The sequence below is a fragment of the Dasypus novemcinctus genome, chromosome 3 (assembly GCF_030445035.2).
Source record: "Dasypus novemcinctus isolate mDasNov1 chromosome 3, mDasNov1.1.hap2, whole genome shotgun sequence".
Taxonomy (NCBI): domain Eukaryota; kingdom Metazoa; phylum Chordata; class Mammalia; order Cingulata; family Dasypodidae; genus Dasypus; species Dasypus novemcinctus.
In genome coordinates, this window is record NC_080675.1 from 97405952 (window position 1) to 97546544 (window position 140593).

At 39.3% G+C, this 140593-nt stretch overlaps 4 protein-coding genes and 2 pseudogenes across 7 annotated transcripts; 1 reads left to right on the top strand and 5 right to left on the bottom strand.

Annotated features, from left to right (window-relative positions):
• Positions 1–15881: 15881 nt before the first annotated feature.
• Positions 15882–16829, bottom strand: LOC101441226 (olfactory receptor 11G2-like). The gene has a single exon (XM_004482723.2). The coding sequence runs from the start codon at positions 16827–16829 to the stop codon at positions 15882–15884; it is 948 nt and encodes a 315-aa protein (XP_004482780.2).
• Positions 16830–22732: 5903 nt separating this feature from the next.
• LOC101440786 (olfactory receptor 11H6-like) lies at positions 22733–98872 on the bottom strand. Its single transcript, XM_004482722.5, is given in 5 exon segments — positions 22733–22832; positions 92433–92648; positions 94559–94925; positions 94928–95153; positions 98660–98872. Coding segments are annotated over 5 exon segments (1041 nt in total). The 5' UTR covers positions 98792–98872.
• A 1386-nt stretch (positions 98873–100258) lies between these two features.
• LOC101440353 (COMM domain-containing protein 8 pseudogene) lies at positions 100259–100957 on the bottom strand (annotated as a pseudogene).
• Positions 100958–102003: 1046 nt separating this feature from the next.
• LOC101439917 (toll-like receptor 11) lies at positions 102004–110206 on the bottom strand. Of its 4 annotated transcripts, XM_012521295.3 has the most exons (4): positions 109964–110206; positions 107035–107111; positions 106647–106798; positions 102004–106148 (listed from the first exon to the last, which is right to left on the bottom strand). In XM_012521295.3, the coding sequence occupies exon 4, from the start codon at positions 106132–106134 to the stop codon at positions 103366–103368; it is 2769 nt and encodes a 922-aa protein (XP_012376749.1). In that variant the 5' UTR covers positions 106135–106148; positions 106647–106798; positions 107035–107111; positions 109964–110206; the 3' UTR covers positions 102004–103365. The 4 variants fall into 4 exon arrangements, with proteins under 4 accessions (XP_012376749.1, XP_012376750.1, XP_058149826.1 ...); XM_012521296.3 differs by lacking the exon at positions 107035–107111; XM_058293843.2 differs by having other exon boundaries at positions 106647–107111.
• LOC101439484 (probable U3 small nucleolar RNA-associated protein 11 pseudogene) lies at positions 107078–110204 on the top strand (annotated as a pseudogene).
• A 6320-nt stretch (positions 110207–116526) lies between the features above and the next one.
• On the bottom strand, positions 116527–117501 carry LOC101425781 (olfactory receptor 11H12-like). The gene has a single exon (XM_004456700.3). The coding sequence runs from the start codon at positions 117472–117474 to the stop codon at positions 116527–116529; it is 948 nt and encodes a 315-aa protein (XP_004456757.4). The 5' UTR covers positions 117475–117501.
• Positions 117502–140593: the final 23092 nt, after the last annotated feature.

A 140593-nucleotide genomic window follows, 5' to 3' on the forward strand; every position in this document is an offset into this window, starting at 1 on the left:
AATTATTTCTGTGTGAAGGAAAAAGAAACAAATGAAAAACAACTTTTCCTGTGGATCTAGAAGCAAATAATTTAAAAAATGGACTATAGTTAATAGTACCATTAAATAATCTTTCATCAGTTGTAACAACTGTATCATAATAATGCAAGGTGTTAATAATGTGGGTGAGGTGGGGATGGTATACAGGGCTATTTCCTGCATGACATCTTTGTAAAGCAGCTTCTTTAAAAAAAACATGAAAGTTAATTTAAGAAATAAGGTAAGCTAAGCTTATCTGTGGTTGTTTGAAGCTGTGTGTACTCAGAAAGGCATGTTTCCAAATTTAATTCATTCCTGTGCACATGACCTGTTGTAAGTATATCTTTTCGATGAGGCTGTTTTGGTTAAGGTATGACTCATCTTATTCAGGATAGGTCTTAATCCTTTTACTGGAGTCCTTTATACATGGAATGAATACAGAAAGAGAGGGAGAGAGAGACAAAGCCACCTAAGCAAGAAGCTGAAGGCTATGAAATCTGGAAGAGAGGGGAGAGACCAACAAACAAGACCATGTTCCTTGCAAAGTGGCAGAGGACAAAGTATCCCTGGCAGCTGGTCCTCAGGAAGAAGCATCACCTTGATGATGCCTTATTTTGGACATTCTCATGACCTCAAACTGTAAGCTAATAAGTTCACGTTGTTTATATCCAACCCAATTCATGGTATCTTCTTTCAGGAGCCTGGGAAACTAGAAGACTCCCTGAAGCAGATTAGTTGCTGATTAGGTCTCCGGATTTGGTCACTGGGCTGAAACTATCATATGAAACGAATTGGAATGGAGTGGTCCTCTTGAAGTGACCACATCTCCTCAGATCCCCTTCTTTTCAGGTCAGACCAGTTTGGAAGCACCACGTCTTGGTGGTGGGTCAGGCCTCTTTGAGCAGTGCAGTTCAGAATACCTGGGACCTGCCCTTTCACCTTGCCTTCTTGGGAATAATATGTAAGGCTCTGGAGTTTTTCATGTTCCCTTCTGTAATTTGGGAGGAGGTAGAGAAGAGGCTCTCTATACATAATGTAATTTAAAAACTCATTTATATAAATAATTTACAATCTTTTGAAGCTGTTATACATTACCATTTGATTTTTACCACTCCGCTCCTATCCCTCCCTGCTCCCAAAAAAATATGTTGTAATTAATTTTCAAGAAGAGTGAATTTAATAAAATTTGTCAGAATCCTTTTGAGTCTTACAGTCTCCTTTATTAAAATAAAATTTTACTGAAGTATTTCATACATACGTGAACATACATAAATAAATGTATAGTAAAAGTTGTGAACTTATAAAACAAACATGCAAACCTTCATATAAGTCTCTTAAACTATGAAAATATCATCAAATATTACTACTAACTATAGCACATATCTTACATTTGGTGTATTTTTCCCCCAACCCATCTGATTATTGACACCCTGTATTAGTATTGTATACTTATTATAGTTCATGAGAGAATGTTCTCATATTTGTCCTGTTAATCACAGTCAATCTTCCACCACTGGATTCCATGTGTTATATAGCCCCAGGTTGTGTACAATCATTCCAAGTCTACACTCAGTGGCTCTCATTTTTATCACAGATTTGTTTTATCATCACTTCAGTCAATTTTAGAATGTTTTCATTATACCAAAGGCATAAAAACATTCCTCCTTATAACCCCTTATAGTTGTCTCTTAGAATTAATATAATATCTTCTTTGCCATTATGGCAAAAATATTACAATATTTCTATTAAGTATAATCCATAAGTTGTATTAGTTGTAATTTCCCCATGTATCACCATATTCTTAATACTTTGTAAAATGACATTCTTTTGTTTATACTATTAACTACAAACTTCATCCACCACTGAAATCACTATGCTATATATGCCCTAGATTAACGTAACTTCTTTTTCAAAAATTAGCACTTTGAAAATATATAGGAAGGTTCTCTGGCAGAAACATAAAGTTTAGAGCAAATGAAGTTGCCTTGGAGATGACTAACCACTATCATCGTGATCATTTTAAGAGGTTAGGAGAATCCTGAAAACTTCTTCTGTCCCTCAATCGACTAGGTTTGCCCCAGTGGAGAAAATATCAATTTTGATATTTTTACATGCTAGGACACTGACTGCATTCTTCTATTAAAAATTTTCAATATTATCTTTTAAAAAATATATACTTAAATTAAAAAAAAAAACTTAGATTACATAAATGCTACACAAAAAATATAGGGGATTTGGCCCATATGCCCTGCTCCCTAGCCCTCCCACATTTTTCCAAATCAACAACCTCTTTCATTAGTGTGGTACATTTGCCACAATTGATGATCACTTAGAGCATTGCCACTAAGCAATAATTACAGTTTACATTGTAGTTTACACTCTCTCACACATTTTTACAAGTTATTACATGACGCTAATCTAGTTTCCCTTCAATTGACATTTACATCTACAGTATACTCCTTTCAGTCACAATCTCATTTATAGTCAGCAGTGTTAGTTATACTCACCATAATGTACTGCCATCAACTCTATTCATTTCTACACATTTGTAATAAACCTTATTAAAAATTCTACATACATAGAGCATCAGCTGCCATTCTCAATGCATGTTCTATTTCCTAGTAACCTATACTCTAGGGTTTACCTCTGTGAGGTTACTCATTGTATTTAGTTCTTATTAGTGAGATCATAAAATATTTGTCTGTTTGTGTCTGGCTTATTTCACTCAACATGAGTGAAATCTTCAAGTTTCATCCATGTTGTCATATGCATCACAGTTTCATTTCTCCTTTCAGCTGAATAGTATTCTGTTATATTTATATACCACATTTTGTTAGCCATCTGTCAGTTGATGGACACTTGGGCTGGTTCCATATTTTAGCAATTGTGAATAATGCTGCTACGAACATCAGTGTGCAAATGTGAGTCCATGGCCTTGCTTTCGATACTGAATACATTCCTAGAAACGGGATTGTCACATCCACCTTTTATGTAACTCTTCGTATTTTAGGTTTTTCTCAAGTCAGATTGGTAAATGCCTAAGTCAGTTATGTTTGGCAGAGATAATATTTTGATAAATTAGGTAATTGCTTATGCTAAGTGAATGTTTAACAAAGACCTCTCTGGTGGAACTTTACGCTGAAAAAGTCTTGCCCCTATAACTCACTCCATCCCTCCACCACTTTTGCCCCTTCTACACATATAGTCTTTAGAACAATGATTTGTGAATTCTTTCCCTTATTGAAATATCTCTGAAGGTTAAGTGTTCATTTATTATACATGCGTAACTACATGTTCATTATAGAAAAACTTGTTCATTATAGAAAAACAAAAAGAAAATGATATAGCCGTTTAACACTTGAGATATTACTTTCCATTTACATATACAGAGTAATATTTTTATTTAAAATGTGAGATTTACATGTATAATATTTCTTATATTTAAAAATGTGTATATTTGCATGTATATGTATGTGTATACAAACATGCACACACATATATATATATTTGGAGGCTATGTTTTTACACAGTATCTCATGAGCATTTCTCATGTCATTAAATATAAAACTTCATAATCATTAATTATTTCATAATATTTCATTTGTATGAAAAGAATATAATCTATTTTACTAATTATCTATTGTTAGCCATTTAAATGGTTTCTATTTTTTCTGTTCCAAAAAACTCTGTAATGATGTTCAGTTAGAATAAATTATTTGAAGTTGAATTACTAGGTAAAATCTATATAATTTTTAGGCCCCTTTAGAATACTTATCTTCAAATTGCCCCACTGACATGGTGTATGCTTCCCATTCTGATCAGAACCTTTCCAACATTAGTATCTCATTGAATCTATGGTTATTGACTTTTTAAATAGTTAGCCTTAGAACAAGTAGTATTTTGTAATTTTTCTTCTTTTCTTTACGGATTGCTCATTTATAATTTTAAGCTCATTTTTCTCTTTCTGAGTATTTTTGTCTTATGAATTTGGAGTAATAACTTATAATTTATAGATAGTAACTTTTACCTATCTTTTATGTGACATTTAAGTATTCACTTAATTCATGTAATTTTTACCACATAAGTATTAGTGTTACATGTTCATATTTATCAGCCTTTTCTTCCAATTTAGTTATATTTGTCTATCTTTCCCTTGATTTTATGTTTAGGAAATAATCCACATCCATGACTACATCCTTTTGTCAAGGGTGTTTTATCTCTATTTGTGTAGAGAAAATGTGGAATAAACAATAATATGTATACTTTTGCCTAGACTTTGTTAAAACCAATAATAGCTAAAACAAAAATGCTACAGAAAGGAAGCTGTCTCTTTGGGACCATGGATATTTTCCTTACTCCGATGGTGAATTGCAAAAGAGCTTACCCAGAGTTGACAAGGAAACTAAAATTACATGAAGAACACTGACTAATCAAATCAAAACAAGGATTAAATACTAAATTTCACTAGGACTTGTCCTGTCTCCCTTGGTGATATGGTCCCTTGTCATTTCTTTCAAGGATGATGATCAGCTGTGCTGGCTGTTGAAAATACTGAAGTCACTTCTTTGCAGCTGGTGACTAGCTGTTCCCCTGACTCCTGAGAGCTCATCCCTGCCTTCATGCCTCACCTTCCCTTGGGAGGTCCCGGACCTCCCCCGACCCAACAACTAAAGGATCCTGCTTGTCCCTCTAAATAGGGTCCCTTCTGTTTGGACAGTACTTGTGCCATTATTGTTAAATATTTTGAATATCACTAACATATCCATTAATTAAAAAGAGATAATGTTTGGGCTGTCAATGTAATTTTTTTTCTAATAAATATTATCTTTAAGCCCCTGAAGAGATTTTTAACTTCTTTATTTGAAAAATTTACCTGGAATGATAGGACATGTTTGTTTGCTGAGGAGTAGTACTTCCTTATGGAAATATAGGCTTGTTAATTCTTCATGAAGTTGTAATATCGACCATGTATATATCCCCTTCCTTTAGCTACTCTCTAGACATAGATATCCTCTGTGAAAAAAATTCTAAGCACAGAGAAGGCAGTGAAATTTATATTTTTCTTAATTTGGTGGGATGATCTCACTAGAAAGGTAAAATCTGGGCCAAGATTTGAAGTAATTGAGGGAGTAAGAAATATAGTTAGCTGGGGATAGAGGGTTCCTGGTAAATGACAGGAGACATGATTGTATCAGGCAAGTTTAAGAAACAGCACAGAGCCTTCATCTCTTTCTCATATAGCAACTATTTTGATATGGCTTTCTCCTCTACCACACCATTAAATGGCCATTGTTAAAGTGACCAAAAGCACTTATAGACATTAAAAAATTTGCCTCTTTTCTCAGTCAAATTCATCACTTTTCTCATTCCTTTCACTTTAATAACAAAGCACTCTCCTCAACAAAATACTAACAAACCAAATCCAAAAGCACATTAAAAGAATAATATACCATTATCAAGTGGGTGTATCCCTGGTATGCAAGGGGGGTGGTTCAACTTAAGAAAACCAATTAATGTAAAATACCACATTAGCAGAACAAAGGACAAAAACCCATATGATCATCTCAATTGATGTAGAAAAGGTGTATGGCAAAATCCAGCACCTCTTCTTGATAAAAACACTTAGCAAACTAGGAATAGAAGGAAACTTCTTAACATGATAAAGGGTATATATGAAAGTAAAATGTAGCTAACAGTCTACTTAATGTTGAAAGACTAGAAGTTTTCTGTGATCAGGAACAAGATAAGGATGCCCACTGTCACCACTGTTATTCAACATTGTACTAGATATTCTTGCCAGAGCAATTAAGCAAGAAAAAGAAATAAAAGGCATCCACATTGGAAAAGAAGAAGTAAAACTTGACCTATTAGCAGATGACACGATCTTATATATAGAAAATCCTGAAAAAATTTTCAAGAAAACTCCGAAAGCTAATAAATGAATTCTGGAAATTGGCAGGGTACAAGATCAACACCCCAAAATCAAGAATGTTTCTGTATATAAGCAATGAACAACTGGAAGAAATGAAGAAAAAAATTCCATTTGTAATAGCAACTAAGAGATTCAAATGTCTAGGAATAAATCTAATCAAAGAAGAAAACAACTTGTACTCAGAAAACTAAAAAACATTGCTAAAGTCAAAGAAGTCCTAGATAAATGGAAGGACATAGTATGTTCATGAATTGGAAGAATAAATTTGTTAAGGTGTTGATTCTATCCAAAGTTATTTACTGACTCAACATAATCCCAATTAAAATTCCAATAACCTTCTCTGCAGAAATGGAAAAGCCAATCATCAAATTTATGTGGATGGTTAAGGGCCCCTGAATAGCGAAAGCCTTCTTGAAAAAGAAGAACAAAGTTGGTGAACTCACACTTCCCAGTCTTGAAATTTATTACAAAGCAACAGTAATCAAAACAGTATGCTTTCCTGGGTGGTGTTGGGGTTTCTGGACTACATCCCAGGGCCTGGAGTGGTTGTATCTCCTCCTCTCTTTAATCCTGCTGTAATCAATAAAGGCCGGTTTGTGCATGTAAAAAACAAACAAACAGACACACAGTATGGTGGGGAGCAGATGCAGCTCAAGCAACTGAGGACCTGCCTCCCACATGGCAGGAACTGGGTTTGGTTTCCAGTGTGCCCTAAAGAAGACAAACAAAATGAGCAAAAACAATGAGCAGCCATCAAACAAAAACAATGAGCAGACAATGAGAAAAAACAAGCAGATAAGAAAAAAACAATGAGCAGACAATGAGCAAGACAATAAGCAAACAGTGAGCAGACAACAAGCAAAAACAAATGAGCAGGGAGTGGATGTGGCTCAAGCAGTTGAGTGCCTCCTCCCACATGGAAGTTCCTAGGTTTGCTTCCTAGTGCCTCCTAAAGAAAAAAATAAACAGCTAACAAGCAGACAATGAAGAAAAACAATGAACAGACAATGAGCAAACAGACAAGGGAACCGTCTTAGGGTGGGGGGATATTTAAAACAAACAAACAAACAGAAAAAAACAGTATTCTAATGTCACAAAGACAGACATATAGATCAATGGAATCAAATTGAGAGATCAGAAATCAGCCCTCACATTTAGGGTCAACAGATTTTTGACAAAGGAGAAAATACCACTCAATCAGGAAAGAATAATTTCTTCAACAAATTGTTCTGGGGGAACTGTATTTCCATTTGCAAAAGAATCAGGGAGGACCCATATCTCACACCTTATACAAAAATCAACTCAAAAAGGATCAAAGACCTAAATATGAGAGCCAGAACTATCAACTCCTAGAAGAAAATGTCAAGAAGCATCTTCAGGACCTTGTGTTAAGCAATAGTGACTTAGACTTTACACCCAAAGCACAAAGTAAAACAGAAACATTTATATATATATACATATACACGTATACCTGGGGCCTCATCAAACTGAAAAGCTTTCATGACTCAAAGTACTTTATGTGTAAGTAAACCAACTTACAGAAATAGGAAAAAATAGTTGGATAACACATATTCACTAAAGATTTAATATTTAAAATACATAAAGAAAAATTTCAACTTAACAATTAAAATGGGCAAATGACTTGAATAGATACTTCTTCAAAGAAGAACATTCAAATGGCCAAAAGTACGTAAAAGATGTTCAACATTATTATCCATCAGGGAAATGCAAAACAAAATCACAGTGAGATACCATTTCAGACCCTCTAGAATGGCTATTAATAAAAAACAAAACAAAACAGGAAATTGCAAGAGTTGGGAAGGATGTGAAGAAATAGGAACACACTGATTGCTGGTGGCAATGTAAAGATGTGCAGCCACTGTGGAAGACAGTTTGGCAGTTCCTCAGAAAGTTATGTATAGAATTAACATTTGACCAGGTAAGCTCACTTTTAGGCCCCCCAAAATTGAAAGCAGGGACTTGAACAGATATTTGCATACTGAAGTTCATGGTGCATTATTCAAATTAGCAAAAGGTAGAAGCAACCCAAATGTCCACCAACTGATGAATGGATAAACAAAATGTGGTATATACATACAATGGAATAGTTTTCAACGATAAAAAAGGAATGAAGTTCTTACACGTGTATCAACATGGATGAACTTAGAAGACATTATGTTGAGTGAAATAAGTCAGACACAAAAGGACATATATTGTGTGACCTCATATATGATTGGAATAAGCAACCTCATAGAGTCTGCATATAGAATATAGGTTACAGTGGGATGGAGTGAGATAGGGATTGGGATGTAAGATTTAATATATGCAGGTTACCTATTTGGAATGATGGAAATGTTTTTGCAATGAATGGTGGTGATGCACAACATTGTGAATATAATTAACAGCACTGAAACACATATCTGAATATGGTTAAAGAAAGGGGGAAATGTTAGGCTATATACATGGTAATAGAATAATTTTTTAAAAGTCCATGAAATTGCATGCACTATACCAATGTGAAACCTAAATTAAACCACTGACTATCTATAGTTAATAGTACAATTATAAAAATGTGCTTCTACCAATTTTAACAAATATATCACACCAATACAAGGTGTAATAGGATGGTATATGACAATCCAGTATTTTATGCATGATTATTCTGTAAACCCACAGCTTCTCTAATGAAAAAGAGTAGGCTAGATCCAATTTAGCTCACTAGTGTATTTCCAATGCATAGCACAGTGCCTGAGACATAGCAGGTGCTCAACAAATTCATGTTGAATAAATGAATAGATGAAAGTAATAATGAAGTTTACCATTGGCATTTACAATGTTTTCTGTTTTGTCTCAAATATGTGAGTATATTGAGAAAGGGGGACTAGTAATTAGGCTGGAAGGTAAATTGGTTCAAACACAATGCATATAACTTGTCAGTATCTTGTAAATTTGATGACTGGCATGCCCAATAATTCCATCTCTTGATATATATCAGAGGAACATCTTGCTTATGTGCAAATGGAAATAAAATACAAAAATATTCATTGCAATAGTTTGTAGCAACATTTTAAAACACAAAAATAAGAACATAGAAGCAACAACAAAAACAACCACCAAAGCCATAGAAAATTATCAGAATATTCAATAACTGAAAAATGGATAAATAAGTTTTTGTATATGTGTATGATGAAAATATAGTAAAGATAAATGAATTAGAACTGCATGTATAAATACAGCTTTTTAAAAAATAAATTGTTGAGAAAACTACAAGTGTGTAAGAGACAGCTTTCATATGTATGCAGTGTAACATTACTCTATTTGTGCACACAAATTAGCAATAGAAAGTATTGTTTTGTCTGTTTTTTTAAATATATAATGGTATCTGACTTAGTTTGCCAAAGCTTCTATGATCAATACCACACCCCGATTGACTTAAACAACAGGCATCTATTGTGTCATGGTTTTGGAGGCTAGAAGTCCAATATTAAGGTATTGACAGGTTTGACTTTCTCCCAGAGTCTGTAGCATTCTGGTGCTGCCTTGACAGCAATTCTTGGAGTTTCTTGGCTTTCAGACACATCTCTGCCTCCATCACATGTTGATTTCTGTTTCCTCTGGCTTCTTCTGACTGCGTTTGAATTTCCTTTGATTATAAGGACTTTAGCCATATTGGATTCAGCTCACCCTGATTTAATTTGGCCTCATGGATGTAGGATATTTGAAGACCCCATTTACAGATGAATTTATACCCACAGGACTAAGGGTTAGAACTCAAACATTTCTTTGTGGGGGACATGGTTCAATCTATAACAGTGTCATTATCATCTGTACCACTTTGGAAATTTTGTGGTGAACCACTTCCAATATCCATAATCATGACGTTTAAGAACCTACATTTTAAAAAGATTTGCAAGTCGTTAATATGCATATTAAAATTTGAGAGATACTAGACTTCTATCCATTCCATGTAAAATATGAAAAATCATAAATCACTTAAATTTTGAGGGACAGTTGTAGGGGTGAAAGATAATGGCTAATGAGAATGATGGCAGATCTGGAAATCTTCTGTTTGAGTTACTAGATTTTCCATCCTAAGAGCAAATGTCTGTATGATTATTGTTATTCCTCTACAGAAATATGAAGATCACTGGTGGCCTTAGAAAAGCAGTTGGCAGAGCAGAGGATGGAGGAAACTGTGAAGCAGGGGATTGAAATGTGAATGACATGATGATGGGAACGAGTGTTGTTGGGGGGGGGGAGAGGGGGGGTGGGGGGGTGGGGTTGAATGGGACCTCACATATATATTTTTAATGTAATATTATTACAAAGTCAATAAAAAATAAAAAAATTAAAAAAAAAAAAAAAAAAAAGCAGATGCCAAAAAATTAGTTATCAATAACATATTGATTCTTTAAAACTGACAATGATTTTTCTGTATATTTTATGTTAAACAACTTTTGTTACTAATTGATATATATACATAAAATTATTTTAATACAACTGGTTATTTCACATATGATATAAACCATAAGCATTCATTTGACTAAATTTCATGCTCGCATTGCAATTACAAGGAATTTTAATAAATTAACATTTATATAGAAGCCCATAACAAATAAGTTTCATAGTAATTAATCCTTAAATTACTAATAGGCTTTTGATAAGTGTGTTAATTGATATAAATAGCATGGTAACTTCTATGTGAAATGTCAAATATGTGCTTCTTACAATGAAAATGTTTTAATAATAAGTTAATTACATATATGGGAAAAAAAAAAAAAAAAAAAGAAATGTGAATGACAGATGAAGTGGAGGTTGACTACATTCTTTCAGGTCATCTAGGTAAGGGGGAAAAGTGTGAGAATCTAAAGGTGAGCATATTCCAGGGAGATGTTTTTTTCCCTCTCAATTTCTCTCTTTCAATCCCTCCCCTCCCTCTCTCTTCTATTTGGGGAAAGTTTTTGCAGAGGTAAAAGATTAAAGTTCAAGATTTTGAAGAAAGAGACAATAAATATTGAGTGAATATGTTTGACAGGATGGGCTCAAGGCAATAGTGGAGAGGCTGGACATAAAAAAGATAAGGAACACCAAATTGTCTAAGCTGGAAAGTCTAAAACTAAGAAAATATGTGTGTGTGATGCAATGTTTATGTGTTGTGATGGTGAAAGGCATAATTGAGGGATATCACAGTTAAAACTTGTTTTAGTTTAGGTTCTCTAAATTATAACCTAAGATAAGTACTTGGATGCATAGTTTATTTGGGTTTATCTAGGAAGGAGAGGAATAGAGATCAGGGAGAGTGAGACTTGGAATCAGGGACAGCCATGCCAATTTGTATTATTTAAGTTTCTAGAGTAGGCAATTGGGGATTGCTTCTATCAGGACTTCTGAGAACCTGAAGCATTTATCCAAAGGCTCCATCCACCATTAGTTGATGGTTGTCTCTGAGGGCATTAATCCCTTTATATTCTGATTGTATTTGCTAGCCATCTGGGCCCCAAGGCAAAAGTTAAAAGTCATATGGAGATCTGGAGGTTGAACACTACCACAATGAGTCCAAGCTTGCAACTGTCCAGGAAGCTGCAAGTTAACTGTAGAGGTAGGCTGAATGGACATAATGCAGGACACCAAAAGTTTTTGTAATAGTCCTCTATTTGCTTTACTCAGATTCACTTGTTCCCTGTTTTATGTCCTCTCTATATCTGAGTCCTCAAGGTATTAGAAGCACCCAATCTATAAAAATGAGTTAATAAAAAGCCACCACAAATATTCATCATCTCCATCCTCTATAACTCATTCCAGATGTATCTCATCTTCTATCAGTAATTTAGATGATATAAAGTGCCTGCTGACTGGGGTCACCTAGGCCATTGTACTAGTCAGCCAAAGGTGTGCTGATGCAAAATACCAGAAATCTGTTGGCTTTTATAGAGGGTGTTTATTTGGGGTAGAAGCTTACAGTTACCAGGCCATAAAGCATAAGTTACTCCCCCTACCAAACTCTGTTGCCATGTGTTGGAGCAAGATGGTTGCTGATGTTGGCAAGGGTTCAGGTTCCCTGGGTTCCTCTATTCCCAGGGTTCATTTTCTTTTGGGTTCAGCTGCCCTTCTCACTCTCCACAAGACCAGCTGTAGACTATCAGGCAAATGGTTCGTCTCTCTTCCCAGGTCTTCTGCTGTGTCTAATGGATCCTTCTCTCCTTCCTCATGTATCTGCTTCTCTGTGTGTTTACTTCCCAGGCTTCAGGAACAAAACTCCAATCTCCCTTATCTGTGGTGTGGTTTCTCTGTGAGTCCCCACCACCAAGGGGAGGGGACTCAATGTCCTACTGACATGACCCAAACAGAGCCCTAATCATTAAATCAAGAAAAGTAAGCCTCTGAATCCAATATAATCCAATATGCTCAGAGGAACAGACCAGTTCACAAACATAATCCAATATCTATTTTTGGAATTCGTAAACAATATCAAACCACCACAGCCATCATCCCTGGAAATTCTGAGCTCTAAGTTATGTGGCCCTTGTCAGGTTGTGTAAACTGCATTTTCTTGTTCACTGCTATCACTGGGCATGGAAGTAACAAAAGAAACCTTTCTGAGACCCCTGAGTTCCAGATAATCTCCTTCTTGTGTTTTTATGTAGCAGCCACCATTGATGATTAGAATAGATCACACTGACTAGCATAATGACTTCTCTATTTATTGGTTTGCCGGCAAAGAATTCCAAATAGAAGTAGCCATTGTTTTAAGTTCCATAAAACCCATTCTGAGTTCCCTGATGAAATTTCTCCCCTCCCATCTTGGTAACCATGAATTATTCAGAAGACTGTAATATCAAAAAAGCAGCAAGAACAATTCTGCAAGTGGGTCAAAACTTGGAATTATGGGGTGAAAGGTCAAACTTACTCCTACCATTTGGTTTTGAGACTGCTGTATTTTAGCGACAGGGAGTACAGCCCCCTTTATGACTGCTGATTAAATGTGTTTAACACATTCACACATTGTGAAGGACAAAGCTTAGAATCTGCATGGTATCATCCCCTATTTTCTAGTCTCTGACTTTCCCATCTGATTCTTTTTGTGCCCCAGATCAATCAAGGAAGCCTTTGCAATACTCTTTAGTCTGTGTGTAGTCTTATCTTGTATAGAGGGCCATTTCTTCCACCATGCAAATTGGATGACTAGGGGGATTGGTCTCACCCTTCCTAATATGGGGATTTCCTCCACTGCTACTCTCTACAGCTTCACTTACAGGGGTGGTAGTGTAGTGGCAGCCCATTTTTGCTTTGCAGCAATACATTCAGACAACAAATCTGTGAACCAAGCTTAAGGTTCTTTACCTGTCAGCTGGTTCTGTGAAATCTTCTCACTTCCCATAATTAAGTCCTAGGTATTAACTGAGAGATGTTGGTGCAATAGATAAGTCTGTGTCTTTTGGAACTGCTTCTTCTTCTTTTTTTTTTTTTTTTAATTGACTTTGTAATAATATTACATTAAAAATATATATGTGAGGTCCCATTCAACCCCACCCCCCCCACCCCACCTCTCCGCTCCCCAGCAACACTCGTTCCCATCATCATAACACATCCATTGGATTTGGTAAGTACATCTTTGGGCACCTCTGCACCTCATAGTCAGTGGTCCACATCATGGCCCATACTCTCCCCCATTCCATCCAGTGGGCCCTGTGAGGATTTACAATGCCCGGTGATTGCCTCTGAAGCACCATCCAGGGCAGCTCCATGTCCCAAAGACGCCTCCACCTCTCATCTCTTCCTGCCTTTCCCCATACCCATCAGCCACCATGTCCACTTTTCCCAATCCAATGCCACCTCTTCTATGTGGACATTGGATTGGTTGTGTCCATTGCACCTCTATGTCAAGAGGAGGCTCAGATTCCACATGGATGCTGGATGCAATCCTCCCACTTTCAGTTGTAATCACTCTAGGCTCCATGGTGTGGTGGTTGTCCTTCTTCAACTCCATCTTAGCTGAGTGTGGTAAATCCAATAAATCAGATTGTAGGTGCTGGAGTCTGTTGAGGCTCAGGACCTGGCTATCACATTGTCAGTCCAGAGATTCAAATCCCCTAAATATATCTTAAACTCCAACACTAACTGCACCTCCAGCACATTAGCATGAAAGTCTTATGAAGGGAGATCCCATCTGAGTCCAGATTCATCACACATAAACACCTGCTTCTTAATACACCAAATTATTTGTAATTCATTCTATCTAGTGCAAATAACCTTAGCGTGAGGTAGAATTTTGTGGGTGAGAAGAGCTTAGTTAATAAATAATTCATACTATTACACTGTACACCTTTATAACAATCAACAAAATATTTTATTAAGCATTGTTAATTCTTAACCCTTTTTCGTTTATAATTAAGACAAGCAAATGGACCTGGCATGTACATTCATTAAGCCCCATGGGAGAAAATCAGTGTTAAAGTTAGCAGTATTTTGAAATTAGTGCTAAAATTTTTGGAAGCAGACATGGCTCAATTGATAGAGCATCCACCTACCATATGGAGGGTCCAGGGTTTGATATCCAGGGCCTCCTGACCCGTGTGGTAAGCTGGCCTACATGCAGTGCTGCCACACGCAAGGAGTACCCTGCCATTCAGGGTGCCCCCGTGTAGGGGTGCCCCACATGCAAGGAGTATGCCCCGGAAGGAGAGCCATCCAGCATGAAAAAAGTGCAGCCCACTAAGGAGTGACACTGCACACACGGAGAGCTGACGCAGCAAGATGATGCAACTAAAAAGAGCTGCAGTTTCCCAGTGCTGCCTGACAATGCAAGTGGACACAGAAAAACACACAGTGAATGGACACAGAGCAGACAATGGGGGAAAGGGGAGTGAAATAAATAAATCTTGAAAAAAATTTTTTTGAACTTGTTTATATTTTATTCCTATAATTCAGTAATTTTTTCAGGCAATTGTTTAGGTACTTAATTTACATTTCTTGTGTAAAGTAGAATAAGGACAAATACTTCTTTTCCAGAACTCATAGAAATCCCAGAAAGTGCTCTCAAACCAGGTTCTTCATAAAGTGAATTCCATATGCTCTTCACATCATGGAGCTAATGATTTCTCAAAAGCTACAAGTTAAACATTTGTAAATTACATTTTATTTTTGATCCTTTTCATTATGTTTGAATAAAGTGGCCACAGAACAAAATAAAAGTGACAGTGAAATACTGATGTTAATTAAATATTTTATTAAAGAATTTTAAGAATGTTTATGGAAGTACTTAAATAAGTCATTCAGTCCTGATGTTAAACCTTATATTGTACCAGAAGCTGTTGTTTAAACTTGATTTTCAGTGAAGCATACTATGTCCTGAGTAATGCTCTTTATATTTAGTTCTTGTCTTTACTATAATCTAGGCAACTAATTCACTTTAAATTCCTAATCCTTATCCCAAGCACTCTCTGAAAAATTGTTTACTATCCAATTAAGGCTGTTGTTCTTTGAGATCTTTAAGAGTAGTTATCCTTCCTTGGAGGTGGCAGGATAAGAACACTCTGGCAAGGTAGAATTCTTTCAATATTCTTTGTTAGTAAATATTTCTGTGTGGAGACTTATTGGCTTACAGTGTTAATTCCCAAAGCAGTATATGATTGCTATTACATGAATATAAGTTGCCTTATAGCTCAGTACTACAAACTATATTTCTGCTGTCTTTTTTTCAGAAAAATGAACTACATATAGAGGGACCAGTTTTTCATAAGACACATAAAATATCACCTATTTGATATAATTTCAATGCAAAATCTATTTCACATGCTAAAATAAGATACTGCATCTTTTGGTGAGTGGTGTTTAAAATAATAGTTGGTCCTGTTATAATAATAATAACAGTAACAATAATCATTCATCTATTAAGGTAAGCTATACCTCAGGGATGGAATTTGCTGTTCATTTATATTTTGTGAGGAGTATGATAAGTCCTGAAGATTTTCCTCAAAGCAGCCTTCATCTCCTTGTTCCTGAGGCTATAAATTAGAGGATTACAGAGAGGTGTTATCACAGAATAAAACAAGGTCACAGTTTTTTGCATTTTCGCTGAGTGTTCTGATCCAGGACTGACATACATCACCATAAGAGAGCCATAAAACAGGAACACCACAGCCAAATGAGAAGCACAAGTGGAGAAAGCCTTGTGTTTACCAGTCCTTGAGGGTATTTGTAAAACAGTCAGAATCACCAGAACATAGGAGCAAAGGGTAAAGAGAAAAGTGCCAACCATGAAAATAGCATTGAAAGTAGAGTAAATAAGCTGTGTGGTGGTATCTTCAGAACAGGACAGGGCCATCAAAGGGCCAGGATCACATACAAAATGGTTGATGATATTTGGGCCACAATAAGGCAACTGTGAAATGAGAATAACTGGGGTTAGGAAGAGGATGAACCCACATGACCACCCAAAGATGACAAGGTCAGTGCACAGCTCTTTGGTCATGATGCGTGGATAATGCAGAGGACGGCAGATGGCAAGGTACCTGTCAAAGGCCATGAAGCAAAGGTAGAAGCCCTCATCACACCCAAAGGAGAAGAAGAAATAGAACTGCGTAAAACAAGCCACAAAAGAGATGGACTTGCTTGTGGAGAGGAAGTTGGCCAACATGTTAGGGACGGTCGTGGTGACATAACATATTTCCAGGAAAGAGAAATTCCCCAGAAAGATGTACATGGGGGTGTGAAGGTGCCGGTCCCACCGCACAGCGCAGGCTATGGCTGCGTTCCCCATCAGAGTCAGAGTATAGGTGACTGAGAAGAGTCCGAAGAAGAGGAGCTGTATTTCTGGGCTTGAGGGAAAGCCCATGAGGATAAACTGGTTAACGGAATTGGTGGTTCTAGACACATTCATTAGTCTGGAAGACATGGAGATGGACAATAGTTATTGAAGTTTAATAATTGTTTTCTTTTTCCTGGAAACACCATATTTCTTTGCCCATTATCTGATAAAGTAGTAAACAATGAAGTTTCTGCTAAAGCAACAAATTGTAATTCCACAACCTATTTTCAAAAAGTATTATTTCATTTTAGTAAGATATACAATAATAATAGAAAGACAAAAACGTGTTTGGGGCAAACATTAAATAAACTCAGGATACAGAATTACACATAAGGGATGTAAGCATTGCCATTTTGATATCACTTAGCCTCTATTTGTGTATATCCTCATCTGTTTACCTTATAGGGTATATTATGAGCAAGTTAGCATATGTGAAAGTTCTTTCTAAAGGATTCTTTAAAGTCAATTTATTCCAATTAATCAGAGTGGTAAAAATAACAAAGGAAGGCAAATCATATTGAGATATTTGAAAAGGTTCTGTCTCACTGTGGTACAGAGCAAGAGAATGTTACTCAGTTCCCATGGTATTATAAAGTGATGATTAAAGGGCCTTTCTGGTGCCAGGATATATGACCTTTTATAGTACCATATCCAACACGTTTGGTATATAAAAAATACTTTCTCTGGCCTGCTGGATCCAGCGCCATCACTTGGGGATGAATTGTACATTTTGCACCTAAAATCTCTGGTTAAAAGTTTTTATACACTCCTATATGAATGTATGAACTAGATTTGCCATTTGGGGGATAATTGACCTTAGGGAGAGCAGTTGACCTAAGTGCTGGACTGATGAATATGGCTAGATTTGGTCAATTTTGCTGCAAAGAAAGTTGTAAAGTAGATAAAAACCTTTTATTTGTGCGTGGGTTTCTATAGTATTTTCCTCATAGCTGCTTCTGTTCTTGGTCTGTGATTTTTTTGTCCCTATTAAACATATACTTGGCATATAAACATATAAAAATACCCATCATAGGCAATTTCTATAGGGACAAACTTGAAACATGGAATATCTTGCTTCACTCACTCCTGGTATTTCCTCTTCTGTTTCTTATTGTTGAATCATAGCTTAAATTTTATACATTTTATTTCTTTAAAGTCTAATCCTTGATTATCATGTTTTGCACCTGATGTGTAAGGACTGCTACTTATAGATTCTCATTGTCTGTGTGGCTATGTAAACTGTTTCTCTTACATCTGCCTGCAACCTGCCAGTTTAGTCTATTTGTTACCCATAAAAAATCACATCATATCAGTTGCAATATAGGCTCAGTACCATAGTTTCTCAAAAAGTAAGAGGCTTTTGTCCTCATGGACAAAGTTTCTACCTTGATCTCTTGTGATTGTGTAGTACAATTCATAAAAAGCTTGTTTAGAACTTTTTCGCTGAACAATTAAAAACTTTTTTTCCTCTCTATTTTTTAAAAAATGTTATATTAAAAAAATATAAGAGGTCCCCATATACCCCCTACCCCCCTCACCCCACTCCTCCCACATCAACAACCTCTTTCATCATCATGGGACATTCATTGCCTTTGGTGAGTACGTTTTGGAGCACTGCTGCACCACATGGATAATGGTTTATAGTGTAGTTTACAGTCTCCGCCAGTCCACCTAGTGGGCCATGGCAGGACATACAATGTCCAGCATCTGTACCTGCAGTACCACCTGGGACAACAATTTTTTTATTTTCTCAGCTGAGGTTGTGTCATCTTGTCTGGACACAGCAAGCTATGATGTTTAGAGATCCTTGGTCATTCCCAAACAATTCTAGAAAAGAAAAATAAAGTGCCTTCAAGTTGAGAATATTTAAATTGCACTTGTATATAGATACTGCCTATAAAATTTACATAAGCAAAGAGAGAAAAAAGATAGGACTATGCATATTAATATAAGTGGCAAATGATATTAATAAGTTTCAAAGATATCCTTACCTGTGAGATGTTCACAAATTCTGCAGAATTCTTTTGTGAAGAAAAAATTCACTCAGTCACACAGGTCTTGGTGGTTATCCAGTTTCTTTTTTTTTTAAAGATTTATTTTTAATTTCTCTCCTCCTCCCCTCGTTGTCTGTTCTGTGTCCATTCACTGTGTGTTCTGTTTTTGCTTGCACCCTAAGTGGTGCCAGGAAACTGCGTGTCTTTTTTGTTGTGTCATCTTGCTGCATCAGCTCTCCATGTGTGCTGCGCCACTCCTGGGTGGGCTGTACTTTTTTTGTGTGGGGTGGCTCTCTTGTAGGGCACAATCCTTGCATGTGGGGCACCCCCCCAACATGGGCACCCCTGTGTGGCACAGGACTCTGCTTGCGGCAGCTCTGTGTGTGGGCCAGCTCATCACACAGGCCAGGAGGCCCTGGGTATCGAACCCTGGACCCTACCATATGGTAGGCGGATGCTCTACCAGTTGAACCACGCCCGCTTCCCCATCCAATTTCTTTATAACTTGTTCAGTTGATTTTTAAAACTCATTTTGTCTTTTGTCCTTTGTACTCTCACCTGTGTCCTAGTTCCTCAGGACCCTGTTTTCAACTATCTCAATTAGTTATTTGCTCTGACTTTGGGATCCTAACAGTATTATATCAAATTGATACCAATACTACCTTGTTTGGGAGTCTTATTAAAGTATTTCTTGGGGATATTAATTGTATAAAGTCACAGTCCAAAGAACATCTTATAAATGCAGCAAACAAAAAAGACACATGATGAATGAATGGTTTTATCATTTATGGAAGTGTTATTTTACACAAAACCAAAGCATATTAAACTAGAGAAACTGAGAGCAAGATATAGGCTAGGGATCTAAGTTATCAGTGGATTCAGTGGTTTGCCATATTTTCTCTACTGAAGAAGCAAAAAAAATATTGATAATAAATCCACCAGCAATTTATCAATTACACAAGTTACATGAAAACTTCAGTCCTCTTTGTGAATATTAGTCAATAATATTTTAAAGGGATAAGGACATGAGATGAAAATATTTCCCAAGAATCAGGGAAACAAGAAAATATTTTCAAGCTTCTCTGCCTGCATTTTATTCTATTTAAATACTTACATTTTCTGAACAAGAAGAAAGCACTTGCCAGTGAATCCATTTACGCAGAACACCCAGCACTTGCTGCAATATGGTATGTGGGTTTAACTCATTCCTTGGATAAGTGTTGAGAAGAAAGGTCAGAGAGGGGCAATAACATATCACTCAATGGGGTGAAAAGCATGTGTGGGAACTCGGAAGAAGTGGCTAACCCAGTTTACAACCTGCCATGAGTTGCAAAGAGTGACTCCTAAAAGATTTTTTCTCCCCATCTTCAAAACTCATATTTATGGTCAAGATTAAAGCCCAGATGAAAGTATTGTACATATATATTTATTTTTTTCCAGTGTGACTTTTTGAGATTTGGGACACTTTCCCCTGATAGCTTTGAAAGTATTTGTTCAACAGATGAGATCCTTTTTTGAATTTTATTTGTCTATAATGAAATCCCGATCCTTGTCATTCCCTGTGGAAAAGTGCACTTGCAGAACTAGATTCTTACTTTCTCTTGCATTTCTAGTAACCAGGCACTGCAAAAGGTTTCTGGGGGAATAATTAAATAGTAAAAGAGCTTGCCTCAATAGTCATAAAAGGAAGATCTACTATTAAATTCCCCATTTCCATTTTGAAGTTAATATTTTGCCCACCAATATTAACTTTCATTTTTATTGTTTAAAGACATGTCAGTTGCATTTTTTGACAGCCACTAAAATGGCATTTTAAGTGCTATAATGGTGTAGGGTTATTCAACAAACATTGAGGGCTTTAGAGACACTGTGGACATAGTGATTAAGAAAGCAAAAAAAAAAAAAATTCCTGTATACGTAAAGCAATTGAATTTAATTGGTGGGGCAACAGAAAGTAAAAAAATTCGAAGTGAAAAAGTAAATTGTAGTTATTTTTTAATTTGTAAAAAATGAAGCATGGGAATGGAATGGGGCACTGGAGTTGAGAGCAGGCCTTGTAATTTTAGATAGGGTTTTAAGGAAAGTCTAAAAGAGACGTTAAGATTTGAGCACAGACTTGAAAACATGTAGGAACAAACTATGAGGGTGTTGAGAGTATTATTTCAGACAGGGAACAGCTAATGCTAGGTACTGGAGCATGCCTGTGGTGTTGGCTGACAAGCAAGGAGGCTAGTGTGCTGGAACAGGGTGAACTGAGGTGATTGACCGAGTTCTATTATCTCCCAGTCCTATTATCTCTGTATCTCCTTTGCATATCTCAGAACTTTATTGTAGTCTTCAACTCAAATTTTGAATTTTGCAAGGTTTCCAGATTTCAATCTTAACTGCTTCTCCCATGTAACCCATTAGAATTTAAGCAGCATCTTCACAAATCATCCTACAAAATAGTTTTGATTTTTTTTACATTTTTATTTTAATTTTTAAACAAATCAATTCTGTTGATACTTATTAATAAAGCATACAGTCCATCCAAAGTGTACAATGTTATTTGGCATAATCACATAGTTGTACATTCATCACTTCAGTCATTATTAGAGCATTTTTATTATTTCAATAATAATAATAATAATAAAAATAAAACAAAACCCAGGCTAACAACAACAACAAAAGTGCTTCACCTCTCAATCTCTCTATGCTTCCTCTGCTATATATAGCTGCTATTTCTGGCTATTCTGGCCACATCCAATTCACAGGCTAAGTCCACATTTCCCCTCTTTTTTTTTTTTTCAAAGCAGTCTGCTGGAAGTCCTACTTCCATGAAGGGCCTTTCCCAATTAACATATCTCAGAGAGTGATAAAAGATTTTTAGCATTCCAACAATATTACAAATTCCATTAACATGAGAAAGCATTATACTTTATCAATTACAGCAGATGCTATAGTTTTGTTTTATCCAACCAAACAACATTTAACAATTTGATAGAGTAGCAGGGACCTTGTAGCTTGTCCCGATTATTTGTCTATTCCAGGCCCTTAAAATACTGTTGTCTTTGATGTTTTTCAGTAGGGTCACTGCCACAGATTTCTCCTATGCAGCCAGATTCATTACCATCAGACCAGGGCAGAAAGCCTTGAAGAACTGCCAAAGTCCGTTGCTGACCTTTTCACACAGTTTTTGCACTTTTTGTATCCATCCAGGTTTGTTTTATTTTTACAAAACACATTAACTCACTGAATGCTACCACAATACTTTTACAACTTGCTATATGCATACTAGGTCTGTCCTGCATATCTCCATTTCTGATTTTATAAAACTAACCATTTTACAGGACAAAATATACCTTATTAAATTTCAGTTAGCATTCCCACAAACTTTTCCTCTTTTTCAATATTCACTTAAGTTTTACATCTTTCATTTTATCCTTCCTTTCTCTCTTTCTTCCTTCATTTCTCTCTTTCTTTCTTCCTTTTCTCTTTTTCTTTCTTTTTTGAACAATCACATACACTGAAACAATTATAACACACACATTGACATGAAACAAACAAACACAAAAACAGTTCTAAATCTATTAATCTAGAATTTGTTCATTGCTTCCTTTCATAATTTAACATTTCTTTTTCAGTTTTCTTCCTTTCAATTTCCTTTTTAATCTCTTTCTTTCCCCAAGCTATACTTGCTTTATGATGCCATGCTTGAACAAGTTCTGTAGTTTAGATACTTTGATATAAAGCCATTCTAGTCTTCAGAATGAGACCCAGCCATGCAGTTTCCAGCATCTGTCTCTCCATCTGCACAACTGGAGGTTCTGGGTTCCACAGGAACTTTCATTGTCTCTTGGTGTTCATGGTATGACTTTATCTGATGAGCTGGTACCCACACAGGACGTTCTCTGTCTCCTGGGGAAATACAAGCAAATCCTTGAGGACCTCAAAGGCTTTCCAAACCACTCAGGGCTCTGCGCTGTCACAACCACTTTAGTTTCACTTGAAGTGATCCTTCTTCCCTTCAGGTCCCTGTTTGGGCACCAGTTGCTGTGCTAAGTCAGCAATCCGTTGCCTTGAAGGGAAGGCAATGCAGAACCTACAGAAATAAAGGACAGAGAGAAACATGAGAGAGGAACCAAGGATGGAATTAGGGGCCTCACAGCTTTGGGAACTGTGAGCCTTGACCCTAGTTTCCACATCATATTTATTAGGAACTGCAAAGCAACGGTTCCTCATCAGTGCAGCAATGTTTACAATAATTGGGGACAAGTGCAACAAATAGGGAACAGGTTTCCCACAGCATTGATGCTTCTACCCTCCATGATGATATGGTGCTTCAGTAAGACTTCAAAAAGATACACATTAGAATAGTGGTTGCCAAACACTGGGAGAAGGGAATCGGGCATGCCTTCTAAAAGGTACCTACTGAAGCAAGTGCCTTTATGAACCAATTGACCAAATGGTTTCTCAACCTATTATGGCAGTAATGATGACCTCAAGAAGCATGGCAAGAGATGGCTTTTCTGAATGTACTGGAGCATTGAAAGAAAGAAAATGACAAGCTTAGGTCTTTAAGCTCTAAGTTCAAGTCATGGTCAAAGACATAGGGAGCTTATATGGCAGCCATAAAAGTATCTTGTTTTGTATAGACACAGGGCTGATCTTGCTGTAAATAAGATTAAAAATTTAATTGTGCCAGTTGCAGGATTACAAGATAAGTTAAATGCAATGTCACCAATCTTTCATGTGAAGTTTCCGCCATTGGTGGGAAAGAGAGTGCACTGAAAGAAACAACCCCAGTTCAGATTATAAGGAGTAGAGACAATTCAAACTTAAAAGATGCTTCAGTGTCCCCAAATTTTTATGAAGAGGAAACAGACTGAGAAAGGAATTCAGCCCCAAACTTAGCCATTTCTTACGGGAAAGGAAAGATGATGTCCTCTATTTCAGAGGTTGGAGTTAAAACCCTAGAAGACAGAGCCAATAGCTAGAAAGAATCTTTCTCATAAGGCAGAACTGAATCCAAATCAATATGCATCATTTTCCCCTGGAAAAGGGACAATTGGTGCTACTTGTCCAGCTGTATTTCAGAATTACTAAAGTGTTCTGCTTTGTGACTTCTGACTCTTCTTTTTACCCTAGAAACAATCTCAAAATTACTGGAAAGTTGGAAGTATAGTACAAGGAGATTTTTCCCTAGTCCATTTGAGAATTATTTGCCTGCCTGATACCTCACCATCTCCAAATACTCTACTGGTCATTTCTAAGAAAGAGGGCATTCTACTATATAACTGAATGCAACCACTGAAACCAAGAAATATGCATTGATACCATTTAATTCTTAGAACCTCATTAAAGTTTTCCCAATTGTATTATTAACGTCTTGGCAGGAAAATAATCCAGTTCAGAATTAAGCATTGTATTTAGTTTGCAGTGGTACTTATGTCTTCCAGGAAGTAGATGCCAAGACAGAGTTAGAACTATAAGAGATTTACTGGGGCTAATATCTCTGAAAGATAAAGAGAAGTGGGAGGCATAGCCAGGCAAAACCTTCAGATCGTGATGCATATCTGCCACCAGTGAAAGGAGGAGGAAAGGAAGAAGGATTAAGGAGAGCCTAAGACTTTGGGGGCAGTTCAAAGAAAGTCTTAGCGATATCAATGGGAGAGCTCTGGCTCAAAGATTGCCTTCCTGATCCCAGACTTAGCACCTTCATCTCAATGACCAATGAGTGGTTGTAGGAACCTGGCCTTTGCTCAAATGTGCAGGAGATCCCAAATGAACTGTAGCTAGAGGTAGTCATGTAATTTCTCTCTTCACAGCATATCAGTAAGTTCTTTTTTGAGGAGAGAGCTGATTGTCACACCTCTATGGTTAACATAGTTTTCATGTTTCTTTAGTCTCTTGCAGTCTGTACCAGTTCCTCAGTCTTGCCTTGACTTTCATGATCTTGACACTGGAAAGATTATAGACTAGTTATTTTGTATTCTGCCCTTCAATTTGGGTTTAGTTGATATACCTTAAGATTAGATTCAGGTTATGTAACTTTGACAGAAATAGCAGGATAATGATTCTTTTGCATTCTATCATGTGGGATTTGATTTCAATTCTCCCCATTTTGGATAATGTTCACTTGATTAGTGTGGTGTCTACCAGACTATTCTACCATAAAATAAAATTAGGCTTTCTCCTTTGTTTTTAGCAGATTGTGATAAGTTTCTTTAAAACTATGTAAATACCTTGTTCCTCATAAAAATTCAAATTATTCACTTATTTATTTTTATCTGTATGGACTCATGGTTCCCTATTTTATTGAACAGTATAAATCTGTTACTTTCACTAAGTTGATGTTAAAATTGTCCCTGATTTGACTGGTAAAAGCCCATTCAGCATTGCTTTTGTATTCTTTTGATATGCCCCATAAATTTTTCAGCACATTCTTGCTTTATGGTGGAAAAAAATATTCAGGCTCATCTTGTACTTTCCATACTCCAGCACTGAGATCAACAGTTTCCTTCCTTTCAGCGAAGGATGGTAAGCATGGTCATTACTTATGTGGTATCACTGCTTCTAGGGTATCACTGTTCATAGCTATTGGAGCATCACGTCCACTCTCAATGACAGATTTATTTCTATATTTTCCTTTTATGTTGAGAACCATGAGTTCACACTGATATATTCAATTTTGTTGCAACATCACAGGGTTCACTCCAGTTTTCACCCTTTCAGTATTTGTTACTCCCTTTGCTGACAATGAGAAATAACTTCCATTATCCTTAATTTATTAACTCACTTGATAAATCTCCCTGTATCTACCAGCCTTCAATTTTGATCAGCATGCTTTCCCTGTGCAGACAGGTCCCTTATCCTGTTTGTGTACTGACACCTCACTTTAGGCTGTTTTCATACTCAGACAATCCTCTAACTTTTTTTCAGTTTCTAAAATTGCATAACCTCAAGGCATTTTAGACATTCCTCTCTGGTGAACCACAGGTCAGTTCTCCACCCACATTTTTCTTCCAGACCTGATGGCTTTATTACTGAACTATTAGACAGGGAAGGAAAGAAGATAAAAATAGAGAAGAAGAAAACTTCCGATTTTTGAACAGGATGAATATTGAAGTTAGCTTGTCAAGTTACTGCATCTAAGAACAGCATTCACCATTTTAAATGAGGAAATTTCAGACTAACACCTGATGTCATAGTGGGATGAGCCTTTTGGGAAGAAGCTGAATGTATTTCACATGTGTGAAAAGTGTGGTTAGTCATGACCAGAGGATGGACAGTATTAAAATGTTTCCAAAGATTGCCCAAAGAATATCTCCAACATGCATGACCTTTTGTAATATGACCGTGCCATTTTCCCATCAAAATGTGGGATCCACTTCACCTCTGCTTTAATAGGGATTGGTTCTGACCCTTATTGGCCAATAGTTTGTGATGGAAGTGAATAACTTCTAAGGTTGGCCTTAAGAGATCTGGATCTTTCACCATTGCCTATTGGAATATGTGGAATAGTACCAAGAAGCTCTAGTTGACAGCAGGAACCGAGCATCTATCCAGTAGCCAGCACCAACTAACAGCCATTTAAGTGAGCTTTCCTGGCTGTTTCAGGTGTATTCAAGCCTCTAGATGACTACAGTTGGAGACAACATGTTGAACGAAAGAACTTCCCTGTTGATTTGAGAATATACCCAGAATCGTGATAGAGAACAAAAAAATGACTATGGTTGTTTTTTAAAAATGTATTTTTAATTTATTTTTAAAAGATACACAGATTACATAAAATGTTACATGAAAAAATATAGGGGATTCCCATATGCCCCATTCCCCACATCTCCCACTTTTCCCATATCAACAACTTCTTTCATTAGTGTGGTACATTCATTGCAATTGATGAACACATTTTGGAGCATTGCCATACAGCATGGATTATAGTCTGCCTTGTAGTTTACACCCTCACCCACTCCATTTGGTAGGCTATGGCAGGAGATATAATGTCCTGTAACTGTCTTTGCAATGTCATTCAGGACAATTCCAAGTACCAAAAATGCCCCCATATTACACCTCTTTTTTCCTCTCCCTGCTTTCAGCAACTCCAGTGGCCACTGTCTCCATATCAATGATATAATTTCTTCCATTGCTAGAATCACAATAAGTCTATAGTATAACACCATTAAGTCCACTCTAGTCCATATTTTATTCCCCAGTCCTGAGGATTCTGGGATGGTGATGCCACATCACCTCTAATTGAGAGGGGGTTTCGATCCCGTATGGCTGATGGATGGGACTCTCTTGCTTGCAGTTGTAGACTGTCTCAGTTCCTTGGTGTGATAGTTGTCCATCTTCACTTCCTTATTAGCTGTCCTGGGTGAGTCCAATGACCTGGAGAGTAGGTATTGCAACTCTGCTGAGGCTCAGGGCCCAGCTGGCACATGGAAAGCCCAGATATTCAAGTCTCTTGGACATATATCTACCAACTCCACCACCAATTATAGGTTCAATAAAGGGGATAGAAGAGGCATGTATAGAGAAGTCACATTTGAGCCCAACTCCATCACATTCAGGAGCACAAATTCCAGAGTAGGTCTCACTAGCAAGACACCAAACTCCAGATCCATCTGCCATGACCATAGGACCTGGGTGTCTCCATAGCCCTCAAGACTCCCACTATTTGGGGTAGTATCTACTTTGGCCATCTATGAGATCCTGCTGAGATGTACATAAGCGTTACCTTTCTGATGACCTCCTGACACATTTTGAAGTCTCTTAGCCATATAAACTCATTTGTCTTTATTATTTCCCCCTTTTATTCAATGTCTTTTTCAAGCTGCATCACCAGCTGGTACTTGGTAGTAATCCCTTGATGTCAGTGAGGCTCATCCCTGGGGTCATGCCCCACACTGGGGGGAAGGTAATGCATTTATATGCTGAGTTTGGCTTAGAGTGTGGCCACATTTGATCAACATGGAGGCTCTCAAGAGGTAACCCTAGGCACCCTGCAACTAGGCTGATTTGAAATTTCAAGAGCAAAAGGCCCATAAGCAGAGTCATCAGTATCAAGGGCCCGTCAATGGACCATCCCTCTTCACTGATCATTGTCCCTGTACTTGGGTGAAGGTTATTGTTCCATTAAAGAATGTGACAGAGCTCCCCAGGATAGGAATTCAGTATTTCAGTTGTTGTATGAATCTCTGCCCACAGTGGCAATACCCCATGAACATTTGAACATATTTATATACCTTATATGTATGCCTAGGTGAACTTCCTCTCATTTATCTCCCATCACTGACACCCCACACCAATGCTCCTCCCTTGCCATAGTTGAACCTTTCTGTGATCCAAAACTTCTTCAAAACTGAAGCCAAATATATTGCCAAATTCAATTAATAGGAAAATTAGATAGTAATGATAGATTTAAACATAAGAAATAGAATACATATAATTTAGAAAAACTAAAACTAAAATAAAGTAAAAAAAAGGATATTAAAATATGAAAAATATTAAAAATTTTTTGATGTTTTTGACTGTCATTGCTATAATAACTGTTGTCCTGTATGTAGAGTGGCAATGTCTTCCATTTCTTCCTCAGTGTCTTACATTTTTTTTTCATTATGTCTTCAAAGAAGTTTTAGGTCACAGTAAAGTTATGTACTGAATATAGGGGACTCACCTGTCCCCAACATCCTCCCCCCCTTTCTCCTTCCATATTAATTATCTTTTTCACGTGGATGGTACATTTGTTACAACTGATGTACAAATATTGAAACATAGCTACTAACCATAGTCAGTAGTTTACATTATGGTTTACATTTTAGACTATACAGTCATAAATTTTTGGTGAAATTTAACATGGCCTCTATCCATCATTGCAAGATGATGCTCCCATTGCCCCCTAAATACCTTCTACTATCTATTCTATTCCTCACTTCCCTTCCCCTCAGGGCCCACAGCAACCACCAGGCTTCACTGCTTGAAGGACAAGATTCATAGACACTTGCAACAACACTGAGGGCTTGACACACTAGTCTGCCCTCCCCTATTAGGAACCACCCATGCTCTCAAGAGGCACCTTCCTCTGTTTGAGAACATCAGGCCTCCCCAGGATGGGAGTAGAACACATTCCTGCTCATTATATGGGTCTCCACCCACTGATAAATCACACAATGACAAGATGAGCACTCACACACTCCCTAGAAACCTGCTCCAGGTGCACCCTGTGCTGAAAGCATCCCCATCCAACTATGGTTGTTTTAAATCACTAAGTTTTGGATGACTAATAATGCAGTTATAGATAATCAAAATAGATTGGGAACTTGAAACTTAGAATGGGGACACTTGAGTGGACTTAGGTGAAGTTGAGAATCTTGAATATTTAAGTCATTCAGCCTCACTTCTCAGGGGATGAAACTTGCCTTCCCATGTCTGAAGGTACTATTTTTCCTTCATCTACTGATTTGAAGAACAGACTTCTTTCTCTTTGAGAATCACTCTGTTCACTTCTCCTTGTTCTGAGTTTATTATAATGATGGATCACTCTATTTCTGCATTAGAACACTGTGTAATCCACCTGGAATTACAAGTTCAGCTTTCCTTTTACAAATAGATTTTAAAATCTTGATTCCAGTTATTTCATCTCTGATTCATCAAAAGCTTACTGAATTCTTTCATAACATTATCTGGAAAATAGGATAAAATAAACAGGTCCAGGCTAAGATTACTCTAACAGGATTTTAAAGTATATATTTCATGGATATTCTCTTGGAGAACCCAGAAAACAGGTATGTGGGCTTTGTAAAATAATTATACATTATTGTCTATACTACTTTTTCTTTAATCTAAAATATATTTCTAAAAAATAATAAGTCTCATGATTCTTGTTTTTTTTGTAGCAATACTTGCAACAAAGTGAACATTGAGTCAGGACAGTTAGGGTACACCAACATGTATGCATTTATAATTTTCAGAAACAATCTTGGGTATCCAAGGTTTTAGATTCTTGGTGTAACATTGACACAGTGTGGTCCTCATGAAAGATCTTTTTTTGCTGTTACACAAAAAGGATTATTATGCATCCCTTTCTGTACATTTTTATCCCAGGAAATTGCCCCACAGGAGCAGCAGGGGCAATCATAGTGCACCACTCAGTTCACCAGCATATTTTTTTTCCCTCATAATGATCTTTATTATAGTGGAGATAAATCCTTCTATTCCTAGTTATTGATTGTATTTATTTATTTATTTATTTATTTATTTATCATCTTTTTAGTAGAGAGGCCATTGTTGCAGTCAAAGTCTCACGAATGGATTAAGCAAGGGACTTTCACTTTTGAGTTCATCTTTGAAAGTAAAATCACGCATATTTTACTTTCAAAGATAAACTCAAAAGTGAAAGTCCGGGGAAGCAGACTTGGCCCAGTGGTTAGGGCGTCCGTCTACCACATGGGAGGTCCGCAGTTCAAACCCTGGGCCTCCTTGACCCGTGTGGAGCTGGCCCATGCGTAGTGCTGATGCGCGCAAGGAGTGCTGTGCCATGCAGGGGTGTCCCCCGCGTAGGGGAGCCCCACGCACAAGGAGTGCACCCCGTAAGGAGAGCCACCCAGCGCGAAAGAGGGTGCAGCCTGCCCAGGAATGGCGCCGCCCACACTTCCCGTGCCGCTGACAACAACAGAAGTGGACAAAGAAACAAGACGCAGCAAATAGACACAGAGAACAGACAACCGGGGGAGGGGGGGAATTAAATAAATAAATAAATCTTTAAAAAAAAAAAAGTGAAAGTCCCTCACTTAATTCATTGGTGAGGCTTTGCCTGCAGCAATGGCCTCTCGGGTTTGCTACTTACCCAAAACCTCAGTTTAGCTATGGATTTTAAAAACCAGCCTCCATATTGGATGTCATTAGTTGCTTCAAAGACTCCTGGATCTCTCCTTCTCTCATAGGTGCTTATTTAAGTGGCAGTTAAAATTCACTTTAACAAGTCTCAATATCCTTAATACCTCCTAAATCACCTACTAAGCTTAACAATCTGCATTAATTCCTCAGATATGGTTTTAAAAGCTGTTCCTCTCTATATCACCTACAGGCCACCCAGAATGGGTATTGTTCTCACTGGAACAGTCCAGTGGCCTTAAGATCTTCAGGGTGTATAAGAATCACTGGCATCTTATTTAGCACCCAAGATCCCAGGGCCCTCCCATCCTATACCAGGCAGTGTGCCCAAAGTTTTTATGTTCAAAATATATGTTTTTCAAGTGATGAAACAGAAAAGAAAAGAAAAAGAAAAGAGAATAAGAGATTAGATTATTAATTCAGCCTGGTGTTTTATTCTCTTTCAATAGAATAAGATGGTTATAGTGTATTTGACATTTGGTCAGAGCGTGGTTCTGGTTGTTATTAGATTGTTATGCTTTGTCCTCACTCTAATGAACGTTACATTCATCACCATTTGGGCTCATTTATTAACCTTGTCACTTCAAGCACTACACTCGATCAATTCTACTCCAGATTTGGTCTCTTATTACAGCATAACTTAATAAGGAAGCATTTGAGGTTTAAATTTTGTACATACAAGATTAATTGGCTCTGCCCTTAAAGAGCTCACAGTCGTTAGTAAGTCATTTTGACAGGACAAAATGTTATTGGATATTTTATTATGGTAAAAATACTACCCATGGGCAGAATTTTAGACCCTATGCTTTTTAACTAATTAAGTAAATAGATTGTAATGCCATGCTGATGGTGATGTACAGGTTTGGGAAAGTTAATTTCTATAGTGAGGAAGGAGAAGGATGTGTCTGAATTTTACTTCCTCATTTAGTCTCCCCGTGATTCTCTTCTGCACCGTACTCTGGTCTCCAAGCTTGTGCACGTTGGTCCTGAGCCACAAGGTGGCAGGATAAGCCTCATCATGTTATTCAACCTGCCTGAGCCTTGGGTTTGGAAGTAGCACATTCACTGCCTATGCCTGACAAACTGAGGCTAGTAGTAATATTGAGCAAATATCTAGAGTAATGCTATCAAGAGTAACTTCCTTTCTTCTACCAGTTTTGCTCTACTTTCAGTGCTAACTCACAGACAATCCAATTTTCATACTTTGGAAGAGCCCCTGGAGTATCTGGGGATTTGTATTGCATTTCAAAACCTCTTGACTCTCAACTCAATGATTTACCTACAGAATACTTCTGTTTATTCTCTGCCTTCTTGGTGACTATCTAGTTTCCTTAATATAAGCTTCTTGGTATTACGATAGTCAGCGTACTTCCAAATCTTTCCCCATCCCTTTATATTTAATCTAAGCTGAAACGTAGCTCATTTCAGCTTCAGACGTGAGTCCTTCATGAAGCCACATCTCTCCAGGAAGCTATTGGAAAGTCACTGTCTCTGAAAAAGTTATTTTCCCCACAAGTTCCACACACATTTCTCAACTATTAGTTTAGGCACTGTATGTTTTTTTCTATTATTCTTCAATACTTTTGGCTTTTTCTGTCTTTTTCTCATCTACCCTTCTCTGTGTTCTCTTCTAATAATTGCTATGTTAACTGAGGTTCTGTGACATCTCTAGTGAGCTCATTGTCTGACTTCTGCTCCATTGCTTTTGGTAGTTAACTGGCCTCAGACAGTAAAGCTCTGGGAGTGGTCCAACTACTTAACCCTGAATGTGCCAGGATAATACTAAGCTAATTCCCTGTCAGATAAAACAAGTTATTTCTGGTGAAGGGAAATCAAACAAACAAAAAACAACCTTTCCTTTGGATCAAGATGCAGTTAGTTAATGTAAACAGTGGGCTATAGTTAATAATATCATCCAATGATATTCTTTCATCAGTTGTAACAAATGTACCACACTAATCCAAAGTGTTAATAATAGAAGAGAGCTAGGTAGGGACTCTTATGCGTGTCTTTTTTTTTTGTAAAACAAAACTTCTCTAATAAAATAAAAATTAGTAAAACATATATGTAATTTAAGCTCAGAGTACCTGAAACAGATTGGTTGCTGATTAGGTCTCTGGATTTGGTCACCGGGTAGGAACTAGCACCTAAAACTAATGGGAATGAAGTGGTCCACTCAGATCCTAATTTCAGGTCAGAACAGTTTGGAGGCACCATGGTGCATCACAGGCTCGGAATTAGTTCTGGCCTCCATGAGCAGTGCAGTTCAGGACACCTGGGACCTGCCCTCTCTCTTGGCCTTCTTGGGAATGATATGTAAGACTGAAGTTTTTCATGTTCCTTCCTGTAATTTGTGAGGAGGGAAAGGAGAGGATCTCTATACATATGTCATTAAAAAAAAAAAGATTGTGGAGAAATAATTTACATTATTTTGATGTTGGTGTAGCAGTTTGATATGGTTATGAATTCCAAAATAGATATTGGATTATGTTTGTAATATGATCTATACCTGGGTATGATTGAGTTATGATTAGTTTGTTAAAAGGCATGACAGAACAGAGTTGAGGGTTTCTGATGTTAGAGTTTTGTTGTTAGAGTTTGATGCTGAAGACTTAAGCTGGAGCCCTGGGATGTCAGTACGTAGAGAAAAGAGAAGATAGCCCCAGGAAGGAAGGAATCTTGAACCCGGAGAAAGCAAGCCCCAGGAACGTAGGAACCCAGGAAATCTGAACCGTCACATATGTCGGCAGCCATCTTGCTCCAAATAGACTTTGGTGAGGGAAGTAACTTATGCTTTATGGCTTGGTATTTGTAAGCTCCTACCCCAAATAAATATGCTTTATGAAAACCAACCGATTTCTGGTATTTTGCATCAGGACCCCTTTGGCTGACTAATACAGTTGGTATACCTTACAGTTTCACTTATTTTAATTTTTTTAAAGATACTTAGATTACGTAAATGTTACATAAAAAATATAGGGGAGGGAAATGGCTATGGCTCAATCAGTTGGGCTCCCATCTACCTGGGTCACATCCTGGGGTCTCCTTGTGAAGGCAGGCTAGCCTGCATGCTGCAGAGTGCCACCTGGCCTGCAAGTGCCACGGAGTGCTTCTGGCCCACAAATGCCATGGAGCGCTGACTCAGCAAGGTGATGCAACAAAAAATGGAGACAAGTAAAAACACAGAAGAGTGCACAGAGAATGGACACAGAAAGCAAAACAACAAGCGAACTACCAGAGGGGGGGAAAAATGGAAATTTAAAAAAATACAGACACACGGAAGAACACAGAGTGAATGGACACAGAGAGCAGACAGCAAACAAGCTGCAAGGGGGGGAGGGGAGAATAAAAAAATATAGGGGATTCCCACATGCTGCATTACCCACATCTCCCACATTTTCCCACATTAACAACATCCCTCATTAGTGTGGTACATTCATTGCAATTGATGAACACATTTTGGGGCATTGCCACTAAGCATGGATTATAGTTTACATTGTAGTTTATACTCTCTCCCACACAATTTTTGTAAGTTATGACAAGATACATAATGTCCTATATCTATCATTGCAATGTCACTCAGGACAATTCCCATGTCCCCAAAATGCTCCTGTATTACAACTGTTTTTCCTGCCCCCTGACCTCAGAACCCCCAGTGACCACTGCCTCCTCATCAGTGATATAGTTTTTTCAATTGATAGAATCACAGTGAGTCTATACTAAAATACCAGTAAGTCCATTTTAGTCCATAGTTCATTCTCCAATCCTAAGGATTTTGGGATGGTTATGCCCACTCCACCTTAAATTGAGAGGGGACTTTGATCTCATAGAGTTGATGGATGGTATTCTCTTTTTTTTTGTCTTTTTTTTTTTTTAATTACATTAAAAAATATGAGGTCCCCATATATCCCCCACCCTCCTTACCCCACTCCTCCCCCCATAACAACAATATCCTCCATCATCATGAGACTTTCATTGCATTAGGTGAATACATCTCTGAGCACTGCTGCACCTCATGGTCAATGGTCCAAATCATAGCCCACACTCTCCCACAGTCCACCCAGTGGGCCATGGGAGGACATACAGTGTGCGCTAACTGTCCCTGCAGTGCCACCCAGGACAATTCCAAGTCCAAAGAAACACCCCCACATCTCACCTCTTCCTCCCACTCCCTACTCCCAGCAGTTACTATGGCCACTTTCTCCACACCAATGCCACATTTTCTTTGATTACTAATCACAATAGTTCATGAATAGAATATCAGTAAGTTCACTCTAATCCATACTCTATTCCTCCATCCTGTGGACCTTGGAATGGTTTATCTGCTTCACATCTATAACAAGAGGGGGCTTAGATTCCACATGGATGCTGGATGCAATTCTCCTGCTTTCAGTTGTAGGCACTCTTGGTTCCCTGGTGTGGTGGTTGACTTTCTTCACCTCCATGTTAGCTGAGTGGGGTAAGTCCAATAAACCAGAGTATAGGAGCTGAAGTCTATTGAGGCTCAGGGCCTGGCTATCACATGGTCAGTCAAGAGATTCAAGCCCCCTGGATATACATTAAACCCCAATCCCAACTACAGTTCTGGTAAAAGTAACAGGAGAGGCTTGTGAACAAAGATCATATCTGAGTCCACCTCCATCACACAGAAATACAAACTCCAAAGTAGGGCCAACTGACATGGCACTGAATTCCATCTGCCATGACCATAGAACCTGTGGGTCTCTGTAGCCCTCAGAAGAACAATACCCGGGGTTGCATCTACTTTATCTGTCTCTGGGATTCTGCTCAGGTGTGCATAAGGGCAACCCCTCTGATAACCTCCCGGCTCTTTTTTGGAGACTCATAGTTATATACACTCATTTGTCCTTTCCATTTCCCCCTTTTATTCAGGTCAAAGAGAAAATTCTAAAAGCAGCAAGAGAAAAGAGAACCATCACATACAAGGGAGGCGCCATAAGATTAAGTGCTGATTTCTCATCTGAAACCATGGAGGCAAGAAGGCAGTGGTATGATATAGTCAAGGTACTAAAAGAAAAAAATTTCCAACCAAGAATAGTCCACCCAGCTAAACTAGCATTCAAAAATGATGGAGACTTCAAAATATTCACAGATAAATAGAAATTAAAAGAGTATGCCAACAAGGACCCTGCCCTTCAAGAAATACTAAAGGGAGTTCTGCAGGAAGAAAGAAAAAAACAGGAGAGGCAGAGTTGGAGGAGAGTGGAAGAGCAACAAAAAAGACAAAAAGAGAAGGAAAAAAAACCAAAATATGACAAACACAAGTCCGAACAAAATATGGCTAACAAATAATTCCTTGAAAGTAATAGCACTGAATGTCAATGGATTAAACTCACATGTCAAAAGATTCAGATGGTTCATAAGGAAATATGAGCCATCTATATGCTGTCTACAAGAAACACATCTTAGACCCAAGGATTCATGGAGGTTGAAAGTGAATGGCTGGAAAACAATCTTACAAGCAAACAATAACCAAAAAAAGGCAGGAGTAGCTATATTAATATCAGACAAAATAGATTTTAAATGCGAAATAATTGTGAGAGACAAAGATGGATACTACATATTAGTGAAAGGGATAATCTTTCAAGAAGAACGAACAATCATAAATATTTATACTCCTAATAAGGGCATCTCCAAATATGTGAGGCACACACTGGAAAAACTAAGTGAAAGAATAGATGCCTCTACAATTATAGTGGGAGTCTTTAATACACCACTATCAACTTTGGACAGAACATCTCAAAAGAGAATCAATAAAGAAATAAAAACTTTGAACAATATATTAGTGGAGCTGAATCTAATAGACATATACAGATCATTATACCCAAATACAGCAGGGTATACATTTTTCTCAAGTGCACAGGATGGGATTCTCTTTCTTGAAGTTGTAGACACTCTCAGTTTCTTGGTATGGTTGTTTCTGTCATCACCTCCTTGTTAGTTGTCCTGGGTGAGACCAATGAGCTGGACAGTACAGTTTCAGTTTTACCACTCTGTCCCTATCCCTCCCTTCTCTCACCCAATATGTTGTACATTATATAATTTTCAAGAAGAGTGAATTTAATAATTTTTTTCAAAATCCTTTTGAGAGTCTCACACCCATCTCTGATGTAACTTCATATTTTAGTTTTTTTTCCCAAGTCAGAGTATGTTGGACAGAGATAATATTCTGATAAATTTTTGATAAATTAGGCAATTACCTAGACTAAGGGATTGGGGGCAGGGCTTGTTTAATACTTATCTTGGTGGAACTTTATGCTGAAAAAGTCTTGCACACATAGCTTGCTCCATTCTTTTTTTTTTTTATTTTTAATTTTTTTATTTTTTATTGACTTTGTAATAATATTACATTAAAAATATATATGTGAGGTCCCATTCAACCCCATCCCCCCACCCCCCCTCTCCCCCCCCCAACAACACTCGTTCCCATCATCATGACACATCCATTGGATTTTGTAAGTACATCTTTGGGCACCTCTGCACCTCATATACATTGGTTCACATCATAGCCCATACTCTCCTCCATTCCATCCAGTGGGCCCTGTGAGGATTTACAATGTCCGGTGATTGCCTCTGAAGTACCATCCAGGGCAGCTCCATGTCCCAAAGACGCCTCCACCTCTCATCTCTTCCTGCCTTTCCCCATACCCTTCGTCCACTATGTCCACTTTTCCCATTCCAATGCCACCTCTTCTATGTGGACATTGGATTGGTTGTGTCCATTGCACCTCTATGTCAAGAGGAGGGTCAGATTCCACCTGGATGCTGGATGCAATCCTCCCATTTTCAGTTGTAATCACTCTAGGCTCCATGGTGTGGTGGTTGTCCTTCTTCAACTCCATCTTAGCTGAGTGTGGTAAGTCCAATAAATCAGATTGTAGGTGCTGGAGTCTGTTGAGGCTCAGGATCTGGCTATCACATTGTCAGTCCAGAGATTCAAATCCCCTAAATATATCTTAAACCCCAACATTAACTGCACCTCCAGCACATTGGCATGAAAGTCTTATGAAGGAAGATCCCATCTGAGTCCAGATTCATTACACATAAACACCATTTCCAAAGAGGGGCCATCTGCCCTGGTAGTTAACCCCATCGGCCATGACCATAACTCCCGTGGGTCTCTTTAGCCCTCAAAGGAACCAATATCTGGGGGTTGTATCTGCTTTATCTGTCTCTCTGACTCTGCTCAGTTGTGCATGGGGGCAAACCTTCTGCCAGCCTCCAGACTCTTTTTTAGAAACTCGTAGCCATATAAACTCATTTCTCCTTTCCATTTCCCCCTTACTTTAGGTCAAACAGCATTTTAAAGTCATGGTATTTTATGTAGACATGGATATTCTGCTGATCCGCATTGAACCTTCCGTATAAGGTCATTTTCCAGTTGCATCATCAGTTGGTAGTTGATAGTGGTCCCTCGTTGCCAGGGAGGCTCATCCCCGGGTGTCATGTCCCACGCTGGGGGGAAGGCATTGCATTTACATGCTGAGTTTGGCTTCGAGACTGGCCACATTTGAGTAACATGAAGGCTGACAGGAGGAAATTCCCAGGCACAAAGTTGTTCTAGGCCTTGTTCTTATTTTGGGTTTATCAGCTCACAAGCATAGTCATTAGCATCAGGGGCTCACTGTTGAACCCTCACTCCCTCCCGGTCCCCGCCACTGTACCTGGGAGACTGTCGCTGCTCCCCTAGGGACCACGACAGAGCACCACTGGCCAGGAACCCAGTACCCCCCCTACTGTGGTTTTTAATTGTTGCCACTATGAGTATATCCAAACATTACCATGCACCCTGGACATATGTTCTGTACAGCTCCCTGTCAGCCATATATCACCTGTCATTGGTACCCCATACCAGTATCCCTCCATTGCCATTGTTGAAACACTCTGTGATCCAGAACTCCCTGAAATTTGAAGCCCAATATAATTTCATGGTCCCTTACTAGGGAATGGCATATAGCGATGGCTTGCTCCATTCTTTCCACCTCATTTGCCCTTCTACACACATAGTCTTTGGAACATTGATTTGTGAATTCTTTCTCTTCTTGAGTTCTCTCTAAAGGTTAATTTCTTTTAAGAAGTGTTTGTTTTATTATACACGTGTAACTGCATGTTTATTATAGAAAAACTTGGGAAAACATATCAAAAAGAAAATGGTATATAACCTTTTAACGTTTGAGGCTTTCCCTTCCTTTATATTTATAGTCAGAGTTATGGTTTTTTTTTTTAAAAGATTTATTTATTTATTTATTTCTCTCCCCTCCTCGCCACCCCCCACCCCCGGCTGTCTGTTCTGTGTGTCTATTTGCTGTGTGTTCTTTGTCCACTTCTGTTGTTGTACGCGGCACGGGAATCTGTGTTTCTTTTTTTGTTGCGTCATCTTGTTGCGTCAGCTCTCTGTGTGTGCGGCGCCATTCCTGGGCAGGCTGCACTTTCTTTCACGCTCAGTGGCTCTCCTTATGGGGTGCACTCCTTGCGCATAGGGCTCCCTTACGCGGGGAATATCCCTGCATGGCAGGGCACTCCTTGTGCGCATCAGCACTGTGCATGGGCCAGCTCCACACGGGTCAAGGAGGCCCGGGGTTTGAACCGGGGACCTCCCATGTGGTAGATGGACGCCCTAACCACTGGGCCAAGTCTGCTGCCAAGAGTCATGTTTTATTTAAAATGTGAAACTTACTATATGTTTCTGTTTATATATAAATATTATTTTTATTTCTTAATGTTTACACACACATATGTTTGCATATTTGGAGGCTATATTTTTTACACATACCTTTATGAGCATTTTTCATGTTACTAAATAAACTTCATAATTATTAATAGTTGCATAAAATTTCACTACAATAAAAAGCATAAAGTATTTTAAAAAGTCAATTTTATTGCTACATATTAATAAAGCATACATCCATCCAAAGTATACAATCAATGGTATTTGATGTAATAATATATTTTGCATTCATCATTCAATCATTCTTAGAGCTCTTCATTATTCCAGTAACAATAATAAACAAAAAAAGAAAAACAAACAAAACTCATCACTACTTAATCTCTAAAAGCATAATCTATTTTACCAATTATCTATTTTTGGGCATTTAAATGATTTGTATTTTTTTCTATTGTAAACAAATCTGGGATGAGGTTCTCTTAGAAATTATTTGAAGTAGAATTGCTTGATAAAATCTATACAATTTTTAGGCTGGTTTTGGATACTTACCTTCAAATTGCTTCACTGATATATTGTATGCCTCCCATTCTGAGCAGAAACTTTCCAACATTATTTTCTCATTTCTTTTTATGATTATTGATTACCTGAACTGGAAAACAAGTAGTTATTTGACATTTTGCCTCTTTTTAAATGGATTGCTTATTCCTAATTTTTAGCTAATTTTTCTCTTTCTGAGAATTTTTGCCTTCTGGATTTGAAATAGTGATTTATAATTTCTAGATATTAACCTTTAGTTATCCTATATGTGACATTTATATGTTCACTTCATTTATATAAGTTTTACCAATAATATTAGTGTTACTTGGATTTATCATTGATAAATATATATGCCCTATCTTATAATTTATTTAATTATATTTGTCTATCTTTCCCTTGATTTAATTTTAGGAAATCATCCACATCCATGACTACATAGTTTTGTCAAGGGTGTTTTATTCATCTCTGTTTTGTGAAGAGAAAATGTTAACTTTTGCCTAGATCTTGTTAAAATTGGTAACAACTAAAACAAAGAAAAATATCATACAGAAAGGAAACTGTCTCCTTAGGATAGTGGCTGTTCTGCTTGCTCAGTAAGTTGTAAAAAGATTTACCAGAGATGATAAGGAAAATGAAATTAAATGAAGAATACTGATTAATCAAATTGAAACAAGGATTAAAGACTAATTTTCAGTAGATCCTGTCCTATTCCCCTCAGTGCCAGGATCCTATCTTTGTCATTACTTTTTATTCAAGGACAATGGTCAGCTGTGCTGGCCGTTGAAAATACTGAAGAGTTGGTGCCTATCTGTTTCCCTGGCTCCTGAGAGCTCATCCCTGCCTTCAGTCCTCACCTTCCCTTGGGAGCCCCTGGACCTCCCCTGACCCAATAGCTAAAGGATTAATGATGCAACATGTGGCACAAGGACCTGCTTACTCCTATGAATGGGTCCACTCTGATTGGACAGTACTTGTACCATAAAAATTGCTATATATTTTGAATATTACTGCCACTTCATTAAATAAGATGGGATAACTCCTGGATTTTAATGTGATTTTTCTAGTGTATTGTTATTTTTTTACTAGAGAAGTTGTGAGTTTTCTAAACAAACATGTATATCATAGAGGATTCCCATACACCACCCCATCTGCAGAGGCTGCACCTTTTTACATTTTTACATTTCTGATAATAATGAAGGAGTGTTCCTATTTCTCCACATCTTCTCCAGCACTTGTAATTCTTTTTGTTTCTTTTTAAAGATTTATTTATTTATTTATTTCTCTCCCCTCCCCCCCACCCCAGTTGTCTGTTCTCTGTGTCTATTTGCTGTGTCGTCTTTGTCTGCTTCTGTTGTTGTCAGCGGCACGGGAATCTGTGTTTCTTTTTGGTTGTGTCATCTTCTTGTGTCAGCTCTCCTTGTGTGTGGTGCCATTCCTGGGCAGGCTGCACTTTCTTTCATGCTGGGCGGCTCTCCTTAAGGGGCGCACTCCTTGGGCGTGGGGCTCCCCTACACGGGGGGCACCCCTGCATGGTAGGGCACTATTTGCGCGCGTCAGCACTGCTCATAGGCCAGCTCCACATGGGTCAAGGAGGCCCAGGGTTTGAACCGCGGACCTCCCATGTGGTAGACAGACGCCCTAACCACTGGGCCAAGTCTGCCGCCTGTAATTCTCTGTATTTTAAATAATGGCCATTTCTGTAAGGCCTGAAATATCTCATTATACTTTTGATCTGCATTCCCCTAATAGCTAGTGATGTTGAGCATCTTTCCATGTACTTTATTGCCCATTTACATTTTCTCTTTGGAAATACATCTTTTCAAGTCTTTGCCTGTATTTAATTGGGTTACTTGTCTTTTTATCTTTGGGTTATCTGCTCTCCTTATATGACATGGAATTCAAACCCTTATCAGATTATGCTTTCAAATTAATTTCTCCCATTGAGTAGGATGTCTTTTCACCTTTTAAAAAAAATTTCTCCCTCCTTCCTCTCCCCCCCATTGTCTGCTCTCTGTGTCCATTCACTGTGTGTCCTTCTGTGTCTGTTGTATTCTCATTAGGCAGCTCTAGGAACCCATCCTGGGACCTTCCAGAGTGGGAGAGAGGTGATCATTCTCTTGCTCCACCTTAGCTCCTGTAGCAGTTTGATATAATTGAAGAATTCCAAAAAGAAATATTGGATTATGCTGTATGATCTGTACCTGGGCATGATTGAGTTATGGTTAAGGCATTGAGTGCCCACCCCTTGGTGGGTGGGGACTCATAGATAAAAGGCATGGTGAAGAACAGAGTTGAGGGCTTTTAATGTTGGAGTTTTGATTTTGGAGTTTGATGCTGAAGACTTAAACTGGAGCCCTGGGAAGTCAGCATGCAGAGGAAAGAGAAGCCAGCCCCAGGAAGGAAGGAAGCTTGAAGCCAGAGTATAGCAAGTCCGGAAACATAGGAACCCAGGAAGCCTGAACCCTTGCAGACATCAGCAGCTATCTTGTTCCAAATAGACTTTGGTGAGGGAAGTAACTTATGTTTTATGGCCTGTTATCTGTAAGCTCCTAGCCCAAATAAATACCCTTTATAAAAACCAACCAATTTCTGGTATTTTACATCAACACACCTTTGGATGACTAATACAGCTCCTTAGTTTGTTGTGTCTCTTATTGTCTCTTCTGTGTGTCTCTTTTTTTGTTACATCATCTTGCTGCATCAGCTCTCTGTGTGGGTGGCACCACTCCTGGGCAGGCTGCACTCCTGCATGGGGTGGCACTCCTATGCAGGGGCCACCTTTGTGAAGGGCAGCACTCCTTTTGTGTGGCAGCACTTTGTGTGGGCCAGCTCACCACATGGGCCAGAAGGCCCTGGGTATCAAACCCTGAACCTCCTGTATGGTAGGAGGAAACTCTATCAGTTGAGCCATAACTGCCTCACCTTTTCACCTTCTTGACAAAGTCTTTTGAAGCACAAAAGTGATTAATTTTGAGGAGGTCCCATTTACCTATTTTTTCCTTTGTTGCTTGTGATAGGGTGTAAGGTTTAAGAAACTACCATCTACTGCAAGATCTTGAGACGTTTCCCAACATCTTCTTTTAGGAATATTAAGATTCTAGCTTTTATATTTAGGTCTTTGATTCATTTGAGTTAATTTTTATATAAGGTGTGAGATAAGGGTCTTATGTCTTTCTTTTCGGTATGGATACCTAGTTATCCCAGCAACATTTATTGAACAGACTGTTCTGATACACTTGGGTGGATTTGACAACCTTGTCAAAAAATCAACTGACCATAGATTTGAGGGTCTATTTATGAACTCCCAATTCAATTCCATTGGTCAATAAGTCTCTATGCCAGTAACATGCTTTTTTAAATGTTTTTTTAACCACTATAGCTAAGGAATATGACTTAAAGTCAGAAAGTGAAAGTCCTTCAAGTTCGCTCTTCTTTTTAAAGACATTTTTGGTTATTTGGGCCCTCTTACTCTCCCAAATAAGTCTGATATTTGGTTTTTCCATTTCTGCAAAAAAGACAGTTGGAATTTATACTGGGTGTATTAGTCAGGGTTCTCTAAGGAAACAGAATCAACAAGAGATCTCTGTCAATAGTATGCGATTTTATGAGTCTCTCACATGACCGTGGGAATGCCTGAGTCCAGGTTCCGCAGGCAGGCTGCAACAACGGGCTCCAATGAAAGGTCATTGAAGGTTCTTGACAGGTTCTGGGAGACATTGCCTGTCCAAAGATGAGCTGGGAAATTTTTCTTTCGATTCTGGACTCACTAGGAATTCAACTGATTGGGTTAAGTGTCACTCATTGCTGATGGCAGTCTCCCTGATTGATGTAACTATAATCAGCTATCTACGATTTACCACAGCAGTGAAGTCAATGGTGTCTAAAGTCCATAAATGCCCTTGTATTACATTTAGCACAGTGCTTGCTTGACCAAACAACTGAGCACAGTTACCTGGCTGAGTTGACACAATAGCCTAACCTTCACAGTCCACCCCTTGTCAACTCAGCAACCATACACATTACCTTAAACCATGCTTAGTTTCTAAGCAAAAGCAATAACAGATATGCATATATATATTTGCACCTAACAATGTTCAACTCTCCTGCATACAACTGGAAAAACATTAATTCCATACAGAATAGGGTGCAAGTTCCTGGGTAATATTCACTCTTAAGCTTGACATCCTCAAATATTATGACATGAAATGGATACAACTTGTTATATGATAAGGGAAAAGTTTGGGGAAGAGGACAAAGAAATTCATTTTTTGTACATATGCAATCATCATCATAATGAAACAAGGAAGATTCATGCCCATTATAGTCCTTGTTTCTGTAACTGGTCATGTGGTCTAAGTTCATATTTATCACTACCTTCTTCTGCTATCCATTCCATGTTTCCATTACCTTCAGCAAGCACTTCAACTGTCATGGTTCTTTGCCCGGTGGGGTAAACCAAACTTTCATTCCTGAAGATTCTGAACCATTGTTAGTCCTGCTTGAATTCAGTTGTTGCAAGTTTCCATTGACTTTAATCATAGGACATGGCAGTACTAGGATGTGCCATAGAGGATCTCCTGTATTCCAGGCATAATCTTCTTTACCCCCATTATGTCGATGCAGTCCTATTTCCCCTTCATAGTCAGGATCAATCACCCCAGCCAGTACAGTAATTTCCTTCTTTTTTTTTTTTTTTAATTTTTTGATACCCCAATTTATTTTTAATTTAATTTTTCTTTTTTTCTTTTTTTAAAAAATTATTTATTTATTATTATTTTTTTTAAATTTACATTAAAAAAAAATGAGGTCCCATTCAACCCCACCGCCCCCGCCCCCCCTTCTTTGACTGTTGATTTAGAGGTAAGAGGAGCCCAAAGTGGCCAGGTGGCAGTTTTAACTTCCAGTTCAATGGAATCATTGTTGTGTTCCCTGGTGACAGCACTCATTTTTTGGGGGATTAAAACTTGTAGACCAGCAGAGTTTGAAGTTTCAGGGATAAGAACAAAATTTTTCCTAGTGGGTCACTAGGGTCAAGAGTGAGTGGTGCCACTTCCATTCCCACCCCTTGATTCCTGGATGCATGGACCCTGGTTATAGGAGAAACAGCACTGTAGTGTGGATGCTGATTTAGAACATACACAGCCTCCTGAAGAACATTGCCCCAGTCCTGCAAGGTATTGCCACCTAGTTGTCACTGTAATTGAGTCTTCAAAAGGTCATTCCACCATTCCATCAATCCAGCTGCTTCAGGGTGATGGGCAACATGGTAAGACCAGTGAATTCCATGGGCATGTGCCCATTCCCAGACATCGTTTGTTGTGAAATGGTTTCCTTGATAGGAAGCAATGCTGTGTACAATGCCATGGTGGTAGTGGTAGATAAGACATTGGTAAGTCCATGAATGGTAGTTTTGGAAGAAGCATCGTATGCAGGAAATGCAAACCCATATCCAGAGTATGTGTCTATTCCAGTTAAAACAAATATCTGCCCCTTTCATTGTGGAAGTGATCAACTGTAGTCAACCTGATACCAGGTAGCAGGCTGGTCACCTTGAGGAATGGTGCTATATCAGAGGCTGATTGTGGGTCTCTGCTGCTGGCAGATTTGGCACTCAGCAGTGGCTGTAGCCAGGTCAGCCTTGTTAAGGAGAAGTCCATGTTGCTGAGCCCATGCATAATCTCCACCCCTACCTCCATGGCCACTTTGTTCATGAGCCCATTGGGCAATGACAGGAGTGGTTGGGGAAAGAGGCTGAGCATCAGCCACAGAGTGGGTCATCTTATCCATTTGATTACTAAAATCTCCCTTGCTGAAGTCACCCTCTGGTGAGCATTCACATGGGACATAAATATTTTCATGTGTTTTCCCACTCAAAAAGTTATATCCACATATATCTTCCCCATACCTCTTTGTCACCAATTTTCCAATCATGTTCCTTCCCAATCCCTGACCATCCAGACAAACCATTGACAACAGCCCATGAATCAGTGTACAAATGCTCCTTCTTCAAGCAAAATGAACAACCAGGTTCCCTGCTTGAAGTTCTGCCCACTGGGAGGATTTGCCCTTACCACTGTCCTTCAGGGATGTCCCAGAAAGGGCTGCAGTGCTGCAGCTCCCCACTTTCAGGTGATACCTGCACATCACGCAGAACCATCAGTAAACCAGGCATGATTTTTCTCTTCCTTAGTCAACTGATTGTAAGGGACTCCCCAACAGGCCAAAGTTGTGGGTTGGGAAAGAGAAGATAACATAGCAGGGGTGGTGACTATGGGCAACTGGACTATTTCCTCATGTAACTTACTTGTGCCTTTAGGACCTGCTTAAAACCTATCTCATATATACCACTTACACCTTATTATGGAGTGCTGCTGTGTGTGCTCAACTTTATGGTTAGGTGGGTCAGACAATACCTAGCTCATGATAGGCAACTCAGATCTCATGGTAACTTGATGACCCATGGTAAAGCATTCAGTCTCTACTAAGGTCCAGTAGTAGGCCAAAAGCTGTTTCTCAAAAGGGGAGTAGTTATCTGCAGAGGATGGTAGGGCTGTGCCCCAAAATCCTAAGTGTCTGCACTGTGATTCTCCTGTAGAGGCCTTCCAAAATCCCTTAACAGCATCTCTATTTGCCATGGAAACTTCCAGCACCATTGGATCTGCTGGATCATATGGCCCAAGTGGTAGTGCAGCTTGCATAGCAGCCTGGACCTGATGCAGACCCTCTTCTTGTTCCAGTCCCCAATCAAAACTAACAGCTTTTCTGGTCACCCAGTACATGGGCCAAAGTAGCACACCCAAATATGGAATGTGCTGTCTCCAAAATCCAAAGAGACCAACTAAGCATTGTGCCTCATTTTGGGTGTAGGAGGGGTCAGATGCAACAGCTTATCCTTCACTGTAGAAGGGATATCTCAACATGCCCCACACCACTGGATACCTAGAAATTTCACTGAGGTGGAAGGACCTTGTATTTTTATTTGGATTTATCTCCTATCCTCTCACACAAATGCCTTACTAATAAGTCTAGAGCCTTTGCTACTTCTTGCTCACTAGGTCCTATCAACATGATATCATCAATATAATGGACCAGTGTGATGTCCTGTGGGAGGAAGAGTGATCACTATCCCTGCAGACAATATTATGACATAGGGCTGGAGAGCTGATATACCCCTGAAGCAGGACCATGAAGGTATACTGCTGTCTTACCAACTGAAAGCAAACTGTTTCTGGTGGTCTTTACTAATAGCAATTGAGAAAAAAAAAACATTCACCAAATAAACAGCTGTGTACAAGGTACCAGGGGCACCTCAAGCAATGATACCACATCTTGGAGTCTTCACCTGGTTAAGTTTATGATAATCTACTGCCATCCTCAAAAATCCATCAGATTTCTGTACAGGCCAAATAGGAGAGTTGAATGGGAATGTGGTGGGAATCACCAACCCTGCATACTTCAAATCCTTGATGGTGGCACTATTTTCTGTAATCCCTCCAGGAATCTGGTATTGCTTTTGGTTTACTATTATATTAGGTAGGGGCATTTCTATTGGATTCCACTTGGCCTTTCCAACCATAATAGCCCTCACTCCACAAGTCAGGGATCCAATGTGGGGATTCTGCCAGTTACTGAGTATGTCTATTCCAATTGTGCATTCTGGACCACTGTGAGAGGGACCTGAGCTAAAAATCCATTAATCACCTAACCTCCATAAGCCCCTACTCTGTCTGGTGGAACACAGTGATGTTTTGGATCTCCTAGAATTAATGTCACTTCTGAACCAGTGTCTAATAATCTCCAAAATGTCTGATCATTTCCTTTTCCTCAATGTACAGTTACTCTGGTAAAAGGCTGTAGATCTCCTTGGGAAAGGTGGGAGGAAGATTAACAGTATAATCTGGGGTAGTTTAACAGGATCCTTCCACAAGGAGACCTGGCCTTCTCCACTTCCAAGGGGCTCTGGGTCTGTAAACTGTCTTATGTCTGTGAATTGATTAGTGGGCCATGATTCTGTGTCTGTAATTTGAGTTAGGGTTTCATTCACTCAACCTAGAACTTTTCTGTTTTTACGGATCCAGAAGAAATTTAGTAGACTGCCTGTCTATTTCACTGCTAGGTACCCTATGATGTATTAGCCAATGTCATATAACTCTACACTACTCAGACTATTTTGAGTGCTTTCTTGAATCTGTCTTTCATTGCTGTAGGCAAGCCCACCTTGACTTTGGTGATTAACTGCTGATACTTGACTTTTACCAGACTGCATCCAATCATCCCCATAATGTTCAAGGATTCTAATTCCATCAGCACCTCTCCCCTCCCCCCCCCCCCCCCCCCCCAGTAATATCTGGATGACAGAGATGAGCAACCACAGAGCTCTTCAGGGAAGATGGAGTTAGTCTTACAAATTTATTCCTCACAGTCCTGGTTAAAGGTGTGTCCTCTGGACATTCCTGGAGTAGGTGGGCAGCTCTCAAATGGTAAATCCATTCTGGCATTCCAATCTCTCTAAGCCTTTGAATTTGCTCTTCTACTGTATACCAGGGCATATCAGACATCTCAACCTCAGACACAATAAGCCATCTTTTGGCCCATGCTTCAATCAGCCACCCAAACAAACTGTTAGAACCCTTTCTAACCCCTTTAGCTACAACATTGAAATCAGAATTTTTGCTTAATGGGCCCATAACAATAAATTCAGTCTGATCCAAGTTTAAATTCCTTCCACCATTATCCCATACCCTTAGTATCCATTCCCACACACATTCTCCTTATATCTGTTTATATAAGTTGGAAAACTTGCTGTTCTTTTGAGTATACCTTACTTCCTCATGGGTCACACTTTGTATTTCAACTTTGGGGACTTGTTGTAATTTTAGTCTAATAATAGGTCTCGAAGACAAGAGAGGTGGTGGGATGGGTAAGGAGGATTAGAAATGCCTAGCAAGGTGCTGACCTCAGGGCATTCACTTGCATTTTCTTCTGGTGGGACAGGATTAATCTCTTCAGGCAGGGGTTGGAAGGCAGTTTCCTAGGGGCAGACTGGAGATTTGGCAGTCATGCTGGAGTTTGGCTGGTATGTGCCTCAGGGCTGGGAGAGAGTCCAGATTCCCTGGGGCAGGCCAGAGGCTGAGCAGGGCAGGCTTCAGTTTGGCTGGTACCCACCTCAGGGCTGGAAGTTGTTTCAGACTCCCTGGGGCAGGCTGGAGGCTGGATGATACAATGTTGACAAGGGGTTGTCTGGACAGGGCAGGTCACTGCAGGTGTATCTTGTAAAGTCTCAGCAGAATTCAGGGTTCCAATGTCTCCACCAATATTATCATCATCTCATATCTCTCCATCCCAATTCTCTGGATTCCACTCTTTTCCAATCAATGCCTTCACTTTAACTGCAGAAACCCTGCAGGGTTGAGAGTTTAGTTTCCTTTGTAACTCTGCTACTAGTACAATGAGAGTCTGAGTTTTTTTCTCAGATATTTCCAGCCTGTGGCTACAGGAGACAAAATTTTCTTTCTGGGAACACATAGAAACTTTTGCATCATTCATGCAGTGTTTAAGTTTCAAATTTGAAGCCTTTAACTCATCTCTTTCTTTTGTAACAGTATCCAGAGTACCTAGGAGGAGCCAACCAACATCATTATATTGTTTGACTCCCCAAAACTCTGTTAAAGTGCTGAAAACACTCTCACCCAAATCCTTGCTTCTTATAAGTGAGGAAGGAGGATAATCCAGTGATGATATTTTGCATCTTTCAATTGCCAACTCATGCCGTGGATGGTTGGCAGCCTCTTTGTTATTGGAAAGGGAGTCGTTAATACCCTTAAGCCCAATCAGAGTAGGGAGCCAATTGCAAAACTCCCAGAACCACCTCAGACACCCCATGTTTAAGATTCTTTTCCTCAAGACCCCCCTCCTGGTACCAAACTGTCTTAGTAAGGGTTCTTTAGAGAAACAGAATCAACAAGGGACATCTATCAATAGTATGCAATTTTATAAGAGTCTCTCATGCAGGTTGTGGGGATGCACAAATAGGTTCCATAAGCAGGCTACAACCAGGGGCTCCAGTGAAAGTCCAGTGAAGGTCCTTGATGAATTCTGGGAGATGTTGGCTGTCCAAAGATGAGCTAGGAAATTCTCACTCAGTGCTGGAATCACTTCCCCTTTTAAGGCATTCAACTGATAGGATAAAGTGTCACTCATTGCTGATGGTAAGCTCCCTGACTGAAGTAATTGTAATCATCTACCTATGATTTACTACTGCAGTAACGTCAGTGGTGACTAAAGTCTTTAAATGACCTTGTATTACAGTTAGCTCAGTGTTTGCTTGACCAAACAGCTGGGCACAATTACCTGGCCAAGTTGACACAATAGCCTAACTATCATAAGAACAAAAAATCCATAGAGAGAATCCACAAAACCAAAAGTTGGTTCTCTGAGAAGATCAACAAAATCAACACACTCTTAGCTAGAATGATAAAGAAAAAAAAGAGAGAGATGCAAATAAATAAAATTAGAAATGACAGAGGGAACATTACCACTGATCCTTCAGAAATGAGAGAAATCATGAGAGGATACTATGAACAACTGTATGACAAAAAACTAGACAATGTAAATGAGATGGAGAAATTCCTAGAAACACAGTAACCACCTACACTGACTCTAGAAGAAATAAAAGACCTCATCCAAAAACCTCCCAGTGATAAAAAACCTTGGACTAGATGGCTTCACAAGTGAATTCTACACTCCTTCAAAGATGATCTAATACCAATCTTGCTCAAGTTTCCAAAAAATTATACAAGAAAGAATGCTACCAAAGTCATTCCATGAAACCAACATAACCGTAATATAACACCAGATAAAGATACTACAAAAACAGCAAATTAGAGACCAATATTTCTAATGCATAGAGACACAAAAATTCTCAACAAAATACTTGCAAACAGAATTCAAAAGCACATTAAAAGAATTATACACCATGATCAAGTGGGTTTTAACCCAGTTATGCAAAGATGGTTCAACATAAGAAATTCAGTTAAAAAATTGAAGAAGAAAAAGCACATGATCCTATCAATTAATGCAGGAAAGTCATTTGACAAAACAGCACCCTTTCTTGATAAAAACACTCCAAAAATAGGAATAGAAGGAAGCTTTCTCAATATTGTAAATTGCATATATAAAAAACCTACAGCTAGCGTTGTACTCATTTGTTAAAGACTGAAAGCTTTCCCTTAAGCTCAGGATAAGACAAGGATGCCCAGTGTCACCACTGTTATTCAATATTGTGTTAGAAGTTCTAGCTAGAGTAATTAGGCTAGATAAATAAATAAAAATCAATCAAAAAAGAAAAGAAGAAGTAAAACTTTCATTATTGGCTGATGATATGATCCTATATCTAGAAAATCCTGAAAAATCCACAATAAAGCTAGAAAAATTTATAGATGAATTCAGCAAGTGGCAGAATACAAGATTAATATACAAAAATCAATAGCATTTCTATACACTACTGATGTGCAATCTGAGGAGAAAATCAGAAAAAAAATTCCATTTATAATTGTGACTAAAAAAATAAAAATTTAAGAATAAACTTAACCAGGGTGTAAAGTAACTGTATTTAGCAAACTACAAAACATTGCTAAAAGAAACTGAAGAAGACTTAAATAAATGGAAAGACATTCCATGTTCTTGGATTGGAAGACTAAAGATCATTAAGATGCCATTTCTACCCAAACTTATTTACAGGTTCAATGCAATCCCAATAAAAATCCCAACAACGTTTTTTGAAGAAATGAAAAGGCCAAGAATCAAATTTATTTGCATGGGTAAGGATATCTGAACATCCAAAAATGTCTTAAAATAGAAGAATGAATTTGGAGGACTCTATTCCTGACTTTAAAGCATATTACTTAGCTACAGTGGTAAAAACAGCATGATACTAGCATAAAGACAGATTGCCCCATGGAATCAAATCAAGAACTCAGACATAGATCATCACGTCTTCAGTCAAGTGACTTTGGATAAGGCTGTTAAGCCCACCCAACTGGGCCAGAACAGTCTATTCAACAAATGGTGCTGTGAGAACTGGATAGCCATATCCAAAAGAAAGAAAAAGAACCTCTATCACACATCTTATTCAAAAATTAACTCAAAATGGATCAAGGACCTAAATATAAGAGTGGCAACCATAAAACTAGAAGAAAGTGTAGGAAAACATCTTAAAGATCTTGTGGTAGGTGGTAGTTTCTTAAATATTACACCCAAACTATGAACAACAGAAGTAAAAAATATAAATGGAACCTTTCCAAAATTTTGCACCACAAAGGCCTTTGTCAAAAGGCAACTGACTCAACTGGAGAAAGTATTTGGAAATCACATGTCCAATAAGTTTTTAAAATCAATGACATATAAAGAGATCATGCAAATCAACAGTAAAAGGACAAACTATCTGGTTAAAAATTGGGCAAAAGACTTGAAAAGACAATTGTCCAAAGAAATACAAATGGCAAAGAACCATGTAAAAAAAGGTTGAGCATGACTAGCGAATAGGGAAATGCAAGTGAAAACTACAATAAGATATCATTTCACATCTATTAGACTGGCCACTATTAAAATGTTGGAAAACTGTAATGTAAGATAGGATGTGGAGGGATGGGAATGCTTATTCACTGTTGGTGGGAATGTAGAAAGGTATAGCCACTGTGGAGAACTGTTTGGCAGTCCCTAAGGAAGTTGAATATAGACTTGCCATGTGACCCAGCAATAATGTCACTAGGTGTATACCCAGAAGAACTGAGAGCAGTGACTCAAATAAACATCTGCACACTTGTGTTCATAGTGGCATTATTCACTATTGTGAAAATTTGGAAACAACCCAAGTGACCATCAACTGATGAATGAATGAAAAAATTGTGGTGTGTATATATGATGGAATATTATGCAGTGGTAAGAAGAAAGGACATAGTGAAGCATATGACAACATGGATGAACCTGGAGGATATTATGTTGCGTGAAGCAAGCCAGACACAAAAGGACAAATACTATATGATTGCATTATTATGAACTAAATATATTATGTAACCTCATGGAATTAATAATTAGAATATAGGTCACTAGAAAATAGAATGAGTGTGGAGAATGGAAAACTGAGGGTTAATCTGTGCAGAATTTGTTAAAAGGTTGCTTGTAAATCTTTGGAAATGAATGGAAATCTTGAAAGAATATCGTAGTGTTTGTGACTAGCAGAGCTATTATGTGGATATGAGAGTATTGAATGAAAAAGTCTATGGACATGTGTATTAGTCAGGGTTCTCTAGGGAAACAGAATCAGCAAAAGATTTCTGTCAATAGTATGCGATTTTGTGAGTCCTCATACAGCCGTGGGGATGCACAAGAGAAGGTTCCGCAGGAGGATGCAACCAAGTGCTCTGATGAAAGTCCAATGAAGGTTCTTGACAAGTTCTGGGAGACGTTCACTGTCCAAAGACTAGTTGGGATATTCTCACTCAATGCTGGCACCACTACCCCTTTTAAGGCATTCAATTGATTGGATAAAGCATCACTCATTGCTGATGCAATGATAATCAGCTATCTATGATTTACCACTGCTGTAAAGTCAATGGCGACTAAAGTCCATAAATGCCACCACACCAGGGAACTGAGAGTGCCTACAACTGCAAGCAGGAGAATTGCATCCATCATCCATGTGTAATCTAAGCTCCCTCTCGATATAGAGTTGGAATGGACATCACATCATCCCAGGGCTCACAGAATGGAGGAATAAAATATGGATTAGAGTGGACTTATTGATATTCTACTATAAAACTACTGTAACTACTAATAGAAGAAATTGTATCATTGATGGGGAGAAAGTGGCAACAGTAGTTACTGAGGGCAGGGAGTGGGAAGAAGAGATGTGATGAGGGAGCATTTTTGGGACTTGGAGTCATCCTAAATGATATTGCAGGGTCAGGTGCTGGACATTACATATCCTGCCATAACCCACTGAATGTACTGGGGAAGAGTGTGAACTAGAGGGTAAACTATTATCCACGTGGTGCAGCAGTGTTCCAAAATGTGTTCGCAGAGTGCGATGAGATGCCACAATGATGGGGGAGATTGTTGGTGTGGGAGGAGTCAGGTGGGAGGGATGGGGAGTATAGGGAACCTCATATTTTTTATAATGTAGCCTTTTTTTGTGACGTATGTATCTTAAAATATACAATTTACAAAAATGATGGGAGTGGGGGTGGGGTGGGGGGTGGATTATATGGGAACCCCTTATGTTTTTTTAATGTAACATTCTATGGGATCTATTAACTTAAATAAAAAAGTGTTATTTAAAAAAAATAAAAGACTTATCAGTAAAAAAATATATATATATTGTTAAGAAAAATACAAGTGTATTTCATATGCGTATGTTTTAATATTACTACATAGTGCACACAAATTAGCAATATAAAGTATTGGTTTTTCTGTTTTCTAAAATATAATGAAGTCTGTCCTATTTTGCTAGGTGCTATGGTAAATACCACAAACTGGTTGGCTTAAACAAGAGATTTTTATAATCTCACAGTTTAAAGTCTAGAAGTCCACCATCAAGGTATTGACAGGCCATGCTTTCTTCCAGAGTATGTGCATTCTGGTGCTGGCTTGCTGGTAATCCTTGGTGTTAATTGGTTTGTGGTTGCATCTGTGCTTCGGTCACATGACAATCTGTTCCTCTGACTTCTCCTAACTCACTGCATCCAAATTTCCTCTGCTTCTAAGGACTTCAGCCATCTTTGATTAAGCCTACTATGATTAAATTTGGCCTTTGATGATTATATATACAAATGAGTTCCCACCCACAAGACTAGGGGTTAGGACTTGAACATATCTTTGTGGGGGACTTGGTTCAATCCATAACAATATCATAAGAAGATAGTTTGCAATAATTTTTTAAATTATGACCCTTTCCTAGTAATATGTGGGTTAACTACAGATCTTTCTTAGGCTTTCGTATTTAGGAACTGGTCTCCCTTGATATATATATATATATATATATACACACACACATATATACACATATATATGTATATATACATATATATAATTTTAAAATTTATTTCTTATTTATTTCTTTTTTTTAGGAAGGACTGGGACAGAATCTGGAACCTCATATATAGGAAGCAGGTACTCAACCACTTGTGCTACATCTGTTCCCCTCTCTTGACATTTTAAATAAGCTATGACTGGACCCTTATTATATAAAATGTTGTCAGAAACAATGTCACCTGGGAACTTAATAAAAACACAGACTCTCAGGCAGCAACCTATACCCACTGACTTAGAATATGGGCCTTAAAATTATCCACAGGGATTCATATGCATATCAAATTTTGAGAAATACTAGATTTCCAAGTATTCCATATCAAACATAAAAAATCATAAATTACCCAAATTTTGAGGTATAATTGTAGGGGAACACATATTTTCTTTTTTGTCAGCTTCACTCCTTCATAAACGGCTGCAACTGATCTTAAGAAAACATAGGTCCAGGCTGTCACACAAATTTTAACATCCCATTAATGGGAAATCACAAGAATATAAAGTTGTCCATTTATGTCTATTCCGATGAAAGATAATGATGGCTAATTAGAATGATGGCAGATCTAGAAGTCTTCTGTTTGAGTTACTAGAATTTCTTATACCTAAGAGAAAATCTCTGTATGATTAATAATGTTTCTCCTCTAAAGAAATATAAAGAACACTGGTGGCTTCAGAAAAGCAGTTTTAGCAAAGCAGAGGATGTGGGAAACTGGGAAGCAGGCAACTGAGGGGTAAGTGAGAGATGAAGTACAGTTTACTTTATGATTTTATGTCATTTAGATAAGGAGGAAAAATGTGGTAATCTAAAGGTGGGCCCATTGCAGAGAGATGTTTTCTCCTCTCAATCTCCTGCTTTAAATCCCTTCCCTCCATCTCTCTCCTATTTGAGGAAAGCCTATGGAGGGGTTCAAGATTAAAGTTCAAGATTATGGAGAAAGAGAAAGTAAGTATTGGAGCGAAGTCTCAGAATATGTGTGAGAGGACGACCTCAAAGTAATGGAGAGATTGGCCATGAAAAGGGTGAGGAACATCAGATTTTCTAAATTGTCAAGTCTAAAATTGGAAGTAGATATGTGTGTATGGGTGGCAATGGTTATGTGTTATGATTGTGAAAGGCTATATAATTGAGGTAGAGCACAGTTAAAACATGTTTTAGTTTAGATTCTCCAAATCATAACCTGAGATGAGTACTTGAATGGATAGTTTATTTGGGGTTATCTAGGAAGGAGGAATAGAGAAAAGGGAAAGTGAGACATGGAATCAGGGATAGCAATGTCTGCTTTATTGTTCAATTCTCTAGTGTAGGCAATCAGGGCTTGACTCTGCCAGGACTTCTGAGAAGCTGGAGTATTTATCCAATGGCTCCATCCACCATTAGTAGTTTGTTATCTATGGGGATATTGAACCCTTATTCCTTTTTTTTTTAAAGATTTATTTATTTATTTTATTTTTCTCCCCTTCCCCACCTACCCCAGTTGTCTGTTCTCTGTGTCTATTTGTTGCGTCTTTTTTGTCCGCTTCTGTTGTTGTCAGCGACACGGGAATCTGTTTCTTTTTGTTGCGTCATCTTGTTGTGTCAGGTCTCTGTGTGTGGCACCATTCCTGGGCAGGCTGCACTTTCTTTCACGCTGGGCGGCTCTCCTTACGGGGTGCACTCCTTGCTCTGGCTATGCGGGGGACACCCCTGCGTGGCACGGCACTCCTTGCATGCATCAGCACTGCGCATGGGCTAGCTCCACATGGGTCAAGGAGGCCTGGTGTTTGAACCGCGGACCTCCCATGTGGGAGACGGTCACCCTAGCCACTGGGCCAAGTCCGCCGCCTGATCGCCTTATTCTTGTTGCATTGCTCCAGAGGCTTTGGGTAAGGATCCAAAGCAGAAAATGAAAAGGCATATGGATGTCTGGAGGTTGAGCTCTTTCACTGTGAGCTCAAGCTTGCAATTGTCCAGGAAGCTACAAACAAACATAGAGGTAAGCTGAATGGACATAAAGCAGGATATCAAAAACTTTTGCTATAGTCTCCTATTTGCATTATTCATACCCACTTGTTCCCTGCATTATGTCTTCTCAATTTCTGAATCCTCAAAGCACTAGTTCCCTGTAATCTAAAAAAATGATTTAATAAATAGCCATCACAGATAGTCTTCATCTCCTTCCTCCACCATTACAGATACATCTCATCTTCTATCAGCAATTCAGATGGTTTAAGGGGCCTGTCTGGTGGTGTTACCTAGACCTTCATCTTTGAAGTTTCTTAGCCCTGGATTGCCCTGCCCTTTTGGGGCTGTATTTACTTCTATCCTTGGGCATGAAAGTTACAAAAGAAATTCTTCTGAGCCCCCTGAGTTCTGACAATCTTCTCCTTATGTCTATTATGTAGCAGCAACCACTGATGACTAGAATAGATCACACCGATCAATATAGTGAATTCTTTCTCTATTTGTCTGCGTAAGAGAATTCAAAATAGAAGCAGCCATAGCTTCAGAAGAATCCAATCTGGGTTCCCTGGTAGAAGCTCCCCCCTCTCATCTTGCTAACAATGATTTTTCCAGCAGAGGTTAATGTCACAGAGGCAGTAAGAGCAAATTCTATACATGGATCACTGGGAATTATAGGGAGAAGAGTCAAATTTGTTCAATGTCTTGATTGCCACTGTTGTATTTTAGCTATTGGGGTTACAGCCCCCTGTGTTGGATGCTGATTAAATGTATGTAACACATTCACACATTGTGGAGGACAAAGCCCAGGATTTCCTGGGTCACATCCCTATGTTGATGTCATCACTTACCTGAGTGGTTCTCATAAAATCACTCATATCCCATACCCTCCAGAGAAAATTTGGCAATGTCTGGAGACATTCTGGGTTGTTACACCTGGAGGGGCTGCTACTGGTATTTCATGGATTGAGGCCAAAAATGCTACTAAACATTATGCAATGAACAGAAATCTTCCCACAGCAAAGTATTATCCATCTGAAAATGTCAATATTGTCGATGTTGAGAGACCTTGGTTAGCCTTTAATAGTATGTTCCAATATTCTATCAAATAGACTGCTTCTGGGTGAATGCTTTGATCATGCACCCATTGTGTCATTTCTTTTGGCTGATAATAATACATGGGGAACCCATATTAATAACTCAGCCATTCTGAAATTGTGAGGATAGTGGTGCAGGCAGAGACTGCAAAATGAAGCCAAAACCATATTCAGGAAAAAATATCTTGGAAAGGACATTTCTTACACCCTCAAGAAAGAAAGAATTTTAATGTATTCAATTTGCCACCAATTGGGATGACACTGCTTATTTACATGTAAATCAAATGGAGCAAGCTGATTCTTCCTGAAAATACCAAGTCATTTTATTGAAAGAATTTTAATGTATTCAATTTGCCACCAAGTGGGATGACACTGCTTATTTACATGTAAATCAAATGGAGCAAGCTGATTCTTCCTGAAAATACCAAGTCATTTTATTGTTACTTCATTAAGTAGGAAACAATGTTACTTTTGCTTAAGCATCTAAACTGTGACTTTGATTACCCTTCCCCTGAGCATATGATATCATTTTAATAAGATACAATAACAGAAAGGAGGGAAAATATGAATTGGGAACTGATTATTATCTCGCAATGAATACTAGACTAGTTACTTAGAATGGAAGCTTTGTGATTTTGATAAATTACCTATATTCAATTAGTTTTTTCTCTTGTGTGTATATTTGCACTGTTGCCATTAAGGGGTATTGAATATACATTTCATGTATGTGAAGTGGTTTTAAAAGTACAATGAATACCTAGACTGTTATAATTTATAATATATAATAATAAAATACTTAAATCAGGATACTTCAAAAGGCTCTGCCTCAATGTAATGCTATGACAGGGCACAAATTAACATTTATTTTCATTCTTAGTTCCTCCAGCTTACTACTGTACACATTTTAATGTAATATTATGTAAGACTTCTCTCATTGAGATATATGGTCTTTTGTACTCCTTCACATATCCATACTCCAACACATGATTGGTGTAAGACTACAACTTATTTTCTTTTTTAGGCTATTGGAAGCACTGTCCACCCTGAGGGAGAATCATACTTACTCTCTAAATTGCTCTGGTTAAACATTTTGATTTACTCCCATGTGAATATGTGAACTAGATATGTCCATGGGGCAATTGCTTAGGGAGAGCAGCAAATGACCTGAGGGAGAGCAGCTGGTCTGTGTAAAGGTGGCCAAGTTCAATGTGCCTGTACTTGCTTGCCATGGCCAAGTTGGCTATAAGAAAATTGAAAGGTAGATAGGTTTAATTTTTGTGTGGGTTTCCATATTCTATTTTTTTTTCACTTCCCCTTTCCATCCTTATTCCTTTTTCTCTCTTTTCAACAGAACTTTTGTATCTTTTTACATTTCACCGTTATGTTCACCTGCATGTTTCTTACTTGGGGAAATATGAAACATGGAATTTCTCTCTTTCCTGTTACTTCCGTGTCAGGTAGTTGTCACTTCTCCTGTTTCCATAGGACCTATTATATAATAGGACCTATTATATTAGAAAAAGTAATTTATTAACATTCTTCAGTGTATCAAGTGGTCTTTTAAGTGCTAGAGAAACAGCTGCAGAAGCGAGAGGTCCTTATGGAGTTTATAATCAAAGGGTCAGTAGTAAACTTTTAATACATTTTAAAACAATTTTGATTGTTTTCTAATCCTGGCAATATTTTGGCATTATATGATGAATATTTAACAAATTAATTTAAGGAAGCCTTGTGAAGATGGGAGTATAAGACCCTGAGTCAGGGATGCTATTGACATATTTCTATATATTTTCCATTTTGAAGGAGAATATCTTCTTTGCCCATCACTTAACTGTAATTATAATGCTTGTTAGAAATATTTTAGTTGTGTTTTGTGTATAGTACAGAGAATTGACCATTGAAGAAATTTGGTCATTATCCAGTTATTCCACAAATGTTTAATAAGTTCTTACCATGTGTCTGGGGATGTTGTAGAAAACCCCCATAACTACTGCCTTCACAGTCTCTACATTCTAGTGGAGAGAGAAGAAAATAAATACAAAAATAAGATAATTATATATTAATAGTATATTAGAAAATAATATAGAGAAAATTAAAGCATGGAATGGGGAGGAAATGTTAGAATGGAGGGATTATAGTTTTCAAAAAAGTAACAAGGAAAGCCTTATAATGATGATATTTAAGCAATATTTTGAAAAAGTGAGAGAGGAGTTCTGGCAAGATGGTATCGTCGTAGTTGGTCCTGGAGTTGGTAGGTGTATGTCCAAGAGACTTTAATCTTTGGGCTCTCCATGTGCCAGTTGGGCCCTGAGCCTCAACAGCGTTGCAACACCTACTCTCCAGTTCATTGGACTCACTGAGCACAACTAACAAGGAGGTGATGATGGACAACCACCATACCAAGGAATCAAGGGAGTCTACAACTGCAAGCAAGAGAGTCCCATCTATCAGTCATATGGGACTGAACCCCCCTCTCAACTAGAGGTGGAGTGGACGTCACCATCCCAGAATCCTCAGGATTTGGGAATGAAAAAGGACTAGAGTGAACTTACTGGTATTCTAGTATAGACTTATTGTGATTCTAGGAATGGAAGAACTTATATCATTGATGTGGAGGCAGTGGCCACTGGAGGCTCTGAGGTCAGGGAGAGGGAAAACAGGTATAAAAAGGAACATTTTTGGGACTTGGGAATTGTCCTGAATGACACTGAAATGAGAGATACAGGCCATTATATATCTTGCCATAACCTACAGAATTGTGTGGGAGAGCGTGTAAACTATAATGCATACTATAATTCATGCTTAGTGGCAATGCTCCAAAACGTGTTCATCAATTGCAATGAATGTACTACACTAATGGAGGATGTTGCTAATGGGGGTAAATGTAGGGAGTGGGGAATATGGGAATCCCCTGTATTTTTTATGTAACATTTATGTAATTTAAATACCTTTTAAAAAAATAAAAAATTTGAAAAAAAGAAGTAGGAGAGAATAATCAGGGGAATGCAATATTTGGGAGAATTGCATTCTAGGGAAAAAGAACAGTCAATGTCAGGAAACCACAGGTAGAAGAAAGCATAACATGTTGGAGAAAGAACAGTGTGGCAAAACCAGTGTAAGTAGTGGGCAAAATAGTAGGAAATAACGTCAGAGAGATAAAGAGCGAAAATAGATCACACAGGGCCTTGTAGACCATTGTAAGGACTTTGACTTTGACTGTAAGAAAAGACTAGTGGAGGTTTTTGAACAGAGGAAGACCCCACACACATATGAAATTGCTGGATCCTAGGGAATGCATATGTTCCACTTTATGTCAAAGAGTATTCCAAATGGTTATTTAAATGTATGCTCTCATAAGAAGAATATGAAAATTCTCATTTTCTATGTCTTTTGCTAATCCCTGATAATGTTAGTATTGTTTTTTTCCTAAATCATTTGGGAGGATATATAGTCATATCTTATTATAGATTTAATTTGCATTTCCTTGATAACTAGTTTGGTTGAGTACATTTTCATGTTTATTGGATATTTGGACGCACTCTTTTTTGAAATATCTCTTCAAGAGTCTTGCTCATTTTTATGTTGGGTTGTATTTTGGTTACTACTTTTAAGATTAAAGAAATATTCTGTATTTGTATTGCAAATATTTTCCCCCATTTATGTCATTTGTCTTTCCGTTCTCATAATGTTTTTTTATGAAGAGAAGTTAATTTTAATGTGTACAATTTATCAATACAGTTTCTCTATTGTTAACTCTTTTTTGTCATCTACCTCCAATAATTTACATTCTCTTCTATTTTCTAGCAGCTCTATGATTTTACCTTTCACATTTAAGATCTGAAATACTCCTGCAACTAATTGATATATATGGTGTGAAATAGAAGTCAAGTATCACTTTTCGGGAAGCAGATTGGCTCAATGGATAGAGCACCTGCCTACCACATGGGAGGTCCAGGGTTCAAACTCAGGGCCTCCTGACCCATATGATGAGCTGGCCCACGCGCAGTGCTGATGTGCGCAAGGAGTGCTGTGCCATGCAAGGGTGTCGCTCGCGTAGGGGAGCCCCATGTAAAGATAGCCACCCAGTGTGAAGAAAGTGCAGCCTGCCCAGGAATGGCACTGCACACACAGGAGCTGACACAGCAAGATGACTCAACAGAAAGAGACACAGATTCCTGGTGCTGCTGACAAGAATACAAGCAGACACAGAAGAACACACAGCAAATGGATACAGAGAGCAGACAACTGGGGGAGGGGGGTGGGCAGGGAAGGGGAGAGAAATAAAAAATAAAACTTAAAAAAAAAAGTATCACTTTTCCACATGGAGATTCAATTGATGAAAAAAAAAAGCCCCATCATTTTACCACTGCTATTTAGTCTTACCTTTTTCATAATTTAAATGTCATCTATATATAGATATATTTCCGCATTCTTTATTAATTCCATCTAAATTTTTGTTTCCATTGAAGCAGTAGCACCTTTTCTTAATTATTGTACCTTTATAAGTCTTGCTATCTAGTACTGGATGTCCTCTCATGTTGTTTATCCTCATAATTGTCTTTGTTAGTCTTGGCCCTTTGTATTTCCACATACATTTAGAATCAGCTTGTGCAAAAAATATTGCTGGGATTTTGATGCGGTTTCTTTGAGTGGGGAGATTTACAGACACTTGTCATCTATACCATAATGACTTTTACAGTCCACAGACTTGTCATCTACCTCCAAAAATTTACATTTTCTTGAATTTCAAAGTTTTATAGTTTTCTATGTAGAAGGCTGGTCTATTTTTGTTAAATTTATTCCTAAGTATTTTTTTGTGTGTACTTTTACACGTTATCTTTTTACAATTTTTCATTTACTATTTGTTGTTTTATCTAGAAAAATATTATTTACTTACAGTACAAGCTTGTTTTATACATACAAGGCACATGTAAATTCAAGTATATGGATTTGGCAATGAAAGAAAATTAAGGCAGAGAGAGAAAGAATTAATATTTTAAAAATTATTTCTATGTTTAATTTTATTTACTTGTTACCAGAGTGCTTATTTGTCTTATTTATAAAAATAAATATAATAGGTATGTTACCATAAGAAATATTTGTTAAATAACAGTATTGCTACTATAAGCACCCTATATAGAGCTGGGTAGGATGGCAGGGTGGTATAGATTGGGGGAGGGGGCAGAATGCTGACCCAGGCACCTTCTGGCCTCCCATTGACCACTGCCAATTTTTTTCTGATATGGGAGGAGATGAACAGACTTTGGGGCAGTACAGCTGCTGGGGCAAGTTCACAGCACCCAAGAGAAAATTAAAATAAAAAAAATTCTATGATTATTTTTGTTACTTACTGTTACTAAAGTGTTTATTTGCCTTATTAATAAAAAATGTGTGATTTGTATGTTCATATAAGAAATATTTACTAAATAATGTGGTTCACTGTTATGTGCAATTTTCAACTTACTCAAAGGGTCTTGGAAAGAATTGGTTGCATAAAAGGAGGACCTACAGCATTTATTTAAAAAAAATTTTTTTAGGTACTGGGGGCCAGGGATAGAACCTGGGACCTTGCATGCAGGAAGCTGGTGCTTAATCACCTAGCCACATCAGTCCTCCTGAGTTGGTCCCTTAATTTGTTTTGCTTGTTGTTTGTTTTTGATTTTTCTTTTAAGGGTACCTGGGGGACTGAACCCAGATGAAAGAGGGAGCTCAACTGCTTGAACCATATCCACTTTCTGTATTTATTGAGGTGAAATTCACATAACATAAAGAAGTAAACATTTTTAAAGTGTACAATCCAGTGACATTTTGTGCATTTACAATGGTTTATAGCTGTCTCCTCTATCTAGTTCCAAAACATTTTCACCACCCCCAAGGGAAACCCTGACACCTATTAAGCAGTCACTCTCCATTCCCTCTCCCTTCCTGTAGCCCCCCTTCCCCATTGTTTAAGCCATCACATTGTATGATATTTGTCATAGCATCATGACAAAATTGACACGGGTTGTGAAGTGGTAGCTCATTGTGGCTTTGATTTGCCTTTCCCTAATGATTAATGACCTTGAGTATCTTTTCATGTGCTTATTGGGCATTTGTGCATCATCTTTGGAGTAATGTCTATTCATGTCCTTTGCCCATTTTAAAAATTACTATTTTTCATTTCTCCTCCTGAAATTTTTCCTTCTTATTATTTTTCTTTGTTGTAGGAGTAGTATGCTAAGAGATGGGTATATACACCTGACAAAAGATAAGGGAAATTTTGTGAGGGAGGAAATCAGACAATAAGTCCAAAAAATCTCTTTAAAAATTAAGTCAGAACGTGGGGGTAGCATGAGAGGTGGCACAGTTCTTTCCACAGAGGTGTTAAACACAGTGTAATATCCTTTAAGGCAGGAATGGAAAAGAACAGACACAGCTGCACAAAGAAGCTGGGATCTTGGCTTGATAGCTTTTAATGCCTTTAAAAATGGGCTGGGCATAAAGTGTTTTCTTTTTCCAGAATAGGCCAAAGAAAACAGGTCCAATTTGGTCTTCAAAGCTGTAGTCAGCTCTGTGGACTGTGGAGGGGTGCACCATTTTGGGAGTACACCGTTTTTTTCCAGTCCAGTCTTAACACTCTGATCCTCAGGATAGAGAAGATAACCAGATTTGTTTGATTGGGGTCTGTTTGTTGACCATGTTGGTTTCCAGATCTCCATCCAGTTTAATTGATAAAACACCACTCATAGATAAGACATCATAATCCTCATATGTGTAAGATTTATCTGCAAGGTTTTCAAAAACTCTGCTACGGAGTCCAGAGCTTCCTCTGAACAGTCTTTCGTAGGTGGTCTCATCTAGAGACCCTGGGCACCCAAGTTCCTGTTTACCTCAAATTCATCAAATGGATACTCTATATTTTGACAATCAGTATCTTTTTTTTTTTTTTTTTGAGAAGTGTTCAGTATTCTTTATTTGGTATTATACATAAACCACACTAAAATGCCTTTTGTTAATTGAAAGGCAGCATTTCATATACATGGATTTTAATTAGGTTAACAATGTTAAGAACAAAAATATAAATTGGACATAGCTTACTTATTTTCATCACCTGCCTTTAAAGAGGCTGATGAACACTTATTGATAAAAACACTATTGAGTCTTTCTCTGTTCTATGAGACTGTGAAGGGATTTCCCTATTATTTAAATATATTCATAAAACCAGTTATATAAATAAATATGAAACCAATCTCCTATAGGTAGTGAGTTGACATTCACCTTCTTTGTGAAAAGCTGAACATTACTAATTTAACCCAGCTTCATGTCCAATTATATCTTTAGAAGGGGGAAATATTTATAGCACTAGCTGAACCAGAATTACTATGAAAAGGCAAAAAGCCTGACCATATTCATATAACTACAAGCCAATCTTATTTAACTCAGGACTGCCCAACAAAAATATCCTATGAACAACTCATGATCTGAATTTTGACATATGAGATCAATTTAAAAATGGTGCATGTAAAAAAGTCACACGACATTTCCGTTTGTAATAAATGACACGGTGGCCAATTATTACTCATGGGTAGCTTTTTTGAGATAGCTATCAAGTCTGCCCTTTCTGCCTTCTTAAGGCCAGCAAAGATTGGTTTGTTCCAGGGATGTGCTTCTTGAGATTCTCTAAACACTCCATCAGCCTCTCCTCTCCCCACGTGATGCCTTTGTTCTGGTTTGCATCTCTGTAAAAGAATCTGGGGGCCTGACCTGTCTTCCACACAAACAGACCACTCAGACTTGGCCCAGTCTTGTGCTTGCTTCCCTTTTCCACAGAGGCACCGAGGACACTTCTGAACAAAAATCTTACCCTTCTCAACATCACCCCTCTTCTTTCAAACAAATCTATTTTATTGATACACATTAATAAAACATAAATCCATCTGAAGTGTGCAATCAATGGTATTTGTTATAATCACTGTTGTGCACTCATCACTTTAATCACTTTTAGTGCATTTTCATTATTCCAGTAATAATAAACAAGCAATAAACAAACAAAAACTCATCACATCTCAATCTCTCTCTATGCTTCGTCTGCAATTCTGTTTTTGACACTCTAGTTTATTTATATTTATATTTTGTGAAAACAGTCTTATATATGCAACATGACCCATATAGGTATACATATTTTTATAAGCATTCATTTTTTATTGTATTTTTTTGAAAATACATAGATCACAAAAATTGTTACATAACATTACCCATCTTGAATTCACTCTTTCATCGTGCAAGAGGCAGAAGTCCCTGCTTAGAAGCTGGATGTCCAGTTCCCTGACATTCAGTATGTATTTGAGGTACTGGAGGCTCAAACTGGTTTGGCTGGGCACACAGGCCCTGGGCACTGCAGGGCAGAGCGTGCCTTCCAGGTTTCTGGGCCTGGAGGCGCTGCCTGGGATGGCCTTTCGGTGCTTGAGTGTCCATAGGCTGCTCCTGGTTTGCACTCCCTTTGTTCACTTTTTAATGTATTGTTTGATTTCTATTTTTGAATTCTGAATTGTTTATATAATCTGGATAGTAGACTCTTTTTAGATATATGACTTGTAATTTTCTCCCATTCTCTAGGTTCCATTCTCTCTCTCTTGATAATGTCCTTTAATGTGCATTAAAGTCCTATGGATCTATTTTTGCTTTGTTTGCTCTGCTATGTGATTAAGTCCTATTGATCTAGTTTTTCTTTGTTTGCTCTGCTTTTGGTGTAAGGAAGACTGCTTTCCTTCTCTTGACCTAGCCACTGGTCTTACTTCTCACAGTATCCCCTCCCTCCCTCTTCTGACTACGTTGAAGCCAGAGTTGTATCTGTGCAGAGAAAAACAACTCAGACTGTAGGGGGAAAAAGGAAAAAGACAATTTCAGACCCTAGCTATTCTAAACATCACATTCACCTCCTACCTCATCCTCCCTTCTCCCTCTTATCCTGACACTTACACTAGTCAGTAGCCTGGAATCTCTTAACTAGACATTTATTCTCTCCCTTTTCCTCTCTCCCATCCCTTACAGGCTCCAGGCAGCCTAATTATCACAGTGGAAAACATTCAGAACCAAAGGGTCCTAATCATAACCTCGGTAATCCTTCACCCAGCTCCTTGGAACCAAACCGTTCTAAGTGCGACCTCAGTAGATCATTCACCCACCCCCCTCAACCACTCTTATTCTATTTCGGTGCTTTTCCTCCAGCCCATTCCCAACCCTTAAAAACATGCTGTTATTTGCTTTGAGAGAGTTGAGTTCTACTCTCTACCTCCTGCTAATAGCAACCCCCTGCAAGAAGTCATCCTTTCCTGTTTAACATTGTCTCGTGCTATTTTTTTTCTTTGTCAGGTGTATATATAAGAAATAATTGCCTAGTACAACATTATAAAGATTTACACCTATATTTTCTTCCAAGAGTTTTACAGTTTTAACTTTTATGTTAGATATTGATCTATTTCACCAGTCTGGCTCCTGCAAAATCTGAGTGGATCATGGTAAATGACAGTGGACTACTGCAAGCTTTACTAAAAGGAAGCCCAAATGTAGCTAAAACATATCAACACAGCCTCTGGTAGGTGGTTAGTAGTTATTGATTTGGGTAATGAGTTATTTTAAATACCCTTTAGAAAGGAGCACCAGAAGCAGCAACTGAGATAGGCTGTCCTAGGGTTATGATAACTCTCCTACTTTCCATCAAAATATAAATCTGAAAGCAGGTTGATTGTCTGGATAACTCACATATTCACGTATATCAACTTTTTATAATACATCGATGGCATCATGTTAATCAGACCTGCTAAGCTGTTAGTGATAAGTACTCTGGAAAGCTTTGTAAGACACATACTTGGCAAAGAGTGGGAGATAAACCCTATAAAGACTGAGGAATTTACCACATTAGTGAAGTTTCAGGTGCCTTAAGGCCTGGGCCATTGCCTTTATGTAAAGCATGTTATTTCATCTTGCACCTCCTGCCACTAAGAAAGAAGCAAAAGACCCTTTGTAGACCTCTTTGAGTGTGGAAGGCAGCATAAGTTGCTCCTTTCATTGACTGGGTGATTTCGAAAGCTGCCAGTTTTGAGTGGTGTCTGGGTCAAGTGAGGGTTCTTTAGCAGGTCTAGGCAATGGTATAAAAGGCAGATGACACAGATCCTATTGTGCTTGAGGTATCTGTGTAAATAAAGACACTGGATGGAGAGTTACAGGAAGATCGTATCATTGTTGGTGGGCACCCCCCAGATCTCTCACAAACAATGACTGACAAGGGGCAAAATCCTACCTGAGTGGGCTGTTTTGGGAACCCACAGAGCAGGAGTTTTCAGGGCATCGATCTGGAGGTAACTGGATAAAGAGATAGAGAGCCCAAAGGAAAACTGTGAATTGTTTGCCCCTGTGGCTAGAAATGGCAGGTGGCAAATTCCTATCCTCAAAGTAGATAGCCTCCTTGGACCCCTTGACTCGCACCAGCCAGCTAGTGGGAGGGAGCATTCTCTGGAGGTTTAGGGCAAAGGGTGAGGAGTGGTTTCCTTTCTGTGGGTTTGGACACCTGAGCCACCTTTGAAACTTGGAGATGATACTGATGTGGGCTATGGGTGGCAGGCTCTTTGTCTCTTCAGAGATAGCCTAAACTATCTGTGACTTGTGGGTGTGGGATGATGAAAGGTTGCAGTCCTGCCCTTGGTGAGCAGGAAACAGTTTAACAATGCAAGGTCTATAAACTTTAAGTATTGAGGGGAAATGCAAAGCAAATATGCTAAAAGCTTATGGAATGCCTGAGGTCCATGCTAAAAGCTTACTAAGTTGTGGAAATATATGCTAATTCAAACCTATTGAAAACTGAAACAAAAGGACCATTTGGCCTTTCCTCTCTGTATAAAAGGGGGTAAAAAATCTTGTTTGGGGCTTGGGATTCAAACAGAAAGTTCCTGAGTCCGGCCGGCCATCAATAAACCATTTTTTCCTTCTCAAAATTATTCCTGAGGCCTGGCCCCTCTATACTCAAGTAATTGAACTTCTCTCAAATTCTACAACATTTTTGGCGACCGCGGCAGGACAACAAACGAAGGCCAGAGACGGTAGCATTTTGCTGCCCCTTCCAAATCCCCAAGGAAGCCGGGAGGACTCGGGTGAACCCCAAATCTGGGCGCCCCTGGATTAAATTTAATCCAGAAAAGATGTGGGCTCCATCAGAATCTTCCTGACAAAAATCGAGGGCAATGGAAAGTCTGAAGAGAAAGATTCTGGGAACGAAAAAGAACTCCGAACTTGGAAGAAGGTAAGACTCCCAGGGTGAGCACAGTCTGGAAGACCCTAGCTTTAATTGCTAGGAAGGGGAGGCTGATCACCTCCCGAGAGAACCCTAGTAGCCCCAGAAGGCTGGGGGGAAGCCGTTCTCTCTAGGCTTGGGAAAAGGAGAAAAACCGGGGAAAAGCCCTGGTGTTTTGGGTTTGTCTAACTGCATGTTAGAATCTGGTACTAGTCTTATATCCACTAAAGGAGTGGAGTCTTGATTTTAGTAAAAAGGGCTATTTATAGGTTCAAGTCCTAATGTCCTGGAAATTGGTCTAGATTAAAAAAAAAAAAACAAAACTTGGTTACAGGAAAATGGATCGGCTTTTCTGGTGGAGCTTGGTCTGGGTGTAAAGTTTAAACAGTGGAAAAGTCTAGCTGAAATCTTTTGTTGTGGTGCTAAATTGTGAATGAATTCGCTTTATACCAAATGTTAAGTGTTCTGAGGGTTGTGATGGCTGTGGGGGCAGCCACGGTGAAAATATATATAAACTTGTGGGTCAGATTAGTGACCTTTGTGCTTCTGTCTGTGTCAGCTCAATGCTAGTGTTGGAGTTGTGTCCTTCTGTAAAGTAGAATTACAGCTGAGCTGGAGCCCTCCCTTGCCATTGGCAAGGGGGTGAAATGATTATGGGGCAAAACTGAGGAGTCTGGATGTTTGCGGAGTCTAGATGTTTGTGCATGCTCTGCTGTTTTGTCTCTGGTCTGGCCCTTTGCCGGGGCTTGGAGGCCATCTCTGTCCGCACCATGCACCCAAGTTTGTCGGGGCTGCCCCAGTCAGGGTGGCTGGGTCCCCTGGAGAGTTGCTGAATTTGAGTAGGTTCTGTCTGCCCATTTTGGCCTGAAAGCTGGAAAGGGGGGAGCGGCTTGCCCCTTTCCAGTGAGTCCACACCTTCTATTCATAAGCTGCATTCCTGTTTGATTATTGTGCACCAGACTGTCGTGAAGGGGGTAAAAAGCAGAATCAGAATAAACGCAGTAAAGTTCCCTCCCTAGGGTGTCAAAGCCAAAATACCTTTGCATTCTGCCTAGGTTCTTAGAAGGTATTGTAGTAACTTTAAGTAAGAGAATGTGTTCTGTGAAGGTAAAATTTGTCTTAAGGGTATAAATAATTATAAAAGTTTTACAAAGCATTGTTTAAATTAAGGTATTTAAATGGCTAACTGCAGAAAGTCATTATTTAACAAAAACTGAATTGATAATAATAATAATAAAAGGCAATTTTATAACAAACTTATTCGGCAGCCAGTCTCCCCTGCCAACTTGCTTCCAAAAAAACCTGTTTCTGGTATTACATGCTACTAAGTATTTAAAGTGAAGAAAAGTTCATTATTTTAACAAGCTTGTTTAGTATTAATGGCAATTATATGTTGTAAGAAGTTTACCTGGTAACTTAGTATGTGGGATATATGGAGTGTGTTTTTATTGTTAAGGAAACAGAAGATGATTTTGTCCTAAGATAAAATGATTGATTATTGGAAAGAGTAGAGTGTGGGACAGAACCTGAATGAATACTGAAAGTGTAGAAGGTTTGTGGAAGGAAAATTTTTATGATTAAAATTGAGTAAGATCAATATACAAAGAAAATCTTTTATCAAATAGCTTCTTGTGCTTTAACCTCATCATTTCCTCAGTGTTTGAAGAAGAGTCTTACCTCTTTTAAAAGAACATTTATGTTCTAGAAATCAAATCCTGAAAAGTAGCTTTTTATTTCAAACTAACTGCAAGAGATTTATTCTTTTACTTTAAAGGAAAAATTAAAGTAATGGTTAAGTTCATTTAATATGTTATAAGTTGAATGAAAAGTATTTAAAGGTGTTATAAAATTAATAGGTTTTTAAAAAATTAATAAAAACTGTAACTAAGAGTTAAAATCATTTATAAATGCATTTATATTATAAAACAGTGGAAAGACAATAACTGAAATTATAGCTGGGTGAATTTAGCCTGAAACTATTATTTAAGTGTAAATTCTAAACTAACCTTTCCTTTGTTTATGGTTACTTCAAGCCTAACCTCACCCCTTGCCTTTGCCTATGGTTATTTCATAATTGAGAAGAGCTGGGACATTACTGTCTCCTCTCCTGGTATTAGTAACCCTTTCTCTCATGAATTCAAGTGTAAACTAAATAAACTGCTGCCTGATGGAATAAGGTTAAATGACCACTGGAGTTTTATTATCTTCAAAAAATCAAAAAGGGGGGTGAAGGGGGAGAAGTCTCCTGCCTTGACAGTCAGTGTTCCTCAGAGTGGCAATTCATGAGAGAAACCAGTCTGTCTCCCTGAGGCTTCAAAAAGCTTCAGTAAATATATATAAAATTAATCTTGTTGTTTATCCAAAAATTCTGCTAAATTCAAAGTAAAATATAAAGTTCTGAAACAAAAAATAGTGCTAAAGCATTGAGAACATTTTGGTTACAATCCATTAAGAAAGAAAATTCTTGTGTAAAACTGCATAGTCATAGTATAAAACTGCACAGTCATAGTGCAAATTAAGAAGAGTTTCAAAAGTCTTTGAAATGTTTTGCAGTCACACTTGTTTTGTAAGAATTAGAAGTTTAGAGTGTTTTGTAAGAATTAGAAGTTTAGAGTAACTAAAGTTATGTTGTTGTGTCAAACTATTCATGTCTGCCTATTTTCTCAAATTGTTGAGGTTAAATATGCAGTTATAAGTAATATATATTTTGGAACCCCAAATTAAGCTAAACAGTATATAAAATAATGCAAATTATAAATAATATCAATGAGTTTTGTGTCTGTGTCTAACTCTTTGTGTCTGCCCATTTGCTCACTGTATGTCTTCATACATCAGGATAATAATATCAAATTAACAAATGAAAATTCTTAAAAGAGCTCTATTCAAATTGTTAATTAAATATGCAGTTATATATGTAAATAAATATTCTTAAAGCCCAAATTGAACTAAGCAGGATGAAAAAGTCATAGAAATCTGATTATAGAAACAATTGGGAAAGGGCCTCCTCTTTGCAAGAGCTTTAAAGGCAAGACTAGGTATAGCATATTAAACCTATCTACTAGGCTAGGGAATTAAGAATCAGTTTGCCTGGTAATTTCCCAGTTTAAACCTTTTGTCAGCCATAAAATGTAAAAAAGCAAAGATTAGGTTAATTTTCACACAAGAAAAATGTTGATGTAACCTGGCGGCCTGCTGCCTCAGTCTCCCACTCCCGGGTTGGACAGCAGTGGAAGAGACCAGTTTAGGCCAGTCCTATGGGCAGTGGAAGGATGCCCAAGAAGGAGCTAAGTCGGTGCCATTTCAGCACTAAATTCTATTCCTTATTTGACAAAGGGGAGCAGGTAAAAACTAAAATGGTTGGAATGTGATAGAGGAAGCAGTTAAATCACAAACTTTTGCGTGGGAAAGTTAAATCTCAGATAAGATGTAACTTCTGAAGTATCCAATCTATGGAAAAACAGAGGAAAAGCTTGCATGCTAGGCTTAGGGGTATAAATTGTGTCACTTTTTCTTTGTTCGGGGCACCAGCCATATCAGGCTCTGCACCCCTTCTTGCAAGATTGAGAATAAATTATTTTCTTCTCCACACTCTGGTGAGCCTTATTTTCTTCCAGAAGATTTCTTTCCAACAAAATAAAGGTAATTAGTGGCTCTATTAACAAATTTCAGTAAGTAAAGGAAAGTCCATAAAAACTATGGCGATATATTTCCTGGGTTATGATTTAAAAAATTAAGTAATTGTGTAATGTGTTTTAAAACCTGGTAGTCAGTATGCTTTTAAATTATTAATTTTCATAACTTAAAGGAAAGAAGTTTTTAGCTTCCTGTAAGGGAAAAAGAGAACATTCCTTGCATAAACTATTATGGTTTCAATTTTATTTAACTTGAGTGTAATCTCCCATAGTTAATTTATAAACTAAATTAACATTATATATACAAAATCTTTAGAGTAATGAAAATTGTAAGTTCACATTGGTGAAATTAGGCTAAAGGAAAAAGACTGTAGATATGCTCTCTTAAATAAATAGAGTAAATTTCTTTGGTAATTGTAATTTAATAAGTTTATTTAAACATGAGGTGGCTAGTCAATGTGGTTATAGTCAATTATAAGGAGGTTGTAAAACATCTGCCAAACTGAAAATGTTTAAAGAGTTCTAGTTCTAGAAGTCATTGTTAACTAAAACTTAGATTGGTATTGGTAGCAGAAATAACTTAATGATAATGGAACCTGTCTGAAGGCCACCACAAAGTACATATTTAAGTAAATGGTAATAAAAAGTTATCTTGATTCTATTGGAAATCTTCTGTTTTCATTTTAACAATGAAAAATAATATTTTTCTTCTATTACTAAAGTACCTACTGTTATCTTCATAGTAAAATTGTGTAAGTAAACAGTCATTTGATTTTGTGTTGCATTAAGTTGTTTAAAATATATATAAAAACAAGGAATAAACGTTAACATTATCAAACTCTTGTGCATTCAAACCAGGTCTTGAATACATTACAGGTCGCCTCTCCATGTGAGTTATTGGCTAGGCTGGTCACTGACCCCTCAATTAAAAATATTTGCTATATCAGCCTCTGGTTCTGCTCCTGAAGTCGATGGAAACTACGTTGCAGTTTCAAGCTCCTGCAGCAGCCAATAATGACTCGGTACAGCCAAGTGTACAATGGACATCGCCTCCAGACTGGCACTGTTCCATAGTGCCAGAGAGCACTATGCACCAGGCTAGTAGAATACTGGAAATTCTCTCTAAGATCAAGGATGCTGCGACTTGCACACTGCGTTGAAGAACTTGCTAAGTGGAGCCATGATACCAGGATACAGTAAGTGAAACTTAAACACAATTGGCATTATGGCCTGCTCTCATGGAGAGATAACATGTAAAGTATTACAAACCTGAAACTCAAAACTAATAATTGCAACTCTGAATCCTTATGCATTAAGTAATACATTAGTTAATATTAAGTGCTGTACTTTTATCCTGTACTAAATATATGCCTAATAATTATAACTTTTTTTTCTATTTTGGATCAAGTGCAGAAGTATATTAGACATGTTAAATTCCTGGTAGAATCATTTTCTAAACAGTTAAAAACATGTCTATAGAATAAGGTGGCAGTCTCAGCCATTCTCAGTCAATTTCTATATTCTACTGTACTCTGCTGTGTAGCAAAGGTGAGGCTTGCTTGCTGATGGTGAGTCACCTGTTGAACAAGTCAAAATTGCTAGAAATTGTACAATTAAAACCAAGGTGAAAAAAAAAAACTTTATTCTGTAGTTCTGATCACTCCCACAGGTGAAAATAAAGAGAATTTCCAACTTAGTGTTCTAATCCTGAGTGAAGCCAGTTGCCCAAGGAGTGCCAGTTCCCCAGGAGCAGCTGACAGAGTGAATGAGTGCCAATCATTGAACAGCTTGGAATTGTCTTCAGACAAAGCTAAGTGTCTGTTGCAATTTCTCTCTAAAGATGAATAACTTAAAAAAGAATATATATGTTGTTCCCACCAGCTTTGAAGGAGTGCCATCTTTACAGGCACCTAACCTTGTCTACCTCTGTAATCCAATGTGTCCTCTTTTAAAAATGGGTATTCAAAATTTTTAATTAGGTTTGTTTCTTTCAGAGTGAACATCTTATTAACCATATGAAAACTTCATCCAACTTCATACAGAATGCCAGATCCATCTTCCTCCAGTTAGAATAAATTAAGAGTTTTACACCTTATTAGGCAATGACTACAGCCCATGGCCAGGAGGAAGCAGTTACAGAAAAGAGATCCGTCTCCCTTCAGCACCCCTTTTAAATTAAAGGTGTAAACTCTTCAAGGGTAAAATAAAATTAATAGATGGATCTGGAACCTGACTGGAAATTCATGTGAGCACTGGTGGCCACAGGATGACTGCAGGAGGCCCCCGCCCCAGGATTCTGCTGTCCAGAACGAAAACTTCTAAACTCTTAAAAACAGTCCTGGATGCTACACTAAAGATTGATAAATAATCAATCAAAACAACAAACAGCCATCCACCTCATAGTTCCAACAATAATTATGCCAAAGCTTAGCAAGTTAAACTTTGGCAAAGGGGGGAAATGATGTGGGCTATGGGTGGCAGGCTCTTTGTCTCTTCAGAGATAGCCTAAACTATCTGTGACTTGTGGGTGTGGGATGATGAAAGGTTGCAGTCCTGCCCTTGGTGAGCAGGAAACAGTTTAACAATGCAAGGTCTATAAACTTTAAGTATTGAGGGGAAATGCAAAGCAAATATGCTAAAAGCTTATGGAATGCCTGAGGTCCATGCTAAAAGCTTACTAAGATGTGGAAATATATGCTAATTCAAACCTATTGAAAACTGAAACAAAAGGACCATTTGGCCTTTCCTCTCTGTATAAAAGGGGGTAAAAAATCTTGTTTGGGGCTTGGGATTCAAACAGAAAGTTCCCGAGTCCGGCCGGCCATCAATAAACCATTTTTTCCTTCTCGAGATCATTCCTGAGTCCTGGCCTCTCTATACTCAAGTAATTAAACTTCTCTCAAATTCTACAACAATACCAGCCAGTACTAAGTACCAAGGTAGCCTCAGGGAGAGGGGGGAGGGGAATCTGCTCAAGCAGCCTGTCATACGTGGTAGCCCTGAAAGAGAGGAACTTGGGAAGGCAGGGAGTGGAGACAGTCGACTAACTAGTCTGGCAGCTGAAAACCATTAAAATTACAACCTCCTGGAGTTCCAAGAAGATGGCATTGCCTTAGGTGTGCACTACCCACTATCAAAATTCCAACTCCCCCAAGGGAGGCAGGTGGTAGAAAGCATCAACCAACTTTCAAGGGCCTATTTAGGGTCCCTTGGAAGGAGGAGGGGTCTGGAAGAGGGTAGAGAATGGTTTCTTTGCACTGAGTTCAGTCACCATGGTCCCCTTTGAATCTCTGAAGGGTCCTCAACCTGACCAGGAAAGGGGAGGAGGGATCTGGTCACACAGGCTGTCATGCCCAGCTACTCTGGGAGAGAAAGCAATTAGAATAGAAAGGGAACCAGGAGAGACTGGTGCCTTATCAGCAGGACTCGGTCCAACTACCCTGTCTGAGGGAAAGTGGATGGATACTTTTCTGAAAGGCTAACTGACCCAAGGAGAAAGTTTAGCTCAGTGGAGGAGTTCCTGCCTTGAACATCCACAGTCCCGGGTTTGATTCTTAGCTTGTTTTAGAGAAGTGACTCACTGGGTTATCAGACATCCAGTTGACACTTTAGGACAGGGAACACATAGACATTTTTTTGTATTAGCTTTTCTTGGATCTCTTATTTTCTTTAAAAAGGTTCTTTTGAAAAAAATTTATTCTAGTTTACTTGCTAAAACCCCATTCAAAATCTGCAGAGGGCAGGCTGCTGGGTAATTGATGGATAAACACGGGCAGCCTGAGAAGCTCCTTAGGGGTTTAAGAGAGAAGGCTGTTTTTCCATGGATTTTGTTTGTTTGCTCATTTGTTTGTTTTTGTTCTTTCATTTTCCTCTTTTTTTTTTAATCCTCTTATCCTCTCCCCCCCCCTTTTAATTGGGGTGCTGCTGTCTTGTTTCTTCTTTATTGTTTTTCCCCTTCCTTTGTTTCCCTTTACTTAAAAATACCAATTTTGTCTACCTACGCTATTTGTTTTCCTACCTTCATCTTTTTGTCTTCTGCTTTCTGTTGTTCTTACATTTCATCTCTTTTTGTTGGGTCTTCAATTTTCCTTGTCTTTATTTCTCCTTCCTTTTTTCTCTGTTTTCTTTCTCTTTTTACTTTATTCCCCTATTTGTCTTTTCTCTTTCCCTCACTTCTCATCATTCTGACCTTTTAATTCATCCTATTTCCTCTATTCTGTTTTTCAGCTCATTGTTTGTACTCCACTTTTTAATCTTATACCTCTGTATTACTTACTTGAGTTATTTATTCATTTTCCTAGGTCTTATATGGTTCCTCTTCTACTTTTTAGTATTATTATTACTATTATCCTTTTTTCCCCCATCTCTTTCCTTTTTTCTTGCCCTAATTTTTTTCCTCAAGGGAACATAGACAACAGCAAGGAAACAGGGAAAGAGGAACAAAGTGTCAAAGTGAAAACTTACCACATACACAAAAACAACAACAAAATAAAACCCTAGATTACAAAGAGAAACTATTCAACTGAACAAACTCATCAAGACAAACTGATGCCTAGACACCAACTATAGCAGTTTGGTATTATTTATGAATTCCAAAAATAGATATTGGGTTATGTTTGTAAACTGATCTGTATCTGGGTGTGATTAAATTATGACTAGGGCTTTGACTGGGCCATGTCAGTAGGATGTTGACTGCCTGCCCCTTGGTGGGTGGGGACTCACTGATAAAACTACATGGCAGAGCAGAGGAGTTAGTGGGAGTTTTGATGCCTGAGTTTTTGAGCTGGATCCCAGGAAATAAGCACACAGAGGAGCAGAAACAGCTGAGCCTGTGAGCTTGTCATCTGATAGTCTACAGCTGGCCTTGTGGAGAGAGGCAAAGACTAGAGAGCCTCATAATCCACAGCTGACCTTGTGGAGAAAACAGAGGAACTGATCCCAAGGTGAAAACAAGCCCTGGGAAGAGAGGAACCCAAGAAGCCTGAACTCTGGCAGAGATCAGCAGCAATCTTGCTCCAACACTGATTCCAACAATAGACTTTGGTGAGGGAAGTAACTTAACACTTTATGGCCTGATAACTGTAAGCTTTTACCCCCAACTAAATATCCTTTATAAAAACCAACCAATTTCTGGTATTTTTGCATCAGCACCCCTTTGGCTGACTAATACACTAACATTAAATTACAACTCATACTAAGAAACAGGAAGACATGGCACAGTACCACAAAACAACTTAAAAAAGGAGGAGATACAGAACATGGCACAACTAATCAGAGATGTACAAACAAATATTATGAATCAACTTAATGAAGTGAAGGAAGAGATTAAGGATATTAAGAAAATACTGGAAGAACACACTGAAGAAACTGTAAACATACATAAAAAGATAATGGATATGATGGTGATGAATGGCCCAATACAAGAAACAAAAATACACTGGAAGCACATAATAACAGATATGAATGTGCAGAAGAAAGAATCAGTGATGTGGAAGATGGTGCAGCTAAAATCAAACAGGTAGTATAACAGATAGATAAAGGATAGAAAAAAATCTAGCAGCTACTCAGGAATTTGAATGACAGCACAAAATGCACAAACATATGCAGGCATCTCAGAAGTAGAAGAGAAGATAAAGGGGACAGAAGGTGTGTTGGAGGAAATAATGACTGAATTTTTCCCAACCTTATTGAAGGACATGGATGTATATGTCCAGGAAGCACAGGGCACCCCAAACAGTATAAATTCTTTAATAGGCCTATTCCAAGACACATACTTGTCAAATTGTCCAGTGCTCAAGACAAAGAGAGAATACTGAAAGAAGCAAGAGAAAAGAGAACCATCACATACAAGGAAACCATGGAAGAAAGAAGGTAGTAGCATGACATAGTAAAGGTGCTAAAAGAAAAAAAACTTTCAGTCAAGAATTCTCTATTCAGCAAAATTGGCATTAAAAAATGAGGGAGAGTTCAAAATATTCACAGATAAGTAGAAATTAAGAAGGTATGTCAATAAGAAACCTCCCCTTCAAGAAATACTAAAGGGAGTTCTGTAGGTCAAAAGGAAAAAGCAGGAGAGAGAGTTGGAGGAGAATGTAAGAACAACTAAAAAGATAAGAAGAGAAATAAAACAACATATGGCATACACAAACTTAAAGAAAATATGACTAATGTAAGTAATTCTTTGACAATAATAACATTAAGTGTTAATGGATTAAACTCACTAGTCAAGAGACACAAATTGGCAGAATGAATAAGGTAATATGACACATCTATACACTGTCTACAAGAAACCCACTCAGGGATGCAGGGAGGCTGAAAGTGATTGGTTAGAAAACAATTCTATCAGCACTAATATTACACCAAAAACATATAGGGGACGACAGACTAATAATGAAAACCATAAGACAAAACATAGGATAACTAAAAAATTTAGAAAACTGTACAACCTAAAGTATGGACCACATAGTAAGCACAAATGTTACCTTGTTTGAAAACTATAGTTTGGGAGTCTGTACATCAGTTTCAGGAAATATGATATGAATAAGTTAAAAGATTATTGCTGTGGAAGGGAAAAGGTTTTATGGTGGATCTGGGGAAATACTGTATATTGTATATATGAATTTCGGTGATCTAAGACTCTTCTGAAGCTGACATTATGTTGGGATTCACTTTACGGGAAGTTTTGTATCACAGAGTGGTTCAACAATGGCAGCGGAGGAATACTGATATGGGATGTTATTGACAGGATATATATGGTTGACAGGGAGTTATACAGGGCATATGCCCAGGGTATATGGTAATGTCTATATATACTCATAGTGGAAACAATTAAAAACAACAGCTGGGGGGGTACTGGGCTCCTGGCCGGGGGGTCACTGTTGTGGGCCCTGGGAGAGCAGCGGCAATCCTCCAGGTGCAACGGCAAGAACCAGGAAGGAAGGAGGGCCCAACAGTGGGCTCTTGATACTAATGGCTACACTTTTGAGCCTATGCACCTGCAATAAGAACAAGGCCTAGAGTAGCATTGTGCCTGGGGGTTTCCTCCTGACAGCCTTCATGTTACTCAAATGTGGCCACTCTCACAGCCAAACTCAGCGTGTAGATGTGATGCATTCCCCCCAGCGTGGGACACGACACCCGGGGATGAGCCTCCCTGGCACCGAGGGATCACTACCACATACCAGCTGAAGAAGCAACTAGAAAATGACCTTGAATTAAAGATTCAATGCGGAACAGCAGAATATACCTATCTACATATAATAACATGACTTCGGGAAGCGGTTTGACCTAATGTAAGGGGGAAATGGAAAGGAGAAATGAGATTATAAGGCTGTGAGTCTCTAAAAAAGAGTCTGGAGGTTGTCAGAAGGAATACCCCTATGTACAACTGAACAGAGTCTAAGAGACAGATAAGGTAGATACAACCCCAGGTATTGGTTCTTTTGAGGGATAAAGAGACCCACGGGTTCTATGGTCATGGCAGAAGGGGTTCACTGCCATGACAGATGGCCCTTCTTTGGAGCTGGTGTTTCTGCGTGATGGAAATGGACTCAGAGGGGATCTCTTTTCACAAGACTTGCATGCTACTTTATTGGAATTGTAGTTGGTACTGGGTTTAAGATATATGTAGGGGATTGGAATCTCTGGACTGATAATATGACACCCAGGCCCAGAGCCTCAACAGACTTCAGCTCCTACACTTTGACTTATTGGACTTACTCCACTCAGCTAACATGGAGTTGAAGAAGGTCAACCACCACAACATGGAGCCTAGAGTGTCTACAACTAGAAGTGGGAAGAGTGCATCCAGTACCCATGTGCAATCTAAGCCCTCACTTGACATAGGTGTGCAATGGACACAACCAATCCAATGTCCACAGAGAAAATGTGGAATGGGTGTGGGAACGGTAGCCATGGGGGCTGCTGGGTGTGGGGAACGGGAGGAAGAGATGAGATGTGGAGGCGTTTTCAGGACGTGGAGTTGTCCTGGATAGTGCTTCACGGACAATTACGGGACACTGTAGATCCCCCCAGGGCCCACTGGATGGAACGTGAGAGAGTCTGGGCTATGATGTGGACCATTGACTATGGGGTGCAGTGATGCTCAGAGATGAACTTACCAGGTGCAATGGATGTATCACGATGATGGGAGAGAGTGTTGCTGTGGGGGGAGTGGGGGGCGGGGGCGGTGGGGTTGAATGGGACCTCATATATTTATTTTAATGTAATTAAAAATAATAATAAATAAATATTTAAAAAAAAAATTCTATCAGCAAACAATAACCAAGAAAGGGTGGGAGTAGATATCCTAATATTGGACAAAACAGACTTTAAATTCAAAACTATTGTGAGGGACAAAATTGGAAATTACATAGTAATAAAAGGGGTAGCCTGTCAAGAAGAAAGAATAATCACAAACATTTATGCACTTAACCAGGGTGCCTCAAAAACATGAGGCAAACACTGGAAAAACTAAGTGGAGAAATAGATGCCTCCACAATTATAGTGGGGGTTTTAATACACCATTATCACCACTAGACAGAACATCTCAAAAGAGAATCAATAAAGAAATAAAGACTTTGAATAATACATTAGAGGACCAGGACCTAATGGACATATATAGAACATTACACTCCAATAGTGCAGGATATATACATTCTTCTCTAGTGCACATAGATCATTCTGCAGGATAGACCACATGCTATGCCACAGAACAACTCTCAATGAGTTCAGAAAGACTGAAATTATACAAAGTTATTTCTCTGACCACAATGGAATGCAGCTGGAAATTAGTAAGGGATAGAGAACCAGATTAGGACCAAAGATATGGAAATTGGACAACACACTCTTGGACAAAAGGTGGATCAAGGAGGAAATCACAAAAGAAATCAGTAACTACCTTGAACTGAATGAAAATGACAATACATAATATCAAAACCTATGGGATGCAGCAAAAGTTGTACTGAAGGAAAATTCATAGCCATAAATGCCTATATTAAGATAGAAGAAAGACCTAACTGCACATCTGGAGGAATTAGAAAAAGAACAACAAATTAACCCCAAAGGAAGTAGACAGAAGGAAATAATAAAGATTAGGGCAGAACTAAATGAAACTGAAATTAAGAAAGCACTAGAAAAAATAAGCAAAACCAAAAGCTGGTTCTTTGAGAAGACCAATAAAATTGACAAACCTTTAGCTAGACTAACAAAGAAAAAAAAGAGAAGATGAAAATATGTAAAATAAGAAATGAGGATGGGGTCACCACTGACCTCACAGAAATAAAGAGTATCATAAGAGGATACTTTGAAAAATTATATCCCAACAAGAGGGACAATTTAGAGGAAATGGACAGATTCCTAGAAACACACAAGCAGCCTACATTGTCAAAAGAAGAATTTGATGAATTCAACATACCAATCACAAGTAACGAGATAGAAATAGGCATCAAAAATCTACCAACTAAGAAGAGCCCAGGACCAGATAACTTCACAGATGAATTCTATCAAATATTTCAGAAAGAACTAACACCAATCCTGCTTAAACTCTTCCAGAAAATAGAAGTGGAGGGAGCATTACCTAAATCATTTTATGACGCCAACATCACCCTAATACCAAAGCCAAACAAAGATGACACAAGAAAGGAAAACTATAGACCAATCTCTCTAATGAACCTGGATGCTAATATCTTCAACAAAATTCTTGCTAATCGTGTTCAACAACACATCAAAAGAATTATACACCATGACCAAGTGGGTTTCATCCCTGGAGGGCAAGGGTGGTTCAATATAAGAAAATCAATCAATGTAATACACCACATAAACAGACTGAAAGAAAAATTCAAACAATCATCTCGATGGATGCAGAAAAAGCATTCAACAAAATACAACACCCTTTCCTGATAAAAACACTACAAAAGGTATGAATAGAAGGAAACTTCCTTTATATGTTAAAGGGTATATATGAAAAACCCACAGCTAACATCATATTCAATGGAGGAACTCTAAAAACTTTCTCTTTAAGATTGGGAACAGGATGAGGATGCCCACTTTCACTGCTCCTATTTAACAACTGTTAGAAGTATTTGCTCAAAAACTTAGGGAAGAAAAATATAAAAGGCATCCAAATTAGGAAAGGAAGAAGTTAAAATTTCATTACTTGCAGATGACATGATCTTATACGTAGAAAGCCCCAAGAAATCAATAACAAGGCTTCTAGAGCTTATAAATGAGTTCAGTAAAGTCATGGGTTATAAGATCAATGTGCAAAAATAGGTAGCATTTCTGTACATGAACAATGAATAATCTGAGGAGGAAATTAAGGAAAAAAATCCCATTTACAATAGCAACTAAAAGAATCACATACCTTGGAATAAATTGAACTAAGATGTAAATGACTTGTGCACAGAAAACTACACAATACTGTTAAAGGAAATCAAAGAAGTCCTAAATAAATTGAAGAATATTCCCTGTTTGTGGATAGGAAGACTCAACATCCTTAAGATGTCTATCCTACCCAAACTGATTTATGGCTTTAATGCAATCCCAATAAAAATTACCACAGCATTTTTGACTGAATTGGAAGAGCTAACTATGAAATTTATTTGGAAGGGCAAGAGACCTCGAATACCCAAAGACATACTGAAAAAGAAAAATGAAATTTGAGGAATCATGCTACCTGACTTTAAAACATATTACAAAGCTACAGAATTCCCCCAAGTACAGGGCAATGAGTAGTGAAGGGCGATGGTCCATTGGTGGGCCCTGGATATTGATGACTGTACTTGTGAACCTTTAGTTTTGAAACTGAAACAGCCTAGTATTTTAGGGTGCCTAAGAGTTATCTCCTGTTGCTCAAATGTGGCCTCTCTCTAAGCCAAACTCAGCAAATAAATGCATTACCTGCCCGCCCCTCCCTTCCCCAGTGAGAGACATGACTCCCAGATATGAGACTCCCTGTCACTGAGGGATTACTACCAAGCACCAACTAGTAATGCAACTGGAGAAAGACCTTGACTAAAAGGGGGAAAAGGTAAAAACGAATGAGTTTATATGGCTAAGAGACTTCAAAGTGACCCGGGAGGTCATCCCAGAGGTTATGCTTATGCATGTCTCAGCAGGCTCTCTGACTGCCAGAGTAAATACTACTTCAAATGGCAGGGTTCCTGAGGCCTCCAGAGACATCCAGACACTACAATTAGGGCAGATAGCTCAGGAGTTTGGTGCTTTGCTAGTGGACCCTACTTTGGAATTTATTTTTCCCAGTGTGACAGAGTTGGATTCAGTTGTGGTTTCCCTACACATGACTGTTCTTACCCTTCTATTTGAACCTGTAATTAGTACTAGAGTTGATAGGTGTATTTCCAAGATACTTAACTCTTTGAGCTGTCTATGTAACAGTTGGGCCCTGAATCTCACAGGAGTTGCAACACATACTCCCCAGTTCATTGAACTCACTCAGGACAACTAACAAGGAGGTGAGGATGGACAACAACTATCCCAAGAAATCGAGAGATCCCACAACTGCAAGCAAGAGAGTCCCATCCATCTGCCCTATGGGATCGAAGCCCCCTCTCAATTATAGGTGGAGTGGGCATCACTATCCCAGAATCCTTGTATTGTGGAATAAACTATGGACTAAAGTAGACTTACTGGTATTCTACTATGGACTTATTGTGTTTCTAGGAATGGAAGAACTTATATCACTGATGTGCAGGCAGTGACTACTGGAGGTTCTGAGTGGAGGTAGAGGGAAAAACAGGTGTAATATGAAGGTGTTTTGGGGACTTCGGGATTGTCCTAAATGACATTGCAACAATAGATACACTATATATCTTGCCATAACCTACAAAGTGTGTTGGAGAGAGTGTAAACTACAATGTAAACTATAACCCATGCTATGTGACAATGCTCCAAAATGTGTTCATCAATTGCAATGAATGTACCATACTAATGAAGGATGTTGTTAAAATGGGAAAACGTGGGAGGTATAGGGAGTGGGGCATATGGGAATCCCCTTTATTTTTTATGTAACATGTATGTAATCTAAGTATCTTTAAAAAAACAAAGATACTGGATGGAACCTTTGGCAAGTCCTATGAGGAGAGTCACAGTATGGATTCTTAGGATTCTGGAGCAAGGCCCATCCTGTGTGCAGCAGAAAACTATATACTATTTGAAATGAAGCTGATGGTATGTTTTTGGTCCCAGTAGAGCCTGGGTATTTCATCATGGGACATCCAAAGTCTATACAACTATAGTTGTCATAGTGAGTCAGGTGGTGTCAGGTTCAGCAATTTGTTAGGCCAGGCAGATCCAGCAGACATCCATGTTAGAATAAAAGTGGTGCATCAGGGTCAAACCCAGTCAAGTCCAGAGTATGTAAGTTGCTTGAACAAGTATTCTTGACCCCCATATCACCTACCCCTGTCTCACTGATGCATCTCCCTAAATTTATACTTATGACCTCATTGGAAATTCCCTAAGACAAACTGACAGGATGAAAAAGCACAGCTCTAGTTCATGAATGGTGAAGTTTGGTATGATGCTCTAAATTATAGCCTCACCCTCAGGTAATCTCTGAAAGACAGAGATGATGTGAAAATTTTTCCCATGGATAGAGGTTTAGGAGGTACACCTGGTCACCCCCTTTGTGTTGCTATAGAAGTTGCATGAGATAGGAATATACATGGATTCGAAAGCAGTGGCAAATGGAATCTAATTGGTTAGGGGCCTAAAAGAAGATCAGGGATGAGAAGATTTGGAGAAGAGTTGTGGATGGAACTATTTAAATGAGCACAAAATTTGCAGATCTTTGTATTTCAGATTAATTCCTACCAGAAAGCATTTACTTCAGAGGAGATACTAAAGAACCAGGCGAACAGAGTGCCTCAACTAATAGATGTCAGCCAAACTCTACTCTTGGCCACTCCAGTTCTTGCTGAGTGGAGTAGCCATGGTGGCACAGATAGAGGCTATGCATGGGCCCTGGGCTTCTTCTCACCAAGGCAAATGAGTGTCTGACATATTAGCATCATAGACTGAATCTGAGGCCCTAACACAATAAAATTCCCTGAGAAGACCAATTACATTGATTGCAAAGGACCCTGTTTACCCTGGAAAGTGCATCGATGTCAGGATTGAACATATTCTGCACAGGGGTTTGTATTTGCTGCCCACTGTGCCTTGTAACACCACATTATCCACAGGCTCATCAACTGCTTTATGGATATGGAATCTTGCATAATATTTGTCATAGGGTTCCTCCACCATCCAATTAAGATTTCCCTCACCTTCATCTTTATTGAGTAAAAGTTTCTTGCCTTGTGGTGTCACCCAAACCTTTTTCCTAAAGAATCAGAGTCTTTGATTACTTTACCTTTGTTGGTGCAATTGCACATTTATGGTCATCACTGGTAATGGAAGCATCAAGTACATCCTCACTGAGCCCCCTGGGTAGTAAACATAGTTCTTTCTGTCTGCATTGTGAGTTAGCAACTGTAGCCACTGAAGGTGTTCGATAAAAACTGCCCATTTAGTAACTCCTTTCCTTGCTTTCTGCATCAGAAAAAATTCTAGAATAAAAAGCAATTCACATGGGATTGTGGCAGGAACCTGGTCACTCATGCTTATACATGCAAAAACTTAGAAAAAATAACAAGTCAACAACCTTGGGACCTCCCTTGGGGAATGGGACCATCTTTTATCGTTCACTCAGGCAAATCTGAGGCACAATCTATATGAAGACTCAGGGGTCTTTGTTACTCACAGCATTGACTAGTTCACTACCATATCCTTGAATTGTTTTCCCTTCCTCCTGCTTTTTTTTTTTTTCCCAGTTCTTATTCCCACACTCCTATTTCTTGGGATAACTTTCCAAAATGAACTACACTATGCTAGACTTTTGCTCATGTTCCACTTTCTGAGGGAATCTAGGATAAAACAGTTGATACTAGAAATTGCCCTAGAAAGCTGACCCTCAGAATGGATAATTGGATTTACATGAATGACAGTTAAGGACCCCTAGCTGCTGTTAAGTAAGGTAAGATAACCCATGGTAGACCCTAATTTATAATTCCCAAGACATTCACTGTGGTGTTTCAAGTGCAAGTGGAAAGGGAAATACTGGTTTATGTGCTGGCATTGGCTTATGTGATGAATAGTATGAGAGTAATGGTATTTTTAAAAGACTGCTGAGATGATCAGCTTTTGCTAACATTCTTAGAAGTCCTGAAGAAAATATGACAGGTTCAAGTCAGCCAATGATCACTTGGGTCATAAAGAAAGTCAAAGAGCTTCTGCGGAAATTTTTAAAGAACCAATTGCCTTCTGCTATCATAGAAAGGAATGTAATGAAAACCAGGCCCACAATTTATTTGCAAGAGAAGTAAAGTTACTGGTAAACCAAAAGCACAAACTTGAGAAGTGCCCCAAGTGAATTTCCAAATTAAGCCAGGTTTTTTTTTTTGAAAATGAAAATTTTTATTGCCTTTTTTAAAAAAAGATACATAGATCACACAGAATGTTACATTAAAAAATATAAGAGCTTCCTATATAGCCCCACTTCGCTGACCCCCCCCCCAACATCAACAACCTCTTTCATCAGTGTGTCACATTCATTGCATTTGATGAATACATTTTGGAGTACTGCTACATCTCATGGATTATAGTTTACATTGTAGCTTACATGCTCCCCCAGTCCATTCAGTGGGTTATGGCAGGATATATAATGTCCTCCATCTGTCCCTGTTAAGCCAGTTCTTAAACCCAAAATCCCATTGATTGAAAGGGAGATTGAGATCACTTGAAGGAGGAGCCTGAAATGTCACAAGTATATATAATCAATAGTTCCTAATCTTATCAGAAGTGAACTATAACCATTTGCCACAGTAATTCTACACTGGGAAAAAGGAATATCTAGCCATTATTAGGAATGTGGATACAGGATCTGATCTGGCATTGATACCAGCGAACCCAAAATGGCAACTCCTACTCCAGTTAGAGTGTATAGGCATAGTTTTCATAGAAAAGGCTGGGTAAATAAATACTTGACTAATTCCTTTTGTTTACCCAATTTTTGCGAATTAGTTTCCTGCCATCTTCAGGAGGTACTCAAATAGCTTAAAAAATATTGGGTACTCATGTATTTAAATGTATTTGGACAGGTTTTCATCCATTGCAATTTTTAGTCTTATTGAAATCAAAATTGTCCTATATTTGGCCAGTGGAAACCTTTTAGGGTTGGCTTCTAAGTCCTTTTACATGATCCTAATATAGTTGTTGATCGTTTCCTTGTTATCAAGTATGTCAAGATGTTCCAGACTTATATTGTCCATATGCTGCCTCATATCTAAGTCAGCCATTTCTTTAAGAAGCCTTGGTATCTTTTAAAGAAGTTTTATTTTAAGCTCAACATCATTGCTCCTGTGTTAGACATTGTTTCTAGGCCTTTTCTGTGGATCGAGCTAGGAACTATCTGTATCTCTCTCTCTCAGGATCTATATTGTGGGTTTATAATGATATTTCTAATTCAAATTCAGGACTACAGAGTTTTTTACTTTACCTCTTCTACATTGCATCTGATCTCTTTCATTCATATTCAGAATTATATTCCATATTATATTCCATGACTACTTATTTGCTTGATCCCACATTATATATACACAGACTCAGAATGGCAATACAAATATGATCACCACATGATTATTTAAAACAGTTATGCTCTCCTCATTCTCCTCCTCCTTTTTAGAGTGTATTACATCTACATTGTCAGATTATAGTCATAAAAGATAATCTCTCCCATTAAATTCTTATTTTGGTTAACATTATAATTCTTACATCCAGTCTTTATGTCTGTGCCTCTTGTCATTTTGGTTCTGAAATTCGTTTATTAGTATTAGGCTCATGGGAACAATTATCCTGAGTTATTGCACATTGATAATTCTTTCCTCTTGTACTTAATGGTTGGTTTTGCAGGATATAATATTCCTGTGTCACATTTTCTTTCCCTGTGTATCTTAAATATATTTCTTCTTAAAACACAAAACATTGTTCTTGAAGAATGTGATATCATATGCCTTTTCTCACATGTATTTTTTGCCTAGATACTCAAAATATTTTTCCTTCCTTTTTATTTAAAACCACACCTTGTTCTAAGCATTTTGTGACTACTAACAACAACCCTATAAACTAACCAATTATTATTATTCTCATTTTATAGATGGGGGAAACAGATGTATAGAGATCAAACAAATTGCCATGCTTACATATTCTACATAGCTAGAAAGTGAGAGAGCTGGGACTTGACGTCAGGCAGCCTGGCATTAGAGGCTATGCTCCTAAGTACTGTGCTAGTCTGTCTTTCATTAATAACTACAGCTCTTGAGTTGAAATTATGTTTTCTGGATATTTTGAAAGAGCAGAGTGAATAAGCTTCTCACTGATTACAGACTGCCAAATGTCCAGGTTCTTTGCAACTTTTATATTTCATTGGTTCCTATATTAATTTTACCCCTCCCATTATTCCAGATTCATTTCTCAAAACTCAGCCCAAGCATGATTATCTGCTCTCTGGAATAGCAATCTTAGCTTCCTTCCTTTAAGAGTGACACAGACTTTATCACAGCACTGCTAAATATTTACTTGTTTACATATCACAGAAAACTTTTTGTGAGCAACTGCTTTGTGCTGAACTCTTTTCATGTATTATTTCATTAAATTCTCATGACAATTTATAAATTAAAATTTTAATCCCCATTATAAATGAAGATTTGACCAACAAGTAATTAAGTAATCTGTTGAAGCAAATATTTCTAGGAAAGTGGGAAGCTGAGATTTAGCCTCATGTAGTTTGGCTCTCAGTCATGCTATATACCTCATATATCCATCGTTGTTGCCTTCTTTCAGTATCTAAGTTCTGTATTTTCCATTTCTTTGTTTGCCCAAAGCTAGGCCCAACACTCAGTACAAGGAGGCACTTCATAAATGTTTGGAAAAAGAATGAATAATGAAAAAAATGGATAAAGGAATGAAGGAATGTATAAAAGGAGGGAAATAAAATTGAGGGAAAGAGAAAATATATTATAATCGGTATCAAAGCAATACAACCTGACAATGTAGTTATCAGTACCTCTGAGTATATGTGGGATGGGGAAAAAATGTGCATTTTGCCAGTATTAAGCTCATAGGTCAGGGCTCCTATAAGAATAATGTGAACAGCATTTTGTTTCCAAGGTGGGAGGCACTTTTAGGGTAGATAGTGCTGCTTATGTTTAAGGTCTTAAAAGAGAATCTCGAGTACATATATATTATGGGATGAAATTCAAGAGGAAAAAGGAAAGAATATTTAGTGTAATGATTGGAAAGCCTGGAAGGAGAGGTAGAAAGTAAAGCCAGACTGGTGAGGAAATTCAGCTTTTGCAATACACAAATGGAGTATTTGTCTCACACACAGGCATGATATTTAGAAGGATGAGCTGGAGACTGTCTCAAGGAAACACCTGCAAAAGCTTGAACTCACCAGCATATTTTTCCAAAATTCTTTTCGAGTACTCAACACATCCCAGAAATGACATTCTTTTTGTACTTACATAAAGGTTTTAATATTTTTAAGTTGCAAATCACTATAAAACATTAATTATACTCATTATAAAATTATTTTAGAAAGTAATACCAAGAAAAATGGACTAATGAAAAATACAGAAAAATATTAATGGCACTACCAGTCCATCCAAATCAAATCATTATTAATACCTTGCTGCATTCTTTCCCTTCCATTCCTAACCTATTTCTAATCATAAAATAACTATACAGTTTTCAATCCTATTTTTCTCACTTCATAGACTATTTTATGCCTTTACCCATATTTCAGGGCTGTCTTTAAAACACTTTCTATAAATACTGGTAAAGCATTCTATCTTGTACACATATCACTTTATCTTTGGTGGATGGTTAATTTATTTACAGTTTCAGATCTTTTCTCAAGGGCTGATTGTGTAATGAGGAAGCTTGAAGAATTGAGATGGATAAGGAGAAATGCAGATGTTATAAAGGAGAACAGGGCTAGGGAGAGAATACAAAACTAAGAGGTTGGGACCTCTGTAATACTTTGTCTACTTACGTGATGAGTTTATACCATTGGTACTATTGGGAAGACACCAAGGTCCCAAAAAATACATCCTGCACTGACACAGACTCTGGGTGGTAAATGAGTTCTAGGCAGCAAAAAAATTTTTGAAGACCATTTATAGGGAATGTAAGATATAAGTTTCATTGTATGTGCCTGTATATATGTATGTATGTATTTATGCATTAATTTTCCTTGAAGGGCTGGGTGTGCATTCAGCACTTTGGTTCTGAAATTGTTTAGTTTTGTGGGTAGGGTGCATCACCCAGATGCTTTACAGATTTTTCTGCTGAAGGCTCTGCAGTGGCTGCTTCAGCCAGCAGCATGTGGACTCCAGACCAGAGTCCCTTTATATGCTGACCCACTACCAGCTCCTGAAGCATGATACCTCCTCATGTCACTCAGAGGGCAGAATTAGAAATAAAGAACAAGTCTTTAACACTGTCAAGTTGAGATTTTTGAGTGAAAATTTCAAAAACATTTTAATTTTGACAAGAAAAAAGAACATGGTTATCACAGTAAATTTACAAAACACATACAAAAGCAGAGCAAAATCATTTAATTTCACCACCCAGAGATTGGAACTGTGAAGTTTTGCTGTACTTTCTTCCTGTAATTTTCTAATTATAAAATAAATTTGGAAACAGGTTTGTAAGTTTTTTATATTTTGGAAAAAGACTATTAAAGTTAGTGTTATATTGTTAGCATTTCTCAAGTCATAAAACATATTTCAAAACATAATTTTTAATAGCTGTATGATTTTCTATACTCTGGATTTACTATAATTCACATAATCTTCAATTATTCGACATTTTAATTGGTATGATTTTGAAGTTAGTACCCTTATCTTAATGCTTTCATCAAATTTACAAATTTATTTGGGATGACATGGAAACTTTACTAATTTACTCATCACATCCAGAAACATGGTATATGTTCTCATTTATTTGTTATTTTAAAAATGTTCAAAGTAAATATTTACAGTTTTATTCACATAGACCTCACACCTTTTGGGGAGTTTATTTCAAAATAGATTTCAGTTTTATTACTATTATGAAAGGCATTTTCCTTCCATTATGTATTTTTAATTTTTATATATTAATATTTACTTTGCTACCATTACATGGTTACCATTCTAAAGTTTCTTATTGATGATAATCACTTTTTAATATTATTTTTATGAACATTTGTATTGAAGATCTATTGATTTTTGGTAAAGAAATATAGACAGAAAAAGTAAATATTGGGGTAAGAATAGAATTCTGAGTATCAGTTCAAGAGATAATGAATGGGTATTGATGTCCTGAGTTTTGATCCCTTTATTCTTCTTCCCTTTTCTTTTGGGGGAGTTGGAAGATTAAACAATTGGCTTCCCCTGTCATTCAATATTTCTAATAAGAAAATGTAGTGAAGACTATATACAGCTTACTTCTTCCCTCCTCTACCTTGGGCAATTGTACATGGCTCTGCAGATTGCAATGGTGGAAGGAAACCTGGTCAAAAATGGGAGTGGTGACTGTCCCCCAGTCTTTGCCTTGGGAGACAAAGTGTGCACTCTGATGTAGGCATGGTCCCTTCTGAGGTGTGGTAGTTTCCTAACGATGTCATAACAAATGACCACAGATTGTGTGGCTTCTCTAACAATTCTGGAGGCCAGAAGTCTGAAATCAAGGTGCTGTCAGGGTTGTTTTTTTCTGGAGACTCTGAAAGAGGAAACATTCCGTGACTCTCTCCTCTCTTCTGGTGGTTGTTGGCAATCCTCGATGTTTCTTGGCTTGTAGTCATATCACTCCAATCTCTCTCTCCATATTCACATCTCCCCTGTGTCTCTGTGTGGGTTCTTTCTTCTTCTTATAAGACCATCAGTCATTTGATTTAGGCCCTATGCTAATCCAGGGTGATTTCATCTTGAGGTCCTTAACTAATTACATTTCCAAAGACCTTATTTCTAAATAAGGTCACATTCCCAAGTACTAGGGACCAGGACTTGAATATATCTTTTAGGTGGTCACAATTCAACATTCTACAGTATGCTTTTTAAAATTTGGACCAAAGCACTTTTCAAGCCTGGCAGCTGAGGAGCTGCTTTCTGACTTGTAATTTTATGGCCTAGACTTGGCCCTCCACCCACGTATTCAAGTAAACCAGACTATCATCCCACATAGAGTGTGCATCTCCTTTTCATATCTAGAATGAAGATACCTCAGGGAATTTTCTGTTCTTATGGAAGAGAGAACAATTTCATTAGTAGATAAGATTGTGGCCTCTCAGAATAAGATGCATATATTAAATGCAATCTGATGATTCCAGACCACTATGAAAATTACCTGGAGAGTAACATATCTCATTTCAGACACTGGCCATACTGTCTTATATCTATCCTCTGACACACTGCCCTTGCCTTCTCTGCATAGCTAGTTCATGCTAACCTATAACGGGAGAAAAACACTTTCAAAATAATAAAACACTTAAAATATGAATCGTTATTATTTACTATATTTCTCCCCTATCTGACTCCAGGCCATTCACTTTTTTTTCCCTTGCTACCTTGTCCAGGTAATCCCATCTCCAAGTCTCACCTCTACATTGTCTCAGTGTATTTATTCTTTTACATTGAGTGTTCCCTGATGATACTAAGATAAAGAAGGAAGGTATCAAATTTTAAGAACTTAAAACAACATGAAAAGTAACCAGCTGAAGAAAATTGTTTTCAAAGATTCCACCCAGAAATTAGATTTACTGAGAGGACAATTTTTGACAGGCCCATCTTGAGGAAAGAATCCCAGATCCTGAAGGGCTTCCATGTGGACAGCCTTATTCTGAATTCGAAAGAGAAGATTTTCTGCCCACTCTTGGGAGTAGTGGGAAGAGGCTGAGGAAGGGAGAGACAGACTAGGTGCAATGAGAGAGACTGGTAGCCATTTCTTTGACTCTCTCCTACCCCAATCTCAGAATCTCAGTCAGGTTAATGTACCCACATAAAGCTGGAGGTGATTGCCTTTTGTATCAAATGCTGAAGGGGCTGGTTCTCACATCAGGACTGACATGATCAAAACAAGACAATAGGAGGATTTAAGAGTGGGAAGAGAGAAGCACACATGTATGTGTTTGTATGGTTTGTGTGTGTGCATGTGTGGGTATGTGTGTGTGTGTGTGTGCAGGGAAAGAGTGAGATGGGGTGTGTTCTAGGCTTCTAATAACAGTGGAATTGGGGGTTAGAAAACAAATTTACTCAAATCTGCAAAGGATAGAAAATGACCAGTTGGTATCTGGGTCATACATGCTTTTGTCTTGAAAGCTGCCTGAGAATGTCTGGCATATTTCTTCTTCCATGCCAAATGTTAATAATGAATGTTAATACAATAAATCCTAGGACAAATGGTTTATGCATATATTAGTGCGATCTTATTTGCTGTTTGATTCATTTAAATGCATGCCTAAAAGTTCTCTTGAATTTACTTAAGACCATTAATCTCCTATATTTTAACACCACTGTATGTCTTACACATACGTGCTTTAAGAATGTTATCTCTTGAGGCATTGTTTTTGACCAAATCTTAAAGTCCTGGACAGTTTTCTTAGGGCCTCCTTCATATCCTTATTCCGGAGACTGTAGATCATGGGGTTGAAAAGGGGAGTCAACACAGAATAAAATAAAGTCACAATTTTCTGGATGCCTGCTGGATTGCCTGATGTGGGGCTCACGTACATCACCATGATGGAGCCATAGAACAGGGATACCACTGCCAGATGGGAGCCACAAGTGGAGAAAGCCTTTCTCCGGCCTTCTGCTGAGGGAACCCTCAGCACAGCTCTGATCACTAGACTGTAGGAGCTGGTGATGAAGAGGAAGGTGGAGAAAATGAGGACTGAGTTAAAGACAGCACAGGTGACCTCAGTGGTAGGAGCTGGCACACAAGACAACTGCATAAGAGGTCCTGATCAATAGTATTGGGACCACAAAAAGGAAGCTGGGAGATGAGATAAACTGGGAGGAGGAAGCAGGAGAAACCACATACCCAGCAGTAGGCTCCCATCCTGATGCAGCGTTGAGCTGTCATGATGGTGTTGTACTGCAGGGGCCTGCAGATGGCAAGGTATCTGTCAAAGGCCATGGCAGACAAGAAGAATGTCTCAGTGGTGCCCATGGAAAAGAAGAAGTAGAACTGGAGAAAGCAGCCAGAGAAGGAGATGGTGTTGGTCTCTGAGAGAAAGTTGGCTAGCATATTGGGGACAGTGGAAGTAACATACCAGATCTCCAGGAAGGAAAAATTGGCTAGCAGGATGTACATGGGGGTGTGGAAATGGTGGTCCCACATGACAACACAGATAATGCATAGGTTCCCAATTAGTGTCAGGGCATAGGTCACTGAGAAGAGTGAGAAGAGGAAGATCTGAATCTCCCAGGGACAAGGGAATCCAAGGAGGATGAATTCACTCACAGTGTCAGAGTGATTATTCCCTCCTGAGTTTTTCATTTTTTCTCCCAAAACTGCAATGAAAAGACATTGCCATGTTACAAAAGATGCTACAGAAATTTTTTCATTAGACTATTCTCTGAATTTCTTTACAACTCAATTAATAACACTGTTTTAGACTACTCAGAGATTTTCAGCATTCTGTTTCCCAGTGTGATATTGGGAGGACATTGGGATCCTGTATCTATGCGCTGACTATGGCATCACTGTCAAGTCCACATCGCCACTAGGATCCGTTAAACACCTGCTTTTCCTGGTATCTTCAGCACCACATAAAAGAAGGTAGTCTTATTCAGGGACTTCTGATCTAGTTTAGAAACATTAATCTGGTTGAAGCCTATGTAAGGACATATGGGGGTTTAAATAATTGTACAGTTCAATCTCTGAGTAAATATAGAGAAGAAAACATTGCACCAAGCAAGAGTTTGTTTACAATTATAATCTTGAATTCTATTACGTGCATGGTTTGGGACAGAGCTCCTTTCCATGTAATATTGGGAATGTTAAAAAAGAGATAAGGAAAATGACTTTTAATCAAGGATTGTGTACAATAGGGTCAGTTCATACATTTGTATGTCTCTCTTATCTTTAATAACATATGTATGCACACTTCTTCAATTATCTCCTCAGTTTTAACTTAGTCCTCTCTGCAGTTAAAATTTTTATTGCTGAAGAGGAGTAAGCTTCATGTAGTATCACTTTGAATAAACATTTCAAAATGAAGTTGGCAAGAATGAATGAATTAAATAATACAAACTAACATTCTCTTTTAACTTAAATATACCCTAATTCACTTAAATATACCCTAACTTAAATATACCCTAATTCAGTTCTCACTTGAAGTTTATCAGGTGATGGAAAAGTAACTTGCAATGGTAATCACTATATATATTTTGGCACTTAGAGAAAAACATACACACATACAATGCTGTATCATTGAAAGCCCTCTGAAATTGGAATTACTTTAATTGAAGATATGTGCATTGACTGTTCATTCTCATTATTCTCCCTCTTCTATCTGAGGCTCCTCTGCTAGAGTTTCTCCTGGCTGATCTGACATGTTTCATCAGGACCCAGTCCTTGGTTCTTTTCTCTTCCCCAGCGATACTCTCTCTGTAAGTGACCTGTCATCTAGCCCTTGACTTTTTTTTTTTCAGATTTATTTATTTATTTATTTTTCTCCCCTTACCCCCTCCCCCCTCCAGTTGTCTGCTCTCTGTGTCCATTTGCTGTGTGTTCTTCTGTGACCGCTCCTATCCTTATCAGCGGCACTGGGAATCTGTGTTTCTGTGTCATCTTGTTGTGCCAGCTCTCCATGTGTGTGGTATCATTCCTGGGCAGGCTGCACTTTCTTTTGCGCTGGGCAGCTCTCCTTATGGGGCACACTCCTTGCACGTGGGTCTTCTCTAGGTGGGGGACACCCCTCGTGGCATGGCACTCCTTGTGTGTATCAGCACTGTGCATGGGCCAGCTCCACACGGGTCAAGGAAGCCCGGGGCTTGAACCGCAGACCTCCCATGTGGTAGGTGGATGCCCTATTCATTGGGCCAAGTCCACTTCCCCCTTTGACTTTAATATTGTCCATATGAGATAAAGCCAAATTTTCTATCCTTAGCCTTGACATTTACAACCTGGATTTGTCTACCTAACTTTTACTGGACATTTTCATTTGATATTTAATAGACAACTTAAACATAACAAGCCGAAGACTGAGCTCTTGATTGTTCTCACACTAAACTTGCTGCTCCCTACTTCTTCCCCATCCCAATAAATACTATATCTATTTAATCAGTTGCTCAAGTCACAACTTTAGCCACATTCATACCACTTCTCTCAATATCCCACATACAGACAATCACCATATATTCTAAGCCCCATTGTCAAACACATTTAGAATCTGACCAATTTTGATGATACCCATCAGCTATCATCCTTGTTCATACTACCATGAAATTCTTACGGGGATTCTTGCAAGAGCCTCCTACAATGGCTATCTGCTTTTATTTTTATATGCTTAGGGACTATTTGCCACATAATAGCTACACTAATAGTGCTGAAAAAAATCCAAACACTTGCTCTTAGTCTTTTAAACATACTTAAAATAAAACCAAATTCTTTACCCCAACGCATATGGCCAATTTTTCTTCAAAGCACATATTACTACCTGGCATTATTATACACTTTGTATATATCTTCTGTCTCATCCACCTGGATATAAGATGAGGGCTTTGATTTACACACCTATGTATTCCCAGAATCAAAGACTGTGTCTGGTACATTACAGGTGCTCATTAAATAGACATTTTCTTAATCAATGAATGAGCCCTAATAGTAATCAATCAGGAAAACAATTGATTGTATGCAGGACAAAAAGTGAAAGAAAAAAAAAAAAAAAGCAAAACATAAGCATCACCAGTTTGTTAAAAACAAGAGCAAAGAAGCAAGGACTTTAGTTGTTATGGGGGTATATCCTGACTCCAAGTAAAAAACATGATATCCATGGCAGCAGCACACTCCAGACAACCTCTACAAAGCTGCCTCTCCCTCTGAATTACTTCATCTTCTTTTATGTCCTCTGTTCACTGTATCCCTCTGTGCTTTCTCATTTTCTCTGTGTGGATGCATGTGTGAGTACTGTTTTCTACTGTCTTCTCCACAGTTCTCTTTCCTTATCTATTTGTCCATATTTTATTTTATTTTTTTTAAATGAATGACTTCTTAAAAAACAATCTTTTGCTTTTATTTTTAAATAGATAATTGAACTGTTCTAGATTTCTCCCTTGTAGTGGAAATGTGTTTGTGATCTGTGACAGATACTATTTTCCTCTGTAGTTAACGTGCTTTAATTGAGAAAGTTTCTTCCCTTTGCCTGATATTCAGGGCCAGGAAATCTGGTATATGTGACTTGAGTAATTAAATAAAAGGGAATAGAATAAAGTTGTCATTCCAAAATTTATTCCTGGCCCATGTGATTTTGTTTTTCAGCTAATATTTGAACTTAAGTAAAATATCTTTATTTTTATTAAATATTTTTACTTTTATGTAAAAATACTTGCTGGAGGCCATGTTCTACAGACGAGAATGCAACCACCTACTATCATGAGGAAGCTATTCTAATTTACTTTTTCATATGGAGAAAATAAAATGCAGGGTTATAATAAAATGGAAAAGAAGATGTCTGAGCTGTACATTACCTGAAGCTGTTGTATGGTAATTAAAGACTCTGGAGAGGGAAGATTTCCAAATTTAGTTGCTCTCTCCTGGAGGAGGTAAGTCAGCCTTGGTCTCCATTTCAGCAGCAGAGTATGTGCAGCAAAGCCAAACATGGCGATGTTCACATGCAAACTTCAGAGCAGGCTTCTAAAAGAGGGTGGTGTTTGAAGATAACATTATAATGTAAGGTAGTTAGTTGGTGCCCACACAGTGACTATGTTGCTTTAAATAGCCTGAAAAGCAGTCACAACCAGATACAAAGGGCACTGCGGTCTCTCCTGATTTATAATAGGAAGGGCCAATCGCACTCCTGCCTTTTAAAGAGTTTATGTTGCAAACACATGCTGAGCCCTGGATCTTCCGCCCTTGGCAGCCCACTTTGGAGGAGTTTTGACCCAAACCACCCATGAGTGCGGTCAGGCCTTCCACTTGAGCTATAGTCCCCAATATACTTTTTAATAAATGTGCCAAGGTTTGTTTCTGACCCTTGTGGATTACTCAGCTTCTCCCAGTGGCCTCATCTAAAGATAATGCTGAGAAACTTTTGGCCAGATCTCAGAAAGTATTTCTTTAACTGAGATCTAAATTGGTCCTGCCTCTAGGGCAAAAGGAAAAGGTGGTGCAGCCTGGCTCTAAGCTGAAGAATTTGGCCTGAAGCCGGGATCTGGTATCAGTGTAAACAGAAACATCTGTCCATATATATATATTTAAAGTGTGAGGGTCTTGATTTGTACAGAATGCTTAATTTAACAGAAGTTAAAAATGATTTGCTTTCCAATGAAATTAACATCCAAAATTATTAAATTAAGATTTTATAAAATTAAGATTTTATAAAAAATACTTGAGCAGTAGTATATACACCAACAATGACTTTTATTCTTTTTATCAGAGCATACTCTCCCAATCAGGTACAGAACCAAAGAAACAACAGCATTATTTTAATTCTTTCCTGTGCTCTAGTACAAGATTTTAGTTTCTAGAATTCTAAAACTATTCACACAAGTTTTTTTCCTTGTTCATGTCTGAAAAGGAGCTTCTTTCTCTAACAAATTTTGTATTTTTTAATCTTTCCTTTGAAATAGGAAAGATATGGGATACTCTGAGTTATATATGCAGCTTATAAATTCTTTAAAAAAGTTATTTTTTAAAATGCCATGAATTAATAATTATATAACCATATACATGGCTTTATTATTCATCTACTTATTTAATCAATATTCAGGTATATTTGTGTTTTGTACGTTTACATTACTTTAGAACATATTTTTTTGCTTTCAATTTAATTGGACATCTATAAAGATTTTTCAAATATTTAATATATGAGGCAAAACAATCATGAAAATATAGATTGCTACTATAACTTCTTTATCTTTCATTTTTTAAGAATTTCCTGTCAATCACTTAATTTCCTGTTCTTAATGGAAGTTGATAAATTTTTTTCTTGGTCATCTCATCACTGCTGCTTTCTCAGCTTGGCAACAAATATACTTTGCAGTTTTTCTTAACACCCAGTATTCGTTCTGTTTATCATTGTAGCAGTGAAATCTGATAGTGCTGGTATCCATCATTTCCATTTATTTCTACTGCAGGACCACGTTATTATCTGATTCCAAGGAATTTATTAGATTCTACAGCTCTCCTTTACTCATTTCAACTGAATATGGTTTGACCAACATTTCCTTTTACATCTAGATGAAGGCTTAGAAGTGTAGATTGTAATGTAGCAATCTTGTCATTAGGAAGTGCAAACTTTAACTTCCAATCAAAATCCTCAATCTGTGTAAAGGAAATATCAACTATCTCTCCTAGCAAAGCCTGCTTAATTTCATCTCTCCTACTTTTCAAGCATTTCAAGATAAGCTTCTTGATGAAATGAAGTCAACAGATCAACTGCTGAAATATCTCTTCATTAGATAAATTTTTACCAACTATAGCTTTGAAAAATTTGGTAACATCTGCCAGAACATACAGCCATTATGTTGAATCCCAAACACTGTGATAATCCTGGTAGACAGGATAAGCCTGGACACAAATGCCACCAATTATTTTGTGAAGAAGCCTCAGACCCAGCCCAATTGGCAGCTTCTGCAGCTGCCACAAGGGCATCCCCTCTTCCAGCCTGATCCCTAGTTGTCTATATTTTTATAGCAATGCAGCTATATTTTCCCATAGAAGATATGATACTTGGCTTAGTAATGAAAATTTAAAAGTTAAAGGATGTAAAGACAGAGTTTAATTATTGCAAAACATTTACAGAACACTTCAGAGACTTACTCCATCTATTTCCTTCTTTCCACTATTCTACACATATTCCAGTCCCAAGCATGCTGTCATAATGCTGAGATTTTTGGATGAGTGACTATTAGTTCTATTAGTATACTTGTCCTACTTGTTTTGTGAATTGGTCCTTTTAATCCTCTTCAGCCAGAGAAAAGTAAATCAAACATTTAAATCAACTGCATGAGTGCCTCAACTAATAATTCAATTTTAGAAAGTATAAATGGAAGCAGTGTCTAAAACAGGGAGGAGATAATCCTGTTTTATTCTACATAGTTCAGATATAAAGCCCTACATTAAGTCCTGGGTCTTATCATTTAAGAAGCATACAGGCAAACCACAGTGAATTTCTAGGAAAACAACTTAGAGGGAACTCAGAAATATGGAAAATGAGAAACAGTAGAAGGAACGGGGATAGATTTAAATTGGAAAACAAAAGACTCTCTTGAAACAAATGAAGGGCAATCACTTAATAGAAGGATTGAATTTGTCCTGTTTAAATTCCCAACTACAATATTAGGAGCAATGGGTAGAAGTTATGGAGAGACACATTTTAGTTCATACAGAAAATAACTTTCTAATAAAGAAAGCTATCCACTGATGGAACAAGATACCTCAGTTGGATGCTACTGTCTATCATGTACTTGGTTAGACATAGGCTGGGAAAGTGGTAGAGGGCATTCGGGCATCAGATGCAAATTTCTTTCAACCCCGAAATCATGTGATATGCATTGAAGAAGTATCAAGAGAAAAAGAAAACCTATCCAAATAACGTCTCTGACACAAAAAGGTGTTCTGGAAAATATTGAGGTTGACGAGGTCTTTTCACTAACACTGGTAAAAATGAATAGTATTTTCTAAGTGCTACTGGGCAAAGGGAAAAAGGAAAGGAAAGCTGGACAGTAACTAAGACAACCAAGTCCCAGAGTTATACCATGGGACTATAAATAGCCCAACTCTATTAACTGGAGGAATTAATACTTTATTTAGAAAAAAATGAATGTTGAAATCTTCCATGTTCAGAGCTAAAATTTGAGTGGTTCCAAGGATGGTTTTTCAAAAAAAATTTTATTGACTTTTTTTCTTTTTTTAAAGATACATAGATCACAAAAAATGTTACATTAAAAAATATAAGAGGTTCCCATATACCCCCTTCCATTCCTCCCCTATCAAGGATGGTTTTGTAAGGATGGTTTCTGAAGTGGGTAGAATTATTTTGTGGTGGCTTTTTCCTTTTACTTGCATTTTTCCCGAGTTCAGCATCCATATTTTCTCCCAAGCACTCACTGCTGCCACACTATCACAAAGTAGAGGATTAGTTGAACTAGTTTATACTAAAGGTGTTGATTTTTGAAAGAACATTAATTTTATTTTTATCATTATAAAATTAAAGTCTGTTTTAGAACAATTAAATAATACATAAAAGTGTGAGAATAAATTTAAGTCATCCATAATCTCATTTCTAAGGTCATTTCTTATTTATATTTCTAGTCTTCTCTTTATATATTTCATATATTAGATAGATACAAAAAAGTTCAAAATTGTAATCATCATGCATAGTTGATAAGTTTGATTAGTATTGTAAGGATTTCCCCATAACACTAAATATGATTCTTTAAAGACTGATATTTTATTTTTACATAAATTTTCGGAGAGTCTTGTTTCCTTAGGAAAAAATTCTTAGAAATAGACCACATGTGTGTGTTTTTGACATTTACATGTTTGCCCGTTTTAACTTTGTAGCATGGTAAGTTATCACTGGCTAGAGGTAACTGAAAGACAGTAGAGTAGAGAGCATTAAGTACTGGATTTTAGTCAGAGGAACTTGGCTCAGATTCGAACTTTATGCCCCATGATAAATCATGAAACCTGTGTGTTTAGGTTCCCATGTGTAATATAGATCAAAAGTATTTTTCCCACTTATATAATGCTATTACTGTGAGAAAGAACCTCATGAGTTAGGGAAGCTCTTTGAATTTGTTGACTATTTGATGAATTGCAAGCATGGTTTCAATTTAGTTTTGGGACACTGACAAATAGCTCATCAATTCTTGCCTCATTTCTCTGAAATAAAGTAGATTATTTACTAAACTCAAGTAGATATATTGCTTTGAACAGAGGCAAAATGAATTTTTGAAAAATGCAAATGTGGTTGTGTGTTCTTATGAGATACCTAGCTGGTATCAGGACTATTTTCTGAATGAACACCTTGTTTGTCTCCAAGTGTTTTCAAATATCTTGTCCCGTTGGGATTTGGTTTCTTCATCTGTGTTGTTTTTAGTGGGGAACCTGATTTGAACCATGTGTTGCTTACAGATCCCTTTTATGAGCCTGCCCTCCAGTGATGGGATGGCAATGCAGAGCCTGCTGGGAGGTATTCCCGCATGGCTGAATATCTTCTTTACAGCCCCTAATCCTCTTTCTGTTGTCCAGCTTTTTTCAGTCTTCTCCGAAGTTGGTCCCAGAAGGCCATCCAGTTAGCCCTATCTTGGGGCAAATCCAAGTAGTCTTCTTTCTGGAGCCACCGGGCAAGGCGGTGGTAGCTGCGCAGCTGCCGCCAATTAATAGGTTCCAGGAAGAGTAGCAGGAGACGAGCAGTCGCTGGCTTGGCCACCAAGTAGTAGGTGGCGATCCTTAACTCCAGATTGCACCAGGGACTGACCAGGGCCTGGTGACTGAGCACACAGAGAGTGGTTTTGCTGCTTTCCATGCTGGCAGCAATAGTGTCTATCCTGTCCTGCCCAACTCGGAAGTCCCTCTCAGGCAGACATAGCCTCAAGCCCTCCCCAGTTGGAAGTGGCTTCTCCAGGGCGGGAACCAGTTCTTCCAGCACCCAGGCTCGGTCCTGCCCACAATAGGATATAAAGACATCATAGTAGTACTGGCTTCTGGGGTGCCGGCCACACAATTTCCTCCACCAGGCATGAAACAGGGTCCTGAGGTAGTGGAGCCAGGGCCACCGAGGACAGTACAGCAGTGCAAGGATGGTCAGCAGGAGCACGAGAATGAAACTAGTTAGAAAGACTTGAAGCTCAGGATCATGTGAGCAGTGGCCAGACAGGAAGGAGAGCAGTGGCGTCTTGGAGAAGTCAGAGGCATTGGCCATGCAGATTGATTTCTCCAGCCCATATACAAAGGTGTTTGGGGCATGTGTTGCCCAAGGTCCCACCCAAGAGCTGTCACATTGGCAGGTGAAGGTGACATCTGAGAAATAAACATATTGAGGCATTTGGGGGATTAATTCTTGAAGGCTGTCTTCCAGCCCCAGGGCCCATGCAGAGTTCAGCAGCAGTACCCGGAGAAGGTCCAAGCCCCTGAAGCTGGAGATTGAAAGATTCCCAGGGTTCAGGTTGCTTAATGCCAGCACCTCTAACTGAGGCAGCTCCTTCAGTAGCATCTCTAGCTTCACCGAACTGAACTGGTAGAGGCAGCTTAGGTCCCCCAGCTCTAGCACTCTCAGCCTGGGCATCCCAGTTAATTGCACGGCTTCTGTACAGTCATGATCAGACCAGAAGTGCAAGTGCTCCAGGAGAGGAAGCTGTGCAAAGAGTCTCGAGGGTTGATGGTTAGAGAAAATAGTGATACTGCAGCCTTGCAGGGTGAGGTGACGCAGGGAAGGGAAATGGACTGTGGTGTTTTCTGGATATAGGAGCACATAGGTAGTTTGTAAGGTAAGATTCTCTAAGAACAAGAAGGGCTCTCCACTGGGAACTCTAAACTGGATGTACCCATCTGCCCGGACTTCCAAGCTGAGCAGTGCTGGAGGCCAGGGAGGGTAGAACTCCAGCACCCCAAAAGAACTCAGCTGTAGATGGCTCAGGTTCTGTGGGCCCTGGAGATTCTTGCCTAAGAAATGTTCTATATGTGTGCCCAGGAGGTTCAGTGAGGTGAGAGCAGGGACATAGGAGAGCCAGCCTGGCATCAGCACCTTAATTTGGTTCCAACTTAGGTCTAGGGTCTTCAGCCACCTGAGTCCCCCCAGGCTCTCACTGGATAAATTGGAGATGTTGTTACCACTCAGCCAGAGCTCCTGGAGTTGAGGAAGAGAGGAGAAGGCCCCAGAGGGCAGAGCACTGAACCCATTGTAGGACAGATCTAGCACTCTCAGGCTTGAACTGACAAGTCCCTCTGGGAGCAACAAGTTTGGGCCCAACTTATTCATTGATAGGTTGAGCTTCTGAAGTTGGGACAGGGCATTCAGAAATCTGGTGGGAAGTGACTGCAGGCCATTCGCCTGAAGGCTGAGGAGTTCCAGGGAACGGCAGCTTGGAAGGTCCCCATCCCCTAGGTTTTGGATTTGGTTTCTTCCAAGGTCAAGTGCACGAAGCTCAAAAAAGGCTGTCACATTCCAAGGCAGTATTTCTGTACCTGTAGCTACAAGGGAGAGGGAATCCAGATGGAGCAGTCCTGAGTTTAGGAGATCTAATTCACTTAGCAGGGTGTTATCCAGTCTCAAGGAATGGATTTGGAGACCACGCAAGGCTCTGACACCCACCCCCCTCAGCTGCAGATTGTCAGATAGATCCAGCACCTCTAGGAAGGGTGGCCATGGGCTAGGCCTGGCAGTGGGAGAGGAACCAGAAACAAGGCTTGGGAAGAGCCTTTGCAGGTCCTGCAATTCTGTTAGACAGCTGTGCCTCAGGGTCAGACGACTAAGGCTGATAGGCAACCTGATACTCTGGCTATAATTCAGGCAGTAGCCTTGGAAGGAAAGGCTGTTGAGGAATCTGAGGGGCTCCAGGGCATCTGTAGGGAGGAACAGACTCATGCAACAAGGAGCTGGATGATCAAATGAAAGGTGCTGCAGCTGGTCTAACCCTTGAAATGCCCCAGATGAAATCCTGATGGTGCCCAGCTGTAGCCGCAGAAGCTGCAGTTTGGGGAAGTTTCCAAAGGCATCAGCTGGCAGAGTAGAAACAGTGCCCTGGAGGCACAGCACCTCTATACTCTGAGGCACTGCTCTCAGGGTCTGAGCCAGGTCATTAACATTGGAGCATGATGCAAAAAGGTGCAGTCCTGGGGCCAAGGAACAGAATGGGATGTAGTAGGAGATGTTAAGTAACAGTGAGCCGTCTGCTATGGCACAGTCAGGAGCAGTCCATGCCCAGCTCAAGCCTAGGCTCATCGAGGTCCACAGTAAGAAAGAGAGGAGCATGGAGGAGAACGGAGGTCCTTTCATCCTTGGCACTGTTCCTAGGAAAGGAGGAGAAATGAAGAGGAGCGTCAAATCCTACAAAAGCTAATAATTCCAGCCCAGGAATTCTGATTCACAAAACACCCCTGGGAGTTTGGGAACATACTGTAGAGTCAGTTCTGTGATTAGGATACTTGGTTGACTAGTAGGTGTAAGTTGTGCACACCCAGCTATGCCTGCCTGTCAGTTAGGAGCCAGTGGAGACCTGAACAGAAAGAGGCCTGCAAGAAGAGCACATGCCTTGTGACAGAGAACCTGGTGACACTTCCTAATTCTCCTGCTTGGGTTGATTAGCTCAAGTTTTTGAGTTCTTTGTGATGGAGCCCTCAGTTTATGGAAGGACTAATCCCGAGACTAGGCAGCAAATATACTTGTATCATTACAGAGTGGATTGAAGGAAACATATTAAGGATGATGATGCACACATAAAAAGACCTTAACATACACTCTCATTCGATCCTTAAACATATGACCTATATGGAATCAATATTACTAACCTTATTTTACTGGTGAGGCAGCTGAATGTTAGAGAGGTTGAGTTACTTGCCCAAGGATATAGAAGTAGAAAGTGGCAGAGTTGGGACAACAGTTGAAATTTTTCAGTCTCAAAGTTTGGTGTTCTTTCCACTGCAGTATCCTTCAGCCAGAACTAGGGAAAGATTTCAAGTGAATCCTACATTAAGTTATGGAAAATAAAGGGAATCTCAAATGTTAGTTCAGGAAAAATATAAAGAAGGCATATCGTAGAGGAACTAAGCAGGGGAACGTTAAAGTTGAAAAAAGCAAATAAAAAGAAACATGAAATCCTGTTACTTTTGTGGTCAAAACACAGGGCTGGAGGTAGGAGGGTGCATTGACCTTTTTCTCCCTTTTATTTCTGCTTACTTGATCCTCTCCCGTCATGAGGCTTCCAGTTCCACATTAGGAAATGGCTAGTAATCCAATGTCCCCCCATTTAGGTCCTGGAAAGGTGAAAAGAGGAGGAGACCAGATTGGTGCTCTGGGAGATATAAGTGTCCTTAATCACAAATGACAGGCATTGCTCTCCTGGGAGGGTTTGGTGTATTCAGTAACTCTTGCTTTTGGAAAAAGAAGGATTAGACATTAAAACACATGTTCTTGGCATCCTCCAAGGAATTTTTCTAGGCATGAGCAGACGTGGTGGCGGCCTTTCGTAAGGCGGCTAGGTTCCAGCAGTGGGAACACTGAGAGTAAAGCCAGCCTGACTTTCGAAAACATTTGGGCATGCATTAGAAAAAGAAAGATTACAAATGTCGTGCAGATGACCCCCCTTTCCCCCCCCCCCCCCAAAAAAAAAATAGAATACCTCAAAGCTCTCCAGAAGAAAGCCCTTGAGAAAAATCCAGATGAATTCTACTATAAAATGACTTGGTTCAGATCCAGGATGGAGTTCATGTTATTAAGGAAACTAAGGAAGAAGTAACTCCTGAACCGCTGAAAACTGATGAAAACTCAGGATGTCAAATATATGGAAATGAAAAGGGTTGCTGAAGCTAAGAAAATCAAAAGACTGTAAAATCAGATCTCCATCTGCTGGATCTCCTGGGGAAACAACAGAACAAGCATGTGTTCTTTTTTGATAGCAAAAAGAAGCTGAACAGTATGATATTGCAACTCACCTAGGAAGAGTGCAGGAACTAATCAACAGAGAAACTTTAATAGGCCTACAGTAGAGACCTCGCAGAAGGAAAAAGTGAAAGTAGTTCCCCATCAGAGTAAATTGAAGCGGATAGCTAAAGAAATGCAAAAGAAATATAACTGCCTGGCACAGCAGATAGAATGAGGGAAAGAATTGTTTGTTATTGCACAGAAAATTCAAATAATCAAAGATCTTCTGGATAAGACTCAAAAAGTGGAGGTGAAAAAAGAAACAGTGATCTCCCAGCTATTTACAAATTTCACAGTCGTTGAAAACGTTCAAATATTATAGATGAGTTTTGTTGTTCATTCCATGTGGACAAGAATTCTGTTTTTGTCTTAGTTCCTTCAAATTCCTTTAGTCCCGTTAGCATGGATTTTCTGTTTGTAGCCATAATTTATTGTAGATTTGACTTTTTTTATTATAAAAATTTTTATTGAAGTATATCATTCATATGCAAACAGGCATAAATAGATGCATAGTAAAATTTGTGAACTGGAAAAACAAACATGCATAACATTATACAGGACTCCCATACACCACCTCACCACCAATACCTTGCATTGTTGTGAAACATTTGTTATAAATTATGAAAGAGGGTCATCAAAGTATTACTACTAGCTATAGTCCATATCTTACATTTGGTGCAACTCTATTATTTTTTTGTTCATAAACCATGCAGTTTGTCTAAAAAGTACAATCAATGGGGTTTGGTATAATCACAGAGTTAGACATTCATCTCTTCAATAAATAGCAGAACACTTCATTCCTCCAAATAAAAAAAAATAACAACCCCCATGTATTGGGGATTGAACCTGGGACTTTGTACTTGGGAAGCAGGAGCTCAACCACTGTGCTACACCCACTCTCCTAGATTTGACTTTTGATGTCTTTCTATAAACTACATTAAAGCCTCTTCCCATGTTTTATTGTTTTGGGGTATAAAATTTCTCTTAAATTGAACTTGTTTGTTTTCATTATGAAGGTCATATAATTTTTTTTTACAGCAACTTTGGAAAATAGACTAATTCAGCCCTAGTCCCAATACTTGTTCAAGAACAACAAATATTTATTTGCATACTTACTGTCTAGGAGCTGGAGCTATGGAGGTGAACTATTATGAGCATTCTCGTTTATTTCCTCCATTTTGTAAAGCTATGCACCACCGTTTGTTGATATTTTTGTTTTTTGTAGTTGTAATATAGTAATTTTATATCTTACATTTTTACCTAACATTGAATCACTGGCTTTTTTTCTATTTTGTTAAATCACTAAATTTTTAGGAACTAATATATGCTCATAATAAAAATTAAAATACACCCCCCACAAAAAAATAAGCAAACTACCCCAAAACACACATGGTCTTCTCTGTTTTCCCTTTGAGGTTTCCATAAGGATAATATGCCTGGAGAATCATAATAAAGTCAACCCTAGGAGCATTAAAATTGCCTTTCCTCAAGTAATGTCCTTTCAACTTCTGTAACTTCATAGTCCATATATACCTCAGATTTTATGGAAAAGTTCAATTGACCAGAGGCCTGAGGAGAAGGACCTGGGGATTCCTTGTTTAGATGACTCAGTCTTGCAAAAGGATGAACCTTATTTTGGACCACACTCAATATTCTTGATAATGTATCATTATATTTCCATGACTATTCCCTTGCATTTTCGAAGGACTATTTCTTGAGCTGATCCTGCAGTCCCTGACAATGTCAAATAATGTACCCTGTTATGCTTGAATGTGCCTCTCTATTCTAGTATCTAGACAGATTTCAGGGGCTGGAATAGTTACAAGATCTCAGAGCCAGAAAACTCAAATCTCCTTGGGGCAGAGATCTTAGGACTACATAACAGTTCTAAGTTTTGGAGTAGAATCAAGGACTAATGATGGCCCTGTGTCCTCAGAAAGTCAGTTTTGATGGTATTATATAGAGGTATTACTTAAATTATACACAAATGACAGTCTATTCTTTGGCTGGGTAAATTATGGCAAACCTTAACTCACATGCTCCCCTTAATTCCTGCTTTGTCCCTGCCTACTTTCTGAACCCTTTTGCCTCCTCTAGAAAGAATCTATGCAGGGGAGATTCTCCCTTTTTGTTTTTCCCTGCTAATTTTTGCTACTTGTTCTTTCACCTTGTCCACAAAGCTTACCTGGCACCGGGGCAGCAGTCTGTTTACCTATGAGCAGAGGATATGGAGATCAGTGGAGACAGAATTGAAATTCTTCAGAATGGAGTCTCTCTCATCTTTACCTGCAGCAAAAGTATAAAAGCCTTTTTTTTTCTTCTGTGATTCCTTTGGCCTCTCTCATCTACAGGTGCATCACCCCTATTATTACATCAAAGGTGGAAAGTGCCAGTGCAAAGAGGAGAGCACTTTGCAAACTTCTTAACTTTAAAACTGAACCTTACTCACTCTCTTTTCCCTCCCAACAAAACTTAAAAAAAAAAATTATTTCATGGTTTCCTCTTTCCAGTTTGGCTTGGGGTTTCAGTTCTCATTACATTTGTATCACATCCTTCTAACTTCATAAAGAATAAAAGTTCCCTCTCCATTTTTTTCAGGACAGTTTTTTTCTTTGCACTAAAATCTTCACCATTTCTACTCCCTCCTCCATCCAGTCCTCCCAGCAATCTTAACATTGAGCTCCTTTGTAGCAGGAAGATTGAAGAGGGACCCACAATCTTACTGTGGGAAACTTGACCTTCAAACTAAGGTTGAAAGTGTGGAGTAGAAGGGAGAAGAAAGGGAAAGTTAGACTTTACCTGAATGGTAGGATCTTCTTTTCCAGAAGCTATAGCCATCAAAAAGCTTATGGAAAGGTAGCCAGGAAATCAGAGCTAGAATTGTATAATATAGTATCCCAAAGAGAAAAGGTCCCACATTCTGACTCCTATAATGCTTGACTTGACAGAAACCCTTTTTGAATATTTTGTTTTCCTACCTCTGTTCTCAGAGTAACAATTACGTAAGTTTGATTACGGAGGCATTGAAATAGTTCTCTTATCTCTTATGCCTAGTATTCGTTTTTCAAATACCAGCTGAATTGCTTTTTTTTTCCTGCTTGAGGATTGGGGAAAAACGAATTATGCTCACTCTTTCTACACATTCTCTAGTTTTGAATAAAATCTTAGTATTGGTGGTGTCTCAGCTATTTTTTTGCTTATTAACATTCTTGCTTTTAAAGCTCTCCTCTCCACCAAATTTGTCCTTGCTGTTCATTCCAATATAAAGATTTGCTTAAGAGGAGTGTCAAGCTTCTAAAGTAGGAGCATTGAGAGAAGGGGATATTTTTAAACTTCCATCACTACAATTACTTTCTTATTTGATGCCCACTACATAAGTGGCGAGTATTTTAGCTGCATACTGAATCCATTTTCATAATCATCCTATTTAATACAACCACAAATCTAATTTGGTAGTAATATGCCCAAGTTTAACAAATTAAATGTCTCAGACTCCCTTGTAGATACGGATCATGATGTGGTACACTTCTGATGAATGAATAATGCAAATGGGATATAGGTTGGTCTCTTTCATGATGCCTGAAGCTTCACCTGCCATCTTCAGTTAATAAGGTGATCTTCAGAATAAAAATATATACTAAGAAGGATAGATATAAAAAGCCAGGATAGACTAGGTCCCGGTTGATATCTTAGAACTGTCTGCCTTGGGACTTCTGTGGGTTACTGCTAACAGTTTTTATATGAGGAAAAAAAAAAAACTCTAAAACTTTATTTTGTATAATCTGCCATTACTTGGATTTTCTATTATATGTGGCTGAACCTGTGTCTAATATACACAACAGTTCTGGGTCCCTGAGTAGATCTTGAGTTTCCTCTTTGCCTCCATTGCTCATGGAGAAAGTGTGGAGCAAATGAATTATTTAATAAAAAATAATGATTATTTCTTCCAACTTGCTCTTTGGTGAATAGCTGAATTCCCATTAAAAAAGGCTCTGTTTTTCTTAAGATGTTTTAAAATAGATGTCCTGATAGTAAATGGCTTATGTTATTTAAAGGGATGAACATTTGAAATATAGTGATAAAAAGCAGTGATAAAGAAAGGGTAATTATCCAAAGTATAAAAATTCAAACTCTTTTTAATGAAAATTGGCTCTTTCACTAGCGGTAACCAGGAGGTTCTGGTGAGAGGTAAATGGGAGGGCTCCAGGGCAAACTTTTCTGTTTGGGAATATTCATTAAGGATTCGATCAGTTACACGTATGTCTTTCCATTTCTTCTCTTTTCTTTGTGATCCAATTCATCCAGAATGAGAACTACAAAGCCAGAGTTTGCCACCAAGACGAGAGAGAGAGAGAGAGAATCTTTTTGAGAAAGAGCTGATTCTGAATGAAATAGAAGCACCAGAGAGTCTAATTTACTCTTCGCCACAAATTTATCCCACTTTGAAAAATCTTTGAGAAGCTGTGGAAAAGCACAAGTTAAAAGATAGTAGCACTATCTTTTCCTTATGCATAAAAAAGAGGAAAGATACAGTTATGTAATGTGTGCTCTAAATTGTGTATCCCCTTCTAAATATTAATTTTTAAATTCTTTAGAAAGTTAGACAAAGTACAGATGTTTATCATGGAAAAATTAGGTTAACAGATGGTAACATAAAAGAGGAAAAAAACTTAACACATAATATCATCACATTATATTTAAGAAAGATTGTATTATAATTGTGTTCTCTTGTCTGTTTTTTCACTTAACAACATAATAAACCATTTACATTTTAAATATTTATTATAATTAATCTTTACATAATTTGTGTAGTTATTGTCTTAAAATAATAGAAAAGAAATTCCTTATAAGCTTTCTCTTACATTCATTTCTCCCCTACTCTATTCATTTCTGGAATATGACTCATTAGCCTGCAGAGCCATATGGTTTTTCTGAAGGTAGGTAGCTATGTGTACATATAGCCATAGTTCCCAAGGGAGCATGCATGGTATAGCAGAAATCTTACTGACCTTGACATTTACAAAACTGGTTCCTTTATTCACTACTTGTGTGACCGTGGGCAACACAACTTGGTTTCTTTGGGTTTCAACTAGGAAATGAGTATGAGCATATACACCCTAATTAAGTAGCAGAATTTTTGTGAGGATGAACTGAGAAAGCATGTCAAAGTATTTGGAAATAACATTACAAATTAAATATATTAATAATGTTAACTTAAATAGGTTACATAATACTTTGTATAAGATATGATTCTGATTTGCTTTATTTACTCATCATAGCCACTCTGTGATGAAGCATTTTATCTTTTGCTTCATTTTATAGATAAGAAAAATCAAAACAGAAAGGTTAAATAATTTGCACATGCTCACAAATTTTTGAATGATAGGAAAATTTGAAACCAATCCGGCATAATTCCAGAGTATTAACTGTTTTCCTCTAGATGAGTAAAGAGCTTGGGCTCTGGAATTAGCCTGCCTGAGATCAAATCCCATCTCTAAGTAAGTAAGTTATTCTTTGTGTCTGTTTCATTTTCAGTAAATTGGAGATATAATACTACTGATCTGACCTCTTTTGGTTGTCATGAATAGTAAATTAAGGAATACAGATAAAGGATTTAGAACAGTGTCTGGTGCAGTACAGGTAGCTCAACTGTTCATTATTCCTTTCAGTGTTGTCAGTAAGACCACACTTTGTGGTGATGTTTTCAAATATAAACTTGTTAAACTAATAAATTCACTTTCTTTTATTTTAATATTGTTTTCCCTTGCATCTCACACCCTTCTCCTCCCCTGAAATCTTAAACATACATCATGCTTACGTCTTAACTTCCTAGTTGCTAAAGCAAACACCGTACAATGGGCTGACTTAAACAGGAATTTATTGACTCACAGTTTCAGAGTCCAGAAGGCTTGTTTTCTGGAGTTGGTATTTTCTGGCTGGCAATCTTTGGGGCTCCTTGGCTTTTCTGTTCCATGGCAATGAACATGGTAGTGTCTTCACCTTTCTCCTCTGGGTTCCATTGACTTCCAGCTTCTGGCTGCTCCCCATGGCTTCTCCTTCTTTGTCCACTTTGCTTTTAAGGACTTTAGTCATATTGGATTAAGGTCTACCCTCATTCAGTTTGGACACACCTTAACCAATAAAATTTTTAAAGGTCCTATTTGCAAATGGGTTCACACTCACAGGACCCACAGGGATTGGGACCTGAACATACCTTTTATGGAGGACATGATTCAATACCCAAAAGTTTTGTTGTAAAAATAAATTTCACTTGTGAGAGATTTGAAGATTAAAACAGCTTTAAAGGCAGTTCATAAACACCTTGGTTCATATTTGAAAGTAGAAAATACTGACTTTCTATTTTCATTTCCCTTCAGGGAAACCACTACCACTAACCCTGATCTGTTCTATTGAAAATTTAAATGCTCAGAAAAAACAAAACAAAACACTATATTCTTAGGCTATTCTTAATTGTGTCTCTCCCTCTTCCTCTCTGATTGGGATACAGTTTAGTTTAGGTAAAATGCTGTATATAAATTAGAGTGTTAGGTCAAATAATTTAATACTATGGAAAGTGTTGTGAACCAATCGCAGTGTTTGGGATGATAAGAAGAGACTATTTCAAACTGACTATAAAAGCATACTAATTTAGTAACCCAAGGGAGGGAATTCTGAGATAATGGTAGAAATATTGCCTCCCTTAACTATTTGTTATTGAAGTCTTTGCTGATGTGATCTCAGGAAATTTGAAAGTTGTGTACTCTGGGCATAGGGTTAGAACACATACTCAATGGCTATGTGAGGGATAGAGATAAATAGAGTTCTGGTAAGTAAGATTGACCAATGGACTTGACAACTTCTCACAATCAAAGGAGCAAATAATTTTTCAACCTAGGACATCATTTTGAATTAAATAACCCATCTCTTTCCCAGAAAACTGTTTTAAGACAACAACCTTAAAAGGAAAAGTATTACATGCATGAGTTAGTCTTACATCCTGGATTTTGTGAGACAGATTTACTTTTTGATTAGATGAGTTCTAATTTAAGTCTGAAAAAATATTATCAAGGCAAATCTTTATGAAGATTTTATTGAGATGCTTTTTACAGCAAAAGAATGGAAACAACTTTAGTGTCCAATAAAATGATTGGTGGTAGATGGAAGGGGGATATGGGAGAATACAGTATCCTTACCTCTGAAAGCCCAAACAATAATTCTGCAAGTGGTCATTATTGTGCAGTAGTGGCTTTCATTTTCTTCTTAAGCCCCTTTCTGAAAATTCCTTTTTATATACTTCACAATCCATATTTAAGCTACTTGAAAGGAATTCTCACCTTCTTTCTAGGGAAATGTTTATCTCAGCAATAAAAATTCTTAATCCATACCATATTAGTTCAGTTGAATATCATGGTTTCTAAAAAATGGTATTTATAAAAACAGGCCATAACATGGAAGCTCATTTGATGTTACATTAAATAAAATGGACACATAAAAATTAAAATACTTGTGTTAGGGTGATTGAATTCTGGATGCTTTTTTCCTTTAAAATTTTTACATAATATTATTATAACCCTATTTCAGCAACAATTAGCAATGAACTATCATTTTTTAAACTCAAGTAAATTATCCCCAAGCAAACCATTTTCCTCTATAATTTTTTAGGTGGATAAACTATGTTATCTAAATCCAATTATGGGAAGCGGACTTGGCCCAGTGGTTACGGCATCCGTCTACCATTGGGAAGTCCGCGGTTCAAACCCTGGGCCTCCTTGACCCATGTAGAGCTGGCCCATGCACAGTGCTGATGCACACAAGGAGTGCCATGCCACGCAGGGGTGTCCCTGCACAGGGGAGCTCCATGCTCAAGGAGTGCATCCCATAAAGAGAGCCACCCAGCGCTAAAGAAAGTTCAGCCTGCCTAAGAACGGCGCCGCACACATGTAGAGCTGACACAACAAGGTGACACAACAAAAAAAACCCACAGATTCCTGTGCCGCCGACAACAACAGAAGCGGACAAAGCAAAATAGACATAGAGAACAGAAAACTGGGGTGGAGGGGAAGGGGAGAGAAATAAATAAATAAATAAATATTTTTAAAAAATCCAATGATAATAACTGATCCATTAAGTTTTTGGTGATAAATAATTTAGGTAAAAATATTAGGTAACCAGAATATTGCATTTCTAAACATATTATGCATTGAATTAAATTTTTCCTTTAGGGACTTAGAATGAGGTAATATGAAAAGAAAACAACATAAGACTGATGCCATTAAACTAGAATACTATCATCCTATAGAAATTTTGGATAATGACTTGAAGGGTTTGTTTACCAGGAATGATCATATCAAATAAAAGAGTGAAATCTGATAAGAATCACAATCGAAAAATACATACTTTCCTTCTTTTATTTATAGCCAATAAATCAAAACAAACATATTTATTTTATTGCTTCTAGAACTACAAATTTAAATTATCAAATAGAATATAGGGATTTTTATCAGAGATGAACTATATGAAAATAATCCAAAACACACTGAGATGTGACATTCCTTAGTCTAAGTGCCAAAGAAGAACCCAGGACTTCCATTTATCTGTATAATCTGACCATTTTATGATTGTAAGTAGTCCCATAGATGCTTAATTTTATAAAGAGATACATATTCAATATCACTAGAACCATATTCAAATATTTAAATAATCGTTAGACTCTTCTCATCTGGTCATGGAAGGCTCATCTAGTATGTCTCAGATTATGTTGGAACTCCCTAGAACTTTCCTCAAGGCTGCCTTTATCTCCTTATTCCGCAGGCTGTAGATGAGGGGGTTGAAGAGCGGAGTCACCATGGCATAGAACAAGGTTGCGATTTTCTGCATTCCAGCAGAATGTCCGAGTCCTGGGCTTACATACATGACCATCAGGGAGCCATAGAACAGTGACACCACAGCCAAATGAGACCCACAGGTGGAGAAGGCCTTATGTCTTCCGGTGGCTGAAGACACACGCAACACAGCTAATAGAACAAGAGTATAGGACCCAAGGATGAGTAGGAAGTTACCAAAGATAACTAAGGAGCTTAGAGTGTAACAAAGAAGTTGGGTTGTTGGAGCAGAGGCACATGCCAATGCAAACAGTGGTCCTGGGTCACATACAACATGGTCAATAATATTTGGACCACAGAAGGGCAACTGAGAGATAAGAATGATGGGGATCAGGAACCACAAAAATCCACAAAACCAGCAGGAAATGACTAGTTTGGCACAGAGATACCCTGTCATGATATTAGGGTACTGCAAGGGACGGCAGATGGCAAGGTACCGATCAAAGGCCATGACAGCCAAGAGAAAGCATTCAGATGTGCCCAAGGAGAAAAAGCAATAAAACTGCAGGAAACAACCAACAAAGGAGATGGTCTTTATCTCTGAGAGGAAGTTGACCAACATCTTGGGTACCATAGAAGAAACATACCAGATCTCTAGAAAGGAAAAATTCCCCAGGAACATGTACATAGGGGTGTGGAGTCGCTGGTCACACCACAGTGCACAGACAATGGCCCCATTCCCCGTTACAGTCAGAACATATGTTGTAATGAAGAGTGAGAAGAGGAGGATCTGAATCTGCCGCTCACAAGGAAAACCTAGAAGTATAAATTCTCTTATGAAAGCAAAGCTGGAAACTGGCTCGGAGACATTCATTGGGTCAGTAATCTGCAAGGTCAAGAGACATATGGTTATCAATTAGGCCTAGTTTAAAGTATGTTTCTTTTTAAGAATAAAAGAAAGATAATGGACATGGAGTCATTTTCCTAAAGAAAATGTAGTTTACCTTTTCTTGGCCATCTACTCTGAGTTTAGGGCACAGTAAGTAACTGTTAGCACAGAAACTAACGTTTGCCTGTTTTAAATCTCTCCCTTACTATGATACCATGATAGAACTAGGTAAAGTTAAATTCATTTTGTAAGGTTGTTTTTTCTGGGGGGGGGGGGGCGGGTGGAGGAGGGTAGGCCAGGGTGGTCTTTGAAAGTTTCTGGCTAACATATAACACAAAATCAGCATTTAGGAAACCTGTTAGCTTCTTGTCTTAAACTCATCCAATAGTGCAATAGGCTCAAGAAAGAAAATTTTAAGGGTAATTTGACTATTTACATCTCAATTAAAGATATTACTTAACATAATTTAAATATTAAAAATAAATGGATATATTTTATAGTAAGTAGTAAGTTACACCTTTAAAACCAATATCTCTGAATTTTTTGTTGTTGCTTAAGCATCAAAAATGTTACTTACCAACATTGACTTTAAAAGTTGTAATGTTGCAATGCCCTCTGTGGATAACAGTGGCTTTAAGTTTTTCCTTAACTTTTCATGTATACAGAAATTTGCAAAAGAAAAACTAGGTATGGGACTTCATTTTTGAACATTTTTTCATAAAATTTTTGGATTGATTTTCCTTATGTGCTTGTATAAAATTGAGAAAAATAAGTACTACAGAAGCTAGATGATAGCAGTCAAACACTTTCTTAGCAAAAAACAGACTTTTTCATTCCACATTCTTACGGAAAAGATATCAGGGATCTGAGTTCCCTGAATTTTTGTGTGCGTATGGCAATATGCAAGGATAGGAGCTGCAGAAGTCATGAGGGCTTACATTCTGAGCACAAACACAAAATTTTCCAAAGGCGTCTTCTACCAAGTTAATTTCCACATTAGCACCCTGAAGAGCCCTTTAGAATGATTTGGTGAAAACTATGTTTGTGCTTCTTTTAGTAATAAGTATCTCTTTTTAAATGCCCCAAACCAGAAGCAATAAGAAATTGTGGAATGAAAGGGGATTGACACAACAATGCTCAAAAAATGAAACTATCATTGTATTGATCTGTTTCAAATCTCTAAAGGACCTGTTTGGTAAAGCATATGCTTCTGCCCTGAGCTAAATAGAGAAAGAGTTTTTTTGCTGCACAATAATTAAGAATGTACTTTTTAAAAAGCACATATTCTCCTGGGAATTGGCCTCTATAGCATTAGGAAAGTTTTTCTCGTCCGAGCCAATGGATTTTTAAAAAAGTTAATGATTATGCATTCTCTGAGGAATCAGTAAAGAGCAGTGACAACTTCTCTGAGGCACCATTATTTGCGAATGGCTTACTTATCTGTGAATATGGATTCCAAAGAGTTTCTAGAAGACACAATTTGTGGAACAATAGGATACAGTGTGCCACCAAAAGTTCTGATGTTGAAATTGAGGAACATTTCAAATGCCATTGTGGATTGATTGGAGGTAAATATATGGAGAGCCCAGTGAGGGCAATGTTGAAGTACAGAACACTGTAAGATATTGACAATAAAATTTGAGAATTTAGAAATGAACTTTAAGAAGGCAGCATTGTTGAATTTTTAATATGTGAGGGAAAAGGGCGTGAAGTATCAATATTTAAGTCAATTGGATAGAATAATTCAAAAGAACATATGATTTCCCAGTTAGTAGGAAACAAGTATTTACTTTCATTGACTAGTATGCTTTACATTGGGCATTAGATTCTACATAGCATGACTAAAATGCCCAGATGAGAATGAATGTTTATATCATAAAATGTAAAATAATTGAGGAAATCAGGTTTCTTATCATAGGAACACCGGTCTGTGGAATACAGACCAAGGGACATTTAAAAACAAACTCCTCACACTGAAAGACTACAGAGAAAAAAAAGTTTACTCAGATTATTCTTTACTACCTCTTATCTTGACCACTTCATTCCTTAGAAACTCCTAAAACAGCTTTGATCTTACTTGTCCATGCAAAACCATCAAAGGTTTTCATTATTCAAAAAATTAGGCCCCAAATTCTCCATAAATATGCTTCAAATTTCTTTTCCTGTCCTATTTTTTCCTTCTCCCATTAACAGATGCATTACATTGCACTTCATTCTCTGAATAGCTTTCCATGTTCAATATTCATTTCTTTGTAATCATTTTCTCTACTTGGAATTTGGAATTCTCTTTACCTCCACCTATAATTGCAACATCACTACCTTTCTGTTAAGATCCAGTTCAAATGCTTTTTTTTTTTTTCTATAATGCTCTCCCTTAATCCTCTAACCAAAAGCAAACTTTCCATTTCTGAATTTTCATTTAAATTGTTTTTGTAACTTTCTCATGTTTATTGCAAGTTGCTTTGTACTATACTTGTTTACTTATCTTAACCTCCCATATTTTAAGCTCTTTGAAAGCAGAGAACAGGTATTATTCAACTTTGCATAAAAAATGAGATAAAAACACATTGCCTTTATTGATTTACATATAATATTTGTTGAATAAATAGTTTTTTTTATTGTATCAGTTTTATAATTTGTAAAATCCACACAGTATACCAAAGTAGAAGAAGACAGCTCCAAAGTGCATGGTTATGAGAGTTTCCTGTAAAGCTCACTGAAGAGATAGCTTGGACTCTGACTTAGAAAAGTGCTACTCCATGTGGTCAGTGGACCAGTGCCAGTCCATAAACTATTTGTTCCCATACATGATAAGGACAGAAATTTAGAGTAAACATTAAGAAACTTTCATAGCAGACTAATTTTATGTGTGCTGAATCTAACAATAAAAATATGGGCTTATATTTTTGTATTTCAATTTCTACTTCTCCTTTTTTGTTCTACAAAACTATTGATCTCCAAATCCCATAATTTAAGAAGCAGTGATTTGAAGAACAGGTTGAATTTTATTGAATGAGCAGATGTTCTAATGAGGAGAAACTGTGTGGGTAAAACCTGGGTGGAAGAGGGCTAGCCTTTGATTTGAGGCTGGTAGGGGAAGAGGGAAGGAGTAGAGAACAGGAGTGGGTGGGAAGAAAGCCTTAGGATAAGGAGATGTCCATTTTTCTAAACTGAAGAACAGTCAGGTTAGGTTTTAGGCCCTCTAACAGTTGCTTCCTTTAGAGTAACACCAATATAAAAATTTCCCTTTTACAAGATCCATCCCCAAGACCTGAAATTCTGCCTCTATTTTGAGTTCCCAATGCACTTATTAGGTAGAAGACAAGTTTTATTATCAATACACTTTGCCTGCACCTACTGCTTTTAATCCCTTTTCTTTATCTTCCAATATGTTTTGCCTTGAATAATGTTTAAACCCATTGGGTTATCTTCTTCTCATATTATTGTCTGAGTATTTACTTTGCAGTAATTATCAGACAGAAGGGGATCAATGCAAGAGAGACATGCTATGATGATTTAGATTAATTCCAATTGTTCATTGTTTGTAGGTGAAGGAATTATGTTCAGGTAAGGATTATGTTCAGTGAGTTTGTCCTCACCCTTGACCTGTTAATATATTTTTATAAGCACATATGTTGGAGAACAATAGTGTTCACTGGGACATGGAGACTGATTGACCACAGGCAGAAAATGTATTTATTGAGAAGCTCTTCCAATGGAGGGGGTCTGAAGAGAGACTTCAGCCCACTCCTGCAAAGGGGGAATTTGAATTTATACAGTACATTCTTAGGTGGGGGAATGATAGCTAGTGGGAGGGGGTTGAGGGTTCGAGTGAGGTGCAGGGACTAATAGGAAGATTTAGAGGTGAGAAAATTTTCCTTATAATGATTAGGGAGTTTATGGTCTCTTGGAATGCTGCAGGAACAAATGTTTCTTTATTTCCTCAGATATGTAAATATGAACGGTTCTGTTTCACTCTGAAATGCAGGTAGAGGTAGTAAAGATCTCCATCTCCCTCTGATATGCAGATAGTGAAGATCTCTATGTCCCCTGCTCCCACCCTGCCTTTCGCTTCCTTATACTTTGCCCGCCTGTTCCTCGTAACCTCCCTGTATTATGGCCCTTCTCAGCAGCAGTTTGTGCTGCTGCCTCCCTCTGCCCCTCCTCCCAGCCACTGTTATCTTCCCCCTCCCAGCCGATCGCTGTTCTCCCCGCCTCATTTCAACCGCCCTCATCCCGTATCCGCCCCGGCACAACCTCGGAAACAACCCCCTCTGCCATCAATGGCTTATGTCATAAACCGCAGGTCCGCCCTTGCCTCTGCAGCCAATCCTCAGCTGCCCCGCGGACATGCCCCTCCCACAACCTCCCCGCCTCCATGACACTATAAAAACTCATGTACTTCCCGAATAAAATCAGACCTGCGCATAGACCTCGTCTCCGTGGTTTTTCCTCCATCGAACCGCGCATCCCCCAAGCCTTGAGCCGCCCGCTGCCGCCCCGGTCAGGCCGTGGCGTAGGCCCGATCCCCGGCAGCGACTCGCCTGCAGTGACCTGCCTGCAGTGCAGCAGCGGAGGCCAACAGGTGGCGCCCGAACAGGGACCCCAGCTACGGCCCCTTGTCTGGCCAGCCCGCTGCTGACCCCTCGCACGGGACCCATCGCCGTCCTCCCGTGCCGCCGCTCAAGGTAGGGACTCTCCGGCGTTGCTCCCTTCACCCCCCTCCTGAGCCCTCTGCCGCGATGGGGGCCTCCCTCTCATCCCGTCAGGTTCCTCAAGTCCGCCTACTCGCGGCCCTCTTAGAGACTCACCACGTGAAGGTCTCTCTCCATCAGCTACAGCGGTATTGGGACCTTCTCCTACCCTTTAACCCTTGGCTCGTCACCTGTGCTCTCTGGAGCCCAGAGACCTATGAACGTCTAATTCAGCGGGTGACGTCCGCTATGGAGCACGATCGCAAGCAGTTTCCCCCCGGCCTTATCCCGACCCTCGTCGCTATCCGCGCCTGTCTCCAAGGTGTGCCCTCCCCTGCCTCCACTCTCGCCTGTGAGCCTAGCCACCCTCTCACCTGCGATCCTGATGGAGACGACGATGCTCGTTCTCTGTCCGCCCAGCTAGAGGCCGCGCTCGAACTGGATCCCCCCACAGCCTCCGATCCGGACCCCAACCAACATGGCGACCCCCCGCCTTCTCCCCCCCCCACCGCGTCCTGCAAACAATGCCAACATGGCACACCTCCTCCTTCTTCTTCCTCGGCGCCCTCTTCCCGCCCTTACCCACCTCTTCCTGTCTCGTCGCCATCCGGTCCCGTCCCGGATGCCTGCCGATCGCCATTTTCGGCTAAACCGGCAGAGCCTCCGGTGCCATCTTGGCCTGTACCTGGAAATGACGTGGCCACTCCTCCATCTTGGCCCGAGGCCAGAAGTGATGTCAGGCGTGACGTCACCGTGCCGCCATCTTGGCCAATCAGAAACACAGTTGCCGCCGTGCCCTCCTGGCCGGCGCCCGGTGGCACCGCCAATGCTTCACCTCCATGGCCCGCTTCACCTCCCGCCTGCTCCAGCAATAGCGGGAGCGTCGTGAATCCTCCTCCGCCAGCGTACGACACCGCCTTTCTCACCGCTCCCACTCCGCCTCTGGCTCAGATGTTCCCCCTCAATCCCGCTCGCACTCCGCAGAGCCCACAAGCGTGGGTCCCCTTCTCTCCCAAAGACATCCAAATGCTCCGCAACGCGATAAAAGAGGATGGCCTTGCCAGCCCTCATGCCCAAGACCTTCTCGAGCGTATGACCATCCCTCGCTGCATCCCTTACGATTGGATCTCTCTAGCCCGAGCGGTTCTCTCCCCCGGGCAATTCATTGACTGGCGAGCCCATCTCGGTGTCCTGATCGACAATCAGATTGCCGACAATGCTCGTCAGGGTGTGCATTACCCTGCAAACGCATTTCTCGGGTTCGGCCCTTACGGCGATCCCAGCGCCTACACTGCCACCCCGCCTGGGTTTTTCATCCAGCTCCGTGACTGTGTTTTTCGAGCCTTCCGTTCGTGCACCGCGGCCGCCCCAGAGCCCCTCGTGAAGCTTTTCCAAAAACCCGAGGAGCCGTTTAATGAGTTCGTAGCTCGTGTGCAGGCCGCTGCAGAGAGGCGAGTCGTCGGCAATGCAGCCCGCGAGTCCTTTGTTAAGGACATCCTGCAGGAGGGGGCTAACCCAGCTTGCAAAGCCATCATTCGTCCCCTTCGTGACAAGCCGCTCCAAGACTGGGTCCTCGCATGCTCCGGAGTTTCTGGGCAAGCATCTGCGCTTGCAGCGGCTATTGTCGCGGCAGTCCAAACAACCAACACCTGCTTCCGCTGCGGCGAATTGGGCCACTTCGCTCGGGAGTGCCCCAACCTTCCGGCTCCGCCGCAACCCGTAGTCCAGCCTATGGTGCCACCACCGCGCCCTGTTCCTGCCGCCCGGCCGCCCTCCACCCTCTGCCCGCGCTGTGGAAAAGGGTATCATTGGGCTCGCGATTGCCGTGTTCCGAGACAGCCTTTAAACGGGCAGCGGGGCAAGCCTCAGCCCCGCCATCAAGAGGCTCCAATCGCCCCGCGCCAGCCCCGCCCGTAGGCATCCACTGGTCCGTTCCCATGTCGCCCACTTTGCAGCCGCGCCTCACCATCAAGGTCAATGGAAAGTGGATGGACGGCCTTCTTGACACCGGCGCCGAAATCTCCTGCATCCCACTCTCCCAAGCTCGTGACTTCCCACTCACAGCCGGACCCGTCATCGTAGGCGCCACAGGCCAGTCCTCCTCGCAACAGGCGGCTGAAGATCTTGCCTGGCATGACACCGATGGACGGTCAGGGTTCTTCCATCCCCTGGTTCTCAGGGATATCAAGCAAGTCCTTTGGGGGCGCGACATTCTTCACCAGTCAGGCGCCGTTCTTTTTACTTCGCAGCCATCGCTGCCCCCCCAATAGTTTTGGCCGTTGCTCGCGTTCGACCTCCAGCACCCGTTCCTCTGCAATGGGACACAGAGGAACCCATTTGGGTGGAGCAATGGCCTATGACTGCCCCGAAACTAGCCATTCTTCAGGACCTCGTGGAAGAGCAGCTCCGTGCTGGCCATGTTGAGCCCTCCACCAGTCCATACAATACTCCCATTTTTTCCATCATCAAAAAATCTGGCAAGCCACGCCTCCTCCACGACCTGCGAGAGGTTAACAAGCACATCAAACCCATGGGCTCTCCTCAGCCCGGCATGCCTCACCCGTCAGCCTTTCCGCGAGATTGGTATGTGGCAGTCCTCGACATCAAGGACTGCTTCTTCTCTATCCCCCTGCATCCGGATGACCGCCCACGGTTCGCCTTTACTGTTCCCCAGCCCAACCACCACCGGCCTGCCAAACGGTATCAGTGGAAAGTCCTCCCCCAAGGCATGAAGAACAGCCCTGCCATCTGCCAGCTGTTTGTGGCTACTGCTATTGAGCCCTTAACCTCCGAGGCCACTATCGTGCATTACATGGATGACATCCTTGTAGCCCATCCGAGCGAGCCAAAACTACAAGCTATAGTTGCCAGTCTTCTCTCCAATCTGAAAGATATCGGTCTTCAGATCAACATAGAGAAAGCCGTTTTCCACCCACCGTTTCAATTCTTGGGCTTTGAAATCTCGGAAACGGTCACGCCCATGGCGCCGCTTATAAACGTCCCCAAAACCATGACGCTCCGTGATCTCCAACAGCTTTGTGGCCAGCTCAACTGGCTGCGCCCGTCCCTGCCAGTCACCACACATCAGCTGCAGCCTCTGTTCCAGCTCCTTCAGACCACTGGCCCACCATCACAGGCACCCACAAAGAGGGTCACCCTGTCGTATGAAGCAGAGTGCGCCCTGAGCTGTGTCAACTCTGCCCTAATGGACTGCTTGCTCCAGCGAATAGACCCAGACAAGCCATTTGCAGGACTTGTCCTTCCCACCCGTGGGACCCCCACTGGCCTCATCTGGCAGGACGGTCCACTCCTGTGGGTCCATTTAGCCAAAAGCAAGCTTCGCAAAATCACCCCCCAATCCATCCTGTTCGCGCAGCTCGCCATCGCCCTTGTTGAGCGCTCCACCCACCATTACGGGCGTCATCCAGATGTCATCATTTGGCCCCTTACAACTCAGCAGGTCACTCACTTGCTAAAGGACTCCATAGATATGCAGGCACTGTTCCTCCTATTCTCCGGCCCATTCGATAATCACTTCCCCCAGCACCGCCTCATACAAGGCCTCAGCACGCTCCCCGTCGCAGCTCCTGACCATTTCCCGTTCCCGTCCTCCAAGCCACTCCCCAATGCCGCCATCGCCTTCACTGACGCCTCCAAGCACTGCCTTGCTATAGTCCTCTACAAGCCAAACTCCACACAACCCCTCTGCCACACCCGCCGACATAGCAGCTCTGTCCAAGTGGCCGAATTGAAAGCCGTCACTCTGGCTCTCCAATACCTCCAGGACCAGCCAGTAAATATCTTCATGGACAGTCTCTACTGCCTGCAGGTCTCTCGTATCCTTGCCTTTGCGGCCTTCCTGCCGCCTGCTAGCATCGGCAACCGGGACATCAACCTGGCCTTAGCTGACCTTCAACTCCTCTTAGAGAGGCGGCGACAACCCTGGTTCATTGCCCATGTTAGGAGCCACTCAGGCCTCCCAGGCCCCTTGGCTCACGGCAACCATCTCGCTGACCAGGCCGCCCAAGGTGCTTCCATCAATGCCCTCAGCCCCGCAGCTGCCGTAGGAGACATTATCAACCAGGCAAAGACCTTGCATGCGCGCTTCCATCTTGGTGCGCCCGCCCTCCATCGACTCCTTCCAGAACTTCCCATCGAGACATGCAAACATCTGGTGCGTGCGTGCTGCTCCTGTGCACCTTTGCTGCCCCTGGGGCCACTCCAGCCCCAGGGTGTCAACCTGCGCGGATTGCGGCCCAACTCTAGGTGGCAATTAGATGTCACACATGTCGCTTCCTTTGGCCGATGGAAGTTCCTTCATGTTGCCATCGATACATTTTCGCACCTCTGCTATGCCGTCGCCCTCCCGGGAGAGTCTGCCAAGTATGCCACTCAAGCGCTCCGGGAAGCCATCCTCTTCATGGGAGTCCCTTGGGACATAAAGACAGATAATGGCCCCGCCTACCGCAGCGCCGCCTTTGCCGAGTTTGTGAAGCTCTACAACATCACCCACCACTTCCGCATTGCATACAACCCGCAAGGCCAAGGACTTGTTGAAAGAATTCACCAAACCCTCAAGATCCTCGTCCAGAAGACTAGAGAGACTCAACCCCGCCTCACCCCACGTGAAACAGTCACGCAAGTGCTCATCCAGCACAACCTGATGACCTTTGACTCTGAGGGGCTTTCGCCCGTCCACAAGCACTGGGGGCCCTCTTACCGGCCCACTCCGGCCCCTCTTGTCCTCTGGCGCGACCCGCTCACTAGCAAGTGGACCGGACCAGCGCCCCTTCTCACCCAAGGGCGAGGATTTGCCTGCGTCTTCCCGGAATCTGCACCCCAGCCTGTCTGGATCCCTGCTCATCTTGTTAAGCCCTTCACTCCACACGGCCCTGCCGACCTTCCACCTCCCGACCCCCTACCCCCTGATGATTCCCCCCTGCCATAATGATGGCCCCTCTCCGCACCTCACCCCCCCCGTGAGGTTTTTCTCCTCTTGTCATTGCAGATGACGCCTCCAGTCGCCCAGTCGAGCCCGCCTGAGTCTGCCCCTCCCGCGCCATCACCCGCAGGGACCACGCCAGCTCTCTCCCGCCGCGAGCGACGTCGACGTCGTCTTCTTGTCCGCCGCTTGAGCCGTCTCTCCCTCGAAGATGCCTCCATCGAGCAGCAAATTCTCCAGCTTCTCCGTCGTGCTCGCGCCTCCCCTGCCCCGCGCCCTCCTACCACCCCCCCTCCTACACCTTCTCATCATTATGCTCTCCTTAGCCTCCTCAGCCCAGGCCACGCCCCTTTGGGCCGCCCTTCTTCAACCGCCTGGTTTCCTCTTTCTCTCCCCTCACTCCCCCACCTTCCCCACCATGTACTCCCCCAACTGCGACTTCCTCCCAGAAAGCTGCGACCCCCTCGCCCTTCCTGTCTCCTCGTCGTTGCCAAATGTCTCCATCCCTATTCTCCTCGCACAGCTGTCCTAGTCCTCTCCCAAAGCCATCCCCTTCCCGAGGAGGCCCGGCACGCCCAGGTGTGGCTCACGGAGGTGGCAGGAGGCGGCCATCGATAGGGCCCATCGTGGTTGCCTCGAGCTGCGGGTACGGGTTCTCTGCCCTCCGCATGGGGAATCAGGCATTTCAGCCGCCCTCCCCTCTGCTCACGCCCCCCTCGTGCCCCCACGCCCCCTGCCGGTAGCCCCTCCTCGTTCCTTTCTCTCCTATTTCCCCTCCTCTCACCCCCCTCATCTTTCCTCCCTACAAAATGTCAATCCTGCAAAATCTGCGCTTTCTTCAAAGCCGCCAATGGTTCTTATTTTTGAAAGAGGGAGCAATTGTCCCCTGCTCCCACCCTGCCTTTCGCTTCCTTATACTTTGCCCGCCTGTTCCTCGTAACCTCCCTGTATTATGGCCCTTCTCAGCAGCAGTTTGTGCTGCTGCCTCCCTCTGCCCCTCCTCCCAGCCACTGTTATCTTCCCCCTCCCAGCCGATCGCTGTTCTCCCGCCTCATTTCAACTGCCCTCATCCCGTATCCGCCCCGGCACAACCTCGGAAACAACCCCCTCTGCCATCAATGGCTTACGTCATAAACCGCAGGTCCGCCCTTGCCTCTGCAGCCAATCCTCAGCTGCCCCGCGGACATGCCCCTCCCACAACCTCCCCGCCTCCATGACACTATAAAACCCCATGTACTTCCCGCATAAAATCAGACCTGCGCATAGACCTCGTCTCCGTGGTTTTTCCTCCATCGAACCGCGCGTCCCCCAAGCCTTGAGCCGCCCGCTGCCGCCCCGGTCAGGCTGTGGCGTAGGCCCGATCCCCGGCAGCGACTCGCCTGCAGTGACCCGCCTGCAGTGCAGCAGCGGAGGCCAACATCTCTATCTCCTTTTACTCCTGTCTCTATCGGGTTCCTTTGTTTAACCTGTGGGAAAGTGCCATGCTCTCGGACATGGAGGAGGAGGTTGCCTTTTTCCCAATGCATATCAGGGGAAACTGAGATACAGCTTGTTAATTATTGCAAGCCTCTAACAGCATATCTTTTATGATTCCACACATCCTTGAGCCTCTGTTTATATTTTATTGAGATGTTTTTCTCTTCTATCTTTAAACTGGATAATTTCTATTGATCTGGTATTAAGTTCACTGATTCTTTTCTCTGTTATATCCATTCTACCACTTAAATCCATGCAGTGATTTTTTAAAAAATTATTTTTCAGTTCTAGATATATGCTTATCTCTTTTTTATATTTTCAATTTCTCTGCTGAGATTTCATAACTTTTTATTTATTATAAACACATATTATTTTTATATTTGAGTGTAGTTATAACAGCTGAATTAAAGCCCTTATCTAATAATTTCGACATCTGGTCACCTCAGTGTCGCTCTCTGTTGATTGTCTTTCCCGTGTGAATGGATGATACCTGCCTGATTCCTCATATATTTGATGTGGGCTATGGGTGGGAGGCTGTTGGTCTCTTCACAGATAACCTGAGCTTATGTGTCCTGAGCTGTGGGTGTGGGACAGTGAGAGGCTGCAGCCCTGCCCTTGGTAACCATGGCAATGACTCCAGTTCTGGGAGGCAATTTAGCAATGCAAACTCTATATACACCAGTCAGTCCAGGGAGGCTCTGATGGTGGTGATGCTGAAGCTTAAATGGACTTGGACTTGGTCTTGGCCTTGAATGGGGAAATATAATATAGCCTGTGCATGAATTCAAAATTATCTAATTCTGTGTCCAAGTGTGCCTAAAAATCCAGTTAAGTAATATAGGCCCTTTAGACTTTGAATGTTCAGAGAGGACGGGTATTGAAGGTTACATCCAGATGGAATGTGGGTGATATGTTAATTCAAAACCTATCTGGTACTCTGACAAACACTTAACTAACAAAGAAAGTCATTTTCTTTAATAAAAGCACCATTCGACTCCCCACCCTGTGTAAAAGGAACTTGAAAATCTTGTTCAAGGCTGGGGATTTGGAACTGAAAGCTCACAAGTCCGGCTGGCCATAAATAAATCTTTTTCCTTTCCAAAATTATTCCTGAGTCCTGGCCTTTCTATATGCAAAAACTCGGACTTCCACAACATATTGAGTAATTTTGGAGTTTATCTTACATATTATAAATGTTATGATGTAGAGACTATGGATTGTTTTATTTCTCTGAAAAGTGACAAAGTTTTTGATGTGGCAGGCAAGTAAATCAGTAGACTCAAAATGCAAGCTCTGCTTTGCCTGTGGTGGCGGGCAGCTCAAACCTTAGTTCAGTTCTTTTAACCTTAGCTTCAAGCTGCTTTGAATCTCCAAGTGTGGTTCAGGGGTCAGTCAGAAAACTGGGTAGAGTTTTCACATGGAATTTGGGACTGTGCTTCTTTGGCTGGCGCGTTTCTGGTATTCCTTCCTCCTGCCCTGGAGGCTGTGGTTGCTCTGGAGTTTAACTTCTTAGGGAATGTTTTCTAATCAAACCTTAGTGATACCATACTGTGCTGTGTCTCTAGATTGACCTCAGGCTAACATCTGTGGGAGCTCAGAGACTGGGCCAAATGAAACACAGCCTGAAGCATGTTGCTGACCAGTGTAAAATGGACACTTACTGATTAAATAGAACAAACCTCCTGGAAGGAAAAAATGTACAAATGAAATGGTCCATTAAACTTTAATCCCCTAAAAGCTGTATCTTCCCTTCCTCTGATAAAATCACCAAATTCCCTGTTTGTGCACCTCATGTAACTTTTGTAGAAACTCTGTTTTCATACTCTGTGGAATGTGTTTGTCCTGAGACCTCTTATATTTCTCCTCCAAGTGCTAACTTCATACTTCGATAGGCTGCCATCAAAGTCTCTCCTGTTCATAAGTCCCAATAAAGCTCATGTCTAACAATTTGTCTAGTGTGTTCTTTGGTCTTAAAACTGTCTGCAAACTTGTTTCAACCCAACTTTGAAGGGCATGGAACTATAATCCATGCTGTGTAGCAGTGCTCCAAAATGTATTAATCAATTGCAATGAATTGCAATACCACAATAATGAAAGAAGTTGCTGATATGGGAAAAGTGGGGGGTGTGGGGAGTGGAACATATGGGAACCTCCTATATTTTTTAATGTAACATTTTGTGAGATCTATGTATCTTTTAAAAAGAAAAATATATATTCACACCAAGCCTGTCCCTTCTAAATTTTGATTTTCATTCAAAATCTTTGGTTCATTCTTTGGAGCTAATAGGAAATTGTGGCTTTTGTTTTTTGTTTTTGTGTTTTGTCCAAAGGTTATACCTATTATCTGTGGGAAGATTGATGTGTTAGGAGCATATTCTACCATACGAGAAGGAGAACCGCATATATATTTTATGTTTAATTGTGGCAGTTTGAAGCTTTTGTGGACCTCAGAAAATTCTTTTCTTAAAGCTAATCCATTCCTGTGCATGTAAACCTTTTGTAGGTGGGACCTGTTGATTAAAGTGCTTCAGTTAAGGGCCTTTGATCAGATCTGTGGGACTCTTATTGGAGTCCTTTATAAATGGAGGAATAAAAAGGCACAGAAACTGAAAAAAGCTGCAGAGACAGAGAGAAACCTCCTGAAGGTGAAATCAATGAACCCAAGTGAAAGAAAAGCCACAGACTGAGCAGCCAAAAACGGAAACTGTTGTAGAATTTGAGAGAGGTTCAATTATTTGCGTATAGAGAGGCCAGGACTCAGGAATGATTTTGAGAAGGAAAAATGGTTTATTTACGGCTGGCCAGACTCAGGAACTTTCTGTATGAATCCCGAGCCCGGAACAAGATTTTCAAATGTCTTTTATACAGAGAGGAAAGGCCAAATGGTCCCTTTGTTTCAGTTCTCAATAGGCTTGAATTAGCATATCTGTCTTCCGCATCTTAGGTAAGCTTTTAGCATGGACTCCAGACATTCTAGGTAAGCTTTTAACATATTTGATTTGCATTTCCCCTGAATACTTAAAGTTTATAGACCTTGCATTGTTAAACTGTTTCCTGCTCACCAAGGGCAGGACTGCAACCTTTTATCATCCCACACCCACAAGTCACAGATAGTTTAGGTTGTCTCTGAAGAGACAAAGAGCCTGCCACCCATAGCCTACATCATTTCCCCCCTTTGCCAAAGTTTAACTTGCTAAGCTTTGGCATAATTATTGTTGGAGCTATGAGGTGGATGGCTGTTTGTTGTTTTGATTGATTATTTATCAATCTTTAGTGTAGCATCCAGGACTGTTTTTAAAAGTTTAGAAGTTTTCATTCTGGACAGCAGAATCCTGGGGCGGGGGCCTCCTGCAGTCATCCTGCGGCCACCGGCTCTCACGTGGATTTCCACTCAGGTTCCAGATCCATCTATTAATTTTATTTTACCCTTGAAGAGTTTACACCTTTAACTTAAAAGGGGTGCTGAAGGGAAATGGATCTCTTTTCTTTAACTGCTTCCTGCTGGCCATGGGCTGTAGTCATTGCCTAATAAGGTGTAAAACTCTTAAATTATTCTAACTGGAGGAAGATGGATCTGGCATTCTGTACAAAGTTGGACGAAGTTTTCATATGGTTAATAAGATGTTCACTCTGAAAGAAACAAACTTAATTAAAAATTTGGAATACCCGTTTTTAAAAGAGGACACATTGGATTACAGAGGTAGACAAGATTAGGTGCCTACAAAGATGGCACTCCTTAAAAGCTGGTGGGAAGAGCATATATATTCTTTTTTAAGTTATTCATCTTTAAAGAGACATTGCAACAGACACTTAGCTTTGTCTGAAGACACATTCCAAGCTGTTCAATGATTGGCACTCATTTGCTCTGTCAGATGCTCCTGGTGAACTGGCACTCCTTGGGCAACTGGCTTCACTCAGGATTAGAACACTAAGTTGGAAATTCTCTTCGTTTTCACCTGTGGGAGTGATCAGAACTACAGAATAAAGGTTTTTTTACACCTTGGTTTTAATTGTAAAATTTCTAGCAATTTTGACTTGTTCAATAGGTGACTCACCATCAGCAAGCAAGCCTTTGCTACACAGCAGAGTACAGTAGAATATAGAAGTTGACTGAGACTGGCTGAGACTGCCACCTTATTCTATAGACATGTTTTTAACTGTTTAGAAAGTGATTTTACCAGGAATTTAACATGTCTAATATACTTCTGCACTTGATCCAAAATAGAAAAGATAACATTATAATTATTAGGCATATATTTAGTACAGGATAAAAGTACAGCACTTAATATTAACTAATGTATTACTTAATGCATAAGGATTCAGAGTTGCAATTATTAGTTTTGAGTTTCAGGTTTGTAATACTTTACATGTTATCCCTCCATGAGAGCAGGCCATAATGCCAATTGTGTTTAAGTTTCACTTACTGTATCCTGGTATCATGGCTCCACTTAGCATGTTCTTCAATGCAGTGAGCAAGTCGCAGCATCCTTCATGTTAGAGAGAATTTCCAGTATTCTACTAGCCTGGTGCATAGTGCTCTCTGGCACTATGGAACAGTGCCAGTCTTGAGGCGATATCCATTGTACACTTGGCTGTACTGAGTCATTATTGGCTGCTGCAGGAGCTTGAAACTGCAATGTAGTTTCCATCGACTTCAGGAGCAGAACCAAAGGCTGATATAGCAAATATTTTTAATTGAGGGGTCAGTGACCAGCCTAGCCAATAACTCACATGGAGAGGCCACCTGTAATGTATTCAAGGCCTGGTTTGAATGCACAAGAGTTTGACAATGTTAAAGTTTATTCCTTGTTTTTATATATATTTTAAACAACTTAATGCAACACATATATCAAATGACTGTTTACTTACACAATTTTACTATGAAGATAACAGTAGGTACTTTAGTAATAGAAGAAAAATATTATTTTTCATTGTTAAAATGAAAACAGAAGATTTCCAATAGAATCAAGATAACTTTTTATTACCATTTACTTAAATATGTACTTTGCGGTGGCCTTCAGACAAGTTTTATTATCATTAAGTTATTTCTGCTACCAATACCAATCTAAGTTTTAGTTAACAATGACTTCTAGAACTAGAACTCTTTAAACATTTTCAGTTTGGCAGATGTTTTACAACCTCCTTATAATTGACTATAACCACATTGACTAGCCACCTCATGTTTAAATAAACTTATTAAATTACAATTACCAAAGAAATTTACTCTATTTATTTAAGAGAGCATATCTACAGTCTTTTTCCTTTAGCCTAATTTCACCAATGTGAACTTACAATTTTCATTACTCTAAAGATTTTGTATATATAATGTTAATTTAGTTTATAAATTAACTATGGGAGATTACACTCAAGTTAAATAAAATTGAAACCATAATAGTTTATGCAAGGAATGTTCTCTTTTTCCCTTACAGGAAGCTAAAAACTTCTTTTCTTTAAGTTATGAAAATTAATAATTTAAAAGCATACTGACTACCAGGTTTTAAAACACATTACACAATTACTTAATTTTTAAAAAATCATAACCCAGGAAAGAACTCTCCATAGTTTTTATGGACTTTCCTTTACTTACTGAAATTTGTTAATAGAGCCACTAATTACCTTTATTTTGTTGGAAAGAAATCTTCTGGAAGAAAATAAGGCTCACCAGAGTGTGGAGAAGAAAATAATTTATTCTCAATCTTGCAAGAAGGGGCGCAGAGCCAGATATGGCTGGTGCCCCGAACAAAGAAAAATGACACAATTTATACCTCTAAGCCTAGCATGCAAGCTTTTCCTCTGTTTTTCCATAGATTGGATACTTCAGAAGTTATATCTTATCTGAGATTTAACTTTCCCACGCAAAAGTTTGTGATTTAACTGCTTCCTCTATCACATTCCAACCATTTTAGTTTTTACCTGCTCCCCTTTGTCAAATAAGGAATAGAATTTAGTGCTGAAATGGCACCGACTTAGCTCCTTCTTGGGCATCCTTCCACTGCCCATAGGACTGGCCTAAACTGGTTTCCTCCACTGCTGTCCAACCCGGGAGTGGGAGACTGAGGCAGCAGGCCGCTAGGTTACAGCAACATTTTTCTTATGTGAAAATTAACCTAATCTTTGTTTTTTTACATTTTATGGCTGACAAAAGGTTTAAACTGGGAAATTACCAGGCAAACTGATTCTTAATTCCCTAGCCTAGTAGATAGGTTTAATCTGCTACACCTAGTCTTGCCTTTAAAGCTCTTGCAAAGATGAGGCCCTTTCCCAATTGTTTCTATAACTTTTTCATCCTGCTTAGTTTAATTTGGGCTTTAAGAATATTTATTTACATATATAACTGCATATTTAATTAACAATTTGAATAGAGCTCTTTTAAGAATTTTCATTTGTTAATTTGATATTATTATCCTGAGGTATGAAGACATACACTGAGCAAATGGGCAGACACAAAGAGTTAGACACAGAAACAAAACTCATTGATATTATTTATAATTTGCATTATTTTATATACAGGGGTCCTGAAATATATATTACTTATAACTGCATATTTAACCTCGACAATTTGAGCAAATAGGCAGACATGAATAGTTTGACCCAACAACATAACTTTAGTTACTTTAAACTTCTAATTCTTACAAAACAAGTGTGACTGCAAAACATTTCAAAGACTCTTGAAACTCTTCTTAATTTGCACTATGATTGTGCAGTTTTATACTATGACTATGCAGTTTTACACAAGAATTTTCTTTCTTAATGGATTGTAACCAAAATGTTCTCAATGCTTTAGCACTATTTATTTTTGTTTCAGAACTTTATATTTTACTTTGAATTTAGCAGAATTTTGGATAAGCAACAAGATTAATTTTATACATATTTACTGAGGCTATTTGAAGCCTCAGGAGACAGACTGGTTTCTCTCATGAATTGCCACTCTGAGGAACACTGACTGTTGGCCTCCGCTGCTGCACTGCAGGCGGGTCACTGCAGGCGAGTCGCTGCCGGGGATCGGGCCTACGCCACAGCCTGACCGGGGCGGCAGCGGGCGGCTCAAGGCTTGGTGGGGACGCGCGGTTCGATGGAGGAAAAACCACGGAGACGAGGTCTATGCGCAGGTCTGATTTTATTCGGGTTTTATAGTGTCATGGAGGCGGGGAGGTTGTGGGAGGGGCATGTCCGCGGGGCAGCTGAGGATTGGCTGCAGAGGCAAGGGCGGACCTGCGGTTTATGACGTAAGCCATTGATGGCAGAGGGGGTTGTTTCCGAGGTTGTGCCGGGGCGGATACGGGATGAGGGCGGTTGAAATGAGGCGGGGAGAACAGCGATCGGCTGGGAGGGGGAAGATAACAGTGGCTGGGAGGAGGGGCGGAGGGAGGCAGCAGCACAAACTGCTGCTGAGAAGGGCCATAATACAGGGAGGTTACGAGGAACAGGCGGGCAAAGTATAAGGAAGTGAAAGGCAGGGTGGGAGCAGGGGACAACTGACTGTCAAGGCAGGAGACTTCTCCCCCTCCATCCCCCTTTTTGATTATGGAGATAATAAAACTCCAGTGGTCATTTAACCTTATTCCATCAGGCAGCAATTTATTTAGTTTACACTTGAATTCATGAGAGAAAGGGTTACTAATACCAGGACAGGAGACAGTGATGTCCCAGCTCTTCTCAATTATGAAATAACCATAGGCAAAGGCAAGGGGTGAGGTTAGGCTTGAAGTAACCATAAACAAAGGAAAAGTTAGTTTAGAATTTACACTTAAATAATAGTTTCAGGCTAAATTCACCCAGCTATAATTTCAGTTATTGTCTTTCCACTGTTTTATAATATAAATGCATTTATAAATGATTTTAACTCTTAGTTACAGTTTTTATTAATTTTAAAAAACCTATTAATTTTATAACACCTTTAAATAACTTTCATTAGACTTATAACATATTAAATGAACTTAACCATTACTTTAATTTTTCCTTTAAAGTAAAAGAATAAATCTCTTGCAGTTAGTTTGAAATAAAAAGCTACTTTTCAGGATTTGATTTCTAGAACATAAAATGTTCTTTTAAAAGAGGTAAGACTCTTCTTCAAACACTGAGGAAATGATGAGGTTAAAGCACAAGAAGCTATTTTGTAAAGATTTTCTTTGTATATTGATCTTACTCAATTTTAATCATAAAAATTTTCCTTCCACAAACCTTCTACATTTTCAGTTTTCATTCAGGTTCTGCCCCACACTCTACTCTTTCCAATAATCATTTTATCTTAGGACAAAATCATCTTCTGTTTCCTTAACAATAAAAACACACTCCATATATCCCACATACTAAGTTACCAGGCAAACTTCTTACAACATGTAATTGCCATGAATACTAAACAAGTTTGTTAAAATAATGAACTTTTCTTCACTTTAAATACTTAGTAGCATGTAATACCAGAAATAGGTTTTTTGGAAGCAAGTTGGCAGGGGAGACTGGCTGCCGAATAAGTTTGTTATAAAATTACCTTTTATTATTATTATTATCAATTCAGTTTTTGTTTAATAATGACTTTCTGCAATTTGCCATTTAAATACCTTAATTTAAACAATGGTTTGTAAAACCTTTATAATTATTTATACCCTTAAGACAAATTTTACCTTCACAGAACACATTCTCTTACTTAAAGTTACTATAATACCTTCTAAGAACCTGGGCAGAAAGCAAAGGTATTTTGGCTTTGACACCCTAAGGAGGGAACTTTACTGCATTTATTCTGATTCTGCTTTTCACCCCCTTCACTTCCCCCGCTTCCCGGCAGTCGGGTGCACAACAAACAGGAATGCGGCTTATGAATAGAAGGGTGGACTCACTGGAAAGGGGCAAGCCACTCCCCCCTTTCCAGCTTTCAGCCAAAATGGGCAGACAGAACCTACTCAAATTTGGCAACTCTCCCAGGAACCCAGCCACCCTGACTGGGACATTCCCAACAAACTTGGGTGCTTGGCGCGGACACAGATGGCCTCCAAGCCCCGGCAAAGGGCCAGACCAGAGACAAGACAGCAGAGCATGCACAAACATCTAGACTCCGCAAACATCGACTCCTCAGCTTTTGCTCCAGAATCATTTCACCCCCTTGCCAATGGCAAGGGAGGGCTCCAGCTCAGCTGTAATTCTACTTTACAGAAGGACACAACTCCAACACTAGCATTGAGCTGACACAGACAGAAGCACAAAGGGCACTAATCTGACCCACAAGTTTATATATTTATTTTCACCATGGCTGCCCCCACAGCCATCACAAACCTCAGAACACTTAACATTTGGTATAAAGCGAATTCATTCACAAATTAGCACCATAACAAAAGATTTCAGCTAGACTTTTCCACTGTTTAAACTTTACACCCAGACCAAGCTCCACCAGAAGAGCCGATCCATTTTCCTGTAACCAAGTTTTGTTTTCCTTAATCTAGACCAATTTCCAGGACATTAGGACTTGAACCTATAAATAGCCCTTCCTATTAAAATCGAGACTCCACTCCTTTAGTGGATATAAGACCAGTACCAGATTCTAACATGCAGTTAGACAAACCCAAAACACCAGGGCTTTTCCCCGGTTTTTCTCCTTTTCCCAAGCCTATAGAGAACAGCTTCCCCCCAGCCTTCTGGGGCTACTAGGGTTCTCTTGTTAGGTGACCAGCCTCCCCTTCCTAGCAATTAAAGCTAGGGCCTTCCAGACTGTGCTCACCCGGGGAGTCTTACCTTCTTCCAAGTTCGGAGTTCTTTTTGGTTCCCAGAATCTTTCTCTTCAGACCTTCCATCGCCCTCGATTTTTGTCAGGAAGATTCTGGTGGAGCCCACATCTTTTCTGGATTAAATTTAATCCAGGGGCACCCAGATTTGGGGTTCACCCGAGTCCTCCCAGCTTCCTCGGGGATTTGGAAGGGGCAGCAAAATGCTACCGTCTCTGGCCTTCGTTTGTAGTCCCTTCGTGGTCGCCAAAAATGTTGTAAATTTGAGAGAGGTTCAATTATTTGCGTATAGAGAGGCCAGGACTCAGGAATGTTTTTGAGAAGGAAAAATGGTTTATTTATGGCTGGCCAGACTCAGGAACTTTCTGTTTGAATCCCGAGCCCAGAACAAGATTTTCAAATGTCTTTTATACAGAGAGGAAAGGCCAAATGGTCCCTTTGCTTCAGTTCTCAATAGGCTTGAATTAGCATATCTGTCTTCCACATCTTAGGTAAGCTTTTAGCATGGACTCCAGACATTCTAGGTAAGCTTTTATCATATTTGATTTGCATTTCCCCTGAATACTTAAAGTTCATAGACCTTGCATTGTTAAACTGTTTCCTGCTCACCAAGGGCAGGACTGCAACCTTTTATCATCCCACACCCACAAGTCACAGATAGTTTTAGGTTATCTCTGAAGAGACAAAGAGCCTGCCACCCATAGCCCACATCAAAACAATGAGGTCTGGAGGAGGGTAGCAGATGCTGCTATGTGCCCTTTCGCCCACAGCTGCAGCTTGGAGAGAAAGCATCTTTCAATGAGGCTGCTATGTGCCTGATGGTTCACAGCTGTAGCTCAATGAGAAAGGATCTCCTGATGATGTCTTGATTTGGATTTTTTCACAACCTCAGAACTGAAAACCGTTAATCTAATATATTCTCTTTGTGAAAACCAACCCATATCTGGCAAATTGCTTTGGCAGCACTTATCAAACTAAAACAACAATAAATAAACATAGATAAAGTTTCAGATATAGATATAGATATGGGTATGTTGTACGCTTGCTTATGAAATTTGGATGTGATCAACATTTCTCTTATCATGAAGCTGGAAGAAACACAGACAGAAGAATAGCATCCAGAACTCTTTAACAGCTTGGAAGAATGGGCAATGTATAACAATATATTTGAAGAGAATAAATATTAGGTCACGCAATTATGCTAAATGATAAGAGTATCTGTACAAGGTTCCAGGAAGGGAAAATTTTATTAGGCAATATGTGCAAAAACATGGGTTTTAACTGATGGTATATTTTAGTTGCCAGAAAGCAAGTGAGATTTTTAGCTTGCAATAATATACTATTTTGACTGAAGGAAATACTAAACCTTGTTCTCTCCCTAATCAGTTCAAGGATCTGGTTTAGAAAAATCAGACTAATGAAACAACTGGAATTTGTTCACGTGTTATAGGAGGAAATTTTTCTGTATAAAACTGGAGACTTCTGGCTTTCAGAAGTGACATGTTGAGGTTAAAAAGATACCTGGTTTAGAATATTTTTAGGGACTGGTAAGTGAAAGATATGTATGACCACTAACAGTTCAACTAGAACCAGTGGGAAGAAGGTTCATGGAGAGTAACTTCCTATGAGGAAATCTTTCCTAACCCTTCTAGGCTGTGTAAGCACCGATGCCATCCTCCAGCACCCTGGACTGGCCAGTCATCTATTATCTTGTGTGCTCCTACTACTCTAATGGTTTTTGGTTTCCTGAACAGTCTATGCTCTCTCCAAATGTTTGCACATTCTTCCATATCTTGTATTGGAACACTCTTCCTCACATTTCTTATCCTTATGCACACTTCCTTTTCATCCGTCTAATTCTAGCTTAGTGCCACTAACTCTGAAAGCCCAGAGTAAATGGCCTATGCACCCCTACTATGTGTCCCCATAGTATTTATACCCTATCATTAGTATTTTTTGTACTACACAACAGTTACCTGCCTGTTTCTCTGTGTCACCCACTAGACCATCAGCTCTATGAAGAGACAGTTTGCATACTACACAGAATTTAGTACCTAGCACCTACTAAAGGCTCCACCAATATTGGTTGACTGTATTAGTAAGGATTTAGTAATCCTACCACTCTCCCTTCCTCTAGAGATGCCATACTAATGGAATTAAATACACAAAGAACCACAAACAAATGGGAAATTAAGTGCCATTTTATTTTATTATTTTTTTTTAATTTTTTTATTTTTTATTGACTTTGTAATAATATTACATTAAAAATATATATGTGA

What these genes read in the sequence shown, in the direction of transcription:
- LOC101425781 (XM_004456700.3), bottom strand. Translation starts at nt 117,474, where the DNA reads ATGAATGTCTCCGAGCCAGTTTCCAGCTTTGCTTTCATAAGAGAATTT.
- LOC101439917 (XM_012521296.3), bottom strand. Translation starts at nt 106,134, where the DNA reads ATGAAAGGACCTCCGTTCTCCTCCATGCTCCTCTCTTTCTTACTGTGG.
- LOC101441226 (XM_004482723.2), bottom strand. Translation starts at nt 16,829, where the DNA reads ATGAATGTGTCTAGAACCACCAATTCCGTTAACCAGTTTATCCTCATG.